We start from the raw sequence: 111414 nt of genomic DNA on the forward strand, positions 1-111414 counted from the left end.
CCTGGTGAGCCACGGCCTGGCTTGTTGCCAATCAGCAGATGATCATCTGCCCTTGTTCAGAGTGTGATGATTAAAATTAAAATGTTTGCTTATTAAAATAGTGTCTCTCTTTAAAAAAAAAAAGAAAGGAATGGGTCAAAGGAAGCCACAGCTTTCTGAGATTTACTCAGAACAAAGCTCTGACAAAATCCAGGACTTATGAACAAATGCTAAGTGAGTAAGTGCAATAAGAGACGTAGAGACATCATACCTAACAACAATTGCCAAGACCCTGGTAACTATTGCTGAGTAGTCGTATCCCCATTTTACAGCTTGGGCTGGCTGCTCGAAGGATAGGCCCTGTTGTTACTGGTTATTTCTGAATCTGTCCATCAGAATTTTAAGCAGCAAACCCTGTTTTTCCAGATCCAATCTCCATGGCTGGCTATTCACAGCCTATCCTCATGCTCTTGCATCTGTAGGCCATCCCGCCTCAGTCTCCCCTGTAGCCCACAAGTGAGTTCTTCTCACGCTTTCTTCCTCCACAGCTTGTCAACGGGCTCCAGTGCTGACCCCTCTTGTTCCGCTTCCACGGAGTACAATGGTGGAAGCACCGAGACGGAACTTCCCCGGTACAGGACTTTTCTGCATCTGTAGGAGGACAGCAGATGGCACAGAGGAAGAGAAATAGAGTGCAGCTGGAATGCACAGTGTTACCTTCTAGTCTATCATATCACAGCTCTGCAGCCACCACGTGCCCAGACATAAGACACAGAACTTCTGTGGTTCAGCTACCTTGAAGCACTCTTAACGCCTTTCTGCATGTGAATAGTCCCAGGACTGAGGCCTAATTCTCTTCTGTCTTATCTGGTTCACTGCACCACGCTAGCTCCCTCACAGTAAAAAATACACCTAATTCCTGTGACAAAGTCGGGCTGGGCAGCTGCAGGAGGGTCAGGAAAACAGGTGTGTTAGCCCTAGAATGCTCAAGGCCCTTTTTCCTACAAGCTGGGAAGGGGTTACTTCAGGTCAATTAGGGACACCTGAGTCCAGTTAAGGGCTGCCTGAAACCTGTTAAAACCTCTCTCCTGGTGGGGTGAGGGGGGGGGACAGACACAAACTGCTGCAAGGCTGGAGGCAGCTGGGAGATAGGCTTCTCCAGTGTGAGAGACTTGCACTCCTCCCCATAGGGGAGACACCCAAACCCAGCACCTGTTTAGGGGAAGGCCTGACACCCCAGGGCCAGCAACAGGACAACACCTGCCCTAGTGAGGGGCCAGGGAAAGGTATTCCCTTTTTTTGGTGTGTTATAGACTTTGTTTGGCAGAGGAGCACTCCTCAGGCCTGCCCCAAGGCCAACCGGGAAGGTTCTGAGAAACAAACCCCAAAGAGGGAAGACAGACATGCTCCAGAGTGAGGCTGATTTACCCCAGGCCTGGTCCCTGCCAGAGGAGGGAGCGCTAGGTCTAACAAGGCAGAAGGGGTGCCACGCCACATTCCCAATTCTAAATTTGCATATGCTCTTGTGATACTATAACCCCTAATGCCCAGAACATTTACCTCTTAAGAGGAAGGAATCAGAGAAGTCCAGGAAAGAAACTTTAAAAAAAAAAAAAAAAAAAAAGAGAAGAATTTGTTTCCGTATACTACAGGACTCTGAACAGAAAATTCCATTGTAAAGGCTAATCTCCTGCAAGTTCCCCTTTTTGGGTGGCAATAAAAAGAAGAGTCATTCAAGCTGCATTCAGTGACCTTGTCTAAGAGAGGCCAAGATGAAGAACCTGGCAGTAGTCCTGGCAATAGCCCTGATGGTAACTGACCTCCCTACACTGACTGGTGAGTAACTTTTCCCCTTAGAACTTCACTCTCTTGTATAATTTGCTTTTAAAAGGATGTAATGTTCACCATGAACCTGTCAATAAGCCCTATAAGCCATGACTCTCCTTTTGGCTTGGGTGCTATTCCTACCCCTCGATTAGTAAGACCCTGATTCAGAACGTTGAACTGTGTAGGCAGATTCTCATACCCATGCACGGATCCAGAGAGTTCCGCCTGTCACGCCACGGACAGCTCCATTTCAGTGTGTGGGGGTATGCAGGACTGGAGCCTATACTTGTATTCCTTTTTACATTACATTGTGTTATAGTGGAATATACAAACCAGTAAATAGAACTATCTACACACACACTATTTATAGTGCTTTATAGTCCAAACCCATGTACAGTACTCCCTGTTTTGCTTTTCTCCTTATAATATCCAAATCAAACATCTTTGAAAATATGAATGCAACACTGCAAATGAGACTGAGCATGCTGTATTTTTTAATTCACCAGTTTTAAATGTTAGTTATAATGAAACTATGTTAGATTATGATTTCTTTAAATGGCTGAGAAATTAAGGACAGGAATATTCATTCTATTCAGCACAGTTTAAGTGTCTTTTTGTAACTTAAGGTTTTGCCTAGAGGGATTCTCTATGTTTTGAATCTAATTACCCTGTAAGATATTTACCATCCTGATTTTACAGAGGTGATTCTTTTTTACTTTTTACTTCTATTAAAATCCTTCTTTTCAGAAACTGAATGCTTTTTCATTGTTCTTAAGATCCAAGGGTTTGGGTCTGTGGTCACCTATGCAAATTGGTGAGGATTTTTTTTACCAAACCTTCCCCAGGAAGTGGGGTGCAGGGGTTGGGAGGGTTTTGGGGGGAAAGACGTTTCCAAACAATGCTTTCCTAATAAATAAACCCAGATAAACGTTGGGTGGTGGCAGTGGAAGTCCAAGGGCAAAGGGTAAAATCGTTTGTACCTTGGGGAAGTTTTAACCTAAGCTGGTAAAAGTAAGCTTAGGAGGTTTTCATGCAGGTCCCCACATCTGTACCCGAGAGTTCAGAGCGGGGAAGGAACTTAACGCATCCAATGAAGTGAGCTGTAGCTCATGAAGGCTTATGCCCAAATAAATTGGTTAGTTTCTAAGGTGCCACAAGTACTCCTTTTCTTTTTGTGAATACAGACTAAGACGGCTGCTACTCTGAAAAATGAAACTATAGTTTGACGTAACTTGGCAAAAGGCTTGTGATTTCTCATATGGGGAGTAAATTAATATTTATCTCTCATGCCTCTTATAGTAATTCTTCCTCTCTACAACTCTAGGCAGGGAGAGATTATTGGTTCATTTTGGTTCACCAGTACTGCCACATGTTTTTTACCCTCTTGACTGGGTAAAATGAGATTAAGAAGGTTCCACCCAGCCCCTTTAAAATGACACAATTCTGTTTCTGATCAAATTTGTCTTAACCATTTTTTGCTAGTGACTTTGAATAAGAAACTTAATATGACCATTTATTAATTACATGCAGCAGTCTGCAAGTCAGCTGGCAACTCAAATCATTTTACTGGTGAAACAGATGTCAAAACATTCAGTTTTAATATCTACTGTGTAGCATCACCACAGAAACCGTGGCCCTTGATGTTTGGTTTTCTTACCTGGAACTGTAAAGTAAGAGTTGGGGGTTGATATCTGCTACTACTAAAGCCAATTGGAGTTTTGCCATTGAGTCCCATGTGAGCAGGATTGGACCTGTAATGATATTGGAAAAATTAACCTACTGCATGCTAAGCAGGGGTACCTAATTAGTCAAAGAAAATATCAAGGCATCAGTAAAATTGACCCTGATCCTGCAAAAACTTAAACACATGCCTATCTTTATGCACCGTGAGTCGTAGACTTCATTGAAGTCTATGGCACTGCTAACAGTATGTTAAGCATGTGCATATACCTTTGTGGGATTGGCACTGTTGACAATACTTTAAATCCCCAAACACTGACCTCTCCTTCCCCTCCTTTCTTGCAGTTGTCTTTTACACTCTGTCACTTCACTGCAATAACATTGCAAAAGGAATTATTACTATAACAATTATTCTTTTATTATACTTTTTACGGTACCAATCACTTATTTTGTACATAATGGTAGAACTAACGGACTGTGTAAAACATTGGGTAAATTTTCAAAAGTGCTCATATTCAAAAGTGACTTAAGTACTTGAGAGACTAATTCCCATTGAGTTTCATCTCCTAATTGCCTAATTCGTTAAAAATGTCCCTTAGCTTCTGAAATAAAAACCCTTACTACTGAAAATTAAAATGAACATTTAAAGTAATATTACATGAAAGGTTATTATGTCTTGGTTAAACTTAACAAAATTTAACTCAAACGTGGAAAAGTCTATTAGAACAAAACCAATGATTTTTTGGTTGAACCAAAAGGCAAACATTTTCATTATAAAAAGAATCCAACTCCCTAGAACAGAAGGAAAAAGTTAGAGCCTGTTTATTTTGGGGAGAGCAGGATAGTGGGTAAAATTTTCAAGAGTCCCTTTTTCAGAAGCAGCTTAAGAACTTAGAAGACTAATTTCCACTTAAATAGGTCTGGTCTATACTTAAAATTTAGATCAACCTAGCTACGAAAAACTCACACTCCTGAATGCCATAGTTATGGCAATCTAACCCCCAATGAGATGCGGCTAGGGCAATGGAAAAACGTTTCTGTTGACCTTTCTACTGCCGTTCACAGAGATGGATTACCTATGTTGACGGAAAACCCCGTCTGTCGACGTAGGAAGCATCGATGCGATGGCATGATACCAGCATAATTGCAGCACTGCAGCTGCAGGGTAGATGCCTTTAGGCTCCACATTTCAGCATCTATCTCCAATTTTAACGTTCTTCCAAACTAGTTACCTCCAAAGATATCTCACCTCTGTAAATACAGTACAGTGTAATAGACGGGCTTGAAGGAAACCTTCACTGCTTCTTCCACCTTTTAACGTCTTTGTCCCCAGTCCTGTAAGTTACTCCCTGCAGGCAGACTCCTGTACCCATGTGGAGTCACTCACAGGATCGGGGCATTTGTTAGTTTACATCTGAACTGAACAGGTCTGATCCTGAAACTGATTGCACGTGGGTCGGCTACTGGGCCTCTGTGAAACCCCGCTGATGTCCATGGAGCTCCATGAGCCCCAGCAGTCCTTCCACACAGCCCTGTAATGGGCATAGAATAAATGTATTATTCCATGGGCATAGAATAAATGTATTATTAATTACTTGTATTGTGGTAGAGTCTAGAAGTCAGGGCACCAATGTGCTAGGCACTGTATAAGCAAAGAGCTAGATTATGAACTTTTCAGGGCAGGGACTAAGTTTAAGACTGTAGACAACAGATAAATACAAACAAACCAACCTGCGGCATAAGGAAATGATGAAATGATATTAGTGAGCATGATAAATGGTGCTCATAGCATATGAGTTGCCTAACCATTGTAAAGTGTTCTGCAGGTATCACAAAAGAGAGAGAGTTTGAAGGAGGGCATCAACATACCCTCAATTCCCATTCCGCTTTCCCTCACACAGCTATGGCTCACAGTCAAAAAGACAGTGATGTAAATTCAACAGTTATTTTCATTAGTGTTTATTCGTTTTGAGGCTAGGTTATTTTTGATGTGCTCTCTGTAGTAGCTTAGAATGGGTTTGGGCCTTGGCAATTTTTGGCTAACAGAGACAAATAGATCGTTTTGTTCAACGCTTCCTGTTGCAGGTCTACCAATGGAAAGCCTTCTACTCAACCGGAGATGCAGATGCCGCAAGCAAACCTCAGAGGTTATCAGTGCTTGGAAGATTAGTTTTATTGAGGTGATTCCTCAGGGGATTCAGTGTAGAAGAAAGGAGATTATGTAAGTGGGAACTCCAATGACCCTCAATTTATGCAATTTCTTTTGTCATTCATTTACTGAGTAGTTTGCGTGATCAGTTCTCTATCCAGGGGTTGTTTATACATGTCCTGGCTCAGCTCTTGAGATCCTGCCAGACCTCTTGCAGATTAACTAACAGATTCCACTGAATCTGAGACCTCTATGCAAGAAGAGGCAAGAATTGCCCCTAGCAAGGATGTGAAATGCCTCTATTCACTTTAATGGGGTGTGACCTCTGAATCCTCACTGGCCTCGTCTAAACTAAGGAAAGGTGCATTTTAAAATGTGTTAGGTCTTGTTTCTGTGACATCTGCCATCTTGGCCAATGTACCAGATACTGAACTGGGGACCTCCAGAGGTAAACACATGAGTCTCTACAGCATGAGCTAAAATGCCAGATTTTGTAGCTAGGGGCCATAGTGAACTCGCACTGACCACTGGATTACCTCTACAGACACAAGTTGCACTGGTGTCACTAAAATAGTGTAAGCCTGATTTAGTTGAATCCAGTGCAAGTCTGTGTGTACTTTTACAAGACACACTTATAATCAATTTAAAACTGGTTATACCAGTATGACTTAGCTGTAAATGTACTGAGGTAAGTTAAACTGACGAGCCAAATTTATATCCAGTTATCCACAGAGCGGTTTGCACCAGTTTAAAATAACGCTATTTTAAACTTTTTTTATTTTATTTATTTTTTTATTTTGAAATGCAAAAAACCCAGCACCTATCCGCCCCCATAAGGCAAGCCTGCCACAACCACAAAGCAACTCCACAACCCACCCCCAACCTCTTCTCACCCTTGTGTGACTCTCGTTCTCTCTCACACACACATGCTGTGCACTCGCATGTTGGTGGGCAGACAGCTGTTGTAGTTCAATAGTTTTGATCTGTTATCTCAAAGTGCGGAAGTGGGAACGCTGCAGAATCTTTAGCTGGCCACAGAAACTCTTATCAATCGATATCCCAGTGCACTGTGGTGATAATGCAGATCTTTAGACTCATGGGAAAAAAACAAACAAACAAACCCGGGAGATGAATTTATTTTTCTGGCAACTGTCAAATCCATTTAAAAAACAGCCCCAATCCTGTGAGTTACTCCATGCGGGTACAGGAGTCAAATAACCAACCTCTGCCCTGTGTTCAGGGGACCTGGGGCCCAGCTCCGTAGCTCAGGGGGTGAGGTAACCCTAAATTGCATCTTTAGTTAAACTGGCACAGTGTGGGCCTGGTACACCCTCGAGAGTTATAACAGATACAGCTATTTCAGTTAAGGGGTGTGATTTTATATATTTTTTTAACTGAAATAGTTTTACCAGTACAAGCCCTCGTATGCGTCAGCCATAGCAGTATAAAGGTGCCTCAGACCAGTATGGGCTATTCCCCTTCCTTGTACAGGAATAGCTAGACCCGTATAAAGCACCTCTACACCAGTATAACCCACCTGGGTAGGCTGTACTTTACCTCTGACTATACAAGTAAAGTTGCACAACTTCATAGACAAGGCCTTGGTGTGTTAGGTCAGGCTTTAGCTACCAAGTTTTAATTAAGTGATCTTTCACATTTAGCAGTGAGAGCGGACAAGTTTTAACACCTTTAAAAAGAGAGGAGACCCCAGGGTTGAAGATGGCCAGCTCACTTCCCCCCTCCCTTTTTTTTTTTCTTAAGAGAACTTAATTAGAACAGGTTAGCTGCCACACAAGGAACCCACAGATGCTTTTTCCTAGTCTAGACAAAGTCGGTGTCTCAGGGCTTGCCTGCACAAGAAATGTTTCCAGTTATATCTGAGGAGTTAAACTTCTATAGCCATACTGGGATAACTCCCCGCACAGACACTTTTAATCCAGAATAAGAGTAGCTTTCTCCAGTTTAGTTTGAACTCCTTCCAAAAATTACATAAACTAAACCAGAAAAAGCCGCTCGTATTCCAATTAGTGTCCATGCAGGGAGTTATATCATTAAAACTTTTAATGTTTTAAATTCACATTTTAGCTTAATGGTATAAATTTCCTGCGTAGACAAGCCCTGGCGCAAACCCCTCGGTGGACACTATGTTAACTTGATGTAAACATGGCTCTTGTCAGTTTAATATAGGCCATATTTGCACTCAGGAGTAGCCCTGACTGAGCACGCAGGATACCTGCCCCTCTGCTCCCCCCTAAGTGTTTGTGGCCCCATTGGAACTCAACTTAATTAGTTGCCAGTTAATTCAAGTTAGCTAGCACCTTTGTAAATGCTAATTTAGACACTGCACAAATTTTTGTGGTTTACTGTAGGGCTCTGCCTGGGGTACATCACAGCTGTGTGTGTCCTGGAACAAACATTTGCAGAGAGTATCTAAACTGTCATTTACAGAGGAGTTGGCTAAAATGAGTTAATTGCCAATTGTTACTTGAGTTATAACACAGCCATAAACTCCTCTCCCTACATACCCTAAGTGTAAACAAAGATATTCAGAGATTTGCACCAATTTTGCTAGTCAGGATTTAACCTTGCTTAAAATAAGGTAAACCCTGCTTCGCTGAAAGCCCCTGGCACGTGTTTGTCAACACTTAGGCTATATCTTCACTGCGGAGTGAGCTGGGGTGAATAGCAACTGAGTCAGCCATGCGCAGGTGTAAACAGCCACACTGCGAAATCACACCAAAATCTACTACGTCCTCACTGGGCCTGTGCTCCCCAGTGTGTCGCACAGACCTCTGGGGGCATATCACGTGGTTCCTGTGCAGTAAGAACTGTGTTCTTTGAGCTGCTCTATGAATCTTTCCTAATGAATTGTGGGAGAACTTGTCTGTCCTTCTGGGCACCGAGAGCGAAATGTGAGAACTTTGAGCGAAATTAAGGACTATCCGTGCTTGAGTGGTTTAGCCTGCACCTTGGCTGCAATGTGGGTGTGTTACTGGCATGAGTGAAGGCAACACCTGAGATTTAACCCACACCCCCAGCCATGCCAGCTAGCCCAGGTTTAGAGCACCACCATCAAACCTGGGTCAGAGCTTTTTGTGTGGACAGCAGGAGGGTTGGGGCAGCAGGCATGTAAGAACCCAAGTTAACTCTGACATGCCCTGAGGGGTCAGCACCGGTGCACTGCACTGAATGCTGAAATTGCCAGTTCTACACACCCAAACCCAGCTCCCACTTCAACACTGCAGAATTACTCAACTGCAGTGGTGGATTAGCCACTGGCCAATGGGACCTGTGCCCGGGGGCCCCGGCCAATTGGGTGGTCCTGGAAAATTGCGTGTCCCCACACCCCGACCTGCTCCGCTGGCGCTCCTGTGCCGGGGAGCAGGGGAAGCCCCTGTGCCCCGATCGCGCTCCCCAGCAGCAGTGCCGGGTAGGCAGGACAAGTCCCCGTTCCCTGGCAGGAGTACCAGGTAGGGTGGGGGGTGGGAGGGATTGCAGGCTAAAGGGGTGGGGAGGGAGCCCCCACTTGCTTTGGCCCAGGGCCCCACAAAACTGTAATCTGCCTCGGCTCTTCTCGCTAGGTGACCGCCTGGAAGATGTCCCAAGGATTGATATTATGAGACGCTAAAATGACCCCATTATTTTTCAGACTTACCCTGAAGAATAAACAGAGAGCCTGCGTGTATCCCAATGCACCATGGATCCAGATATTGCTTCATAAGCTGATGCAGAGGTACTGTATATGCAGTAGCCAATCGCCACCTTCCAGTGGGCACCTTGAGAAAGAGGTGCAAGACTACACAGCAAAATAGTTTTGTTTCTCTGGCTCACCAGTTCATACTGAAAAACAGCCAGGGGTCTACAGGAGAGAGGGTGAGGAGTCTAATCATACGCAAGTTGCTTTTGCTGCCACTCGACATTCAGAAGAATCTAGCAATATATTATATTCTGCCACTTCAAATTCCCTTCCCCTGCAGAGACCAGCCCCTAGTGCTATTCTGCACCATTAACCCGCTGCTACGTTCTACACTTGGGGGAGCAGTATTTCGGGGGGGGAGTGCGGGGGGGCTTGGAAGAAAAAGAGCGTTATGCAAACGCTCGGCATCGCCCAAGAGATGATTCATTTCAGAGAAGCTTGGAAATGGGGGCGTAAGACGTTTCGTTCCCGAACGTCTAGGCATCAGAAACAGGTGCCTGGATAATTAACCCACATTCCCCCCCTATCACTACCGGCATTCAAACATCACAGGCCCCACAGTGGCAGGAACAGAGCGTGAACAGCCCCCCTGTTCAGAGACACTGTGAATTGCCATTTGCAATTTGCCGTAATTGACGCCTGGTTTGGATACTTTTAAGTAACTAAAAACAGTTGCTGCCTTCTTTTCAAAAAAACAAAAACAAAACCAACTTTTTTTTCTCCCCTCTCAAACCAGTAACAGCATCAGTGCAGTGCAAGTCCTGGACTGACTTTTCCCAGCAAAGGGAACCGAACAGAAGCCGGCTGACTGAGGGACTGAAATTCCTTTCCTGGAGGGCAACGGTTCACTGATTTCCCAACTACTATTACAACCTGCTATACTATTTTTTACTCTACTACGCATGTTTAAGGGCTGCAGTTTGAAACTCTATAGTTAGTTGTGATTGCCCTCGTCAACCTCAGGGGAAAGAGTGCAGATTTGCGCCGATTTTGATCGGAACAGTAAGCATGAACGCTGCCTTGTGAATGCTTAATGTTGCTATTGAGACACATACTGTGAAGAGCTTAGCTCCAAATATGTTGCGGGGAGGATTCGAGTGGACCCTCCCTATTCCTGCATAAGTTAACTATTGAATAATGAGTAAAGTGTACTACTGTACCCTACAGCATAGGGTAAAACTCCTCTTCTTCAGCTGTCAGTAAAAGCACATCGCTTCCCTCCTGCTAGCTCGCACGCTGCTACTTGGCACCTCCTTTCAAGCTCTATGTAACTCTGTCTCCTGACCACCTCTAATCATAGACCCTCAACTCCACCAGTGCTTCCACCCATTTGTCAACGTCTTGAACAACTGCCTCTGTGTCGTCTTCCACACGGCCCCCTAGGCATGGTATGACCTCTGAGTGTCCATCCGCCAGGCTGTAAGGACAAGGCCTGGGTCTGCAGCCATATTGCAAGGCCTTTGTCTGCAGCCATGTAAAAAGAGCAGCAGCCATTAGCTGAGAAGCAGGACGTCGCATCCTCACAGTCCATCTAAATTACATTAAAAAAAGGTAATATCAGGTTGTTAAGGAGTCCTAATGGCCCCCACTATCACCAGATAAAGAAACAGATCTTAAGGTGGTTAAAGAAAACTTAGTTTGATGGCCTTATCAATAGCGGTGGTGGTGAAATCCGCTTTCCTTTCTTGTTTTGTCATTATGGTCCTTACTTCCCTATTGTTTGTCTGTATGATCTCTGTCCCGTTCTTTAATTGTTTCTGTCTGTTACATCATTAATTTTGCTAGGTGTAAATTAATCAAGGTGGTGGGGTAGGATTGGTTAGAAAATTTTGTTGGGATTGTTGAGAAAAATTTTAGTTAAATAAGTGGTTAAGGTATAGCTAAGCAGGGCTCAAGTTTCACTGTGTAAACTGGGTCTAAAAGGAAGTTCTTTGGGAACAAACTCCAGGACACAGCCCCAAGAACAGAGCTGCCAGACCTCAACACTCTGCCAGTGACACCATGCAGAAACTGGAGTCCCCAGATGGACCTGATCCTGACCGGCCCTCAAGTTCATCTGCCTGGCTGGGAGTGGTGAGCACTGCATGTGTCGTGTGTGCATTCTGTTTTCGGTGCTTGCTCATAAATAGAGGATAAGGCTTTTTCACTGGTAAAAGGTCCTGCAAACCCACAGAAAATTACACCCTGAACCCTAGGAATTGGGTGAGGGTGGGTACTTCAATTGACAGGGTTACGCCCGAGCCCTAGGAACGGGGTAAGGGTGGGTGCCCTAGAGTGTGCGAGTAACAGAGAATTTTGTGCAGGTAACAGGCCCTAGCCTCTCTGCTTTTCAGTCCCTCTTAACTCACTTCTGCCATGCTGTCTATAGTGAATGTTGTAGATTTGTACAGAAACCCCCCCCCCATCCTCACCCCAAACCCTTCCCTAATCTCTGTCAACCTGCCTCTTCTTAGACTGCATCTCCTTAGGACAGGGGCTATACCTTCTTGTAGCTCTAGAAAGAGCCTAAGGTATTGAGGCTACTACTGCAAACAATGGAGTATTGAGAGTCTTATTCAAGCAGTCACCCTGACCCACTTGAGTGTTAGTAAAACTCAAGGTAGACTAGCATTTCCAGTACAGAACCCATTTTTCCAGATGACATGATTTGACTGTGTAAAACTTCTATGTGTAACAAACCCTGCTTCCACAGCCCTCATGTATGTTTCTGGTCTCTTCTGGCTCACACATAGATTAGTTACCTAAGTACAGGACGCAGCAGGGCCGAGGAGAGAAACCGAGGAGGCACCTCCTCTGATTGATCTTTGATCCTTGTCTGTGCTCCAGGAACTTTAGTTTCACCTGTGGGGTTAGTGGGGGAGGACTATTACCCTAGGCCAAGGGCCACCTTGTAAGAGAGACTTATGGACCAATGGCCCTTTCCCCCCACAAGTTGGTTCTGAGAACATCCTCTGGTGCCCAGCCAGGGAGGACTCCATGAATCACATCTGTGAGGCCCTGTTTTAAGGAGTAAGTATATGGTCAAGTGCTACTCCCTACCTTGCTCATACATGCCAGATGGTAGCAACAGGCTTTATTAAAAGGTAATACTCTTCATGAAGAAACTCTCTGCTTTCCCCCCTTGCAAGTTTGAGTTCTCATTATTAGATCTCTGATTTACAGCAGGTTCTAACCAAGATCCCCATTGTGCTAAGTGTGGTACAAAACACAGAGTAAGACACAGTCCCTGTGTGCCCCAAGCAGTTTACAAAACAGAGGCATGGAGAGGGGAAGTCACTGCTGGTCAGTGGCAGCATAGAAAACAGCACCAGGTGTCCTGACTCCCAGTCCCAGTGGCCTATCCATGTTCTCACTCCTGTGAATATTTGTGTTCCATTCATTACCATGCTATTTGAGCCACCTGTTTGGGTAAGCAGAAACATATGTAGGATGCTGATCTGGATCAGTGCATTTCACTTCACAAAAGTCATTAGTGGTGGTACAGACTGCTATGCGATTACAACTCTGCTGTTACCAGATACAAAACTAGACTGGCTTCTCTTTTCCTTGAGTTGCCATTTCTGTTCTGATTGTATGGCATAATGTACAGTACAATTAAAGTGCAATCATTTATGCACTTGGTGGTTTCAGATTTGGTTCCACTGGGATTTCAAATGAAAACTTTGAAGAAAAACAAACATGCAGGTGAAGTTTCTTTAGGTAAAATTGCCTAAGGCAGCCACCTCATTCCAATGCAATTATTACTCCATAAGATGTAGTTCTAAATAAAAGCTCCCTATTTTATGAAAACAGCTGGGTACATGATCCTGCAAAACACACATTCCTTCTTCCCTCCCATTCAGCGAGAGTTTGTATTAAATCCTTTATCCATTACCTTGCTCAGCTGTATGTAGTAGATAACCCTAGTCCTACAGTTTCCTGAGGTCTAATCTAATTAATTAAGTCCTCTTTTTAAATGTTTTTTCCATTCATAACTCAAAAGTGGCCGGCCACAAAAACTTCAATGTATATTTTAAACTCTCAGTCAACAACCATTAGGCTTCTCTGTGAATTATTTCTCTTTCTTCCCCTTAAAAAGAGGATCACACCACAGGTTATTCTGTGGTTTTAAAGGAAACCTTTAAAGGAAACCCAGAACTTGGCCAAGATTTAACAAAAAAATATTTTGGATACATAACCCGAGACACTTTAAAGGGGTCTGATTTTCAAGACGTGCTGCCCCCTGCGAAGAAAATCAGACCCTTTTAATGTGTCTCAAGTTGAGCACCTAAAATCACCCATCACTTTTGAAAACCTTGACCAAAAGTGGGACTGGCCGCTATCCTGAGCTTTTGGCTGTTCACTCTGTTGTTCCTTGTTGCTGGTATCTGACTTTCCCAGCCTTTGATTGAAGGTGGCAGGAACTGCCACAATCGTCACTTTCTTGTTACTCAGGACCGGCTCTGGGTACCAGCAAAGCAAGCATGGGCTCGGGGCAGCACAATTCCAGGGACAGCATTCCAGCCCCCCCTTTTTTCTTTTCTTTTTTTTTTTTTTTTTGCTTGGGCAGTTGTGCTCTCGGAGCTTGGGATGGCAAATTTTTTGCTTGGGGCAGCAAAAAACCTAGAGCCAGCCCTACAGTTACTCCCCGCTGATCCCTGCTTTTTACAAGAGATCACCCAGCAGCACTACCAAAAGGAAAGTATAATTAGGCAGGCCAAAAAAGAACTTGAAGAGCAACTAGCAAAAGACTCAAAAACCAACAGCCTAAAAAAAAAATTTAAGTTCATCAGAAGCAGGAAGTCTGCGAAACCATCAGTGGGATCCTGGACGATTGAGGTGCTAAAGGAGCACTCAAGGAAGACAAGGCTGTTGTGATTAATTCTTTGTATTGGTCTTCACTGCAGAAGATGTAAGGGACATTTCCATACCTGAGCCATTCTTTTTAGGTGACAAATCTACGGAACTGTCCTGGATTGCTGTGTCAGTAGAGGTGGTTTTGGAACAGATTGATAAAATAAACAGTAATAAGTCACCAGGAACAGATGGTATTCACCCAAGAGTTCTGAAGGAATTCAAATATAAAATTGCAGAACTAACAACTGTGGTATGTAACCTATCGCTTAAATCAGTTTCTCTATCAGATGACTGGAGGATAGCTAATGTGACTCCAGTTTTTAACAAATGCTCCAAAGGTGATCCTCGCAATTACAGGCTGGTAAGCCTTACTTCTGTACCAGGCAAATTGTTTGAAACTATAGTAAAGAACAGAATTATCAAACACATAGATGAACACAGTATGTTAGGGAAGAGTACACACAGCTTTTGTACAGGGAAATCATGCCTCATCAATGTATTAGAATTCTGAGGGGAGGTCAAAAAGCATTTGGAGAAGGGTGATCCAGGGGATCTAGTGTACTTAGACTTTCAGAAAGCCTTTGACAAGGGCCTTCACCAATGCTCTTAAGTAAACTAAGCAGTCATGGGATAAGAAGGAAGGTCCTCTCATAGATCAGTAACTGGTTAAATGACAGGAAACAAAAAGGTAGGACTAAATGGTCAGTTTTCAGAATGGAGACACAAACCACAGTGTCCCCAGGGATCTGCAGTGGGACCAGTCCTGTTCAATATATTCATAAATTATCTGGAAAAAGGGTTAAACAGTGAGGTAGCAAAGTTTGCAGATGAAACAAAATTACTCGAGATTGCAGGCAGTTTTGGACTTAACTAAGTTACAAGGTTCACTAAACTGGGTGACTGGGAAACAAAATTGCAGATGAAAATCAATGCTGATAAATGTGAAATGATGCATATTGGAAACCATAATCCCAACTACATATAGAAAATGATGGGGTCTAAATTAGCTGTTATCACCCAAACATCTTGGAGTCATCATGGATACTTCTCTGAAAATATCTGCTCAGTGTACTGTTATACCAATAAAATAAAAACCAGCAGGATCTTATTAAAGGGGAAAAGGCAAAATGCCACATTTATTGTGAATACAGAAAAAATCAAAGTAAGTAGTTAGTTATAGCTATAACATTCCATTCAATTTCATATTTATTCACACATTCATTCATACACACACACACACAGGTTCTGCAAGGTTATCATCATAGTTACCAGCCTTAGAGTTGCTCATGCCAAGCCACTGGCCAGGTGGCCTGGCCATGAGGAGGGAACAGGGCCTTGTCAGATGCTCATCTGATGCTCCTGGAAGTTGGTTTGCAGAATCAGACCCCAAAGTTCTCACTTTCTAGAGTCCATTTTTATAGGAATTTATTCCTATGCCAGTCTATGGGAATTGCTTCATCTTGCTGTTGCTGAATCAATCAGCAGATGGCACATTCCTGATGGCTCCGTGCTGCCAGATGTTATCTTGTTCTTTGGTTCTCCCATCCTTGAGGCTGTTGGGTGGATTTCAGTCTGCCCTCCGGGGGTCCTCTGGTTGTGTCCACTTGACGCATTCTTCAGCCACTGGACACTGGATTCTTAGGCTGGCACCTCCCTGATCATTCAGTTATTACCCACACCAAGCATCCATCCACATACAAGCTCTATCTCTATTTTAATCACAATTGTTAACAAAGCGAGATGAATACAACAGAAGGGCGGGGAGTCTCTGGGTGCTGTTTCTGTTATTACAGAGTATTGCTTTGAGTCTCTCTCTGTGTGAGTAGTTGTTGTTTCAAAGAATTGCTTTGAGAACAGACTCTGTCTTAGAATGTACTAACACAATTAGCAGATTGCAAGTTTCACACAGAGGGAGAGAAACAGTACCAAAAACCAAGAGACCTCTTAATTAGTAATACCCTGGAATTTAAACTATGGGGAATCAAACTCATTTGTGATTTTAATACAGAACTTCTTTAATATGATCCAACAGTACAGCAACAGTCAAAAACGCTAACAGAATGTTAGGAACCATTAGGAAAGGGACAAATAATAAGACAGTAAATATCATAATGGCACCATACAATAATCCATGGTACACCCACACCTTGAATACTGCATGTAGTTCTGGTCGCCCCATTTCATAAAAGATATATTAGAAATAGAAAGGGTACATGATAGAGATCTATAAAATCATGAATAATGTGGAGAAAGTGAATAAGTGTTATTTACCCTTTCACAGAACACAAGAACCAGGGATCACCCAATGAAAGTAGTAGGCAACAGTTTAAAAACAAACATAAGGAAGTACTTTATACAACACACAGTCAACCTGCGGAACTCATTGACATGGGATGTTGTGAAGGCCTGAAGTACAGCTGGGTTCAAAGTTCATGGCAGATGAACTGACCAAATACCACCATGCCTACATTCACTTAATATAAAGGCGATCTCTCCTAGGTGCCCCACTACCTCCTGAGTTCCTAAATCACTTAGGTTAAAATTTTCAGAAAAAAAGAGTCAGACCCATTTTTAGAAGTGATTTAGAAAGCTTTCACGTAAATCACGGATATATTTTCCTACACACAATTGACTCTTAATCCTAGAAATTTATCATGGTAAAGTTTTCCAAACATGACTTATTACCGTAAGTCTCACTGAAAGTTGTCTTCCTCCTCCTCCTTCTGACCCGGGTCGGAATCGGAGAGCTGACCCAGGTCAAAGAGGAGTGTTGGGATTTATGGTGCTGGTGGGAAACACTTGGTGCTTTGCACCTCTGAAGATGAAGGGAATCTGGGGGATCCCTGAGAGACGAGAAGGACAATTTAAAAAAAAACAAGCACTCGTCAAACAATTAATTACAGCATGACAGTGCAAAATTCATTGGTCCCAGTGAAGGAAAATCAGTGTATAAACAGGGTGCCTTGCCAAGCCTTCCCCGGAGCATCTTGTCGTGACCGACAGAACTTGGCTCCTACCGTGTGTGTGTGTGTGTGTGTGTGTATACATATGCTAATTGTTGTATTTCCAATACATGTGGCGTATTGCCTTTGCCCCTGAAAAAGATCCCGTGTGCTTCTTATAAGCATAACACAAGGTCTGATACCACCTGAGCCATAAAGCTGAGAAACAAATGCTTGATATCCCTGGAAAGTTGCGACTCTAATCCCAGCAGGTTGTGAGACATCAGACCTTAAGAAAAAAAAAGTCACCACCTAAAATTAAAAGTTACATTGACACTTTAAATAGTAAAGTTTGCTCTCCTCGTGCTCCTTAGTCACCACATTAATAGCTAATCTCTCAAACAGGCAGGATATCACAAGGTGACTACTGGGTCAAAAATGAAGCAGGAAAAGCCCGGCAGCAATCAAAATAATGCATTTATAAAAAGTCTGCTATCTAGTTACAGGCCAAGACCAGAAAGTTAAAGCACTGGACTGGGACTCCAAGCTCCCTGTGACATCTGGGAAAAGTCACTTATGCCCTGCGCCGCCATTCACCTAGTTGTTGAAATGGGGACCATACTGCCCTCCACAGCTTGCAGTCTAAGTAGAAGAAACACTCCATCTCCACGTGCATGCTCCCTCCCTCCCTCCATGTACCACTGACCTCAGTTCAGGCCTCAAGGATCTACTGTAATACAAATAGTCAAAATGCTTGTGCTGGTGGGTGCTATTGCTTCTAGACCCTGTAAACTTTCACAAGCACTGAACCTGCTCGCACAGTGGCATCACTGTTGAGGACGATAAGCCACCCTTCCCTTTAGCACTGAGCAGATGCTACAGAACAGTAACAAGAGATACTTCCGACTCCTAGCCTCTGATGTACACGTGCTGGACAGAAACAGTGTACTGAACTGGTACTCTTCACGGTGGAAAGGGGAGGGACACACTTCACCTTTTAGCACCAAGAAACAGGATTTCTTGACAGAAGGAAGATAAACTGAAGACTTGCACTTGGGAGTGAGCCGCTGTGGCCTGCCAAGCGTGGTAGCATGCTTTAAAAAAAAGGCACCTTTGCAGATCTACTGCACGTGTGCATCACAGTAGTATCTGCTTGTGTCACTTTGTAACACTCACATGTGCATTAGTTTAGTATTTTACCCTGTCAGCACCACACAGCCAAACCAGCTACAAAGGGACCGAGCCAGATGCTCATCCTTTATGTTGCCATAGAAATATCTAGTAAATCCCAATTCCAGGGCTAATCATTCACACTCACAGATACTCAACTTGCATCCATAAAGGTTAATCATTAAAGGTTCTGCAAGAACTGGATGTGGCTTTTGTATTAAAACCCAATTATGTGAATGTCTAGCATTTAATAATTACACCTCTTACCTTTCATTAAGCATATAACAGTCCTGATCCAAAACCCACTGAATTCAATGGAGAAACTCTCACGGACTACAACAGGTTTTGGATCAGACTCAGTTATCTGGGCAGTCTCTCCTACCCACCCACAGTGGGTAATTGTAAACACCAAGACGTACAATTTGATGCAGAGCAGAAAGTAGCATCAGTAAGGGCCATGTGCCAACATCCAGCTCTTCGCCTCCCAACTACTTTTGTGATATATACAACAATGCTCAAGAGTAGAAACAAAGACAGGACAGAAAATGCAGTTGCAAAATGGCCGTTTATTGCCTACATAGGGAAATAAAAGTACACAGGTGCAAAGAAATAAACAAGCAGATATTTAGCCCTATACACATCATATGTGATCAGTACCCAATCTGTGTAATGGGAAAAAACAAAGAATTTTGTCATTTGATCTGACAATAATAGTTCAAGGTTTTCAGCACCTCCCTTCTGAGCTGCCATAAGATTAAAAAGGCAAGACCGCTTAGTACTGTTACTATCTTCATTTTGTATTGTTCACATTTTTTTTTGGTAAAAGTAAAACCTCTATCTCTTGCATGTACATGTTGTACAGTATATATTGCGCAAAATACCTCAACTGAGCTGTGTAAGAGTTCCCACCTCATTGACTGGTAAACTAACAAACAAAACAAAGAGCTGGTGATTTCTGTCCGACAGTCTCACGATAAAAAGTAGAATTATGAATGACGTGGAATTCAATGGATTAGTTCAGTGAAGTCAGTTGAAGCTACAATTGCATGGCACTTTATTTCTTTTAAAGAAAAAATTTAAAATAAAAGATCATTTGCATTTTTAAAAATTACTTAAATTTGGAGAGAAAGAACGGATTGTTTTGGAGGAAGGCCAATAGTTTTGCAATTATTCTGTGGGAAAAGTTGAATAAGCTTTTTTGCTCAGGTCTAAAATCGACTGCTTTGCTTTTCAACCATTAGATGAAGATGTTTATACACCCTCATGGAGTTTCAGTGAGACACCTGAACTGTATATGAAACAAGGTTTTCAGAATTTAAAGGTTAGAGGAGAATATTTTTCTTATGAAAATGTAATTGGCAGGATTCACAGTAAAGCAAATCTCCCTACAGATTCCCTCAGTTGGCACTTATTTATGATTATATGGTTAAGCAGGTTATATTTGAGGCAAGAGGCCCATTTAACCTATGGCTCTGTGTATTACCAGAAAGGAGAAAAACCAGAATCCAGTGGTTCATTTTTTGAAAACTTTTCCAGAATCCAGGAATTTTGCTGCATTAGGACAACTGTACAGAATCTCAAAAGTGCACTCCTAGAAGCTGGTGTTTAAGAAATTTGCAGTTCAATGCAGACTGTGAGCCTGACCTGGTTCCCATTGCAGTCAAGGCGAAACTCAAATAAGACCTCAACAGGAGCAGGATTGGCACTTAATTAATTTTTCCTATGTGCAATAATGGAGCTGTTCAAATGCAGAGCTGAGTCAGGAATCGGGAAAAGTTTGCTTCGTTCGAATTTTCATAAAGTGGGAAAACTGTATTTTAACAGATTTATACAGAAAAATTATAGTGCAGTTTCTGATTACCCAGACACAGTTGATGTACCTAGGAGCATTATACTCCCATTGTCTAGTTCACAAAAAAAGAAAAAAAGGAAGAAGTAAAGCCTGGGCTCATATCACCACCGATCCAGTCAAACGTATGGGTTTAGTGAATTACAGGCAAAAAGTTTGATAACATGGTGCACACAACACTTTAATTGCTTGGAAAAACCATACTACACAATAATTAACAATGGAAAACAAAGCCAAAATAATATTAACAATGTCACTTGTAAAGAGAGCCACCATGATTCTTTGCTTTAAAACAAAAACAAATACAGAGACAAATAAGAACTTGGTAAATGTCTTACTCTTGGAAACAGTTTAACAAAGGGATGAGACCAAGTAATACCAGAATCACTCCACCTCTCACTACTAAAACAGTGAAGGACTTTGCAAGCTAAACACACTGTACTATGCTGAAAAGAGTCATATCACTTGGCATGTTTTGCCATCAAAATTGTTCAAATACATTATATTAAAATACAACTGTATTTCCCCAACTTCACTTATTTTAGAATCTACATCAAGAACAGGAGTCCCTGAAGTATTCTATCTTCCAGCCAAACAAATCCAGCCAAGTTTACTCTGTTTACCATGTTTTAAGATTAGCTAAGATGTTAGTCACTTTTCTAATCGCTTTCAAAGACAACCTCCTCAACTTTATCATTTTTTCTCCCGGTGATTTTAAAAGTAAATAAAGTCTGGTAAATATCAGTACAAAATGTCTTCACTACTACACAGGATAAAGATGCACCAGTTTAGAGTTCAGCATTTTAATCCCCCCCCCCCATCCGTTATAACGGTGCTTGTAAAACTCATTTTAAAGTATTTATATACTTATGAAAGTTATTTCTCTGCTGACACTTGGCATAAAGACTCAAGAAATGTTTTGGGTTTTTTAAAGCTGTTAATGTATAAAACTTTTTATTTATTTATTTATTTTTACAGTATTCTTGTAAAATATTTACAAATCTAACATGAAATGACTTTCACATTATGAATTTAGCAGGCCCAGACCTTAACAGTGCACTTTTCGCTGTTGCCAGCGTTCAGCTAACTTATTCAGCTATTTTTAATAATCTCTTTAATGTCCCCCGTCAGGTACTAGCAAATTGAGTCATCTGTACAAGTAGTGGTGATTAAAGCTTCCCTATGTTGCTCTGCCAAGACATCTCAATGCTGTTCTGGACAGACCACCTCTACAGGAAAGAGGAAGTTGCATGTGTTCAACCAATGATATTTCAGACTGTCAATCCAGATGTTAAATTTTTAGCAAGGATGGTGGTTTTATAACCTGGACAATTGCGGTAAAATCCTTCCCCTACTGAAGTCAGTATCAAAACTCCCATCGTCTTCAGTGGGGCCAGCACTTCTCCCTTGGTGTCACTTCTCCTAGCAGGCAACTCATTTGATGAATATTGTGTAAAAGCAATCACATCTGAAATGGTAATACAGGTAAACAGCTCGCTATCCCATTACCAATCTCTCAAACTATGCTGTCCGGCTCCATGTTTTTAAAAGGACTGATTTTAGCTTAATGGCTTCCTACTGCAGACTGATAAAACAGATCAAGTATTTGATGGACCATTCAGGTTCCTAAGTGTATATTTACACAATACTGTACACATATTGAGTCATTCACAAAATTCTAGGAGAGTTTTCGATTGTATTAAAACTTCAAAGGATCAAATCACAAAAAGAATACAGAGAGCACTGAAGCTCTTAAGAGTAAGGCAATTTAAACTTTAACACAAGCAGGACACGTCACTTTCCTTGCTTAGTCATGCTTAGACATCTCATAACAGTGAGACATGCTCCAAGTACGTATGTTTCAATCTGTCCTCTCCCAATACAGAAGATGAAGTGTCATTCCAGAAGGTAATTTTAAAGTGTAACATTTGCTTGTTTTTGTGAAGTTAGATCTTTGTAAATAAAGAAGAATATCTACATGGCAGTACAGAATAACTGATACTAGATTAACCATGTAAATATGTACAATACTCAAGCCATTAAAAAAACATTTCTTATTTGAAGATTAATGACTACTACAACTTCCTTTTTAAATGGATATGAATTTGAGGCTCTCTCAAACTAATCCTTTGTGATATTTAAATAGCAATCTAATCAATATTGTTTGATAATTAGTATTAAAAATCCTCTTCCACTCCTAAATCTTGTATGCCAAGTATCTTGCCAAACCAAGTTTTGATGCCGAAAGCCAAGAATTATAATAGAAATGTTGTCACTTCAGTTGCTGGGTTTAAATCTGATCTTTGATATTAACTGCCCACACTTTCAACTTCTCAGTTTAACAGATTATGGAAAGAGTATTACTAATGCACTAGTGATTTAGAAATCTTTGAACAGATGTAAATGCCCAAAGTTACCCACCATATTTTCCTCGTATATTTTGTGCTACCAAAACAGAGTAACCTTGAATTTAAACCAGCTTTTATAGCTGGTCTCCTCTCTATACTCCACACCTGCGATCCCCTCACCAAACTTAATCCCTGTGGAATCAAGTGATATGAGCCTTTAATATCTTTTAATTTACTCCCTTGTGATTTAGGTCAAAGTCTTCAGAAATAGGTGCTGAAAGTTAAGCTCCTAAAATCATGTTCAGACACCACAATGTAATGGGACTGGATTTTCAGAAATTGTGAAGTAAATGGGAACTACAGGTGCTCAGCACCTTGGAAAAACAGGCCACTGTAATTCAGGCATCTGGTCGTGACCCTGGAAGGAAGAGCCTAACTCAAAAGCACCCAGGATGGGAGATTTTTCAGACTCTCTCAGCACCGGCCTGACTCTGTCCCCATTGAAGTCAATGGTGAAACCCTGGGAACAGAGTTAGGCCAACCCTGGGGTAGGTACTTTTGAAGATTTTAAGGGACTGAAGATTTTGGCTACGGTTTATAAACATAGGATAACAAGGAGTAGTCGGAACCAACAAGAAAAACGGTTTTATATTTCTGCTGACTAGAAACAAGAGTGGCTTCAAACACATAGTAAGCTTACTGCTAAAATGAAGTATTTTCTTGATGAATGCTAGAAACAGAAAGAAAGAAAAAAAAAAAGCTTTGAACAAGGCAAATGGGAAGAAAAGCTGGTCTCAGAACCCATTGTGCCATACCTGACTTCAACGTGTGGTACACAAAATGTTCACACTCCTTACATCAAAATAATGAAACAAAAATATTCAGCTACATTGTACAAAAATTTTTTATATACACACAAAACCTCATATCTAACAGATTTACCATATCGAATTTTAAAAAGTTGCCTGTAGAATGGTGTTCGGTTTTTTTCTCTGCTTCCTTTAGGCAGTGCTGTTGCTTAAAAGTTGACACCAGGCACAATATATTTAAAACAAAACCAACTAAGCAAGGAGCAGTACATGAATTTGAACTTTTTTCCCCTGTGACCAGTCCTGAGGATGCTGCAGTGTTCCCAATGTTTAAAGCTATGAGACAAGCATCAATGATGGGGAGAGAGAATAATTGTGTGTATTTTGTTGTCCATTTATCTATAGTGAAATTAGTGATACCACTTTCCCAGATTCCTCTCCCCTGCCTGCTCCCCCTCCCAAGACAAATACACACATACACACCTTATAGGTACTGAGTTTTCAGTTTTCACAATCAGAAGAACCACAACTGCAGAAAATCTAGACTTTGTATGTGTAGGTTTTTGACTTAAAGCCATGAGTTTCCACCCATATGGTAATGTATGTCGACTTCTGGATAATGCGCACCCGTGTTTTTTTTTCTAAAGGTGGCATTAAACTTAAGTTTATCATTGACCGAGTTCCAGATTTTCTGTATTTTAAACAAAAACACTAAGGACAGCAGCATTTCTGATCACCTGAAATGGAAGCTCAATACAGATACTGCCCCTTCTGTTTAAAAAAAAAAAAGGGGGGGGGGGGAGGCAGTACAGCGAGGGGAGGGGAGGAGAGAACCACACACATGAAATTTGGGTAAACATGCTCAGGTGTGTGGGCCAACAAAAACAAACAATACCCATTTCAACATAAAAGCTTTTGTGCAACGTCAATTACTTTTTTAAAAAAATTACAGGATAACAGATATTTTGAAGAATGCATTTTGAAGCAGAGAAAACCCAATTAAACACCTTCCTGCAACAGAGTGCCTCAAATTAATTATGAATCAGAAGAAAATAAAACTTAAGCTGTTTCTGTTGCCCAATTTTTTTATTTTCCCCCAACACTACAAAAGATTGTGTTGCTTTTTTTAAATCGATTTATAAACAGGCTCCTCTGCAGTTCATATACAATCATAGGTGAACTTGAAATTCCATTTTATACAAACATCTCAAAAATATTGGGAGTGAAGTATGGTAGGAAATATTGCTCACATTGCTAGTTAACATGCGTGTATGAAAGGAGGAAAATGGTTTGTTAGTGCATATCTCCAGAGCAGAGAACCCATCCCTCCAAAAGAAAAACAAAAAAAGAATACAGTAGCTGATTACAAAAAGGTAATGTCCACAAAATTAAGTTTTTCATGCTATTCTACTTTCCAGTACTATACACTACTTACTTTTTCAATTTATATGCATGCCTAGGCCTTGAACACTTGAGGTATATAAAAAGAGATACCTGCACCTAGAGGGAAATCTTTAAAAGGGCTTTATTTATTTATTTATTTTTTTGATTGATTGTTTGGTTGGGTTTTCTTGTGCTGCACAAAATTTTTTATTTATATTAAATTTCACTCAACTACAATAACTTCCAATTTTATATTGGACGACGGGTGATGCCTCCATTTCAAGGCACTTTTTTGAAAGGGAGTTGTGGTTTCATTGAACCAACTGCTGCATCCCATCCCACCCCCGAACAAATACAGGGAACATTTTCTACTAGAGCCTAATTTTCTATGAATACAATAAAGAAGGAAATGTATAATTAAAGAATGGTGGAACAGGCTAAAGTATTAGTTTTGCAAGGCAGAAGATTGCTTCTTAGTATTTAAAACTAATTTAACAATTTAAATGTGACCGTTTTTAAATCTATGAATGAGACATAAATATAGGCTATTTATCTGTTTAAAAATTTCATTCACATACATGGAAAAATTCTTTTTTATTAAAAATATCACATTTTGAGACTAGAAACAGTAAAGTGCATGAAAAGTTTAAAATATAAATTCAAGAAAATCTTATAGCAGCAAAAAAGCAGAATAAAGAAAAACTTAAAAACACAGACACAACCTTTTCCTATTACGGTGCCATATATATATATTTTAAACATTAAGCAGCCAACCAATTTCTTTCAGAAAATTGCATTATGTTTACTGCCTCTTGAGGCACAACGTTTTGAACTGGTGCCCCCTAGCGTGCAAAAAGAAAGATTTCCAACACAGCTAAAGAGCGTTAACCGTTGGGAATGAACCAGCAGCTTTTTAATTCAACCTTGAAGGAAAACAGAAACAAAAGTATTAAAAGCATACGATGGCTATTTGGCAACTAGGGTCAGGAAAAATAATCCAAGGAATGATTATGGCTACCACTCTCTCCCCCACACAAAAAAGCACCTAGAGAGCTATCTAACCTTCACTTTGGAGATAGAAGTAAGATCATTTCCAGAGGGTTTTTTTTCCCTGTACCTTAGCTTAACCAGTACCTCCAATCCAAAGTTTATCATTTTTGCAATTTAACATTAGAAACAGAAAAGCTACAGATTGAGTTGGAACGTATTTGCTCTTCCAGAACTCACCAATAAGAAAACTTGCAGCTGAATTTTTAAGTGCAAGTTCTTAATTTTATGTTTCTAAATCTTGTTCCCATCACAGATTGTCAAAGTAGGAAGAGTTCTCTGTTAGACCTCTCAAAACAGGCCATCAGTTTAAATTCCTGAATTTCCTAACCAGAAAGAGCTCCAAGAACGTTACCACCATGTTGTCTGCCAACCAAGAGTTCTATGTGGCATTAAATGCTCAGGTCCAAATTCTCTGATGGCATAATTCCATTGTAGTCAATGGAGTTGCACCAGGAGATAATTTAGTCTTTCAATAAGTAAATGCAGCCCATTTTTGGTTTTCCAGTATCAGCTAGTGGGGACGGACGGACGACGGACTATACTGTTAATAATTTACAGTTAAATATTAAGTGCTTTGCTAACATGCAAAATTAATATTGGATGCAGAACCTAGATCTCCATTTTGAGTTCAGTAAAATAGTATTTCTAATTATTCTCCCTTACAACTGAAACAGATTGAAGTATTGTATTTATCAGTTCGTTTTTGTTTTTGTTTTTTTTTAAAAAGGAGGAGGATTTGTTGTGCTGTGATTTGGAGGAAAGCATTAATTTTAAATAGATTATGATGCAAGTTTTGAATCTGATTTGCCCATTTTATAAACACAGCTTTCTAATGAAACAGTAAGCTTACCAGTTTAAAAATTAAATTAAAATCCTGGAAAGGGAATAATACTTTGGTTCCAGCCCTAGTGCCAAATGATACCAACATGCACCAAAATGTGCAAAATCTCATATCAAAACACACAATGAAAGGAGCTTGAAGAAGCAGCTTAAGGTTGGCCATACTTCACTCCTACATACTTTGATTTACAACTGTACAGGTCCATAACAACAGGTCCCAGCCCTCAAAGGGGCAGGGCTCCACTACCTCCTGTTAGGTAAGTGTACACCGTTGACAAGAGGCAGGAGCGGAGGATGGAGTTCGAGCTGTGTTAACAGTGAGAAGTGGTCTGAAGGGATGTGAGGGTGTGGACACCCAGTGATGTTGTTCTCAACCAGCCACTGAGGATCTAAAGGCCCCAGGACACCAAGCACGTTCATATGAGTGTTGGAATAGAAAATGTAGTCAATCACACCCTAAAGGGAGAGAGAAACATTCTGTTAAAACGATGACAGGTCACAAGTGATAGTTTAACACTTTCCTAAGATGTATTTGACACAGTTGTACACACTTGCTAGCTCCCCCTCCTTGATATTAAGAGCATGTTTTTTCAATTCACAGGATGTGCAAGGTGGCCAAATTAGTGCTGTCTTTCTAAATATCTTTACTTTACTTTAACTGTGCATTACCAGTCAATGAACATATTTTACATTTAATTTACTTTAAAATATATTATCTGTGCATAATTTTAGTATTTAAATAGTTCCTCACAGACAAATTTCCCTTTTTGTGGCTGCTACTGTTCGGCTGGAGACAGTTTTCTGGCGGCTGCACACTTGGCTACATTTTCATGACTGTAACTTTGCAAAGTTATCGATAAGATGAAGTAACTCAATGTGAAGCTTTTTACATGTGTTTAGAATTTCCAGAATATCGCAGAATGGAGCAAACACTGACTAGACATCCTGTAGAACAGTTTTTCCTGTCCCTAATAAGGCAGATTTTGGGGGAAAGCGTTTGACATTCATTGTTCAGACATCGTCACACCACCAGCTAATATGACCACCTTAACTTCTGCAGCCATGAGGTTGGCTCTAGAGGAAGTATTCCATCTTCCTCATAACAAAAACATGGAGCATAAGTTATAGTCAAATTCTTAGATGCCAACTCTGCACGTTAAGAAGCAATTTTTTCAGTCCTCTAGAAACTTACACTCCATCTTCTTTGTACTGTTTCTTGGAGTACAAAGAGATACTGGAGATATCTCAACAGTTCACAAAAGAAGTCAATTTTCAAGTATTAAGAGCTGAGCCACCAAATAATAGTGACCACAATGTAATTAAATGCAACAATCTAAGCGGAAGGATGGTACCAAAAAGCCAACAAAACACAGTGACACTAAACTTTTGAGAAGAGAGAAGGCAATAAAATGAGGGGACTAGTCAAAAAAGCTGCAAAAATCAAAAGTAAAGAAAACAAAATCCTTAGATTTGTTCTGAATGTTACCTAAGGATAGAACAGTCTCAAAAGGCACACACAGTGCTGAACAAGAAGAGAAGCAGAAAGGTGAGCAGTAAGCCAGTATGGCTCGATAGCAAGGTCCAAGAGATTATTCAAGACAAGTAGATGTCCTTCAAAATTTGGAAACCTACACCTAGTAAAGGATTAAAAGAAGCATAACTACAGTAGGCAATAGGCAAGAAGGAAATTCAGAGGGATTAGATGGAATTCAAAGACAAATAGTTAAAAGGTATAACAAAAAATTCTGTAAAAATATCAGGAGCAGGAAGCCTGTGAAACAATCAATCAATCAAAGGTTGCTGGATCACCAGATTAGAGAGTGTAATTAAAGAAGATAAGGAAATCAATGAGAAGCTAAAATGATTTTTTTCATACAACAAGAACAAGCAAACTTTCAAGGAAATTAAAAAGTGGCAAATTCAAAGCCTTTAAAATAAAGTACTTTTTCACACAACATGTAATTATACTGTTAAACTAACTGCCCACAGAATGTCATTGAGGTCAGTAACTTGGCTTGATTCAGGAAGAGATTGGACATTTATATGGAGAAAAAGAACATCCAAAGTTATAATAGTTAATGCTAAAAAATAAATTCTGGAAGAGGTATTTAGACTCATGCTTCAGGGGTTAAGCCCACCTTTAAAATATTTTAGATTAGGATAACACCTAATGTTGGAGGGGCAGATTATCCTACATCTGCCTGCTACACGGTTCTTACAGCTTCCTCTGAAGCATCTAGTGCTGACCACTCTCAGACAGAACAGAGGACTAGATGGACCTTGAGTCTGATAGAGCATGGCAATTCCCACAGTAAGAGAAATTAAATTCAGTAGATCATCCCTTACTTTGAAATCAAAGGTGTAATTGGTGTAAGGCATCAAGTTGTTTTCATAGGCGCTCTTGAGCTGGAAGCCATGCGTGATTCTTCCTTCAGAAGCCCCATTTTTTCCACTGCCGCTGAAGTTCATGAGACATTCATTGTAACGCAGCTCTTTGAAGTCCTTATGGTTGTCAGCTACTATGCCATTGCTTAAGTACTCCACAACACCTGTTTGCAAAACAATGATGCAATTAGTTGTTTTAATTAATTATTGAAATACAACATGTATCATATTTAAATACCTTAGGTTAAGAACCATGTTGAAAGACCATGGTCTCCAAATAAGTGCATATATATCAGCCAGTTTTTTCTTTTTTAAGTCTCCTTTAGTGAGGTCTGACTTCCTGAGTGCATCTATATAATGAAAGGGTTCACCACCATCTTTGACAGCATAAGCATTTCAAAACCCTGAGCACAGTAAGAATACTAACCGTACTGTGGCAGCCAGCACTAAGAGGAAGTTTTCTTGTATATTTCTCATCGATTAGAGTTAAATATCAGAAGTACTACAGTATATCCATCTCAAGTTTCTGCCCTCATTTTATTTTGTCAGCTTTTCACCCAGAGTGCAATAAACCATGAACTCCAAATTCCTAAATATTACCACTCCTCAAGCTCTTAATCCAAAACAGGCATACCACACTTCTGATACATAATAATTGTTACTAATGTATCAAACTTGAGTTGAAATATATCAACCCTAGATCTTTTTATGCTTTTTAATTGTACTCAATATTTACCAAATCTTGCACATGACCAATACTTAAAGTGCTAACAACATACTGAAAGGTATTTGATATCTACTCAAATAGAGGAGTTATATTAACTGGTTTGGGAATTTTGAACCACAAATGGATTTTATTAAGAAAGCTTTCCACAATAATAATAATAATGGATATACTGGCATACCATGCAAATGTCGGCTGGAAAGTGGACTCAAATATTCTAATAAAAATCAAAAGTGAAAAAAGACAATAGTAAAAGTGATGAACCATTTCTAAATACCTGAATCGGGCAGTGAGTTAAGATCCGCACACAGCACCAGAGGGATAGAATTAGGATCTGCTGTTGGACTGCCAGGCCTTATGGAGGCTTTCTCAAGGACATTTTTCAGTTCTGAGACAAACATCATAGTCTGAATGAGTTTTACATCTGAGTATTCAGGGTCCCAATGCATGTGGGCATTTGCCACAATAAGCAACTGTTTGTCCACAGCATGAAGCGGCTTCATACCTGGATTAAAAGAAGTTTTTAATGAAAAGTCAGTTAGGTGAATGTATTAAATTCCACCTCGTTACAGATAATGCAAAATTACTGCCACTCCTGTATCAGCTAGAAATGTAGATAAATTGAAAAGAAATACTCCTACTTTCACAACTGGAAAAAAAGGTAAGTCTCACAACAAATTAAATAAAGCTCTAACCCACACTAACAATACATTTTGTTTCACATTAACTTTATTTGGTTACAAGTCTCATAATATGAACTTTTGAATATATGAGGCAAATGGTGACTGGAAAGACTATTAACTGTCTAATCTGAGAGAATTAGAACAACTCCTAAGTGTACTAAAGAAAGGATATTAAATTAAGTGTCAACTATAATTCATGCTATGTCTTCCAAACACTGGTACAATTATGTGAATTACTCACAGCACCAGATAAAAGCTCAAACAACAGCAGTGACAAAATTACTTACCCATTTAGCAGTGCAATAAGCACTGCTGTGTTGTATACCACCACTTCAGCGAGAGCACAGACCGTCTTTGGAATACACTGCTTGGAAATTCTGCACCCTTGGCAACTCACCCCATTGCTATCATCATAATTTGCAGCCTCCCCCTCAATGGGATAATTTTTCAGGGTAGCAGTAGGTCTGACAATTTATCAATCCTCAACTACTAGAGGGGAACCACCTGAATTTTGGGTTCTCTTAATAGAATAAAATTAAAGCAGAGAAAGCCACCTGAAATTCCTCACCATTCAGTGTTTTAATATAGGAACGCAGAAGTTTTTCAGACTGGTTCTTACCTATTGGTATAGCAATTTGTTCGCTAAACAAAAGGCCAAGCTCTTGGTTAGGGTCTACTGCTGAAACAGTACAGCTAGGGCTTTTACTTTCCTAAGAACTGAGAGACTGCAGACTAGATAGGAGATGAAGTTACAGAAAAAGACTCTTCCTGTATTGCAATTAGAGACTGCCTATTAATTTCAGGGCTATATAAAAAAGGCCACAAAATTGGAAGGTGACAAAAAAGAGTCATGTGATTCTTTGAATGACATTTGTGAGACATCACTAATTAATCATCCTTTATTAAAAAACTGTTTGATAGCCAGTTAGGAACATCGGCACTGCCACAGAGATGCCGTGAAGGATTAAATAAAGAGGAAAGAGACATCACTAACAGCTATTGGGAGAGAGAGAGGTCTGTACTCCTGTCTGGGAAAAAGTGAAGTAAAATCAACGTAGGAAAGACTGAGAGTCTTGAGTAGAATACTAAATGCCTGACGCTCCTCTTATAACTTCTTGATGTGAAACAGTGAAAATATATTTTTCAAAACAACCTGTGTCATACCTAATCTCAGAGTGACCAAGAAATTTCCCATTTTATAAGAGCTTTCATCAAAGTAGTCTACTGAACAGTGCTCCCTTGCAAATGTTTGGCCAAGGATCTTATATGCAGTAATATCTTACACAACTAGTCTACAGAGGAGCAATTCACTTAAAAAAAAAAATGTACATCTAAACAAATACTGCCCATTATCAATACATAGGATAGCAGTGGTGGTTATACTGACCTGCTCCAAATAATTCTTTGTGCACCTCTAACACCACAGCAACTCCAATGTTGTCCTTTGTCATCACTCTGTTTAACATAGCTTCTGAACCTTCAGAGTTCGCCATTGCCACCTGGTTAAACTCCACTGTGTGCTTCTGCACCAATGTAAATCTGAGTAAAGACAAAACACACAGCAACTCGTACAGCATTATCCATAACTAGGCAGTTGCATTAAAAACATTTTAAAGTTTACCATAAACATCCAATTTATTATTCTCTGTGTAGTTCCCAAAGCCGCCAAATGAGGGGCCTATTGTCACTCACTCTCAGACACTCTAAAAGGCTGTCCTGCCCCTAAACGCATACAACCTAAAAAAAGGCCAGGGAAAATGAAGGATGGATAAGGTAAAATATATGCAATCTATTTTCAGAGGTTTGGTTTGTTTTAGCTATACCAAGGAAAGTTGGCTACACGTAGGGTCAGATAGACAATTATATGATGTCTCGGATTTCTTTGGGTGTCATGGTAAAGATGAGTGTTGAGGTTTGTTCTTAGTGTCTCTGTGCGTCCATCTCTAACAGACAACCCTTATCCAAAACTACCTGAGCCATTCCAAACATGGAACATTTCAACCCAAAAAGGCAAACTTTTTTTTTAAAAAGGTATGAATTGTAGTTACAATGGAAGCATCACATAACCTTAAATTATGGCAGGTTATAGCCACCAACACACTATAAATCAGGGAGAATAAAGTCTCACTGATGCAAGATGTGCAAAATCTCATGAATCATTTGCCAAAGGAGGAAAAGGATTATGTGCAGCGCTGCTTTCCCCACCCGACCTACAGTTTCTGGTATTTACAGCACAAAACTATAGCTCTCTTCACAAAACAGAGATTACAAAAGAGTACCCACTTTATAGTCAGAATACAGACGTGGGCCTAGGCCTGCAACAAACCTCTAGATGTAAAACTATACAGGCAAAGACAGAGATTATGCAGATGTTAGAAATTTAGTATCAGTACAGTGAAGCTATTCCATTAATTCAGTTCATATCCCTTTCTTGGAGGGAAATATTTTACGTATAATCTGAAAGGTACCATTGTAAGTACACCACTAACAGAAGCAACAGTTCCGTAGTCTGACAATGAAAGAAATGTACTTCACATTAATTTCAATTTTTAGCTTTAAAGCATACTAATTTGGTTGCCACCCATTGTAGCAAACTGATAGTTTCATTAATTTTTTTTTCAGACCTAAGGAAAAATGTTTCCAGTAGCTGCAGTTTGATTCTTTACATTCATAAAAAAAGAAGGTCTCTGAAGCTGCCCCTTACTTTTCAGTTTTGAAGAATATTGCACAGCCGTCCACATGCTTTCTCTCCTGCTCAGACATGATTTTGGCACGTGACTTTGGAGAAAAAAATCCATCATACCCACGCTCTTTTAATGCTGGCAGAAAGAGGGTGAAGTATTGCTCTGTTTCCACTTCCTGGAATTGAATACAGTTAACATGACAAAGAAGAAGAAAATTAGTGACAGGTTAGTAAAATAAGTAAATGCTCCCACCACTCTATGTACACAACCAATACAAGCATATGTTGCTAAATAACTTATTGCCCAAACCATACATTTATGTTGCTTACACAGAACATTTTACACTAGTTCTCTGATGTATGATAAATAGATTGGGATTCCTGGACATCAAAATTAAAAGGAAGATTTAGAAGGAAAAGTGGCAGGTGTATTTTGAGAAGCTGTCCTGAACATCAACAGGAAACCACACCAGTTATTTTTGACAGCTAAAAAGTGAATTCTCTCCTAGGTTAAAAAGTCTTATTATGCAGAAGCCATTAGTGTTTGGCTTGGTGAGCTCTCTTACTGAAGGGTTCTCCCCATTCTAGAAAAATGTAATTTCTTGGAGACCAAACCCCACTACTACTCAGCTTGTGTCAGCTTTTTAATTCAAGCGGCTATTCTCTTCTTCCTGTGTGATGGTTTTTATTCTTATAATACACTGTATCTTGTTTAAAAACAAAAACCAGATAATCTTTAAAGCCAGCACCACTTAACTGTACTCAATGCTTAGGATAAACTCCTACCAACATGATAGCAACCCAATATGTCCCAATTCAGCAAATCACGGCTTAACTTTTAACTGTGTGTGTAGTCCTCTTTGATTTCAACTGGACTGCTCACATGCTTGAAGTTAAGCATATACACAAGTACTACGCTGGATAGGAGTCACAGCAGGGGATTGGAGGAAACAGCTTTTTGGTTAAAACACAATTTCTTCCTTTACTCAGTAAAGCCTGTTGATGTATAACAACCCAAGTAGTAAAATATTTAGGAGCCTTATAGATAATAAGTAGACATTCTAATGCAAGGTATGTATTAGTTCAGCTAGTTTTCTATCATTTTAAAATGACAACAAGGTAACTATGCACACATTCTGTAACGATCACTTTGAGGTTCACCATTAACAATTAGGATAAAAAGCTTTGAACAGAATATTGGCTCAAAAGGTATTCTTCTGTTTTCAGATAAAAGCCAAAAAAGTGTTGTTTTGTTACTGTTACCTGAAGACTAATGATATCTGCATCCCAGTTCACGATTTCTTCCATGATTCCCTTTTTTCTATACTCCCAATTTAATGCCCAGGACGGGCAGTAGCCATATAGCTGCCGGGTGGCATATTTATCACATAACACATTGTAACACATCACTGTGAATGAAGCTAGAAGGAAACATAAGGGGGATTACTTATGAATATAGATAAAACATAGTATCTTTTCTTAAGATACCTATTATTGTATGTTACATCCCCTATGTTGGGGAGTAAGTCAATATCTAAATAAGAGCACTGGGTTTTCCCCCTCTAAGAGTTTAATTAACTGGAGTCATAGAATCAACAACTGGCATACAAGGCTAAACTCTGGGGAAAAACCTCTCACTTGCATGTGCAAAATATGCATCTGTTTGTGCAAAAGGTAATTGTTCACAGAGTTCTTAGTTGCTTAGCCTACGTTTGCACTATTATCCATTTTGGGCATACTGAAGCCTGGAAACAACTATTGTTAAAATAAAGTACAGTGGTTGGTGCATACATGCATCTCCCACTGACATCAATGGGAGTTGCAAACGAAACAGATACGTCAATCAGGTCCCTATTTTAGGGTTTGTTTTGCACTTTTGTGACTCAGCACGAATCCGGAGGAGCCAATGGGTCTCTACAGGATTTTTGATTGGGAAAAGCAAGGAATATAGCAGAAATAATTGCTAACTGAGCCGAGAGCTAATATCTATTGCTTTAGCTACTTTAAGGAGGCAGGAGATTAATTTGAAAACAAACAAAAGGTTAAACAGCACAGGAAGTTGATGTATGCATGCCCAGCAGAAGGCTAAGTATAGCAGAAATGTCATGAATAACCTTTTTGGAGAAAACACTGACAATGTTCTATCCATATTATGGAGAGTTACAACTATAAACCTGTTAAAAAAAGAAACCTTAACAGAGTCACTGGCAGCCTTAATTATTCACTCCACTAAGGCACAGTTGCGATACTGTGCATCTGAAGCCCCCTCATTCTCTGGAGACCCTATCGTGTTATCACTAAAGTAATGCATTTCGGTTTGAACAGAAAGAAGTATTCGTGTTCTAAAACAAGCAATTTTATTAACAAGAAAAAAAGAAGGAGAGAGAGGAACTTGTACTGGGCCAAGGAAAGCCGTTCCATTTTAAAATTTTTTTTTTAAGTGGATGTTTGCAGTTCAGTACAAACAGCAGCAGAGGTCACCAAACTAACTTCAGTACCAGGCATTCCTGTGCTTCTCTTATTGCAGATGAAGAACCCAAGGGAGCAGAGAGAAGGAAAGGGAAAAAACACACACACACAGATCCAAGGGCTTCTGGAACTACATTTAGTTGCAGTCTAGAGGCATTGCCTGTGGTTATTTGTGTGCAGTTATTTTATGATTTTCACTATTTCTCTGAAATGGCCATTAAAGTTTCCTTGGTTTAAGTCAAACTGAGTTTGGTATCTGCCTTATCAGGGCAGTCACTGGCTGTACACCTAGGACACACTGAACTCTGACCTTGGGAAGGTAACTGCTTTTGCACCAAGTGAAAAGCACAGGCTAAGGCTGTGGTATTCTTCTCAAACGGTGTCACAAAACACCTAGAGGGGGCCATTGTGGGCACAGGGAAGAACCCAAGACAGCAATATATGTTCACGGCTATTTTTTTAAACTTAAATGCGCTGTATGATTTAGAGATTGCTGCAGTCAGTTAGCAATAATCTAACTAGATCTTGGCCATAGAATAAATTGTAGAAAGTTTAAAAATATATTGTTATTTTTAGACTGACCCATATTTTAAAAACAAGACTTATGCTTAATACTTTCAGTGAAGTACAAACATTTGAAGTGTTTTTCAAATGTCAGCAAAGCATTGACGGAAAAGGAGGGAGAAAGGCCACAAAATTACCTGAGGGCAGAATTTGGTCTCGTTCTTTTAAAGTAATCCACGGCCTTGAAGGCAGCTGCTCTGGATGAACTGAAATTACAAGAGTGATTAATTTAATTTAGGGTTTATAAATATCTATGGAAGACACTATCTTAACTTACAATCAAGCTGATGGCTCAGCAGCATTGCTCCATACTGTGCTAGACAAATCCAGGGAGGAGATATGCCCCAATCACATGAAATTCCAAAGGCTGTTTAGGCTCAAGGAAACAAAGAGGGGTATGAAAAGTCATACAAAGGCCTAAAAATTGTAAGCGCAATAAAATAGCAAATTCAGCAATCACATAGCTTCTCCATGGTTTCTCAGCACCTGAGAATCCTCCGTTGCTCTTAATATATCACAAGGCAGTCACTGAAACCCTTCTGCCCCACTGCGAAGTTGCCATTTGACCAAATTTTCTCATCTGGTATTGTTACTGAAATCCCTCTCCCCAGGGACCTTATTTACAACATAGTCAGTTTGCATGTACTGCATGGGTGGCAATAAAACTACAAAGGACTTTATCCAAGAAAAAATCCTTTTTTCAAAATGGTATTGAGGGAATTGTGTGTAACAATTTTACAACACATACCACTCAAGTCCAGGTGCGATAGATTGACTTTTCTTTACTCAATTTGCATATAAACTGCAGTTTCTAACAAACTGCACTAAAGAAAAGTTATGGAGTCATTAATGTTTAAAGAATGTCCTACCAAAAGTACCCCATAAATCTTACTAAGGTTTGTATTCAACCCTTCTTCAAAAAGACAAAGTCTTTTTGTAGACAGGACTACAAAGTAAATCTCTCAAATACACCAAACACTTTTAAAAAAAAACAAAACAACCTCTATTTCAGTTTATGTCCAAATATTTGGAGGAGGGAGAAGGGGGGAAACTGGACACAAGCTAAAATATTCAGCAGTGAATTAAGAGTGGCTAAGTTATAACCCCATAAGGACAGGATTTAAAACAAATGTGTGAGATTCTCACTCATAGTGGTATTTCTGGACTGAAGTTTATGAGCTCTTGAAATCATGCTGCTTGCCATCTGAATATAATAAGAGTGAAAAGTACCAAAATAGGAAACTGAAGCCCTCTGTTTACTAATAAGATCTAAAGCAGGGGTGGGCAAACTATGGTCCGCGAGCCACATTGGGTCCATCAGACCATTTAATCCGGCCCTCTGCTCCAGCTGGGGAAAAGGGTTGGGGGCTTGCCCTGCTCTGCGTGGCTCCCAGGAAGCAGCCAGTATGACTCCCCGTTCCAGTACCTATGTAGTACACAGAGGCATGGCCAGGCGGCTCTGCACGCTGCCCTGTCCGCAGGTGCCGACCCTGTAGCTCCCATTGGCTGCAGTTCCCGGCCAATGGGAGCTGCAGGGGTGGCGCCTGCAGATGGGGCAGCACGCAGAGCCGCCTGGCTGCACCTGGGAGCCAGAGGAAGCACATGCTTCTGGGAGCTGCTTGCAGTATGTTCCGCCTGGAGCCTCTGAGGCCCGCCTGTGGCCCAGCAGCCTGCCCCATCCCGGATCCTCATCCCGCCCTCCAAACCCCTCGGTCCCAGCCCTGAGCACCCTCCTGCATCCCAAACCCCTCGTCCCTGGCCCCACCCCAGAGCCTGCACACCCCAGCCAGAGCACTCACACCCCTTCCCCACCCCAATCCCCTGATCCCCCTCCCGCCCTACAAACCCCTCGGTCTCAGCCTAGAGCCCCGTCCTGCACCCCAAAACCCTCACACACACCCCACACCGCAATACAGAGTCCCCCCCGTCCCCCCCCACACACACTCTGAATGCATCATTTCTGGCCCCCCCAGAGCCCTAGCCCATCCTGCACCCCTACCGTCAATTTCGTGAGCATTCATGGCCCGCCATACAATTTCCATACCCCAATGTGGCTCTCAGGCCAAAAAGTTTGCCCACCCTGGTCTAAAACAAGGACAGTGACTGTGAAAGCCTTTCCCACGTCACTCAGCAAATGTACCTCAACCTCTCTGGATGAAAGGACAGTTTGGTTCCTTGTCAAATTAATCCTTGTCTCTACTGAGACTGCCAACAATTATGCCAGAGTTTATTGATTTAGGAGACACTGATGCTCACCAACTTCTTTTGGATGTGCAGATCCCTTCAGGAAGAGCTTTAGGAAAGCCAAAACCTTTTGTCATTACTGATCAGTTCTGGACTCACACCAGTGATCTAGAGATAAAGGGCACCATACTCCATATGCTAAACCCAAGCCATCCGGCTACCTAGGAAGGTAAATTTCTTCACGCTCTACTGCAGGTTATATCTGTTACAATATACTACATCCATTTTGTTATTTTAGTGGCGGGAGTCCCTGGACTCGATAGTAACATAAAAGCAGCTGGAAGTGATTCAGAAACTCAGACCCTCAATTTAATGCTATCAAATACAAGTGGAAGTGTTTGGCAGTTAGTTATGTATATCAAACTAAACTTTTGGCTGTGTTACCTGCTAGATTGTCAAGCATGTAGTTTAGTAGCTTTCGTGTTCCATCTGGGTCCTGGTACAGGCTGAGAATATCCTGTGATAAAGGATTGCCTGAAAGAGATTCAGAACAAAAATGGGATAATTAGCTACCCGAATCAAAACCTGCACTGCAACTGGACTTTCCTGAAAGGGAATAGCTCCCCCAGGAGGGGATGGACAAGATGATCCAGTAAGTCTTTTCCATTTCCAATTTCTATTATCATAATGATGGATGATAGAGAAATAGCTAGCAAAGATAATAGTATACTTTCCTTTCATTTCAACTCAGCAGTAACTTAAGTGGTTTAGTTTTTACTTCAAACTCGCTAAAAACATTCATTTTCAGATTCGGAAATTATGCACTAAAAAAAAAAGTTTTTATGAAATAATTAAGTAGTGAGGGAAGGACAAAATGGGCAGTTTGAGGACACAGATAAGCTTCTTGTAGCAAAATGTGCAGTGCCACTATGTCATGACATGTACACTCAAACCGCACCATTAAACACATGCACAAGTGGGTGGGCACTGCTCTAGGGCAAATGTTAAGTCTCGCTGAGGCAAATGCTTGATACCATTCTCAAGCTTTCCCAGGCTGCATGCATTTCATATTACAAAGCCCAAAAGCTTCAGAAATCTGAACTGAAGGTAAGAGCCAGCAATTATACTTTCCAACAATTTCTGGGTAAAATAGAGAGGCTTCAGGAGAAACAGCCTCACAATGCACTTCCTAACTGTGCATGCATGCAGAATGCATCTCTTCCCAAGAGCACCCAGACTGAAGGATTTTGAAACTTTGTATAGAGCATGCACAGGGCATAGTTTAACATTTATGCCAAACTGAAAGTCCGAACTGATTTTTCCTCAAACCCAGAGAATGCTCTTCTGCCCAGTGTGGAGTATTTTACTTGCAGAGTTTCAACTTTCAAAGTTCAATTTTTTACTACTGTCCTATAAGAGACTTCATTCATCCTTGTTTATCTCAGATATGGCTGAAAGCATTTTGTTTAATTTTCCAAATTAGCAAACTTTGGACACAGACCAAGTTTTAAACAAAAAGTTTAACAAAATAAAACACCAAAAAATAAATTTATGAATAGGGTTTCTAGAAACCTGCAGGACATTTTGCCAAATTCAGAAAGTTTTGGGAATTTTTTCCCTAAAAATGCACGTCCTCAAACTACAAACCCTAATGTAATGAATACTCTCTTTATCAGGGAAGTATATCTATTTTTACTTAATTAGTCAACCAGTTTTTGTGCATCTAAAACAACCTCCACTGCCCTGAAGTCTCATCTACTCTCCCCTTCCAAAAGCATTCATAATCCCTCTAGAAGTTTCTTTCTTGCCATCTCAGCCTCCCGTACGTTGAAGGCCAAATATATTGGTTTTTTGAAGAATGCAGAATTATTTTCATATGGAGAACCTGAAATATCCTTCCAGTGGAACATGTGCAGGAGAATATTTTTTTAAAGTAAAAATGTAAATCACATTATTGGACTAAGGCAGGGTGCTAGCAGAACACGATGCAATACTATTTTGCTAGAAAAGGGAAATTTCCACAACTTGGTTCTTGTCCAGATCTGTTCCCTGCAACGCCTGCTTTTTGTTCTATATATCCTCCCAAAAAGTTATACATCTTCTAAGGAAATATTGATTTTTATTAGACGACTAGAATTCAGACTAAATTGTTATTAACTTACAATCAGAACCTTCTTAATAACCCCTCTACATTGCTCACAGGTAGTCTGTCATACCTATTATTGTGAATTCCCCACTCTTGCTCAGTGCATAGGATGGGAACAAGAATATCCAGATTCATGAAGACTGATTTGGTAGCCTTTCTATAATTTAATTGTTCTGTTTCAAGTTAAGTGTTAAAATAATATTCCCTTCAAGAACAGAGTCATCTAAATAAAGCGGTTAGTAGATTTGATGTGGATAAGCATTTTTATTATAAAATAATGTTTCAATTTGATTTATACAGTTCTATTTATTAGGTATAATTTTGTTCGGGGGGGGGGGGGAGAAGGTCTCTGGAACAAATACAGCAGAAGCAGCCACGCATGCCACAAATTTAGATGATGACTTGCTTTGGAAGGGAGTTTTAAAATACCATGGAAAGCTACAGAACCCAAAAATATCAATCAGGAGAATTATTAGACGTGCACTTACCTTTCAAACCTAAGGTTTGTAGCTGGAAGAGCCGTCCAAGTTCATAAGGCAAAACCCGTAACAGATTGTTATTTAAAAGCAATTCCCTGCAATAGATGAAAAAGTAGTTTATTAGCATCATTTTAGGAGGATCATTCTCATGACATTATATGCTGTGATACTCTTGAGGGAAGGGTACTTTGGTTTTAAAATGGTTATACTTTCTATAAATAAGATTACAGTCTTTTACATCTCTAAGTTCAAAGATAAGGAACTAAATACCAAAATACATCAGAGAAAGGAGACAGCATACATGCACAAGGTCTCAAGTTTAGGAAGCATGAAACTACATTAATTTTTGTACTGACCTCTGAAGGTCATGTAAATGGGATAAGGAAAAAAAAATATTTTTTTTACACTGAGTAAGCATTTTACTTGGAAAGGAAGAAGTGCTACTTGTGGCTAGTTGAAAGGGTTTTTTTTATTGGCAAGCTGGCTAAAAGCCAGCATTGAACATTTGTAGCAATGGACCTTAGCTCAATGTAATTAGTGAATTATTCATGTAAAACATTAGCCAGTCATATGGGGAATACTTTAAAACAAAAGTAAAACATTCAGGGTTTTGGAGTTTAATGCTAAAGAGGATCCCTTAAAAATAAAAATAATTTGCCTTGCATGCCTATATTAAAGTAAGTCTTAAGAGTTTTTCAGAAAAATTTATTCAGCAAGTTCAAGGACAAAGTTCAGGTTCACTTGTTCAAAAATGCATCGTTGACAGACTCTTGGGGAAGTTAACCAGGGCGACGCTTCTCACCTGAGAGATACCATGTTTCCTAGTTCTGCTGGTAAACTTCTGAGTTTGTTGGATGATAGATCCAGGTAAACCAGATTATGGAGCTTGGCAATATCAGGTGGAATGCGAGCAAGATTATTGTCATTGAGGTGTAGAGCAGTCAAGTGAGTCAGTGACCAAAGTGACGTACTTAAGCACCGCACTCTACCTAAAAGAGAAAATGTAAAGAACTAGGTCTTCAAACAGCATTTTATTATGTCAAGACAATAGGCACAAGTCATTGGGGAATGGAGGGGTACTTTTAATGTGCTACATGGAACAATCAGATGTGAAAATCCCACGCCTGGTAATAGAATGGAATTTTGATTTCTTACTCTAAATACTGTATATACTCAACCATAAGCTGGTTAGTTTATAAGCCGACCCCCCAGATGGATAAGTAAAAATGGAAATTTTTTATGACCCATTCATAAACCGACCCTATAATTCAGGGGTCAGCAAACTTTGGCTCCTGGGCCATCAGGAAATGCCACTGGCAGGCAGAGACAGTTTGTTTACCTCGAGCAACTGCAGGCACAGAGGTAAACCTAAGTAAACAAACTGTCCCGACCCGCCAGCTGCTTACCCTGACGGGCCAGGACAGCAACTGGTGGGGACATTTTGGGGGGAGAAGCTGAGGGTCAGGGAGGTAACCCCACATGACCCTACCCCGGGACCCCCACAGACTCTCCCCACCCCATCTCTTCCCACCTTATCTGGGGAGGGCCAGGGGTGGAGGTGTCTGGCCTGACCGGAGCTGCTCCAGCAGGCGAATGGCGCGGCTGCAGCATGTTCTGATGGGCTGGGCAGCACAGCCACAGCGTGCTCCGGCGGCACGGCCACAGCCTGCTCTGGCGGCCGGGGCCGAGCGTGGCACAGCTGTAACCTGCCAGCCCCGGAGCTGCAGCTGCTTTGGAGGCTGGGGGGAGAGCAGCATGGCCAGAAGCGGAAAGACACTGGCCCTGCCGGCTCTCCTTGCCCTCTCTGTTGTGGGGAGGGGCTGTGTCCCACTTCTCCCGCTCTCTATACCTGTTCATAAGCCGACCCCCTTCTCTGATGCTTCCCTTTTTTACGAAAAAAATTCGGCGTATGAACGAGTATATACAGTAAGTGCTGAAATATACCCTAGGAGGAAGAACTGAACTCACTCATCAGAATTTATCTGTAACATTTCATCACTAACAGGTTTTAAATGACCATCCAACACTAATTTTGAGTAGGAAGGAGAAATGGAAAGAAAGAAAAAAAGCAGAAGCAAATCTGCTTTTTGCAAGTTAGTTTTTAACCAAATCTATTCACACTCAAAACTTGACAGTGTTTTGAGGCTAAACTGGAAATTCTCTTGAGTGATCCTAGAAGTCAGGTGTTTTTCTTTAATTATGTTCTCTCCCTTCTCCGAAACAGAGCACCTTAATAAGAGAAGAGTTCATATCAATATTACTATACATTAGAGCTATTCCTAATCAGCAATTTAGCCATGCCAAGATTTGAAAAAACTCACCCGAGATTTCTAATTCTGCCCATTGAGACTTCTTCCCATTGGCTACCTCCTCTGCTGACATGATGGTGTAAATTCTGCGAGGATCTGGAGGATCATATTTTTCCTTTGGCATCCCTGTTAGTCTGAAAGATTGCCATGACTATTACATTACATAGGTGAAACAACAGATTTTCATTTTAAAACCAAGCCATCTGACAGATTACACTTCATCAACTTACATCTGCAAAAATGTTTGTACTTCCATGGTACCTCTCACAGTGCATAAATAAAGTTAAGCATGCGCTCATGTCTTTGCAGAATCAGGGCCAAAGTTGGAAGGGGGAGTTTCTTCCATGGAAGTTTGGTTTCTAAAGTCAGAATAATTGCATTACCGTATACTGATCGACTAGCAGAATTTCAAGAGTATTCCAGAATATCTATCTCACTACCCCAGATCTACTAACCCATACCATTGCATTGCTATTGGACGCATCATCATGAAGTAGTTAAGACAACTACTCCTTCCTACAGGAAACAAGAATACAAACAAGGAAAAGTCTTCAGATTAGTGTATGTAATTCACAGCAATTTAATTTCCAGGTATACAAGTCCTTTTTTCAAGTTTCAGATTCAACATTCTTTGTAATTTGAATCTGTGTAGGTGCATTAAACATCATTTTTGCTTTCTATAAATCCTTAAGCTTTTCTTCTGCTTTGTGCCTGCCAATGTCTAAATCAAGAGTCTCTTACACTACCTAGGACTGGTGAAATTGAAAGGTTGAAAGTAAATTTCCATTAGCATTATTATTTAATTACAGGGTTAGAGTCAATCCAGCAATTAAATTTTCCGATTATCTCATATGCTTTATAGTCTTTTAAAACTGAGCTTGCGTTTACCTTGAATGGTGCCTTAGAATGTGCGCTAACTGCTTATGCTAAACTATCTGTTTAACCTTGTATTTAGCTGTGACAGTCTGAGTACATTTCCCAGACCTGAGAAAGAGCTCTATGCAGTTCAAAAGCTTGCTGCTTTCACCAACAGAAGTTGGTCCAATAAAAGATATTACCTCACCCACTTTGTCTCTCTAAGTTCAAATGATGTAAGTTTTCAGCAGAGTGGAGAGCTCTGAAATTCCATTCCAGTAAAAAAGATTAATATATTTTACGTATCACGTGGTGAGAAGTGGTTCTCTCGATACACTCTTTCAGACTGTGCTGAACAACAAAATAAAGGCTTTTGATTCATAATTATAATCTGTGGAATTGTTTTTACACACAACACATGTATACCTTGATTTCCTGGAATTTTGAGCAAAGTGGTATACAGAATGCATGTTTTCCTTAGTAATTATGCTTCTAGTATATTTGAAAATGTTAAAGTAATTGTAACTTCTTTGGTTTGCTGAAATGACAACTCAAAAAACCTATGAAGAATTTGAGGAAGCTAGTTCAAATTATTTCAGCCAGTCCAATCAATAAGTGTTGTCCATCTCCAATTCATCAGCTAATTGATCATTCACTATTGAGAAGCTATTCTTCCAAATTCAGGGCTTCCATCGGTAGAACAGACAAAACAGAACTTTAGAGCGATATGGTGGGTGAGGTATAAAGCTTGTCTCTCTCACCAGTAGAAGCTGGTCCAATAAAAGATATTACCTCACCCACCTTGTGTCTCTAATATCCTGGGACCGACACGGCTACAACAGTGCATACAAAACAGAACTCTGGCATTTTAAATGGAAAGGCCTGAGTTATCAAAGCTTCCCTTTGAGCAACCGTCTCAGTCATTAGACAGAAAACAAACCTTCTTATGATAAACTGACTGTAAAATTTCATTTAACAGGAATCTGAACAAAGGTTTCAAATATCTTCAAAGTACACAGCGGTATGCAAACCAAAGTGCTAATGACAGTGAACTTCCACTGACAGACGAAGTTGTATTGCAATAGAAGGGCTATGCTAAGAGGACTCTATACCCATGCTGCTCATGTGCAGCAATTTCATTCATCCATGAACTGAAGAGCCTAAGCAAGGACACAGCGTTGGTCATGAGTAAATCAGATCCTGGTTTCAGAGTCTGAATATTAGGATTTTGCTAATGACTGATTCCAGGTTACAGACTTCGCTGTTGTACTGCTAAGTCTCCAAAACCATTCACGTAATACAGCAGTGCACTGCCCCAGTTCCAGTAAAGAGATTCCTCCAGTCCCATCTGGGACTCCAAAATACTAGCACCACTCCAGCACACCAGAGAGATTCGACAAAGTAATGAGGCACTAGCAGCACCAGGGTCCAAGTCCTCTGTATGTGGCAGGCTCTCAGACTCACAGGCGTCGCCAGCCTTGGAGTGCAAGACCCAGATTCCAATCCCTGCTGGGAGGGGCACTGCAATACCACCAACCCCAATATGTAATAATTCAAGATCAGGGCCCGACTGCATTAGATGCTGTACAAACACACAGTAAGACAGTCCATGCCTTGAAGAGCTGTAGGTTAGTACTGTAGCGAGTAATGTTGTAATGTGTTACCATTATTTGAAGTTGATCCCTTAATAGGAAATGAAACTTTATAACCTAGAAATATTTTATTTGGACTTATGTACATTTCTGCAGGGGGACAACATAAGATCAGTTGGGATGCCAGTAAGTGATGAAGAATTTATGGTAGAGGGGCACTATTTGGATCCCTTAACTGTTCTTTTTCAGACATTTTAATGGGATTTTGTTAAGTACAGATTTTTAATAAAGAAAGTATTAATATTGGTTTTGAGTGTTTACTGAAAAATTTAATGTTTCTGTGGAGCCCAAAGACTTTAAACACAGTAAAGTCAATCCATTCTGGCTCCAAATGGACATGAAGTATTCCATGTCACTTCCTGTAAGAGGGGTGGTCCTGCTGTTTGCCAAAACTTCCCCATCTCTTTTAATGTGCAATTACTCTAGTTAGTTGGCTGCTACTCTTCCCTCCATAAGCCCTGTATTTTGCTGCTGCTGTATCAGGGTCCAGTGGTTCTTATATTTATTTAAAACTTAACATACCATGCTTAAAACTGAATATTCAGTGCATCATATTCATAATTTAAATCAGTGTAGCTGCAACCCTGGTTTTGAGACTAATGCTATATAGGAAACCAACCCATGTTCAACTTGGTTATGGCCTGCGCACCAGTTTGAGGACCACTAATGTACTCTAAGACACCTCTGCCTCAGGACCTTTATCCTATGTCTGTTAGGTTGGGGGAGCAAAGCTCCTACGATCTGGCTGTGTGGAAGCAGGTAGATGTACATTCTGGTCCTCAGCAAGAATTCTGAACAATTATAAAATGGTAACTACAGTAGCTGGAGCTGAATGCTCAGTGAGATGGACTATGTTCAAGAGGTCTTTTCCAGCTCTAATTTCTAGAACAGGGTAATGTTACAGAATTAGATTCACGCAGTTTAAGTTTATACTAAGTTTCTGTATATATAAAGACACACACGGTTAGGGGAAAAAGATTGGCAACACTTTCCTGTTGCTTCTCGAAACGTATTTTTCAATTAAAAGCAAACAAAAAAATCATATTTCAAAATTATTTAGGTTTGTGATTTTGTTGTTTCATCAGAAGTCAAGCTGTGAGCCATCTGTCAAGGAACGTTAAGCTCAAATGTCCATCTTTTTATTAAATGCATCTCAAATGGAAACTTTCATAGAAGCAAAAGTTACCATTTTATAATTGTTCAGAATTCTTGTTGAGAACCAGAATATACAATGTGCTTCCACCCAGCCAAACCCTAGAAACTTAAACATTGGATGCAGGTCCCCAGGCACAGGTGTCTCTTTTACTGTAACGTTCTCTTTAATCAGAGGCAAATTCCAAATAAAGAGTCTGGTCTTAGTTAAAATTTTAGTTAGAGGTCAAGGTGATTAAATAATCTTGGTCCCGTGCACCCATTTACACCTGCCTACATGGAAGGGCTGCATTGGCCACATGACACCAAGAACTACAAAGTTTCAGGTGACCTCTTCTGTTTAAATTGGCAGCTTTCTCTTTGGGGGGAAAAAACCAGGTGAGATTTGCTGAGGTATCATTCTGCATTGTGAAAGTTTCTCTGCCAGTAAGTGGAGGGCCTCAGCTGCTACAAAACACTTCAGTTAATTTCACTTCTTCTATTCAGTGAATCAGACCCTGAAATGCAAATTATAAGACTTGCTCACTTGCTACAAAGATCTTAAGCTATCATCCACAACACTACTCAAAAGAAGCATGAGAGAGTCAAACACCAGCATAACCCCTGAAATTATGAATACTTAAAATGAAACCTAAAATTAAACATATTATTTGATTTCTACATTATAGCAGCTTGTTATTCAAAACAGAGATTATATCAAATGACCATTTGCTATAGAGTGGCAAACCCACCTCCCAAAAGTTCAAAGTGGCCTTTAGGCAAGAACACTTAACTCGTGCCACTTTCCTACATGACTGTACTCGTTTGTTTTCACTGTCCATTTGTATGTAACCACAACAAAAATAACCCTTACAGTATACATGTCCAAGGTTACCCTGGGAAAGCTGCAAGTTACCAGAACAGTCACATTACAGTAAAAAGAGAACATAAAAAAAAACCTTCTGCTAACTGCATTCTCAAACAATATTTATGACCATATTCTATACATTGAAAACTCTATTTGTATTAAAGTACAGAAAATCCTCAAATGCACAGAAAGACTACTTAACCTCTGAAGATCTCTTTTGAACAAGAAACCTATCAGTCTATAGAACCAAAAATCTTTGCATGCACAGAAGTATAAGTCTATGCTTGCCAATTGCGAGAGGCACATACAAAGAATTCTAACAGTTCTTCAGGGTCACTTAAAGACAGATTGTTAGAAACATACTACAACTGAAATCAAGAAGATAGAGTAACCGCGCTCAGCTCAGGAGCCCCACACATAGTTGCAGTTATTCTCAAATAGCTCTTGCTCAGGTGTATACAAAGGTTAGCCCAGCAATACTCCTGTATTCCAATGTTGGAATTGGTGCAACCGGGAGCAGCCTTTCAGTACTCCCTCTTGACATGAAACTGCATCTGTTGGATTGGCTGTAAGATGAAGCTATCAACTAAAGCAAAAAGAAAGAGTCTGAAGATGCAACTTAAACTGAAGATGTGAAAAATGCAGCCTGTCAAACAAGGAAGCGTTGAGCCATTAGACCATACTGGTGGATTGTAAGTAGCCTTAGACACTCAGAAATACTGACTTTCAGAACGCCAACCAAAAAAGGGAATGATCTTCTGTTTTCCACTTACTTATCCTACATCTTTATAAGTGATGCTGGTATGGATAATAAGAGATCTTCAGGATAAATCTGGCAGCAGTACTATAAATTCACTGAAATTTTGCCAAGAGGAAATTAGAGGCAGTCATATAGATCATATCAGTGTATTCCATGAAAGTGATAAAATAGTCTGGTTTACCAATCACAGTCTACCTTCTTGAGAAAAATGTTTTCTATGTTTCTAAAAGAGGCCATGATTTTCTTCACACTGTTTTAAACAGAAATGCAACTGGTTATAATCACTCTGCATGGCAGCAGTGAGACCTCAGCTGGAGTGCTCTGTCCAATTCTGGGTGCCACACTTGAAGAAAGATGTGGACAAATTGGAGAGAACCCAGAAGAGAGCAACAAAACTGACCTAGGAGGTTAGAAAAACTGGACAAGTTTAGTCACGAGAAAAGAATACTGGGGGGCGAGGAGGGGGAAACCTGATAGCCCTTAACATATTTGAAGACTGTTGTTATAAAGAGGTTGGTGATCAACTGTACTCCATATCACTGAAGACAGGACAAGAAGTAATGGGCTTAAATCTGCAACAAGGATGATTTAGGTTAGATATTAGGACAAACTTTGTACCTCTAACGGTAGTTAAGCTCTGGAATAGACTTTCAGAGGAGACTGTGGAATCCCCATCACTGGAAGTTAAGAACCAGTTGGACAAACACTTGTCAGTGATGGTCTAGATTTACTTGGTCCTGCCTCAGTGCAGGGGGCTAGACTTGACCTCTCAAGGTCCCTTCCAGCCCTACATTTCTATGATAATTGTTTTAAGTTGCCGGTGCGGAGTAAACCCACAACCCCAAATTCTCCTGAGTCACTGTTTCAAATTTATTTATGATCATGCGACTAAAAGTTTATCTTAAACTATCAACATTTTTTAAAAAAAAGTTAGATGTCTTTCAGAAGAGCTTAGAAGGAAACCAGCAAAGCATCCCTCACCAACTAGGAAGAAGATAAATTTACTAATTTGTGTTTGGGGGAGGGGGAAGAGAGAAGAGTCAACTTGCTTCTGCCTAAAGTTATTATTTAATGTCTGCACTGCAGTAGCATCTAGAGACCAGCTATGCACTGTATAAACATAAGTGACAGTCCCTTCCCCCAAAATGCTTACGATCTAATAGAAATCCATCTTATTGAGTCATTATGGCATATATTGTTCAGTCTTAGTTCTTTCGTGCCTGAACAGAGGCTTGAACACACAAATGCATTTTCTCTTTTTTAATGAGGAAGGAAGCAGGAAGCTATGTAGGGCTGCAATGAGATGTAAAAGTTATTCATAAACATGTTGGCACAATTCAAAACCTCCTTCTAGGCCTAAAGCACATTGACATTTTCATGATCTTTCAAAGTCTTGGTAAAACTCCAAGCGCTTTTTGAACGTTCTCCAGCAAATAGCCTGAATAATTTCTCCCTCCCCTGTAAAGTAAAACAGTCTAATGCCCATCAACTTCATTTAATGCTCGCCGAATGGGATTAAAATGACACTTGCTTAAGAAGATAGGAGTGTTTATCATTACATTTGTTTTCACCTCTGGAGACCTGGATCACAAAATATGAAAAAGAGATCCATTAAAATATACTGTAAGCAAGAGTAAATAATTCCCAGAAGTACTAAAATTATTCTATTTAACACTTACTGCACTGACCTATGTCAGAGATGTCAGTGTTTCTTCGCGCTTTTGATTTTCCTTGAAGCGAAGGGAAGTTTTCCCCACCACCAAACACATCCAATTCCCAACATGAATGTAGAGAACGAAGTCAGAAGTAATAACTTCAGAAATACTTTGTAAGACAAAAATTCAAACAAAAGTGGGGTGTTACATTATTTTTCTTTTAAAAGCACCAAACAATATGTAAATTAAGATTAACAAATGTCTGAGGATGCTTAATTCTAATAGTAATACAATTATGTTAATATAAAGGTATGAAGTAGAACCATGCTCCTAACATGACGTAGGGAGTGATCAAGACAAAAATAAAAGTTTCTGAATTGATTATTAATTAGCTTTAGTTTAATCATTAAATACTAGCAAACAAGCATGCAGTCCTTCTCTCTGAAGCTGTGAGAAACTAAAAGAAAAAACCTGAGAGGAAGATTAGTTTGTCAAAATATATTTACTTGGATTTATACAATGAAAACAGTCACTTATCCAAGGCTTTTGGTGCCTCTTCCACAAGTTACAAATAGTTTACCCTTGACAGCCAGCAGAACTTAATCCCCAATAAAAAACACAAAATTGATTGTTCCATCTACTGTAGTACTCCTTATTACAACCAGAAATTTTCACAGGCAAAAACCTCATGTGACAGATATTGCAATCCCATGCAGTATCTTTGGGGATCATAATCTATTAAATTAATCATAGAATGAGAATAGCAGGGTTGGAAGGGACCTCAGGAGGTCATATAGTCCAACCCCCTGCTCAAAGCAGGGCCAATCCCCTACACAATCATCCCAGCCAGAGTTTTGTCAAGCCTGACCTTAAAAACCTCAAAGGAAGGAGATTCCACCACCTCTCTAGGTAACCCATTCCAGTGCCTCACCACCCTCTTAGTGAAAAAGTTTTTCCCCAATATCCAACCTAAACCACCCCCACTGCAATTTGAGACCATTACTCCTTGTTCTGTCATCTGCCATCACTGAGAACAATCTAGATCCATCCTCTTTGGAACCCCCTTTCAGGTAGTTGAAAGCAGCTATCAAATCCTCCCTCATTCTTCTCTTCTGCAGACTAAACAATCCCAGTTCCCTCAGCCTCTCCTCATAAATCATGTGTTCCAGTCCCCTAATCATTTTTGTTGCCCTCTGCTGAACGCTTTCCAATTTTTCCACATCCTTCCTGTAATGTGGGGCCCAAAACTGGACACAGCACTTCAGATGAGGCCTCACCAATGTTGAATAGAGGGGAACGATCACGTCCCTCCATCTCCTGGCAATGCCCCTACTTATACAGCCCAAAAGGCTGTTAGCTTTCTGAGCAACAAGAGCACACTTAACTCATATCCAGCTTCTCATCCACTGTAACCCCTAGGTTCTTTTCTGCAGAACTGCTGCCTAGCCATTCGGTCCCTAGTCTGTAGTGGTGCATGGGATTCTTCCGTCCTAAGTGCAGGACTCTGCACTTGTCCTTGTTAAACCTCATCAGATTTCTTTTGGTCCAATCCTCTAATTTGTCTAGATCCCTCTGTATCCTATCTCTACCCTCCAGCGTATCTACCACTCCTCCCAGTTTAGTGTCATCTGCAAACTAGCTGCAGTCCACGCCATCCTCCAGATTATTAATGAAGATATTGAACAAAACTGGCCCCAGGACCAACCCTTGGGGCACTCCGCTTGATACCGGCTGCCAACTAGACATGGAGCCATTGATCACTACCCGTTGAGCCCGACGATCTAGCCAACTTTCTATCCATCTTATAGTCCATTCATCCAGCCCATACTTCTTTAACTTGCTGGCAAGAATACTGTGGGACACTGTATCAAAAGCTTTGCTAAACTCAAGGAATAACATGTCCACTGCTTTCCCCTCATCCACAGAGCCAGTTATCTCATCATAGAAGGCAACTAGATTAGTCAGGCATGACTTGCCCTTGGTGAATCCATGCTGACTGTCTGTGATCACTTTCCTCTCCTCTAAGTGCTTCAGAATTGATTTTTCCAGGGATTGAGGTGAGGCCCATCTTTTTTAGGGATGGGCACTACATTAGCCTTTTTCCAGTCGTCCGGGACCTCCCCCGATCGCCATGAGTTTTCAAAGATAATGGCCGATGGCTCTGCAATCACATCTGCCAACTCCTTTAGCACTCTCGGATGCAGCGCATCCGGCCCCATGGACTTGTGCTCGTCCAGCTTTTCTAAATAGTCCCAAACCACTTCTTTCTCCACAGAGGGCTGGTCACCTCCTCCTCATGCTGTGCTGCCCAGTGCAGTAGTCTGGGAGCTGACCTGGTTTGTGAAGACAGAGGCAAAAAAAATATTGTGTACATTAGCTTTTTCCACATCCTCTGTCAGTACGTTGCCTCCCTCATTTAGTAAGGGTCCCACGCTTTCCTTGACTTTCTTCTTGTTGCTAACATACCTGAAGAAACCTCTCTTGTTACTCTTAACATCTCTTACTAGCTGCAACTCCGAGTGGGATTTGGCCTTCCTGATTTCACTCCTGCATGCCCAAGCAATAATTTTATACTCCTCCCTGGTCATTTGTCCAATCTTCCACTTCTTGTAAGCTTCTTTTTTGTGTTTAAGATCAGCAAGGATTTCACTGTTAAGACAAGCTAGTCGCCTGCCATATTTAATATTCTTTCTACACATCGGGATGGTTTGTTCCTGTAACCTCAATAAGGAGGTTTGGCCTTTAAAATACAGCCAGCTCTCCTGGACTCCTTTCTCCCTCATGTTATTCTCCCAGGGGATCCTGCCCATCAGTTCCCTGAGGGTGTCAAAGTCTGCTTTTCTGAAGTCCAGAGTCTGTATTCTGCTGCTCTCCTTTCTTCGTCTCAGGATCCTGAACTCGACCATCTCATGGTCACTGCCTCCCACATTCCCCTCACTTTTGCTTCTCCTTCTAATTTTTCCCGGTTTGTGAGCAGCAGGTCAAGAAGAGCTCTGCCCCTAGTTGGTTCCTCCAGCACTTGCACCAGGAAATTGCCCCCTACACTTTCCAAAAACTTCTTGGATTGTCTGTGCACCACTGTATTGCTCTCCCAGAAGATATCAGGGTGGTATGCATCACTGTGGGCCACAAACTGTGTGCAATTCCAGGGGGTAAGATTACTACAATTGCTCCAGGAACAAAATTGGTAGGGGCATGATTAAACTGAATCTTCTAGGTGGTAAACACCTCCAGAGAAGTACCACCTCCTGGGGAGGCTTGCATATACGGATTCAAACTGGGTTTTCTACAGACCAACAGACAAAGGATGGGCTTTTGGCACAAAAATGCTGCCTTTAAATTTACTCAGGGCCTTCTTTCTGATCCAGCAAATGGACAGGACCTTCTGTCTGAAGGGGACTCCCCCACCCCAGTATGCGGAAGGGTTGTGAAGTCTTTGGCCTAGTAGGGCCCCATAGGACTTATGGGTGACCTCTGGTGAGCTTTTAGCATGCATATAGGAATTTTTAATAATTTTTATAATGCTTTTGGCCCTAACAATAAAGATGCTTGCTTAGAAAGAGCTGTGTAGTAACTTGTAAGTGATGGTATACACTGTTCTTAGCCCTGGAGAGAAAGTAACACAGCCATGCTGGCCTTTAGACAGACTGGTTTGCTGGGGATATCACAGTGTAAGACAGGGAACTGTGCAGCCTTAAACCCATGGTCAGAAGGGAGTGGGACATGGGTTCCTGTCCAGAGACCGGGAACACCTAGAGTGGATCACAGAGGAGGGAATACACATGCAGTTACCTGGAAACTGACACTCACCACAATAAAGCTAATTAAATTTCATGTATTTGTACCAATCCCTCGGTATATTGGCTGTTTGCAATGACAAGAAGTTCTTGCTTGTTTGATTATGGATATGAGTAATGCTGTAATGTCTAGAGGCTCTGGAAGGCATACAATCTAAATATGCAGGATAGCCGCAGGGCGGAAGAAAAGAGGAACCGCCATCCTGCTTTTACATATAGGGAGTTGAGGCACAGGGACACTAAGTACCTTGCCCAGGCTCACAAAAACTGTGGCCAGAATCTGAACCCAATTCGCTCAAGTCCCAGGCCAGTGCAATAACCACAAGACCAACTTCCCTCTAACTGCAGCAACAACATTGCACGGAGACACACACCCCCACAACTAACTTGACCACTTAGTCTACCACCAAAAACATTCAATTAATATTGTAGCCCAATTCTATTTTTAATTATGGCTCATGGACCAGAGTATAATAAACACAGGACAACAAATTAACCTCAGTCCATCTCCACAACACATCTTCCATGGGCATAAATGGAAGCTGCATGCAAAGATCAAGGATAAGAGATTATTCTTATGAAGCTGCTAAACTTTTCATTTCTACTAATGTCTGCACTTAGTTTCACTCCTCCTTCTCTGAAGGCAGGAAAGTAGGAGAGTGAATTCCCAGTTCCAGGGTGTAGAGAGAGCCCCTCCTGCTGTGCTTCTTCTCCTAATGCTTTATTTCTTTATTCAGTGGTCTAAAAAAGGAAACGAGCGGCTCCACTGGACACTTTCCCCAGATTCCTATTGTCGCCTGGTCCATCACTGTGCTTGAGAGCAGGACCACCATACTAGTAGGAGACAGGATATACAACCAATCATCCCCAAAAGAGCTGACTATACGTGCTGTCAAATGCACAAACTGAAAAGGGAGGGTTTTTGCTAACTTTTCTGTTACAAGCAGCTCCTAAGATTACTGTAATAGTAGTAGGTATAAAAGTCGAGACAGATGTCAATTTTCAAATTCATTGTATCACTTTAAAACGGTCTGAGCTGAAATCCCTGAAGAGCGGCTTGACAATGCTTTTCTTTCCTTCAGTTACTGCACAACCGTGCATACATGACAGCATTTACACCTTAGCCCAGGAGATCTGTGATTGTCCAATGGCCAACACCAGAAACTGATCCTGGGACCTCCAGGGCTAAAACCATGAGTATCTAAAGCCTGAGCTAGAGAGCCAGGCTCTGAAGCAGAGAGCTTCCAGAGACCTGTATCTTACGTAGTTTGGGCACAGAAGAGCAAATATAATAGACAATAACCAGTACGTTACAACTGCATCCTGGTAGAACAATGGGGAAAATGAAGAATCAAAACAAAACAGTGAAACACTCCAGTATTTTAGGGGTGAATTTATTAATTTAAAAAGTATTCTAGAACATGTTTCCCCCCCCACAGCTGAACTTTTTCACTGCAGGCATTAGTAATTCGCTATATTTTTGGACACTTATTTTCACAGTATGACTTATATTTGTGCCATCTCATTAATTAGCCAAACATTTTAAGATTTGAGCATAAAACCTACCCCTGGTAAATGTAATTTTGCTTTTATTTATTATGGAGCAGCATAGTTTCCATTGAAAGCTACTAATTTTGGTCCTTTATCGAACGTCCATATCTGCTTCAAAGACTGGTAGGCATGCTCTAGTGAAAAGTCGGATTTTTCTTCTGAATGCAAGCTTAACATACTTATACTTTTAAATCTCTTTCTGCCCCCCCTTTTTTGGGGTGGGAGGGATGAGGGGGGAAGGATGCAACAACAGGAAAAAGTAAAAAAGAACCTCGTTGAATGGAGGCCCAAATTGGCTTGTTGGAGGCCAGATGAGCCCATATTACTAAAATGTTACTTTTTTGGCTAGCATTAGATCTTTCACTTTGTAACTAACCTTCTAAGCAGCTAATTCCTAACCTGTACCTGGTCCTCAATGCTGCACGTTATTACTATCACAGTATAAGGGAACAGGTTAACCCATCATGTTGGGCTAGCAAATTAAAATAACGGATTTGTAGGATATGCTTGTGGGAACTTGTAAATGAATTTCAACTACACAGAAAGAGCTAATAAAACAGGTAACTAGTTAAGTGGTTTAATTGTTCTTTCACATTTATTTGACAAACATTTTAAATTTACTAGAAAAAACAAAACAAACAAGTCTATTCAACAGGTTTCTCTCTTCATGGGGAAAACAGGATTAGCCGTTTAAGCAAAACAATACAAAACAAAACCTATTTCCAGCACCAAGGTAAATTATCAGTAGCAAGAGTAGAATGCCCACACTAAGGCTACACAGCTAGATGTTGATACAAACAAAAAACAGCAAATAAGCCAGGAAGAGGGCATGTGTCCCTTTAAATTTCAGTGTATTAAATGGCCAAAAAAACCCCACTTTAGTATGGAAAAATTAGGACAAAATTACATACTGAAAAAAGTCTTCCAATTATTTCTGAACATAAGTACAATAAAACAGAGCTTTAACAAGTTCAAATCACAAGGACAAGAGCCACAGATGCTGGCTATCTCTGAGTGCATGCTAGCTGCATTACTCGCAAGTAAGACAGACTAAGCCTTGCCCTTTTCTCTCCCCCCTACTGCTGAAATGAAAGGCAAAATATACACATTATTAGCAGCACTGACAGGAACAGGGAAAAGACTGTATACATTTAAAAAACTTGTAAATACATTCTCTCTGAAGCAACATCCGCTCAGGCTCAGGTACAGACAATCTTTATATATAGAAACAGGTGGGATATTTTTGGAGTAGCGTTTGCTGGCTCCAAGTGTGAATGCTTGTTTTTGTCAGGTCTTCATTTCTGCCAGAGCAAAACTGCCTACTAAATTAAGCAAGCATGCCAAACCACAGATAAATGAAGTCCCAGAATCTTCAAGTACCCCTGGATGCAGCTGACAAACCAAACAGAAGGGTGTAGTACTGCTAGCATATGGCTTGATATGAAATTCCTGTGTCCTGATCTTACTGGGATGCTTAGGCATTCTTCAGAGGTTCTACAGATATTAAAAATCCCTTTGTGAAAATCATTAGCGTGGATGCCAGAAATTCAAGGTTCGGAATTAGGGAGCCTCTTAAATGAGAGCTACGTCAGTCTCTCTCAACTTCTTCAGAAAGTTAGAATAAATATAATCCAGATAACCATTCTTGAACAAGTGAATTTTCTATGGATCTTATTAATAAAAAATGCAAATAGTACAGTTTACATTGGTGTTTCTCTGGTTTTCTTAAAATGGATGCTAGATACAGAACATGCAGGGACTTCTTTTGGCTCTACTGTACCCAAATCCTGTCATCGCCAGAATCTATTTGAGGATTTTTTCCTCTTCTATTCCTCCAAGAGTAACTTCAGCTATTCCCCTAGTTGATGTTCATATTGCAAAAAAAGTTAATAGGCACATTGTGGTTTTGTCAACAACAGAAGTGCTGAGTCCTTTCTGGCCTCATCTTCACTTGCTTTTGCATCCGATGAAGTGAGCTGTAGCTCATGAAAGCTTATGCTCAAATAAATTGGTTAGTCTCTAAGGTGCCACAAGTACTCCTTTTCTTTTTGCGAATACAGACTAACACGGCTGCTACTCTGAAACCTTTTTTAGTCTAGTAATTCTGCTGAAACTAGATTATTAATGAAGTAAATAAAGGAAACACCTATGTTTGCAGCTTTTGCTGAGAGCAGGGAATGCTTATTCTTTTGTGCAGCCACTGTTATTGCTATTATGAAATATTTAAAATGTAGATACCTCTTTAAGTTAAATCACAAGTACAAATACAAAAAAGACTGCTTATCACACCTTAACTCAAACAGATATTCACCAGCTAATAGAAGGCGAATAAAATAATAAACAGTATGCTTCAAATGATATTAGCAGAGATCAGTTCTACATGAATATTCACCTCCTAGGAACAAGTAAATTTGAACACTGAGTCTGATATCATGGATCTAGCCACAAATTTCAGAGTCAGTGGATACATCTATAACAAAGGATTACGTGAAGAAAGCCTGGTTAGTTTTTCTTTATACTATCCATCTATTGTCCCATTCTCTGAGAATGTTGCCAGAGATATTCTGACCCTGCGGCAATGTTTCTCCTAAGTGAGCAGAATGTGAGGGTTGGTCTAAATTACCTCACTATCTCCTTTTCTCTAGCAAGGAGAGACTATTAAATAGAGAGACTCAATCATAAGTTAAACAATAAAGAGAACTTCAGAAGTGTAGTACATTAAAGGTCACTTCCTTCTATCTCCTTTCAAGTCTGTTCAACCAGTACGTCACCTAAGCCCATACAGGAACCTGTTGGCAGACTCTATTCTTATTTTGCTCTTTTGAAGTGGTACTCAAGTTGTATAGAAGCACAGGGCCCAACAATGTAGAGCTGTAGCTATGCTTATGCTCAAATAAATGTGTTCGTCTCTAAGGTGCCACAAGTACTCCGCATTCTTTTTGCTGATACAGACCAACACCGCTACCACTCTGAAACCTGTAGCAATTGGAATGCATCCGATGAAGTGAGCTGTAGCTCACGAAAGCTCATGCTCAAATAAATTTGTTAGTCTCTAAGGTGCCACAAGTCCTCCTTTTCTTGTAGCTATACTGTATCATCTTGTAATACGCCTGTGACTTAAAGCAGAAGTTTATCTACCATTTTAGAAGCTTAATATACCTGAATATAGTCTGACTTAAGCAACAGCTAGAAATACTGTCAATATACATTCAATATTTAAAAGCTTCTTAGAAATGGACTGAATTTATCCACAGTGACAAGCTACCATCTATATTCTCCTAAAGAAATAGATGCCTTAATGATCATGACAGAGTTCAGAGACGCTCCACATTTTAGGGAAGTAGTCAGTTTGTGTGAAAATGGGTTGATATGTACATGTGAAGAGAACGGAGGTCGGGGGGAACAAAAACAAACAAACAAACAAAACCTTCCTGTAATGTTTATCCTGATGTACAATTAATTTATAGAATGTCTGGTGGTGAACAACTTAGTTAAGTTTCAGAGTAGCAGCCATGTTAGTCTGTATTCGCAAAAAGTTAAGGTTACAGTAAGGCAATTTAAAAAAAATTTTCAGAGTGAAATCAGTTCACCTACTTTCAAGTTACACAGGAGTGGAAAAAAAAAACAGACTTTATATCAGGGGTGGGCAAATGACGGCCCACGGGCCGCATCAGACCTTTTAATCTGGCCCTCGAGCTCTTGCTGGGGAGCGGGGTCGGAAGTTTGCCCCTCTCCGCGTGTGCAGTGCCTCTGCACAGCTCCCGGAAGCAGCAGCATGTCCCCCCTCCGACTCCTAAACGTAGGGGAAGCCACGGGGCTCTGCACGCTGCACCCACCCCAAGCGCTGGTTCTGCAGCTCCCATTGGCTGGGAGCCGTGGCCAATGGGAGCTGCAGGAGCAGCGCCTGCGGACTGGACAGTGCACAGAACCGCCTGGCTGGCATCATGCCTCCGCAGAGGAGCCAGAGAGGGGACATGCCGCTGCTTCTGGGAGCTGCTTGAGGTAAGTGCCACCCAGAGCCCGCACCCCTGACCTCCTCCTGCGCCCCAACCTCCTGCCCCAGCCCTGATTCCCCTCCCGCCCTCCAAACCCCTTGGTCCCAGCCCGGACTACCCTCCTGCACCCCAAACTCCTCATCCCCAGCCCAACCCCAGAGCCCATACCTCCAGCCAGAGCCCTCAACCCCTCCCACATCCCAACCCCCTGCCCAAGCCCGAAGCCCCCTCCCGCACCCTGAACTCCTCATTTCTGGCCCCACCCCAGAGCCTGCACCCCCAGCTGGAGCCATCAACCCCTCTCGCACCCCAACCCAATTTTGTGAGCATTCATGGCCCGGCATACAATTTCTATTCCCATATGCGGCCCTCAGGCCAAAAAGTTTGCACGCCCCTGCTTTATATAGTAAAAAAAAAATATTACAACACCTTTGTTCATGCATAACTCTAGTGCCCAAATTTCTAAACTTGAAACCTTCCAGGTATGATCCTCGGTTTTGAATACACCTAGCAGAAACGTTTGCTAACATTCCTCACTATGCCATTACCTGCATGACTAAAATAATACTGCAGCTAATAGCCATACGGAAAAGTCTTTCAACATAGAAACAGTTTAAGTACCTGAAAACTGTGTTCCAATGCTTCGGAACAGAGTTTAGGCAGGTTAAGCAGCTCTTGTAAGCTGTATGTATTACAAAGCCTACTCTTGCAGAAGTGGCACAATGACTGAAGTACAGTTTAAGACTTATAATAACGGGTTCCCCGTGCCGAGGGAGAGTGGAGGGATGCTCCACTACCCGCGACCTGTGGATGGGCCTGCTCACTCTCAGCAACCTAGGTAGAGGTCCCTAGCACTAATGTATTAACAGAACATTCAACCTGCAAGAAAGCGATGCGGAGGTGGGGGGACTGCACAACCCCTTTCATGGGGAAACCAAGCCCAGGAAACAAAGGTAATCTAGTCATAGGAGGAGAGATGCCTTTATCTTCCCTCTCTCCCCCTTTTAGAAATAGGTGCTCTGCCAGAGAATGATCTGCAAAACCTGTCTTGTAGCTGACAAGGCAGAACACAACCACTGAAGTCTCCAGGTTTGGCATCTCCTCCCCTGCTGGGTTTGGTTCTGCCTGATGAGCCATGAACAGGCTGAAGATCTTCCTGTAACTATCAGAGGACCTTCCTGAACAGAAGAATGTTAAAGTACCTATATTTTACACCCAAGACAGGAAGTTAGAGAGTTCAGTTCAGTTCCTCGTGGTAACCTTAAATAGCCATGCTGCACATATGTAGTAAATTTAATACATTTGTTATCCTTTCTAGCAGACCAATACCGAAAAGTCAGAAGCTTCTTTTACATGCATCTACAATTTAACTGAGATCTGCACAAACCTTCAGGTTGTTGACAGCACAATATGAACTGCACTACATGTTACTACAGAGCTATAAAAACACCACCTAGAAGTATGCCATGTGCTCTTAGAGGTATAGCATCCCTGTTTCTTTTTAAATATGTACCTTAGCATTTGTCCTTACATGTATGCAGCAAAATAGCACACACCCCATAACAGAGATCTTGACCTTTCCTCCAATTGCTAAGCATTTAACATAACCTTCGTTTCTCGGTCATTTTTTTCCTTTTTCTTTTGTGTGTATTTTTATATATACAAAGAAGTGATATCAGTCATTTAGTAACTTTTTGGCCACCACCTTCATCACAAAATGAAATGAGAACGTTAATCTCTCTTGTGGTTTTCTGTAATATCACATTCCCTTCAGCACAAGAACTCAAACAACTGTTTCCCCTATTTCAAGAAGCTCCTAAATATTTAAACAGTTTTACAGGCAGTGTAATATTTTCATAAACTGTATTCCCGATCAATGTCTCCCTTCCTTCCATGCCCATCTATAGCGTTTGTGATTTTACCAGACGCTCAGTAAGGAGATGACTAGACACACTAGCAATAGAAAAATATGAAAGGGTTTTCCTTGGAGGGGAAAGGAGGGAGATGGGGGAAGAAATCACCAACAACCATCTCCCCACTGCTCAGAAAGAGGAAGGGATTCTTACAAAGGTGCTGTCACAGTGCTTCCATGGTTTGCAACTGCCTCCAGTTCAGAGGGGTCTGATAAATTTGAATCCCAACCTGCAGTCCTTCTCCTCTTCTGACAGAAAGGAGACCCACCATTCTGTGTTCTCCTACTTCCACCTCAGAGCCTTCTGGCTGCTGTGAGAAAGAGGTCCCTGCCACTCTAACCTTCCCTCAGCCTCCATTTTTGGTTCCTCTCCAGTGAATAGTCCCAGGTCTTACTGCTCCATTTTCCAAAAGTAACAGCAGAGTGAAACTGACTCAATTCTCACCACCTCCACAGCGGCCCACTAGCCTCTGAATAACAGCAGTAAAAGCTGACCAGATGTGGTCAGTTTTCACTCTACTGCAACTTAAAGCTATAAGCAGTAGCAGAAAGACATTAGCACTAGCTGTCTGCATACATGGGAAGACAGTCCTCATCATATTAAGATCTGTTCCTATTTGGAAGATTTTGCACCTCCTACGAGGATGGTAGTTTTCCTGACTACAACCAGCTGTACAAGAGTCCATGCTAGTCCAAGACACATCTAGGCCAGAAATGCTACATCACTCCCCCAAAGAGAACAGGAGAGAATTTCCTATCAAAATCATCTTACTTGGACGAACATCAACTTCATGTAAGTTTAGATAAGATCCTCCCCCGGGAGGATTCTGGGATTTAGAATCTCCTAGATTTAGGAGGAAATTTAGTGTCACTATACTCTTCTCTGGGAAATGCTTCCAGATTACAATTTAGTGTCTTCAGAAGAAAAATTTCACTTTCTTCATACATATCCCCATGGAGAGCCAGCTGGGAAAACACTAAGATACTACACTCCACAACCCCAAGCTGCCACAAAATATCTATTCCTCTTTAACTCAAGTTTTGGCCTTTGCTTTCAGCAACTAGTAAACAGAACTGTGATAAAGTGAGGAATTTTGGTAATTTTGTTGATTCCTATGCATGTCACAGTTTCTCTCTGTGCTTTACATTGCATTGCTATGCACTGAGTGTAAAGGGAAAGAGACAGGTGGTGGCTGCGTCACATAACTCTCTGGGGTGATATGAATGGGTTGTTCAGCTGGCTAGAGCCAGTTCATATCAACTGACGATCCAGAAAGACAATAGGAACCCCATTGTTCAGGTCATTTACAAATAGCAACCAACAGCCAAGAAGAAGGAGACTTTCTCCGCTCCTCTGCAGAGAAGCAGAGCAAAGGCCCCAAGCTGGAGAACAGGGGAGAGGCGTCAGATGTCTGTGTTAGGACTTCCTGATGCGGTGTCCCACTTGACTAATAAATCCTTCTCTGTTTTGAAAAGACTACCTGGCGCCACTGCAAATACTTGCTAAGATCCACTGATCCCTGAAGAAGGCAAAAAGTCTCTGAATAGGAGGGCTCTACTGGAGCTCCCGTATGGTGTGCAACACGAGTGCTGGAGCCTGCAGGCTTAGTCCTGGAGGCACCGTGGCCCCATGGCCTACCCGTAAGGCAGAGTGGGGCTTCTTAGGGGCTATTTCAAAGCTGGGATATAGCAGCGAACCTGTAGATCGGTGACAAGAACTAGCATACCTCAGCCAGGATCTATATTGGCAAGGGAAAACCGAAGAGCAGGCTGCTGAGATGTGATTTGCCACCATGGAGGAAGGGAGAACATCAGCTACACAGGCTTGGCTGTCTCTCCCAGCTCCTTTGTCTGAACAGCACAGGCTCTTCTGCTCCTCCCACACATCTCAGCCACCAGAACTCTCTAGAGGGACTGGGGAGAGAGAAAGAAGGTAAGTTGTGTAAAGAGAAGGAAAATGGCACTTGAATTTAAGATGATGCTTGGTCCTCTCCATCTCCAGAGGAGGCGGTGTGCTGCCATGTACAAGGAAACTGCTGCATACCTCAGAAACTGGAGGTCACTGGGGAGAAGATCCACCTGCAGGACAGAAAGCCTGTGCCATCAGGTGCAGCTTTTCCACTGCCTAAAGTAAAGACAGGGACACCCAAAGACCAACAATGGACAAGCATATACAGGACTTGTGTCCTCAACACAGAGTTTTTTCCTGTCTCCATCTGCTGGAAGGGGGGTATAAACTCAAAGACTGGGCTATCTTAGGAAGGCCCGCATGGTCTTTCTCTCTCTTTCACGCACACACACCCTCCACCCATATTCAAAGCACTAAGACTGAATTTAAAACCTATCTGCCTTCATGTAATTTCCATTGATACTCTGCAATGCAGGCATTACTGCCGTTATTTCTATCATGGAGAAAATAAGACAACTCCAAGAGTCTTAAAAAAAATTCTTTCGGGCCAATATACAGTCACCATTACCATAACAGTAAACAAACAAAAGTAGACAAGAGAGAGTCACTTCTGCGTAGCTAAATCCAAAATTTTAGAGCGGGTTTGTGTTCACCTGCTCGAGGTGACTATCATGAACGTCTTTGGTCAGTGCTGATGTGGAAAGGGCAAGTTAGTTTTCAACATAAACAGCAATAAAATGCATATCCTTTTCATGTTTCCTTGCAGAGAGTGAACATGTAGGACACAGATGAACCTCTTCTCCCTAATCTAAATGAAAATTCTGTTTGTGTGTTAAAGTAACATGCTTCACATCCTGCCAAACTCTGTGGAGCTGTTCATTAGAAATGTGCAATATCATCTTAGTTTCCTATCTGGTAAAGTGAATAGTTAGGAACCTAACAGCAAGACTGCTTTAAAATGACACAGTTAGCTTCCTTTCTAATAACAAGCTGAACAGATCTAGTAGTCTAGGTTTATAATGCTGCCTCTGTTTGGTGTGGAGACGAGAGCATATTTCAAACCTCTATAATGTAAAAAGAAGCAAAACGTACAGCTAGGTGCAACAATGTTCAGCAACCACATCCTCTGGGGCCCCCCAACCCTCCTCCCCCTTACTTTAGGGGTGTTTTTCTTGACATATGGTGCAAACCTAAGTGTAGTGAAATTCTATCACCAGGAAATCATGAAACATCAGGGTTTCTGGGAATCTGCAGCTGACAGTAACTTTCATGGTGGTGGAATTCCAAAGGACTTCATGTTATCACTCCAACGAAGCTCACAAAAAGTACACTACAGAAACCAATCCTGAAGAAAAGTTGCAAAAACCCAAAGGGATCTATTCTCTTAGCTTTTGGGCCAACCTGCAATTACAGTTAATGGAAATGCATAATTCTTCCACTGTACCACACCATGTTTTTTTCCCTGCCTTTAAATGAATAGCAATAACGATCAATTCTTTTGTAAACCATCCCTGGTACTACAGTAAAGCCAGCTTGCTTTTTATTTCTCCCCCTCCCATTTTTTGTTTCCTCCATCACTTCTTCCAATCAGCTTTTTTACAAGAAATATTAAAATATTTACGGCATGGAAATACCAGATACCATTTGAAATACTTACATTTTTTCAGTTTTTATACTTAGTTTTACTAAGTCCTTACATGCAGATTTTTATTTTTATTTGTATAGTAAGTAAAGCAGAAGTGAGTTTCTGCCATTATCCTGACAGTCTACATGATCTGTCTTAAATGAGAGATATAAGAGCTTGTCGTGTTTATTCTCTTCCACTGGGACAATAACTACAACAATGAAGAATGTAGTACATGCAAGTTTTTTTTCTTAATTGAAAATTAGTAAGTAAGTTCCTAGAATATTATAAATGTAGAGAGAGGTAGAAGTCTTGTCAAATGCAAAATTCTAGTTTCATCATCTAAATGCTTAGGAGCCTGAATGTATGTGACTTTTTGAGCAAGAAGAAATGGTGTTCCACCAATCAGACTGTAAATTAACAAACCCCACGAGGAAGAGCCAGTGTAAATAAGACTCCTGTTTACATAAGGATTCAAAAGTATCCTGGATTGTCCAATGAAACAGCTAGTTTGGAGACCCCACCCTTCCCAAGAAGTGGGCATTACTAGTGGCCTTATATTAGATATAACAAGGACATCAGAGTGGCCTAAAAGAGTTAGGCCTGCAGTCATGAAGCACTTAGAGAAAGAAGTCAGGAGCAACTGAGGGGCAGCTAGAGTACTCCTGTGACTAACGGCAACGACCACCAGGAACAAATTTTCTCTTGGGCCATGGGGGTGGAGTAAGAGTGACAGTCCATAGTCCTAATGTAAGACAGCACGTTTGTGGTTCCCAATTGACAATGGTAGTACCCGAATAGAAAGCTTTTCTCTTTGGGAAGATCCGGAGTGAAGAAAGAAGCCCTGTTTCCAAGTAAATTGCAGGCCTGCAGTAGAGGGAAGGTTTTTACTGACAGACCTGCCACTATATCAGAGTTCAGTAGGTACAGTATTCTAAACCTAAAAAGAGAGAGCCACTGATCAAGTTGTCTTGAGTGATGGCCTTGGTGTACCTGACGAGGCCAGTAACAGGCTGAGTCCCCAGGGGTTGAAATAGAAATCCATATTCTGTGAGCAAATTTTTCAGAATAATTCACACACACCCTGATAGCAATTCTAAAAAAAAAAAAAAAAAAAAAAAAAAGTTCTATACCTTACAGAAAGAAAAATATTTAAAGTCCATCTAATGATCAAGTCAAATAATCAGTGACACTTCATCCCCCAAAGAATATTTGCGCTTGCGGGAAAGAGGAGAAAGGAGATTATTCCCCAGGCTGTACAGCTGTCTTTACTCTTGATGCTGTACAGTGCCAAGACTAATAAAACAAGTGAAGCCCAGCAGCACTACAGCTCACACTCATCCTACCACAGAAAGAGAATGGCCAGCTTCCCCTCTCTCTCCATCAGTTCTTTGCAGCAATGATTAACTACGTGGAATGAAGCCACCCAAAAAACAAAAACAAAACTAAAACCAAAACAAACAAAAAAAAAACAACCTTATTTCACACAGCTTAAAAGTTCCAATGCTTTCCCAAAAAGATCCAGCTGTCGGTAAATAAAGTTAGATTAGTCAAAGCTTGATACTAAAATGAATCGTGTTTTCCAATTATTGGCACAATAGCCAGTCTTTTTTAGGTTTCAGAGTAACAGCCGTGTTAGTCTGTATTCGCAAAAAGAAAAGGAGTATTTGTGGCACCTTAGAGACTACCCAATTTATCTGAGCATAAGCTTTCGTGAGCTACAGCTCACTTCATCGGATGTCTTTTTTAGTTAGACAAAGTGACATTACAGAACAGTCATAACAGGTCACACTACTCCACAGCAATGTTTAAACCACCCAGAACTTGGGGTGTTTGCAGGGAGAAGACGAGCAGAAAGGGGAGGTAGAAGACGAGAAACAGAAAGAACAGTGTTACAAGTGACAAATCCCTCCCAGAGGATATATTTAAAAGGAGGAAATCTTTGCTATTTTATCAGGAAAGTCAACAATGGTCACCGGGTCTAGCTTGAAATCTTACTTTTTATATCCAGAAAGTTAGATACACGCAACTCAGCCTCTCTCACGTATTCATCGCCCTGCACATCTGTATTAATGCAAGGCTATAACTCTATAGAACACCAGGTTTCCATACCTATTTAATTGTCTTTTCACAAAACTGATTTGACAGCTATCAGGCATGCATTCTTATAGTCCTAACTAACCTGCAATATGACACTGAGAAAACTGAAATACTTTAACTGCCTTGAGTATAATGTAACAATCTTTGCCATAAGTGGGAACCATGGGAATATGCAAAAGAGCTCTTTTTAAAATCTCATTTACAACATTATCATAAGCACCCAGAGTACACAACAGTGGTGATCCAGTAAATACAACATCAGAAAGCTACTATGTAATTATAACAAGTATTCTAGTCTCCAAATCAAATGAAATTCAGTACCAGGCTAATACTAGTAACACTACTCTTAGCCTAACGGAACAGAGTAGATCAACAAACATGAGTAAGCCTTAAACTATACAGCAGCTGGAGAGAAGCATAAGCAGAAACCTATTTCTATATTTTTTGTCAAACTAAGTTTGGTTTAATAGACTGCCTCCTCTAATTGTCATTTGGAGGACTTGGTTATTAAAAAATATGTTTAATTTGCTAGTCAGAAGACACATTTAGCTTGTTATTCCTTTAACAGGTCAGTTTTTTTAAATGATTATTTTATGTTGTGATGCACTGGATGTTAGTTAAATAGTTTACTTCCTGACTTCATTTTGAAAAGCTTCATTGTACATTTTTTGTATGTTCAGCATGGGCCACTGTTATTTGCTGTTGAGTTACATCAACCACCAACCACTGAGAGCGGTGGCACTGACTCAAAGTTATTTCTATTGTGGTAGCACTCCAAGAATGCAAGCAGTTCCCCACTGCACTAGATGCTGTATAAACACATAACAAGCATGTGTCCCAAAGAATTTGTAATCCAAGGCCCCAGTCTTGCAATGCAACACAAACATGTGGGCACGCACAGATACCGGGATCGAAGCACTGCATGATCAGAGCCTAAAATAGCAAACACAACACAAAGGGTGAAGGAGTGGGAGAAAAGTCAATGTACACTTTTGGTTGTTTTGGGGTTTTGTTTTTAAACACACCTAGTTTTGTTTTCTAGCTAGATAAATAAATGCTAGCGAACTATTCCCAGTTACCCCTCAGCCTATCCATAATTAGTTGGCTTATAACTTGTACGTGTCATGGAAAAAGTACATCTCTGTTTGGGAAGAGAGCAGTTCCATTTTTATAATTACAAAAGAACTAAACTTGACAGCGACTATGAATTACTTCCCTGACTATCCCAAGCTGAGAAACTTTGTACACTGACTTATTCACTGCACAATGCTCAAAATAGAGTCAGCGGCTCTTAATCCAAAACACATCTATGGAACAATATGGATTCCTTTGGTGGCCACAATACCCGCTCTAAGTTCTTACATACAGCTATAAAGGCTGCGTAGCCTAGAAGATAAATGCTTTGGTATATGAAGCCTTCTCTTAGGCCTGGGCTACACTGGGGGTGGGGTGGAGGAGCTGCAGTTGAAGTATCTTAGTTCGACTTACCTGGCCGTCCTCACGGCGGCGAGTCAACCGCGGCAGCTACCCCGTCGACTCTGCTTACTCCTCCTGCCAAGGTGGAGTACAGGCGTCGATTCGGGGATCGATTTATCGCATCTAGACGAGACGTGATAAATCGATCCCCAATAGATCGATCATTACCCGCCGATCCGGCAGGTAGTGAGGACGTACCCTTAGTCCAAGGCATTTCAGGGAGGTCTTTGTGCTAAAGTTCCCTTCTCTAGCAACAGCCATTAAATACTCAAAGCTATCCTGAAGAAGTGCACTTATCTCCCCAACTGAATGTTGATAATTTTATCTGACAATCCTAGCTTCTTCTGACTCTTCCACTCAAGAGCAGGGCAAACACAATGAGTAGGAAGAGGGTCAAAGTACAGGCACGTAACTTTGTCCAGACACATAGTGAATCTTAACGGCAGGGCCCGGACACTTTGGAGAAAATATACAGGCCAAGGGCTAGAGCCACAGATGCCGAAAGTCCAGCACGACCCCATTGATGTCAGCTGACCACTGAACCCAGATCTTCCTGGCACTTCTGACTATATTCCAGTACTTGAGAAGTTGTCTTGCCCCGTTTTCCCTTCCTTAAAGCTTTCCAAAACAAAAAGGGATTACAGGAAAGGCGTTCACAACTGGAAATTTCTACTGGGAGGAGAATTCAATCTGTGCTAGCTCTCCTATTTCCAGGGCAGATTACAAAAATCTTACATTAGGACAAATACAAATGAAAACAAACATTTATGGATATGAAATAACTAGAAAACAATTATTCCACAATCTCCTTTAACTGCCACACGTCCAGGTGGATTCTCCCACCCACCCACCTTGCCAGGTTCAATTACGCCAGAATGTGATGAGCTGTGATTTGGGAGGAGCAGGGGAGGGGAGTGTTTTTGACAATCTGAAAAGAATAGTTTATCAGAGGAGGACTTTGTTTTTCCTGGCTCTTGCCAGTTAACAGATCACAGTTGTCACTTGCACATTTACTGTCTGTTCTCAGAACGATGGAGTTTTGATAAGCCTCTTTTCACTTGTGTAAGAAGAGCCTGCGTTCAGTGCACACGGAGAAGGGGTCAACTAGAGAACAAGCCTTTCTCCAAGACTCCAGGAACAGCTGGACTCTCAGACTAGCCACAGTTGCTATCTTCAGTTCTCCTGAATAACTCCCCAGCGAAGACTGGGGAGGACAACTTCACATTCTCATATGAAGGTTTCAGTTCCACTCCAACTCAGAGACACATTGAAGTGTCTGGGGCAAAGGATCTTCCCCAAGCTTGGAATCCCCTACCACAGAAGGAGAATTTAAAAGGCTAGATGAATAATTTGCTGAGACCGCCTGAGATAAACCACTTATTAATTTTAGCTGCATTTGGTTATCTAACAAGCTAAATAGACTGGTGAGACACAGAAGCCCCTTGGCAAAGGGTCCCCTATTCTTTGCAAACAACTCTCATCTCAGACCTGACAAACTCACTACACCAGACACATGTCTTGCACAGTATTTATCCATAAAGAGTAACAGATAAGGTATCCGCAGAAAGCTCACAATTATCAAGACTCAATCACTGTGAGATGTCTGTCCAGGTAATATTTAAGAAATAATGTTGCTATGTTGAAAATATGCTTTATGGATTTGGAGTAAAAGTTAGTCACCAAGGGAGAATATATCTTGGTGATGGCCTGTTCAAGTAAGAGGGAGTTGTCATTCTTCCTGGTTAGCCAGTGAGCTAACGCAAGGCTCAATTGTCTAGCCTTGCTCCACCCCAAGACTATCAATGGAAAACCACGAGACACAACGGCAAACAATCAAAACCACTTGGAGAAAACATCTTGTGGAGCGGGGGTGTTTTCATGCAAGTTTGGATCCTGATTCCGGGCAAGCCAGCCAGCTCTGCAGCAGACTGAACTTTGGGGAGAAACCTAGTTTATTAGATAGGAAAAGTAACTCTCTGTAATTGTAGACTCTAGTTCACGTTTTATGATTTTGTTTTGTATGTAATCATAGACTCTCAGACTTTAAGGTCCGAAGGGACCATTATGATCATCTACACAGGCCACAGAATGTCACCCACCCACTCCTATAACAAACCCCTGACCTATGTCTGAGCTACTGAAGTCCTCAAATTGTGGTTTAAAGACTTCAAGGTGCAGACAATCCTCCAGCAAGTGACCCATGCCCCACGCTGCAGAGGAAGGTGAAAAAACCCCAAGGCCTCTGTCAATCTGCCCTGGAGGAAAATTCCTTCCCAACCCCAAATATGGCGATCAGCTAAACCCTGAGAATGTGGGCAAGGCTCACCAGCCAGACACCCATGAAAGAATTCTCTGTAGTAACACAGATCCCACTGTGACGGGTTGGATCACAGAAACCCCCTTGGGGCTGCCAACTGATGTGCCAAGACTACTTCTGCCCCTGCTTTCCCTGCCAGCTTGGGACTCCAGCACCGTCTTGTTGAGCCAGACACACCAGTCTGCTCCAACACAGACCCAGAATCTGAACCACGTGCCCCAAAGCTGCAGACTTAACTGAAAGCAAGTGCTCCTGTCTTTAAGACTCAGATGCCTAACTCCCAGTGGGGTCCAAACCCCAAATAAACCCATTTTACCTTGTATAAAGCTTATACAGGGTAAACTGATAAATTGTTCGCCCTCTATAACACTGATAGAGAGATATGCACAGCTGTTTGCCCCTCCCCGCCCCAAGTATTAAAACATACTCTGGGTTAATTAATAAGTAAAAAGTGATTTTATTAAATACAGACAGTAGGATTTAAGTGGTTCCAAGTAGTAACAGACGGAACAAAGTGAATTACCAAGAAAAATAAAATAAAACACGCAAGTCTAAGTCTAGTACAGTAATAAAACTGAATACAGACAAAATCTCACCCTCAGAGATTTCAGTAAGTTTCAATAAGTCTCTTTCACAGACTGGATGCCTTCCTAGTCTGGGCACAATCCTTTCCCCTGGTACAGCCTTTGTTCCAGCTCCGGTGGTAGCTAGGGGATTTCTCATGATGGCCGCCCCCTTTGTTTTGTTCCACCACTTATATATCTTTTGCATAAGGCGGGAATTCTTTGTCCCTCTGGGTTCCCACCCCTCCTTCTCAATGGAAAAGCACCAGGTTATAGATGGATTCCAGTTCAGGTGACATGATCACATGTCACCGTAAGACTTCCTGTATACCTGTGGGCTGGCAAGTGGGTAATGAAGACTTACAAGTAAAACAGAAAAGGAGTACTTGTGGCACATTAGAGACTAACCAATTTATCTGAGCATAAGCTTTTGTGAGCTACAGCTCACTTCACTGGATGAATAAAGCTTATGCTCAAATAAATTGGTTAGTCTCTAAGGTACCACAAGTACTTCTTTTGTTTTTGAGGATACAGACTAACACGGCTGCTACTCTGAAACCTGTCATTATGCAAGGCAAGTAAAACAAAGCCATCTACAGGTAATTGTCCTGGTTAATGGGAGCCATTAAGATTCCAAACCACCATTAATGGCCCACACTTTGCATAACTATAATAGGACCTCTGAGTTATATTTCATATTTCTAGTTTCAGATACAAGAGTGATACATTTATACAAATAGGATGACCACACTCAGTGGATTAGAAGCTTTGTAATGATACCTTACAAGAGACCTTTTGCATGAAGCATAGTCCAGTTACATTATATGACTTTATAAAAATATGCTAATGAGTATGAATATAGAGTGCAACGTCACACCCACCCTATCTAGCATCCCATCACAGGCCATTGGGCATATTTACTGCTAATAGTCAAAGATCAATTAATTGCCAAAATTAGACTATCCCATCATACCATTCCCTCCATAAACTTATCAAGCTTAGTCATGAAACCAGATATGTCTTTAGCCTTCTAAGGGGAGCAGTGGAGGCAATTTCAGAACTTCACTCCTCTGATGGTTAGAAACCTTAGTCTAATTTCAAGTCTAAACTTCCCGATGGCCAGTTTATATCCATTTGTTCTCGTGTTCTTGAAGCTGGAATAGAGTTGTAACCAACCGAAATGAAAACTGGAGAAGTTGAAGGTTTTCTCAACCTAGCTGTATAAAGAACAAAAGATCCCACTACCAAGGCATATGAAGTGCTTCCAAATTAGAAGATTTTCTTCCCCTTCAGCCTAGTAGATTATTTCACCTACAATATGAAAAAGCAAGCAATAAGAACAAAAGCTTCCCAAGAAAGATTAAGTCCCCAAAATATCGTTTTCACACAGAGATTTTTGTTGGACTTCACAGAGGCAGAAAGTGAAATTAGCCTGTGATAAGAAAAGCAGTTACACTGATTAAAAGGCACAGAAATGCTTTGCTTCTGTTGGTTACCATCTTCCTGATACATAAAAGGGGTAACACCACTTTGGTCGGTCTGAAGCCACATCACAAAGAGAGCTCCGCTTAAATGGTCATGTTTAGGGCCCTACCAAAGTCCCAGCCATGAAAAACGTGTTATGAACTGTGAAATCTGATCTCCCCTGTGAAATCTGGCATGCAGCCAGAGGTTACTACCTTGCGCAGGGGCTCCAGCTGCTGGGATGGGGATGGAGGAGACTTCCTCTTCCCCTGCAGGCGCTGCTCCCTGAGCTGGTCAGACCCACCTCCAGGATCTCCCCCGGCGGCAGGAAGCTTAGTGGCTCCAGTTGTCAGCCCCCCACTCAGGTGGGAGACTACCAGGAAAACTGGACATATGGTAACCCAACCCCCCCCATACCCTGCGACCCTCATTTCTATGCTGTTGCTGGCAGTGGAGCTGGCTTTAGAGCTGGGCACCTGGCCAGCAGCCTTCCCCTCTGGCCAGCAGCCTTCCCGCTGGGCACCTGGCAGCACCCTTGCCATCGGAGGGCAGAAGAAAGGGTGGCAATCGCATGAACCCCCCCACACCCTTACTGCCTTTTGGATTGGGACCCCCACAGTTCCAACACCATGAAATTTCAGATGTAAACATCTGAAAACAACTTTTAAAACCTCTGGCCACGAAATGGACTGTGAATTTGGTAGGGCCCTCATCAAGTTTAACAAGAGAAAGCTTAGTTTGTCTGGCCTTCCCACACATTCCCAAATTCAGAGTGTGTGCACACAGTTTACAAACCTTTGAAGGAGAAAAGTGAAACAAGATACAATCAGGACATGTACATACACTGTAATTTTTACATTAAGATATCTTTACTTAGAATCTTTTAGTAACTGGCTTTTTTACTTGTGAAATTCACTAGACTAAACCAAATACATTAGCCAGACCTTGAAACTGAAAATTCCACTTTACACTCCTCCCATGTTCCCTAGCTCACTCTACACTCCTCCCATGTTCCCTAGCTCCCTGCCCTCCTGATAAAAATGGTCTCTTTTTAAAAAATAAAAATAGCAGCAGCAGAGCTAAGACTAAAGCAGCAGTAGGCAGGAGTGGCACAGAGAAGAACAGGAAAAAGGCTGAGCATTTCTGGTTTCGTATCTGCCCAAACATCCATTCTTATCCTCATCAACAGGGTAGCAAAACAAAACGTAATTGTTTTCTTAAAGTGTTTTTTTTTTATTTTAGTCAATTTTAAAAAGATTCTAGTTGACAGCATCCATTTAAGTACCGAGAAAACTCCCACTCCACCACTACAGTACTCTGACTTTATATTGCTTATTTCTAAGGGTACAACACAGCAGACTTAATTTTCAGGCCTTCATTATTGCTACAATAGCAAATAAAAGGCTCAAATGCATTTTCCTCCTTTGACAGGTCTCTTTAAAAAGTGATGCCCACCCCGCCTGCCAGCAACACAAATTTTGCAAAATCACCACACCATTCTCCAATCTACATTGTTTAGTTAACTCAACCAATGAAACTTGCTCCCTCTGAAGATCATTTAAAAATACTGTGCCTTAATTTTCTTTCTGAAAAGTAAGAACTATCCAGTCCCTTTCACGTACCGCCAATAGTATTTGTGAAAGGATTAATGGTCTTGTGGTTAGTGCAAAAGACTAGGAGTAAGGAAGTGAGTTTTTTCATTCATCTCTGCCACAGGTTTCCTGTGTGACCCTGAATATTAGAAAGTCAAGGTGGGTGAGGTAGTATCTTTTATTGGTTCAATAAAACCAATAAAAGATATTATCTCACCCACCATGTCTCTCTAATATCCTGGGACCAACACGGCTACAACACCACTGCATGTGACCTCAAATACGTCACTTATGGCCAGACTGTGGCAAAGAATGTGTTGTGAAGACTCCCTCTGCAGGGGGAAGTATGCTGCTGTATAGTTCTCAACTCTTTTGTAGACTGCAGTGTCCCTGTACTCCCTGATTGTAAAGACTCCCATTATTCACAACCCACCTACAGATGTCATAGAATTGTAGGGTCAGAAGGGACCTCAGGAGGTCATCTAGTCCAACCCCCTGCTCAAAGCAAGACCAAGCCCCAATTTTTGCCCCAATCCCTAAATGGCCCCCTCAAGGATTGAACTCACAACCCTGGGTTTAGCAGGCCAATGCTCAAACCACTGAGCTATGAGGAACGGGGCATGGTATGTTTCTCCTTTGTGTGTTCATACAAGGCAGTGAACAATATTATTTGCTTCGGTTTCCCTATCTGTAAAATGGTGATAATCACAGGGGTAGGCATGAAGGATTAATTCATAATCTACTTTGGAGATTCTCACATGGAAGATGACCAAACTGTTGCTCCTGTATACAAACCAGAAACTATTTTAAGGGTGAACACCTTAGGGGTCCAGAAGGAACATTCTCCTACTTAAAACACTACTCAAGCACCACATACACCATTATTCCCACATCACCACCCCATACTTTCCATTGGAGAGACTTGCACTGGCCATTGTAGGCAGGATAGCAAACAAGATGGGACTGACAGTGTAATATAGCCGTTCCATGACCCTACTTAAAGTGAAACCAGATATGGAATTTCTATAGAAGCATTGTTCTCAATTTAGTTAAAATTGGCAGAGTCAGAAATAGCTATCGGGTCATAAACATGCCCGATCTTGCTTTAGACTGTGCCAGCATTCAAGGCACTATACAACACTCTACTCTTCTCTCTCTACAGACATTGCTACACCAATTTTCTCAGAGGGGGAGGAATCAGTATTTTCCCTATTTTGATTTTGGGGGGGCGGGGGAGAGAAGAGATTAAGAAATGAAATATACAGTTCCTGGGTTTTCCCCTTCCCTCTTCCCTCCTGATTTTCTGTGTCCTCATTAATCCATTGACATGACACTGCACGATGTACCAATGTTATAAATTGGTACCACTTGTGCATATAATACACTAAAAAAAAACCCCACAGACCAAATACACATATAGTTGGTTTGAGCCTAGTTTAAGCACTTGCACCATACCTCCTTTCTTAATTCCCTTAGGGATCCAAAGACTAAGTCCCATAGAGTTTTATAGCCATGTTCTGCAGATTCCTCAGTATGGAGGAAAAAATATAATTAGGAAACTTCTTAGACAAGAAAACAGTGAAATATCCAGCAGTAAACCATTTAGCCAAACAGTAAATTTATACTTAACTGCCACATTAAATGAAAAAAAAGTTTAAAATTCAAAATGACCTGGACAAATTGGAAGAGTTGGGGGGAGCCCACCATTTAGCCAGCAAGTCAGTCCCATGAGTGGCTGTAGCAGAGTCTGCACTCAGTTTCAAAGGGATGCTGAAAGTCTCTATTATACCCTCTTTGGCTTGAACAGTCTTAGAATTCCAGTCCTTGCGAATGTTTAAAGCAGAGCAATTGCCATTTTCTTTGGTGCTTTTTCTCCTCACTGGGTGACTACTCTAGGAAGGATGATGATCCTGTGGCTTTCTAAAGGCAACCCAGTGCCAACATGAGACTTTCCCTTGGTTGTAAAAGCAGCAAAAACCGCTTTCAATGGAATTTGGCAGAGCAGAGGAACAGGACAGGCATTTCTCACCCCTGGTCTTTTTACTGAGGGATCCACCATTTCTGAGTCTGCCTGCCCCCTAAGGAAAGCTGCAGCAGCACCTCAGTGAAAAAAACAACTACCCCACAATCAGAATTTGGAGCCAAATTAATCAGACACTGCTCAAAATTGGGCTGTAGGCAAAGAGAAGAAATTTTGAAGGGAGGAGGCAAGATTTCCCTGTGCTAAGGGAAGGTCTGCTACCTCCTTTGCTAGTCTGGAGGGAGAGAGAACCATCTGGCTTTTCACTGGAAGGAAATCAGCCTTTTCCTAGCGTTAACGTGTCTCCTCCTGCAAAGCTGCCGGAGTGACTGAAGGCCTACTGTTAGAATCTGTGGGACTACATCATAAAAATATTTAAGACAACAAACCAAAACGCTCAGGACAAATTCATGGAAGAGCATTGTACAGCTGGTCCATAACTTAACAATAAGTGAAGTCAACAACTCAGATTGCATCATGCTCTATTAACTAAACACTTCCTTAAGCTCAACTCTAAACAAGTCTACTACTTTGCTACTCATTACAAAAATTCTAATTGACTGCAGTAGTACTGGGGCAGGGTTAAGTTTGTGATTATGGTTGCACCACAAATGGTTTGCTTGGGAGTGCAATCTTAACATTATATTTTTTATTTTAAAAAACACTACCGTATAAAGTTAGCTAATAGCACAGATTTACTTGCAACCTAGATTTCATTAAGGTAAAGTTTTATACAAGGCCTAGAGCGAGAAGTAAACATCTACATGTTTCAACAACAAGCACCTTCAGTAACTTCCTTAGGATAGAGAGAAGGAAAATAATGAAAGGGCCAGGACTACGATTTACGGGAGAGTTAGACAACACCTGTGGAAGACACCAGCAACTGGCGTTCTTCAAAACCCTGAATAAAAAGACGACCCTTGCTTTACTGCTCCAGGGACAAACTCCAATTATATGCTGCTTTTTGTGACTGTTGCAATTTGGTGTGTAGGATGACAAACTTGGATGAATGAGCAGTTCTTGGATTTGCCTTCAGTTTACACAGAATTCTTTGGAATAAAGGAAGTCCTGAAAACCAAATGAGTTGTCATGAAGTAAAATAAATGGATGTTAGGCCAGCTGCATCTCAATCTGGCAGACTGGCTGGTCTAGTCTAAGTAACAGATAGATGAGTGAGACTCCACAGTACGTATCGGATCCACAGAAACAGAAATTTAAATATACATCTTTATGGCTATCGCAAAGATAGCAGGAGTTTTCTGTTAAACTGAAAAGCAGGTTACAAGAGCACTTGAAGTATTGTCATATGCAATTATTGTATCTAAAGAGTCACAGAATTTTAAGAGGGAAGAAAAGCATATGAGTAAGAATTCATGCTTCCATAGGAGTAAAATCCACTAGCAAACCTGGACTAGAGCCAACAGGCCTGCACATATATACAGGTTTAAACTTATTTTACAATGTTTTCTACAGCACCTTCCTTTCCCTCACCCCCAAACTGCTCAACTTCATTGATATGATTGCCTCTCCAGTGTTTTGCTAAACAGACTACATGCAATACACCCCACAAGCCTTTTTTGTTTTTAAAAGCCTATTCAAACAAACTTACAAAAGCCACTGATACACAATCGAAGAATCCTGCATTTTAAAAAAATGTAATTAAAATAAAAAGTCATGGCCAACAAACTCAAGTCATCAAAGTAGTATAGTTTTCTGCCCAAACAAATCTGAGTTTATGGTGGTATAATTTAAAGTTTGACTACAAGTTTTCCGTCATGAAGTAGTACTGCAATAATTTAAATTGCTCTGTATTTTCTATGTAATAAAAGCAGATAAAAATATATCCTTGGAGGTCAAATAAGCACTTCCATTGTCAAACCACCTCTTTCAGTGAGTGAAAGGGCCTAGCCAAGCACACTTGGGCATGATATAAAAATCCAGGAGCATCATCCATAAAATGGTTCCTCCCACACGAAAAATTAGCAAACACAAATCTGACACAGAAAGATTTCAGACATATGGAGAACAATGCACGTTAGAAATGGTCAGTTTTTTGTTCAGGTTTTAAAAATGAGTATTTCGCTTGATCTCTAGGGTACAGTTAGAATCCAATATTTTTAGTAACACATGAGATTGCTTTTGCTGAACTGCAGATACACAATTAGAAAAATAAATCTTGCTAGATAGTTATCTTCATAAGAGCTCTGACAGTTCAAACAAATTCCATCCACAGTTGGGATGTCAAGGTGCCTACATTCTAAGAGAAATAAACAAAACAAAAAAGTAGTGAAGTTTAAGGTTGCAAAGTCAAGCTCTCAAGTTAGGAAATGCCAGAAGTAAGGTTGCCCATGCAATCTTAATTCTGTCCCCTTGTGCATATGCATGATGACAGCCCAGTTACATGCACACACAGTACTCCTCCCAAACTTGTCAGACCCCTGCCTCATCTTAGTGCTTGTCAAGGATGCCAGACTGACAACTCTGAATAAAGTAGTTCTGTGGGTAAGCAGACAAGTTCTGTCTAAACAAGCTTCCCCACGCTTACGTGTCAGTGCACCTCAATCCTTATGGGGAGGGGTGACCTGCTCTGTCAGTAAAAGGGTAGTTCAGTGTCCTTGTCATTTCCATCTTTAATACTGCAATCTGCTTTTATTTTCTTTAGTAACTATCTCTGACCTTTTGTGCCTACCACTTATAATCACTTAAAATCTATCTTTCTGTAATTAATAAATCTGTTTTACATTTTACCTAAAACAGTGTGTTCTGGTTGAAATGCTTGGGAAATTTCAGTTCAGTTTACAAAGTGTCTCTCCACTCCACACTGAGGAAGGGGAGGACTGAGTAATGAACTTATACTGATCAGGCTTCTGACCAGGGTAAGACGATATATTCTGGGGGTGCAAAGGTAGGGACTTGGAAGATTTGCTGGTGCCTTTTTCTGTGTGATTCGTGAGCAGCTCAGGGAGCATTCACGCAATGTATATAGGTGTGGGGCTCCACGTGCTATTGTGCTAAGTGATAACGGCACCTGGAGGTGTTTGCTGCTTGTCACTAGGTAAAGCACTGAAAGAGACAGACCACGCTGGAGAGTTAAGGGGGCACAGTGGTACCCCAGTTTCAGGTTGTACCCCAGGGAGCCCGTTGCAGTCTGTTTTGGAGTAAAACAAATTACTAATGCCAGAGTGCAAATGAAATATGTTCTCCAATGTTTCTCCTTCAGTTTAACAGAAGACTCCATCTCCAGCTTGGTTTTAGGATTAAAATTCAAAATGATCTGGACAAACTGAAGAAATGGTCTGAAGTAAAAAGGATGAAATTTAATAAGGACAAACGTAAAGTACTCCACTTAGGAAGGAACAATCAGTTACACACATACAAAATGGGAAATGACTGCCTAGGAAGGAGTACTGCAGAAAGGGATCTGGGGGTCATAGTGTAACACAAGCTAAATACGAGACAACAGTGTAACACTGGTGCAAAAAAAGCAAACATCATTCTGGGATGTATTAGCAGGAGTATTATAAGCAAGAAACATTAAGTAATTCTTCCACTCTACTCTGTGCTGATTAGGCCTCAACTGGAGTATTGTGTCCAGTTCTGGGTGCCACATTTCAGGAAAGATGTAGACAAATTGGAGAAAGTCCAGAGAAGAGCAACAAAAATGATTAAAGGTCTAGAAAATATGACCTATGAAGGAAGATCGAAAAAATTGGGTTTGTTTAGTCTGGCGAAGAGATGACGGAGAGGGGACATGATAACAGTTTCCAAGTACATAAAAGGTTGTTACAAGGAGGAGGGAGAAGAATTGTTGTTCTTAACCTCTGAGGATAGGACAAGCAGCAGTGGGCTTAAATTGCAGCAAGGGCGGTTTATGGTGGACATAAGGGAAAACTTCCTGTCAGAGTGGTTAAGCACTGGAATAAATTGCCTAGGGAGGTTGTGGAATCTCCATCATTGGGAATTTTTAAGAGCAAGTTGGACAAACACCAGTCAGGGATGGTCTAGATAATACTTAGTCCTGCCTTGAGTGCAGGTGACTGGACTAGATGACCTCTCAAGGTCCCTTCCAGTTCTGTGATTCTAGTTCCTGTTACTACTCAGAGAAAACTCCGCTTTATTTTTTAAAAAGAGGTGTGAATTTAATGTTAATGTTGAAGTTACTACAGTGCTGGGCTAGGCAAACTTAAGCAAATTCATTGTCTTTAACTATTAATTTTTCTATCATAATCTTTATGATGAAAAACCAGGGTGGATAAAAATCAAAGATTTTTTTTTAAAAAAAATTAAAAGTCAGATTTTTTTTATTTAAATGGGATTTTTTTGATCAAATGCTTTTTGAGGAGAAAACCTATCTAACGATCGTTTTAATTAAGACACATTACAGCTCAAAGATATCTCATCATGGAATAGGGATTATAAATTCTAATTCTATAGTATGAGACAATATATTCATGTAAGGTTTACGAAAAGTTTTCTAAATGAGTTCCAATAGTTCATGGATTAGGGACCCAATCTTATGGGGTTCCACAGGCTTCTGTAGAGATTATTTAGGTTAATCTTTCTATGTACCCAATGGGACTCAGTGCTCAGTCTAGAAGACACCATCAGAAATGCTTAGTTTTGCAGTTCTCAAACTGTGGATTTGTGTCTCCAGAAGTAACATCCTTGTTAACAGCAAAAATGTTTTTACATAAATAAATAATATACAGAGGTGAGAAATAACAGACCTCAACTCTATTGTATTGTCCCTCTGCAAATTTGTATACACAGAGTCAATCCCTTACCTCTTTCTAAAAGTGCAAAGTTTCAAAAAGTTCAATTAATAGAAAATTGTTGGGGATGGAATATATCTGGACAAGGAAAAGAAGTCTGGAGATAAATGTGAGACGCGAGAGACATATGCTTGTTTTGTTAAAATATTAAGTTTGCTGTTAAAGAAAAAAATCCAGAATACTTAACATTGTTGTTTTAGTTAAATAAAACAATTTAAATGTCTGTCTGGTGATGTTCTCCTCCTAATACAGCAAGAAAATAATGGCAAGAAAATCCTCCAAATATTAATGATTAACCTGTTGTACTGGAGATATTTATGAAGTCATTGGGAGGTGAACTATCTGCTTCAATTACCTTTGGTAAATGAAATAACCAAACAACCGTTCATTTTCTGATACAGCTGTAAAACTAATTTGAAAAGTTTTCAAACTAAATCACTGTTTAAAAATGTACAGTGTGTACCTTCTAAAAATGAAACCTACATCTATCGCTGAGTTGTAAAAAGTATATATTAAGGTTATAACAACCAACAAGAATGCACTTTTATATAGAAAACCCTGATTATGTAGAAAACCAGGAGTCTTCCTGACCAGTGATTTAAATCATGATTTAAATCAATTTGATTTAAATCAAATCCACCCTGGGAAAAATTATATGACACAAAGGAAATAAAATCACTGTCAACACCCAAAATAAGCAGAAGTTTTATAATATCTCCCACTTCAGCTATTAGCACCCAACAAAATTCTGCAAGCCTAAAATTAACAAGTTTCCATTTACAGTGGAAGGGGTTGAGGATCCAAACGACAAACTAACCTATCACTTCCTTCAAGTAAATAAAGTAAAATTTTAGTCTACATTAAAACTTGAGGTTTCAACCAGAAGCTGTAAAGCTTCACACTCTCACAACAACAGAAAAGCTATGCCATCACCAAACGTGCCTCACATCTAACAACTAGATGACGAATATTTACACTCATATCTTACCATGGTAGAGCCTTAGTACTCAAGGACAGAGGCAGGGTAAACATAGTTGAAGATTCTCAAGATACCTATTATCTATTCACATTGTCCTTCAGAGTTTCAGATTAAATTCTGCAAAACTAAAATAAAAGGAAACATTCCTGACAGACGAAAAACAAAAAGAAAACTGAAGAAATGGACGGGTTTCAGAGTAACAGCCGTGTTAGTCTGTATTCGCAAAGAGAAAAGGAATACTTGTGGCACCTTAGAGACTAACCAATATCCGATGAAGTGAGCTGTAGCTCACGAAAGCTCATGCTCAAATAAACTGGTTAGTCTCTAAGGTGCCACAAGTCCTCCTTTTCTCTTTGAAGAAATGGAGATGCAACTATATTGGGGCTCCCCAAGTAAAGAGGACCATTACAATCCAGTTGTGAAGAGGACAAAATGATCTCTGTGTAAACGAATTACAAACCCCAGTACACCCTCGCTAGAATGCCCTTCATAATAATGAACCTTCTGCTATAATGAACCCCATCCCCGGATCCCACCTTGAGCCCCGCAGTTGAGACTGGAGGAGTTGTCAGCGACCCCCACACCGGCGGGGCTCTTTCACTATACCAAACCCTGGATATAATGAAGAAATGGATTGGATCCCGACACGGTTGTTATAGAAAGGGTGTACAGTACACTAGGTAGGCATTGGTCAATACAGCTTTGCAAAACTGCCTTGAACACCCAAACAAAATGTCATTACTTTATTCTTGTCTTCAATCATCTTGAAAGATAATGGGCACATAGATCTTATGCCTGAGCTGAGTTTTGTTAGGATGAATCAGACTCAACATGAAAGTCCAGGTCATGCATATGGTGGAGTCATCTCTATGAAAGCAGTGAAGGGCAGTAAGTCACAGAAGTATCCATTTTGATCTATTCTGGATCAATACCACCAAAACCACAGAAGTAAATAAATTTCTGCTCCACTCAACAGAGAAGATTTAAGGGTGACCATTCACAATACCAGGGTTCTTAATGAGTTGGTTTCACTGAATAATTATTGAATCAAATGTATGAAGTGTAATATACCATGCAAGTGGGAAATGCTAAGAACAGGAAATCAGATCAGGTTGCTGTACATGTTTTCATCACAAAGTAGGCCATAAATATAAGTGAAACCTCGTGTTTCAGCGTTTAAATTACCTTTTGTAAAGTACTGCTGTCATAATAATTTTTCACGGTAAAAATAATTAAACCAAGACAAACACTTGTTGAATTTTATCAGATTCACATTTTACTGTGAACTTAAGAATTTCACTATAAATGCATATTTTTAAGGAACAGAATGGAAAAGTGAAACCCACTGTCATAGTAGTATCTGTGTGTGGCCACATTTCATGCTTACTGAGACAGTGTCCATTTCCGGACCCTCCAAATTAGAAACTAACTTAAACACCAAAAAAAAAACAAAAACCTCTCTGTCACTAGTAGCAACTTCATTATTAAAAACAGTAAAAAACAGCTTTACTTTTTGCCATTTATGCCATGCAGGCATAATCCCCCTGCGTGGACACACTTGTTCTGGTAAAAGAGTAGTTTTTTTCAATTTAGCTTTATGAGGCTTGGGAATAAATTTAAGATCAACCAAAAATGTAATACTATACAGAAATAAGAGTGTCTGTACAGGGCAGGGTTAAACCAAAAATGTTTTTGCATGTAGACAAGGCTTTTGTCAATTTAACATTCAAGCTCTCATGCACAAGAACACTGTTTGGAACCATAGTACCCTGCAGCAAACGCTTAGACAGTCAACTCAAATTTTTAAAAACTTTGTGATAGTAAATAAAATATTCTCAGGCAAATAACATTTAAGATAACTGTAACTAAAAGCTTAGATTAAAATTGGCTCATTTTATTTTCTTTATGTTTTACATCGTTATTGTCTTCCTGTTCATGTGGGCCTTACAACCAACCATGTGGAAGATGTGGTTATAAAGCACAAAAACTGTCAGAGGAACTCAGAAGCAGTATAGTACCTAAGCTATGCTTAACTTTAAAAAAAAACAAACAAACAAAAAAAACACCTGAAGTTATATCTCTTTACATAGAAGAGTCTTCACTGAATTAAAAATGTGAAAATATTTCTATTCATATAAGGTTTTGCAACATTTTATTTACAAAATCTAAGTTTTGAGCCTGAAGTCTAGGTCAGTGGTTTTTCATTCGCAGACCCTTAAAAGAATTTAACTGGAGGTGCAGACCCCTTTGGAAATCTACTGTCTGTATATATAGCTGAATTCCGTTCAGTTTAAGCCTTTCGTGGACCCCTTCAACATAGTCCACAGACCCCCAAAGGTCCATGGACCACAGGTTGAGAAAACACTGGTCTAGTTGATGGTGTTCCTCTAGTCATTTAAAGGTGATGCTAATTCCTTCTACTGGGCTGCTCTGGAGAATTGGATAAATGAGAGAATCCACCTCTGTAATATGAAAGATGTCTGGGATATGTAAAGCCAGCCATACATGTTAACTAGCAAAGGCCCCTATCCTGCTAATATTTATTCACATGATTAACTTCATGCAGACTTCAATGAGTCTCACACATGCTTAAGCATTTGCAAGATCAGGACTTAAGTATGTATGCCATTATGTTACAGAAAAACTTTCTTCAACACAGCTATATGTATTTGCTCTCTTCTGACTGCTGAAATAATACGTCTTATCTAGGCCCTCTATATCACAACTTCATACTCCAGTCTCTTCTTCTGTAGCCTCTATGCTACTGCAACTTTGCCATCCTCAAGTCAATTAAAATGCTGCTGCCAAAGTCTTCACACTTCATCACTTCACTCATATCATACACCCATTTGTCGGTCCACTAGATTCCTCCCTCCCTATAGCATCAAATATGTGCTCATTATCCTGACCTTAAGGGCCATTCATAGTTGACCCCAGCCGTACTTACCAGAGCCACTATCTTACCTCACCACCTCTGCCAGTCTTTATTAACTATGGACTTCCAAGACATTCCCACGCCTGGCACAAATTCCCGCTACAAATTTGAAGAGTGGCTAATTTAGCCTCCACCAAATCTCTCCTTAAGACTCAATTTTAACCATGATGTCTGCAGAACAGTGCCTACAAAAACACGACAAGCTGATGACAGGTAGGCAAGTGGCAAGCTAATCTAAGGCCATGTCTATACATACAGCACCGCAGCTGTACCAAAACAGCCGCGCCACTGCAGTGTGTCTGGTGAAAACATTCTATGCCGACACATCGGCATAATAAAGTCATCTCCGCCAGCAGCAGAAGCTATGTCAGTGGGAGATGTTCTCCCACCAACATAGCCCTGTACGCACAAGTGCTTATGTCACTGTAACTTATGTCACTCAGGGAGGTGGTTTTTTCACACACCTGAGAGACATAAGTTATGCCAACATAGGCTTTGTCTACACTCCAACCTAAGAGAAAACGTACTTCCATTGCCACCTTGTCCTCACACCTGTTTGTCTCATCTGCTATATTGAGTTGTCATTACCTCAATGGTAAGCTCTATAGGGCACGACCTGTGTTTTTACCACATATTTCTACAGTGCCTAACCTCTAGCTCAGGGGTCCCCAACAGGGTGCCTGTGGGTGCAATGGCGCCCACCAGGGCAGTTGCGTGCGCCCGCAGGACACCGAGCTGCCGAAATGCCGCAGCCAAGGGCGGCCACTGGAGAACTGCCTGCCAAACTGCCAAGAAGCATTGCTGTTTCTCAGCAGCATTTCGGCGGCAAAGCTTCTTGCCGCTGCTGCTTCTCGGCAGCATTTCAGTGGTGGGGTGTCTGGCGCCCTCCACAGTCTTCTGGGAACAGGAATATGCTATTCCCACAGAAAGGCTGGGGACCACTGCTCTAGCTGCTATTGTAACATAAGAACAGCCATATTGGGTCAAACTAAAGGTCCATCTAGCCCAGTATCCTGTCTTCCAACAGCAGCCATCATGTGCCCAGAGGGAATGAAGAGAACAGGTAATCATCAAGGGATCCATTCCTTGTTGCCCATTCCCAGCTTCTGGCAAAACAGAGGCTAGGGACACCATTCCTGCCCATCCTGGCTAATAGCCATTGATGGACCTATCCTACATGAATTTATCTAGTTCTTTTTTGAACCCTGGTATACTCTTACCCTTCACAACATCCTCTGGCAAGGAGTTCCAGAGGTTGACTGTATATTGTGTGAAAAAAATACATCCTTTTGTTTGTTTTAAACCTACTGCCTATTAATTTCATTTGGTGACCTCTAGTTCTTGTGTTATGAGAAGGAGTAAGTAACACTTCCTTATTTACTTTCTCCACACCAGTCATGATTTTATAGATCTCTATCATATCCCCCCCTTAGTCGTCTCGCTTCCAACCTGAAAAGTCCCAATCTTATTAATCTCTCCTCATATGGCAGCCATTCCATACCCCAATAATTTTTGTTGCCCTTTTCTGAACCTTCTCCAATTCTAATATACCTTTTTTGAGATGGGGTGATCACATCTGCACTCAGTATTCAAGATGTGGGTGTACCATGGATTTAAATAGAAGTAATATGATATTTTTGGTCTTATTATCTATCCCTTTCTTTAATGATGCCCAACATGCCCCTGCACATTGAGTAGATGTTTTCAGAGAACTATCCACAATGACTCCAAGATCTCTTTCTTGAGTGGTAACAGCTACTTTAGACCCCCATCATTTTATAGGTATACTTGGGATTATGTTTTCCAAGATGCATTACCTTGCATTTATCAACACAAATACACCATTTAAAAATGAGATTTTAAAAACTTTCTACACTAAGGAACCAAGAAAACCCGTATTACCGGTTACGATGAAGACCTCTATAAGGTTTAGTGTCACAAAACAAGCCTGAAGATTAAATAAGTGTCAGAAGTCTCACTGGAAACAGTTGTAGGGATAACAACTGACCGTGTGTCAGCTACTGGAAAGTTACATTTCCGAGTGGATGGAGGCGCGGGACGAAGAGCCTCCAGCTAAACTAACCCTGGGTCTTTCGACCGAAAGCTTGCAAATGACCACCTTTACAGCCCTGGGGCTTGATCCCAAAAGCTCCTGAGCCCCTGACACTCCCCCCCCCCCCAGGGGAGGGCTCTCAGCAGCTTTCAGGACCAAGCCGTGGATGGGGCAGTGCGGGGAAAGCCAACCTTTCTCCTCCCTCTTCTCCCCCCCCCCCGAGAAACAACAGGCCCCCACGCAGGAGCGAGCGCTGACGACTCCCCAAGTCTCCCCCCACCCCCAGGCGCGTTGGCGGGAACCCCACAACACCCGGGGCCGAGCGTTGGGCTCGGGCCACGTGTTACCCAACAGGCGCAGCGCCGTGGGGGCAGCCGCGGGCGGGAGGGGGGGGCCGGGATGGCCGCGCGGTGCCGAGGCCCTGGCACCCGGCTCGCGGGCCGCGCGCGCGCACACACACACACACGCGCGCGCGCGCGCCAATGGCCGCGCTGCCCCGCCCCCCGGGAGACCCTTCATGAGCGCGGGACGGCGGGCGGGCAGCCTCCCCCTCCCGTGCAGGCCCGGCTCCGCGCGGCCCCCCGGCGCCTCCGCGCGCGCGCGCCCCCCCCCCCGGGGCGCCGGGCCGGTTAGGCCGCGCTGCCCCGCACTCCCGCAGGCCCCCGGCCCAGCTCACCTGCATCCGGCGCGCCGGGCTGGCGAGGGCGGCGGGGCTGGGCGGCGGCGCGGAGGGCAGCAAATACATGCAGGCAGCGGCCCGCCGGGGCGGGGCAGGGCGGGGGCCCGGGCGCGGGGGATCAGCCGGCGGGCGGGGGGCCGCAGGCGGCTGCTGCCGGATAAATATTGGGATTATTCCGGGGGGGGAGGCGGGCGGGCGCGACGGGGCGGGGCTCGGGGCCCTGTCTCCGCCTCCTCCCGGGCGGGCCGGCCCGGCCCGCCTTCCCGCGCCGCGGCTCCCGGGAGCCCGCGCCGCGCCCCGCGCAGGTTGGGCCTCTGTGCGTGTGTGTGTGTGTGTGTGCGCGCGCGCTGGGGGGAGGGGATACCACACCGTGTGTGTGTGCGCGCGCTGGGGGGAGGGGATACCACACCGTGTGTGTGTGTGTGTGTGCTGGGGGGAGGGGATACCACACCGTGTGTGTGTGTGTGTGCTGGGGGAGGGGATACCACACCGTGTGTGTGTGTGTGTGCTGGGGGGAGGGGATACCACACCGTGTGTGTGTGTGTGTGCTGGGGGGAGGGGATACCACACCGTGTGTGTGTGTGTGTGCTGGGGGAGGGGATACCACACCGTGTGTGTGTGCTGGGGGAGGGGATACCACACCGTGTGTGTGTGTGTGTGCTGGGGGGAGGGGATACCACACCGTGTGTGTGTGTGTGTGTGCTGGGGGGAGGGGATACCACACCGTGTATGTGTGTGTGTGCTGGGGGAGGGGATACCACACCGTGTGTGTGTGTGTGTGCTGGGGGCGGGGATACCACACCGTGTGTGTGTGTGTGTGTGTGCTGGGGGGAGGGGATACCACACCGTGTGTGTGTGTGTGTGCTGGGGGGAGGGGATACCACACCGTGTGTGTGTGTGTGTGCTGGGGGAGGGGATACCACACCGTGTGTGTGTGTGTGTGTGCTGGGGGAGGGGATACCACACCGTGTGTGTGTGTGTGTGTGCGCTGGGGGGAGGGGATACCACACCGTGCATGTGTGTGATTGTGCGTGTTGGGGGGAGGGGATACCACACCGTGTGTGTGTGTGATTGTGCGTGTTGGGGGGAGGGGATACCACACCGTGTGTGTGCGTGCGTGTGTGTGCTGGGGGGAGGGGATACCACACTGTGTGTGTGTGTGTGATTGCGCGTGTTGGGGGGAGGGGATACCACACCGTGTGTGTGTGTGCGCGCGCTGGGGGGAGGGGATACCACACCGTGTGTGTGTGTGTGTGTGTGTGTGCGCTGGGGGGAGGGGATACCACACTGTGTGTGCTGGGGGAGGGGATACCACACCGTGCATGTGTGTGATTGTGCGTGTTGGGGGGAGGGGATACCACACCGTGTGTGCGCGTGCGTGTGTGTGCTGGGGGGAGGGGATACCACACTGTGTGTGTGTGTGTGATTGCGCGTGTTGGGGGGAGGGGATACCACACCGTGTGTGTGTGCTGGGGGAAGAGGATACCACACCGTGTGTGTGTGTGATTGTGCGTGTTGGGGGGAGGGGATACCACACCGTGTGTGTGTGTGATTGTGCGTGTTGGGGGGAGGGGATACCACACCGTGCATGTGTGTGATTGGGCGTGTTGTGGGGAGGGGATACCACACCGTGTGTGTGCGTGCGTGTGTGTGCTGGGGGAAGAGGATACCACACCGTGTGTGTGTGTGTGTGTGTGTGATTGCGCATGTTGGGGGAAGAGGATACCACACCGTGTGTGTGTGTGTGTGTGTGCTGGGGGAAGAGGATACCACACCGTGCGTGTGTGTGTGCTGGGGGGAGGGGATACCACACCGTGCATGTGTGTGTGCGCTGGGGGAGGGGATACCACACCGTGTGTGTGTGTGCGCATGCGCTGGGGGGAGGGGATACCTTGCTCTTTCAGTTAGTGTGGTCAGTTACCTCTGTGCAAAGCCCTTATGGGAAAATACAAAACACACTGCAAATCAGCATGGCAATATTTTATACTTGGCTTACACCAGTGACAATGGCAACACACAGCTCATAGCCATGGCAATCAGGTCTTCTGTGACAGCAATCTTAAGTAAGTCACTTACTGTTCTGGGCCTCCATTTTTCCATCTGTAAAATGGGGATAATGAGCGACAATGTGGACTTGAAATTTAGTCAATTACATATATATTTTATAAAATGTCAGAATCTGCCCCCTGCCCTGAAGTTGCAAGGTCAGTTGTGGACTTTACAATAGTATTTTCCTTTTTTCTGAAGTGCTTTTTTTCTCCCCTGGCTTTTTTTCTCCCCTATCTGAAAGGCCTGCACAAACAACTGTGGTAGTACAGGCCAAAGCATGAAACAGAGGGAAGTATTGTCCAAATGTACAAACTCAACAGAAATAGAGGGGAAATTGCTATCCTTTATAATGATCTTAGATGTTTTTTGTAACTATAGCAGGTCAAAATTTTCAGACAGAAGTGCGATATTTAAACTGCCTTTTTAATACTGTAAAGCACTTTGAATAATTACAGCCTCTAAAAGTAGAACTATTGTTATTAAGATTTAAGGCGAGTTATTGATGGTGAGGAGAGTGTTTTCCCCCCAGTTGTGGTATATACAGTGCATTGTTATCATGGGACCAAGAGGAGACCAAATAATTGTTATAAAAACACAAGTTTGATGTTCTCCAACCCCCCACTCCCTTGTTAGGACAGACCACAAGTCTGTTGACCTTCAAAGCACATCTGTTTTTCCAGGCTTTTGACCTAGGGGATGGCAAAAAGCATCTGGGCCTGGGTGTAAAGAGACACCTATTTAATCGTGCTCTTTAGAAATCTACACACACAAGGCCAGTTTGTTTAGTTGGAACATGGCCAACCTGTTTTTCATGTGCTGACAGTTTCCCAAGTTTCCAAAAACTGGTGAGGTATAGACAGCAGCACAGGGAAGGCAGGAGAAAGTCTGTTGCAGAAGGGTGATTGGGGATTGGAGGTGATTGAGGGAGATTTTAAAAGTGTCAAGGAAGGGAGGGAGGGTGTTGAAAAACAATGAGGGGGCAGAAGTGTGGGCAGAGAGCTCTGGTATACGGAATTGTTACTCATCAACATCCACTGAGATTATTTAGATTTACTGGACTGAATGAATAGAATCAAGTAGCAGATGGGTACTTTTGAGGGGGAATGGAAGGAGACAAACCACCTTATTTAAGGAGAATACTAACTAGAATGTATTTTTTTACATGCTGGATAACACCCTTTTCTCCCCCACTACACATCTTCAAATGCTGGTGAAATCCCATCTACATTTTTACTTGCTAGCTTCATTGGCAGGGATTCATTTAATAAGCACAGTTGTTGTTTTTCTCTATTTAAAAAAAGTCCAAAAATTCTATTAAGTATAGTGTACTCAGCTCTACAGACCCAAGTATTCGTGTGCTAATTTGGGGATTTAGAAGTGTGAATATGCTAAGAAAATAAAGACTGCAAAAATCATGAGATCACATCAGAATTTTAAAAGTACTACATTTTATTAACTAGTATGTGAAAACTACAAATCCTAAGATTATGAAGTATTCTGAAAAGTGTGTTCTACTGACCTACATTAAACATTTTCAAGCAAATTGCTTATTCAAAGCAATTTTGGGGGTAATCATTAGAGTATGTCAAAATAAGGTTCGCTATGGAGCTCTCAGTGCATACTTAACTATGTAGTCACTAGCATGGTTTTGCTATTACAGGCAGGATGCAAAAGAATATTATAAGTTAATGTTGCCCAACACTGTCTATTACAAGCAGCTGAAAATGGGTTATAGCTATGGCAAACTAACTGTTCCAGCTGAAATTTTCCATGCTTGATCTCTTCCTCAAGTTAATTTAAAAAAACAAAATCTGAGCCAAAACAGTTCAGCCTCTTCTCAGATTGAGGTTAGTGAAAAATACATAGTTTTGACAATATTAAAATTGTTTCCAGCCATTTGTTTTTGAACTCTAGCCCATCATGGATTTGGAGCAGGGGGATAGTCTTGGGGCAAGATAGGTGTCATTTGCTGTCTCCATGAACAGCTATGCAGATTTGGCAGTGTTAATGTCCTTTAAAAAATCGCCATTTGCATACAATTCAATAGAACTTTTTTTACCACTGTTCTTCAACTGTCTGGATGTTCCATCTGCACTGAGCGTGCTCCTAAATCCTACTGAGCTTCCTCATCAAAGTACCCTTTAGCCTAAGGGAAGTGTGCTAAACTGGAAGCCAGGAGACCATGTGCGGTAATCTCTTTTCTTCCACTGGCTTGTGTTCAGGGCTTAAATTCTTATAGAGTATTTCCTGGAACCCTGTTTGCCTCTGTCCCCAACATGCTATAAAAACTCCATAGGGGTTGAAAATATTTACTGAACCTCTGCTCCGGACAGCTCTGACAGCTCTTAAAGCTCATTTAAGCCTTGCTTGTGTTAATAATTCTCTACATTTCTCAGGCCTTATTACAGACCACGGCCTCATGACTACCTCATAAGGTAGAAGGAAGTGATAATTAACACACTTCTTAAAGAAAAGGTAAATGAGAATCAGAGTTCAGAGCAGTTACACAAAATCACTTCTGGCAGAGCTGTCTCCAAGAGATCCCAAGTCTTTTTTTTTATTTGACAGTTTATTTGCTCAGCCACACTGCCTCGTAGAATAGAATCATCATAGAATCATAGAATATCAGGGTTGGAAGGGACCTCAGGAGGTCATATAGTCCAACCCCCTGCTCAAAGCAGGACCAATCCCCAATTAAATCATCCCAGCCAAGGATGTTTGTCAAGCCTGACCTTAAAAACTTCTAAGGAAGGAGATTCTACCACCTCCCTAGGTAACGCATTCCAGTGTTTCACCACCCTCCTAGTGAAAAAGTTTTTCCTAATATCCAACCTAAACCTCCCCCACTGCAACTTGAGACCATTACTCCTTGTCCTGTCCTCATCTACCACTGAGAATAGTCTAGAACCATTCTCTCTGGAACCACCTCTCAGGTAGTTGAAAGCAGCTATCAAATCCCCCCTCATTCTTCGCTTCTGCAGACTAAACAATCCCAGTTCCCTCAGCCTCTCCTCATAAGTCATGTGTTCCAGACCCCTAATCATTTTTGTTGCCCTTCGCTGGACTCTCTCCAGTTTATCCACATCCTTCTTGTAGTATGGGGCCCAAAACTGGACACAGTACTCCAGATGAGGCCTCACCAATGTCGAATAGAGGGGGACGATCACGTCCCTCGATCTGCTCGTTATGCCCCTACTTATACATCCCAAAATGCCATTGGCCTTCTTGGCAACAAGGGCACACTGCTGACTCATATCCAGCTTCTCGTCCACTGTCACCCCTAGGTCCTTTTCCGCAGAACTGCTGCCTAGCCATTCGGTCCCTAGTCTGTAGCTGTGCATTGGGTTCTTCCGTCCTAAGTGCAGGACCCTGCACTTATCCTTATTGAACCTCATCAGATTTCTTTTGGCCCAATCCTCCAATTTGTCTAGATCCCTCTGTATCCTATCCCTGCCCTCCAGCGTATCTACCACTCCTCCCAGTTTAGTATCATCCGCAAATTTGCTGAGAGTGCAATCCACACCGTCCTCCAGATCATTTATGAAGATATTGAACCAAACCGGCCCCATGACCGACCCCTGGGGCACTCCACTTGACACCGGCTGCCAACTAGACATGGAGCCATTGAGCCCGACAATCTAGCCAACTTTCTACCCACCTTATAGTGCATTCATCCAGCCCATACTTCTTTAACTTGCTGACAAGAATACTGTGGGAGACCGTGTCAAAAGCTTTGCTAAAGTCAAGAAACAATACATCCACTGCTTTCCCTTCATCCACAGAACCAGTAATATCATCATAGAAGGCGATTAGATTAGTCAGGCATGACCTTCCCTTGGTGAATCCATGCTGACTGTTCCTGATCACTTTCCTCTCATATAAGTGCTTCAGGATTGATTCTTTGAGGACCTGCTCCATGATTTTTCCGGGGACTGAAGTGAGGCTGACTGGCCTGTAGTTCCCAGGATCCTCCTTCTTCCCTTTTTTAAAGATTGGCACTACATTAGCCTTTTTCCAGTCATCTGGGACTTCCCCCGTTCGCCACGAGTTTTCAAAGATAATGGCCAATGGCTCTGCAATCACAGCCGCCAATTCCTTTAGGACTCTCGGATGCAACTCGTCCGGCCCCATGGACTTGTGCACGTGCAGCTTTTCTAAATAGTCCCTAACCACCTCTTTCTCCACAGAGGGCTGGCCATCTATTCCCCATGTTATGATGCCCAGCGCAGCAGTCTGGGAGCTGACCTTGTTAGTGAAGACAGAGGCAAAAAAAGCATTGAGTACATTAGCTTTTTCCACATCCTCTGTCACTAGGTTGCCTCCCTCATTCATTAAGGGGCTCACACTTTCCTTGGCTTTCTTCTTGTTGCCAACATACCTGAAGAAACCCTTCTTGTTACTCTTGACATCTCTCGCTAGCTGCAGCTCCAGGTGCGATTTGGCCCTCCTGATTTCATTCCTACATGCCCGAGCAATATTTTTATACTCTTCCCTGGTCATATGTCCAACCTTCCACTTCTTGTAAGCTTCTTTTTTATGTTTAAGATCCGCTAGGATTTCACCGTTAAGCCTAGCTGGTCGCCTGCCATATTTACTATTCTTTCGACACATCGGGATGCTTTGTCCCTGTAACCTCAACAGGGATTTCTTGAAATACAGCCAGCTCTCCTGGACTCCTTTCCCCTTCATGTTAGTCCCCCAGGGGATCCTACCCATCCGTTCCCTGAGGGAGTCGAAGTCTGCTTTCCTGAAGTCCAGGGTCCGTATCCTGCTGCTTACCTTTCTTCCCTATGTCAGGATCCTGAACTCGACCAACTCATGGTCACTGCCTCCCAGATTCCCATCCACTTTTGCTTCCCCTACTAATTCTTCCTGGTTTGTGAGCAGCAGGTCAAGAAAAGCTCCCCCCCCAGTTGGCTCCTCTAGCACTTGCGCCAGGAAATTGTCCCCTACGCTTTCCAAAAACTTCCTGGATTGTCTATGCACCGCTGTATTGCTCTCCCAGCAGATATCAGGAAAATTAAAGTCACCCATGAGAACCAGGGCGTGCGATCTAGTAGCTTCTGCGAGCTGCCGGAAGAAAGCCTCATCCACCTCACCCCCCTGGTCCGGTGGTCTATAGCAGACTCCCACCGCTACATCACTCTTGTTGCTCACACTTCTAAACTTAATCCAGAGACACTCAGGTTTTTCTGCAGTTTCGTACCGGAGCTCTGAGCAGTCATACTGCTCCCTTACTTACAGTGCTACTCCCCCACCTTTTCTGCCCTGCCTGTCCTTCCTGAACAGTTTATAACCATCCATGACAGTACTCCAGTCATGTGAGTTATCCCATCAAGTCTCTGTTATTCCAATCACGTCATAATTCCTTGACATCACCCGGACCTCCAGTTCTCCCTGCTTGTTTCCAAGAATAGAGGTGGCAAATCTATTTTCTTGGCTATTCTGTGTACAAGAAGAGGTTACTCCTGCCTATCCACCTTCAAAAAGCTGTTTCACATACAGATGAATGAGCATGTAAATTGGCAAATGAGCCCTGAGAAAATACTCCATTTCCAGAGCCAGGAATAGAATCCAGGACTCCTGATTGCCAGCATTTCACTGTGGTCTGGAAAATAGTCATGTAGGCACAGATCCAAAGGTATTTAGGCTCCCTTACTTCCATTGAAATCAGTGGAAGTTAAGATCCTAAATACTTTTGAGGATCTGGATTGTAACCCACTTACACAGTGTGGGTCATGTTCCCTTCTAGTGACTGGTCCACAGAGGTTAACAGACTACTACTGTTATTACCAGTTACTTCTTTAGCTCAAATAGTGGAGTTCTGTACTACAGATATGAAAATTTCAGGGTCAAACTCAGTTGACACCCCATGCAAGGAGGACATTGCAGTTGCATGTGCTGGAATTTTTTTTTTTCAGTTCTCTTTTTAAAATGTTGCCACCCCCATACTGGAAATTCTATTTTAAAAAGCTATTAAAATAATTAAGATTGCAAAGTTTAGTACTAAAAAGGCAAAAAATTCCAGCATTAAAGTTACCATTGCAATCTAAATTGGATATGTCTTACAGTACAGTCTTTCATTACATAAGCAGATATTTGTAATTTAAATTAAAATAGGTTTTTTATACCTAAAAAATTCATACTTTTAAGGTCCAGTAGTATCTCAGGACTAGAAACAGATTGCTGTATGCTGGCTGAAAACAGGGATTCTCACCCTTTTCAGTGATAAAAGTTTCTGTTTCTAGCCCAGTCAAGATGCATGTTATTACACCATGCGCCAATCACTGGTCCAGGACTGAATGTTACCTATCACTGGTCCAGGACTGAATGTTGCCAGGCCTGGGCCTCAGACCAGCGTAATTCTTGGGGGAGGAAAGGGTTTGTTTGTGGCTTCTTTTTTAAGGCGTTGTTTGAGGCTGCTTTTAGATTTGGAAGGTTAGTAGTAGTTCCAGGGGAGATGGCTTAATGGGCACAGAGGGCAGGTCAAAATTTTATCACTTGGTTCTGCAGTTTATCACACAGTCTCTCACCACCACCTACTGTGATGTGTGTGACTGGAGTAGACACTCGTCTTTAAAAAAAAATCACATGCTTTGCAGCAGTATTTTACATCTGTGAATTTTTTTCTTGTCATCAATTCCTGTGTTTTCTTCACGAGCAAGCTATTATTTTCCCACACATCTTAATCCTTGTTTAGGATAAGGAACAAATGATTGGATTGGATGGATACAATTTTCTTACTGCCTCTTTACATACATGAATCAGTGTGTTAAATTAGCCTCATTTAAGATGAAGTTCAGTTCCAGTTCAGAGGTTTGTTATTATAGCTCCTCTTCTTTAATTCCAAAGTACAGCAGCAAGCAATAGACAAGAAAATAAACAAACCTTTGGGACAAACAAGCTCCACCACCTATCATATGTACTTTCAGAGGTCACACAGTTCCTGTAATGGCAGGATTCCAGCTTACCCTTTGGCTCTTGCATCAGATCACTACAAAAGTTTTTTTCTCCTGCTGATAATAGCTCATCTTAATTAATTAGCCTCTTACAGTTGGTATGGCTACTTCCACCCTTTCATGTTCTCTGTATGTATATATATATATATATCTTCTTAGTATATGTTCCATTCTATGCATCCGATGAAGTGGGCTGAAGCCCACGAAAGCTCATGCTCAAATAAATTGGTTAGTCTCTAAGGTGCCACAAGTACTCCTTTTCTTTTTGTGGATACAGACTAACACGGCTGCTACTCTGAAACAGAACGTAGATGGCATTCATCAGGATTTAAAATGTTTTGGTCTCTGCTGGAGGTCATCAAATGCAAAGCAACTGAAGAAACAAAGGGATTGCTGGCCCTGTTAGACCAGGCAGCATAAAGTGTTGTGGGGGAAAAAATTAAAATTGGTGACAATATCAGTCAGCAAGAGATGCGGACGCCACCATTAATTTTCCTTCATAGTCTTGCTGCTCACGTGAAAACCTGTGAGATCTTACTTACTCTAATCCTGCAATTTATAGCAAATGCATGGACTGCTGCACTGGCATGGAGCCCTTGTCCTCAACAGAAAACTATTCAGGTGCAGAAGCCCGCCTGTACTCAATCAGTTGCAGGGTTCAATTCCTAAAATGAGGAACTCAGTGGTAAACACACCGAGCACCACTTGAAATAAATCTGGCTGCAGCTGCCACAGGATTCTTCCACCCAACGCCTAAGGAGTGCAAAGCTAGGGTTAGTAACTTGCTCCTGTAAGCAGGGAGGACCAATAAAACCAATAAATAATGAAGGGCCAGAACCATTGGAAGGATACCTGTAATAGATGTAAGCTCTTTGTGGGAGGGACTGTCATGATGTTCTGTGTTTGTACAGTGCCTAGCACAATGGGGTCCTGGTCCATGACTGGGGCTCCTAGGCACTATGGTAACACAAATAATAAATAATATCACACTAATAGAAAGCCCCCCACATATATTTGTATTTGTGACAAGAACATGGCAAGGGCAAGTATCCAAGAAGAACAAAGACATTTCAAAAGACTTTTCTTCAGTGTCAACTAGAGCCACTAAGAAGTGTTTAAAAAATAATTTGAAAAATCCTTTGCTGTTGAGAAATATTATTTTCCTGCCACTCTATGCAGAAGTGGGGTGGGAAATCAGAGTGTTTTAATAGAAGGCTATGGAGAGCTGATAGACTGGGTAACCCTCCACCTCAGAAAGAGAAAGGACCCAGAGTCTCCAATAGAATATTCTCAATCCAGAGAATATTCCGCACCCCTCTCTATCAGAATGAACCCTCAAACGATAGCAATAACATCCTCCAGACAAAAGCAGATGAGGGTGGATGTTCATGGCACATCCTATCAACAATAGTGGATTTATCAATAGACTCCTGAAGGCTTACTCAAGAGGACAGTCAGGGACTTCAATTAAATGATAGAGTGGGTCCTTAAATCCTGCAATGATTCATTTCTAGACACCACTGACCCTCTATCAAATATGTTTGAAATGGAATGCGACTCACTTGAACCAGGAGACACCAAACTTCTGTAGCTCCAGAAATGGGTTGAAAGGATTATTTGGTTGCTTAAATTGGTTAAACCAATAAGGTCTTGGTTTTAAAGAGAAAAAAATAGCATTAACAAAAACTTAAAATTGGATATATTGGTTGTAATAGATCATACAACGAAGTACTGAGAGCTTCTAAATGAAGACACCAAGGGCCAGAGGTTGTTGATGTAACAACAGATGGAACTTTTGTCATCTTTTAGGATTAGGTTCTAGGAGTCTGACTAGGTGAAAGATACCGTCTTGAGGTAATCAAGTTCCAGACTCATCGGCTGAGGGAGTTTGAATATAAATGCAGCTGAAGTATGAAGCAGCTAGATTGTATTTGATGCTTGCTGCTTTGAGTTAATGAAACATAAGGATGGTCATACTGGGTCAGACCAATGGTCCATTTAGCCCAGAATCCTGTCTTCTGACAAGAGCCAATGCCAGATATTCCAGAAGGAATTAATAGAACAGGTAATAATCGAGTGATCCATCCCCTGTAGCCCATTCCCAGCTTTTGGCAATCAGAGCCAGGGATGCCCAGAGCAGGGGGTTGCCTCCCTGACCAGCTTGGCTCATACCCACTGAATGGACCTATTGTCCATGAACTTACCTAGTTCTTTTTTGAACCCAGCTATACTTTTGGCTTTCACACAACATCCATTGGCAATGAGTTCCACAGGTTGACTGTGCATTATGTGAAGAAGTACTTCCTTATGTTCATTTTGAACCTGCTGCTTATTAATTGGGTGACCCCGGGTTCTTTCGTTATGTAACGGGGTAAATAACACATCTCTGTTCATTTTCTCTACAGCGTTCATGATTTTATAGATCTCTAGCCTATCCCTCCATCGTCATTTCCTTTCTAAGATGAACAGTCCCAGTCTTTTTACTCTCTCTTCAGGGGAAGTTGTTCCAGGCCCCTGATCATTTTTGTTGCCCTTCTCCACGTGGTTCCCAATTCTAGCACATCTCTTTTGAGATGGGGCTACTAGAACTACATTAAATGAAGCGTTCACAGAGTCAGACCCATGGACATTAGAGATTGAAGTGTTAGTTACCTAAGGGAGTTACAATTATGGGAGAGCTGACAAGTGGTAGGACCTCTACTCCCCCTATTCTAAATTTCTGGTCGGGGAAAAACACATCCCCACTCTTTTTATTGCCAAGATAGCCTTTCAAATGTAAAAATATCACCATGCTGGAGTTTTTCCTTTAAAATAAAAACACCACAAGCTATAAATGATTGTTTTGAGGGGGCAAGGAGAAGGAGCCAGTGCCTTCACACTGTGGCTCTTATCACCACCATCATAGTTGCTAGACACTAAGAATTACACTGAGTTCTTCGTAGTCAAGAGCCAGCTTCAACAGCAGCTCAACTGGGGGATGGCTAGGGAACAGAAAAATCTTGATTCCATTCGCATCATTTTGCTGGGCTCTCTCCTTAAGCAGTTTTCACAGTAGTACCACATAGAGAAATTGACAGTAGCTCTTAGCCCTGGTCTACACTAGGACTTTAGGTCGAATTTAGCAGCGTTAAATCAATGTAAACCTGCACCCGTCCACACGATGAAGCCCTTTATTTCAACTTAAAGGGCTCTTAAAATCGATTTCCTTACTCCACCCCTGACAAGTGGATTAGCGCTTAAATCGGCCTTGCCGGGTCGAATTTGGGGTACTGTGGACACAATTCGACGGTATTGGCCTCCGGGAGCTATCCCAGAGTGCTCCATTGTGACTGCTCTGGACAGCACTCTCAACTCAGATGCACTGGCCAGGTAGACAGGAAAAGAACTGTGAACTTTTGAATCTCATTTCCTGTTTGGGCAGCGTGGCAAGCTTCAGGTGACCCTGCAGAGCTCATCAGCAGAGTTGACCATGATGGAGTCCCAGAATCGCAAAAAAGTTCCAGCATGGACTGAACGGGAGGTACGGGATCTGATCACTGTATGGGGAGAGGAATCCGTGCTATCAGAACTCTGTTCCAGTTTTCGAAATGCCAAAACCTTTGTCAAAATCTCCCAGGGCATGAAGGACAGAGGCCATAACAGGGATCCGAAGCAGTGCCGCGTGAAACTTAAGAAGCTGAGGCAAGCCTACCAGAAAACCAGAGAGGTGAACGGCCACTCCGGGTCAGACCCCCAAACTTGCCGCTTCTATGATGAGCTGCATGCCATTTTAGGGGGTTCAAACACCACTACCCCAGCTGTGTTGTTTGACTCCTTCAATGGAGATGGAGGCAACACGGAAGCAGGTTTTGGGGACGAAGAAGAAGATGATGATGAGGTTGTAGATAGCTCACAGCAAGCAAGTGGAGAAACCAGTTTTCCCGACAGCCAGGAACTGTTTCTCACCCTGGACTTGGAGCCAGTACCCCCCGAACCCACCCTCCTGGACCCAGCAGGCGGAGAAGGGACCTCCAGTGAGTGTACCTTTTAAAATACTATACATGGTTTAAAAGCAAGCATGTGAAAGGATTAATTTGCCCTGGCATTCGCGGCTCTCCTGGATGTACTCCCAAAGCCTTTGCAAAAGGTTTCTGGGGAGGGCAGCCTTATTGCGTCCTCCATGGTAGGACACTTTACCACTCCAGGCCAGTAACACATACTCAAGAATCATTGTATAACAAAGCATTGCAGTGTATGTTTGCTGGCGTTCAAACAACATCCGTTCTTTATCTCTCTGTGTTATCCTCAGGAGAGTGAGATATCATTCATGGTCACCTGGTTGAAATAGGGTGCTTTTCTTCAGGGGACACTCACAGGTGCCCGTTCCTGCTGGGCTGTTTGCCTGTGGCTGAACAGAAATGTTCCCCGCTGTTAGCTACGGGGAGGGGGGAGAGTTGAGGGGGTAGCCACGCGGTGGGGGGAGGCAAAATGCGACCTTGTAACGAAAGCACATGTGCTATGTATGTAATGTTAACAGCAAGGTTTACCCTGAAAGAGTGTAGCTGCTGTTTTATAAAATATGTCTTTTTAAATACCGCTGTCCCTTTTTTTTTCTCCACCAGCTGCATGTGTTTCAATGATCACAGGATCTTCTCCTTCCCAGAGGCTAGTGAAGATTAGAAAGAAAAAAAAATGCACTTGTGATTAAATGTTCTCTGAGCTCATGCTGTCCTCCCACACTGACAGAGCACAGACGAATGCGTGGAAGCAAATAATGTCAGAGTGCAGGAAAGCACAAAATGACCGGGAGGAGAGGTGGCGGGCTGAAGAGAGTAAGTGGCGGACTGAAGAGAGTAAGTGGCAGGCTGAAGACAGGGCTGAAGCTCAAATGTGGCGGCAGCGTGATGAGAGGAGGCAGGATTCAATGCTGAAGCTACTGGAGGATCAAACCAGTATGCTCCAGTGTATGGTTGAGCTGCAGCAAAGGCAGCTGGAGCACAGACTGCCACTACAACCCCTGTGTAACCAACCACCCTCCTCCCCAAGTTCCATAGCCTCCACACCCAGACGCCCAAGAACTTGGTGGGGGGACCTTCGGCCAACCAGCCACTCCACCACAGAGGATTGCCCAAAAAACAGAAGGCTGGCATTCAATAAATTTTAAAGTTGTAAACTTTTAAAGTGCTGTGTAGCATTTTCCTTCCCTCCTCCAGCACCCCTCCTGGGCTACCTTGGTAGTCATCCCCCTATTTGTGTGATGAATGAATAAAGAATGCATGAGTGTGAAGCAACAATGACTTTATTGCCTCTGCGAGTGGTGATCGAAGGGAGGAGGGGAGGGTGGTTAGCTTACAGGGAAGTAGAGTGAACCAAGGGGCAGGGGGTTTCATCAAGGAGAAACAAACAGAACTTTCACACCATAGCCTGGTCAGTCATAAAACTGGTTTTCAAAGCTTCTCTGATGTGTACCGCACCCTCCAGTGCTCTTCTAACCGCCCTGGTGTCTGGCTGCGCGTAACCAGCAGCCAGGTGATTTGCCTCAACCTCTCACCCCGCCATAAACGTCTCCCCCTTACTCTCAGAGATATTGTGGAGCGCACAGCAAGCAGTAATAACAGTGGGAATATTGGTTTCGCTGAGGTCTAAGCGAGTCAGTAAACTGCGCCAGCGCGCCTTTAAACGTCCAAATGCACATTCTACCACCATTCTGCACTTGCTCAGCCTGTAGTTGAACAGCTCCTGACTACTGTCCAGGCTGCCTGTGTACGGCTTCATGAGCCATGGCATTAAGGAGTAGGCTGGGTCCCCAAGGATAACTATAGTCATTTCAACATCCCCAACAGTTATTTTCTGGTCTGGGAATAAAGTCCCTTCCTGCAGCTTTTGAAACAGACCAGAGTTCCTGAAGATGCGAGCGTCATGTACCTTTCCCGACCATCCCATGTTGATGTTGGTGAAACGTCCCTTGTGATCCACCAGAGCTTGCAGCACTATTGAAAAGTACCCCTTGCGGTTTATGTACTCGCCGGCTTGGTGCTCCGGTGCCATGATAGGGATATGGGTTCCGTCTATGGCCCCACCACAGTTAGGGAATCCCATTGCAGCAAAGCCATCCACTACGACCTGCACATTTCCCAGTGTCACTACCCTTGATATCAGCAGATCTTTGATTGTGTGGGCTACTTGCATCACAGCAGCCCCCACAGTAGATTTGCCCACTCCAAATTGATTCCCAACTGACCGGTAGCTGTGTGGCGTTGCAAGCTTCCACAGGGCTATCGCCACTCGCGTCTCAACTGTGAGGGCTGCTCTCATCTTGGTATTCATGCGCTTCAGGGCAGGGGAAAGCAAGTCACAAAGTTCCATAAAAGTGCCCTTATGCATGCGAAAGTTTCGCAGCCACTGGGAATCGTCCCAGACCTGCAACACTATGCGGTCCCATCAGTCTGTGCTTTTTTCCCAAGCCCAGAATCGGTGTTTCACAGCATGAACCTGCCCCATTAGCACCATGATGCATGCATTGGCAGGGCCCATGCTTTCAGAGAAATCTGTGTCCATATCCTGATCACTCACGTGACTGCGCTGATGTTGCCTCCTCGCCCGGTATCGCTCTGCCAGGTTCTGGTGCTGCATATACTGCTGGATAATGCGTGTGGTGTTTAATGTGCTCCTAATTGCCAAAGTGAGCTGAGCGGCCTCCATGCTTGCCTTGGTATGGCGCACAGAAAAAAGGCGCGGAACGATTGTCTGCCGTTGCTCTGACGGAGGGAGGGACGACTGACGACATGGCTTACAGGGTTGGCTTACAGGAAATTAAAGTCAACAAAGGGGGTGGCTTTACATCAATGAGTATTTCAGGCAGGACTTCACGGAGGGTTTCAAAAAGAAATGGTGCACCTAAGTAATTGTTCTTTTGGAACAAGCAGGTTGGTCTGGCCTCTGATTGATACATGGCTAGATTTACCTCGCTGCACCTTCTCTGTGAATGACTGCAGTGTGACCTAGAGGAATGAGTCCCCTAGACGGGGGAGGGGGAGAAGCAAATGAGTACAAAACAAATCTGGTCTATTTCTTGTTTTGATCCACTCCATCTATCTTTTACATCTTTGGCTGGCAGCAGACAGTGCAGAAGGACTGCAAGCCATCCACATCTCATGGCTGCTCGGCAGAAGACGGTGCAGTAGGACTGCTAGCCATCCTCATCTCTTGGCTGCCTGGCAGAAGATGGTACAGTAGGACTGCTAGCAATCCGTATCGCCTGCCTGCTCACCATAAGATGGTTCAATAGGACTGACTGCAGGACTAAAGATAATGACCTGGTCAAGTCACTCCAAATTTAGTCCCTGCGCCCATGTCTGCCCAGGCGCTTCTGGCCGATGTGGCCAGGAGCACCTCAGACATGACGATGATGGCTACCAGTCGTACCGTACCGTCTGCTGCCACAAGCCAATGGGTTGATGCTGCTGTGTAGCAATGCAGTACCACGTCTGCCAGCACCCAGGAGACATAGGGTGACGGTTACCTGAGCGGGCTCCATGCTTTCCGTGGTATGGCGTCTGCACAGGTAACTCAGGAAAAAAGGCGCGAAACGATTGTCTGCCCTTGCTTTCACAGAGGGAGGGAGGGAACGGGGGCCTGACGATACGTACCCAGAACCACCCGCGACAATGTTTTAGCCCCATCAGGCATTGGGATCTCAACCCAGAATTCCAATGGGCAGCGGAGACTGCGGGAACTGTGGGATAGCTACCCACAGTGCAACACTCCGGAAGTCGACTCTAGCCTCGGTACTGTGGAAGCACTCCGCCGAGTTAATGCACTTAATGCACTTAGAGCATTTTCTGTGGGGACACACACACTCGAATATATAAAATCGATTTCTAAAAAACCGACTTCTATAAATTCGACCTAATTTTGTAGTGTAGACATACCCTTAGTCTACTAGTAGCACTGTTATTTCTCTCTATTGCTTCATGAGAGGATGAAATCCCTTTGTGTTTGAGGGATTAGGGAAAGGGAGAATTACTTCAGTAAACGCCCCTGGGTGTTGAGTGATCCATGGAAACATACTCCCTTTGTGTAACTAGGAGTATACGGATGGGAAGCCCCAAACTATGAACAACTGAAATCAAAGGCAAATGTGGCTGCACAGATGTAACTAAAGGTATAATTTGGCCTGGAGATCTTTAATTACTGGTGCTGCTGCACGAGAAGGAAAGAACCTATTTTAGCTTTCAGAGGGTAGGTAGTCTACAGAGATCACAGTGACTTACCTTTTTATTTATAAACTGAGCAAATTTGCTATGGGAATTAGTGAGACATGATAAATGTAAAACCTCACAATACCATTTTTACCGAGTCATTTCTCAGAGCAGAGTTACTTTTTAAAGTTGCTGGACAATATGAAAAGGAATGTTACAAACTGTTCGCTGTGATCTGGGCCAATCCTTGTCGGGGAAGGCTGATTAAAGTTTCCGGGCCACGTTAAATGAAAGGAGAATAGAGAGAGAATACTTGCCTGGTTAGTTTATTTCAATAGCAACATGTGGAGAAATTCTGTGATCATTGTTTGGCTAGATGCCAATACTGTAAAGAGTATTTAGGTATTTAGATTCCTAACTTTCATGGAAGCCTTCCTCTTCTTAATCCCATTTCTCGCCTATTCTCTTCCTATTTCCTTCCTCTTTATAACTTTTATTATTTGTTCTGGGTTTTCAAGTGGATCCTGCCTTAATCTTAACTTTTGCATGATGCTTTGTTTGCACAGCATTAATTTGAGTTTGGGGCCTCAGCTCCATTCCCAAAATGTTCTGTAGAAGTGAGATTCCTTTTGTGGCAAACAACTTCTGGAATGCAGCTATCAGCATTTTTAAAAGTGCCAACTATACCATACTGTTTTATACCTATCCCATTTTAAGCTCAGAGAGCAGATGGTTTGCAGAGGCTAAGACTGCTGAAATTAAAGCTTTAGTTAATATACTGCATGTGAAAATTCTCCTATTCCACAGCCATTGTATAGTTTGAGGTGCAATTATCCATAGTTCCTTAATTTTCACATGCTTTATTATTCATTGTGGCATAACATCATCACAAAATACTTCTTTGTGTTAGTTGTGTTTGCTCCCTGGGTTTCCTTTTGGTTGCAATGAAAACTAGATTACTTCTGTAATTATAAAATCTCTTATGCTATTAAAAAATTACCTAAAATGTCAACTATATCTTTTTATCAATTCTTGCAATGGTTTATGGAGTTTAATCCTCAGTAGGAGGTTTCTGGGGGGAAGTAGGGAGAGGTTGCATTCTAAACAGAATTTGATTTGTGAGGAACATTGCTTATTAAGCCCCTGGTTCCACATGTGCTTAACTTTACTACTGTAATACCATTGAAATCAGTGGGACTACTCGTGCTAGTAAAGCTAAGCATGTAAACGTCTGTCGTATCCGGGCCTAGGTCTAGTGGTTAAAACATAGGACTGTGATTCACGTAATCTGGTTTCCGTACCGAGCTCTGCCACAGACTGAGGGGCCTTGGGCAAGTCGCATGCAGCCAACTGTCTATGATGTTCCCTAATTGTGTACCCCTCAGTTTCTGGGTGCCCAATTGGAGACACTTAGGGCCTAACTTTTAGAAGTGCAGTGCATTCATAACTCCAGCTGACATCGGTGGTATCCTTGACACCTCTGAAAAGTCAGGCAACAAGATATCTCAAGTTGGTTACCCCAAAACTGAAGAACACACAATTCGTGAACACATCCTGAAATTTTTAGCCTTGACTGTTCTCCCCCTCAGTGTCCTTATATGAAAATGTGGCTAATTGTACATCCTTTTGTCCCAGGGGACTTGTGAGGCTTAATTAAAGTTTGTAATGTTCTTTGAGTCCTTGGATAGGATATTTTTCAAGCTGTGAGCATCCCAATATGACATACAATGTGTGTGGCAAATATTCAAATTGAGGGACAAACGAAAGTTATTAGTGCTGGAAAGTTAAAATTACCTCCTGTCGTGTAGATAACCTTTTCTGTAACCTCAGTTTCATGATTCTTTATTTTCAACAATTCAAGTTAGTGGATGCCATATTGGTGTTGAACTTGTATGTCTCTCAAAATGAGATACAGTTGAGAGTTATGGCAAGAAGATACTATATAAGTGCAAAGACTTGTTGCTATTTTTGAAATGTTTTAAATAGTGAATGTAGTCCTTCTCAACAACTGACATGACACAAAGAAATGAAGAAAGTATGTTTCAAAACAGGTTACACATTATATGGAAAAATAGTTAACATATTTTGTAAGACTCAAAATATTCTTACAAAATGTTCTTCATGGAATGTATCAACCTTAACAGTAAAAAATTAAAGCAAACATCATTTTTTTTCAAAATATTTTTGTCAGGTTTACACAATGTATAACCCCCCCCCATAAATATTTAACTCATTTTAAAAAACAAGGATGGATGTTCCTCCCAGCTTTTTATTATTATTATTATTATTATTTATTAAAAAGAGCTATATACAACCATAATATAACTGTCTTAAAACATCCATATATTTACTTGTTGATATGCAACTAAATTCTACATAAACCCAAATAAACACAAAGAATGGATATCAAAAAATATAACCATTTCTTCTTCATTTTCTGATCTTTTTTCTATCCAAGGGGTAGGCAACCTATGGCACGCGTGCCAAAGGTGGCACAGGAGCTGATTTTCAGTGGCACTCACACTGCCCTGGTGCTGGCCACCGGTCCGGGGGGCTCTGCATTTTAATTTAATTTTAAATGAAGCTTCTTAAACATTTTAAAACCCTTATTTACTTTACATACAACAATAGTTTAGTTATATATTATAGACTTATAGAAAGAGACCTTCTAAAAACGTTTCAGTGTATTACTGGCACGCGAAACCTTAAATTTGAGTGAATAAATGAAGACTCGACCACCACTTCTGAAAGGTTGCCGACCCCTGTTCTATCCCATAGGGCAGCTAACATTACTGTACTTAAATGAGGAACTAACTGTGTTCCTGTGAATGATGGACTACTAATCTCTACCTCAATACTGGGGAAATAACGAGGGAAATCATTAGAGACAGAAGTTTTACATGCTGAGATGAGTAAAGCATAAGAGGAACCATCCAGAAAAGTGCTTATAAGAGTAAATCACACAGCTAACTTTTTAGAATTCTTTGGAAGTACTGGTTTCAGAGTGGCAGCCGTGTTAGTCTGTATCCGCAAAAAGAAAAGGAGGACTTGTGGCACCTTAGAGACTAACCAATTTATTTGAGCATAAGCTTTCGTGAGCTACAGCTCACTTCATCGGATGCATGCAGTGGAAAATACAGTAGGGAGATTTATATACACAGAGAACACGAAACAATGGGTGTATGGTAACACCCATTGTTTCATGTGTATGGTAACACCCATTGTTTCATGTTCTCTGTGTATATAAATCTCCCCACTGTATTTTCCACTGCATGCATCCGATGAAGTGAGCTGTAGCTCACGAAAGCTTATGCTCAAATAAATTTGATAGTCTCTAAGGTGCCACAAGTACTCCTTTTTTGGAAGTACCATGATTTATACAAACAATTTTTTTAAGCTTTCAAAAATCTTTTGTTGCAGAAGCTACTCCGGAACATTGATAACCACAGCATGAGTGTAAGAACTGTCATGGAGTACGAACTATAGTCAATCAAAGAATTGGAAGAAACGTTATAGAAATAGCATCTTTCTATTTTTTGTCAAAATTTTGAAAAATTTCAACCAGCTCTAATAATACCTGATGACTTGAGAGGAATGGGGTAAGCGTTGCAGCGGCTCTGGTCAGCACTGCTGACCGGGACGTTAAAAGTCCCGTCGGTGATGCTGCCCGGCTAAGGCAGGCTAGTCTCTACCTGTTCTCACACCGTGGTGTGCCCCAGAAGCAGACAGGAGCAGGTCTGGCTCCTAGGCGGGGGGGGGCTATGGGCCTCCATGTGTTGCCTCTGCCTCTGTTCCCGGCCAATGGGAATTGTGGGAGGTGGTGTCTGGGGGCAAGAGCCGCACAGAACCACTTGCGTGGCTCCACCTAGGAGCTGGACCTGCTGCTGGCAGCTTCCGGGGCACAATGTGGTCCGAGGTGCCAGGATAGGCAGGAAGCCTGCCTTAGCACCCCCACTGTCTTGCTGACCAGGAGTTGCTCGAAGTAACCCCACACTCCAATTCCTTGCCCCAGCCCTGAGCCCCCCCACAAACCCAGAGCCCCTTCCTGCACCCCAAACCCCTCGTCCCTGGCCCCACCCCAGCACCTGCATCCCCAGCACAGAGCCTTGACCCCCTCCTGCACCCCAACCCTCTGCCCCAGCCCTGAGCCCCCCCAAATCTAGAGCCCCCTCCTGCACCCCAAACCCCTCATCCCTGCTCCCACCCCGCAGCCCTCACCCCTGCACTGCAACCCTCTGCCTCAGCCCTGAGCCCCTCCCACACCGAGGTGAGGGGATGGGGAGCAGAGTGTGGGCAGAAGGCCGGGAGCAGGGCATAGGCACAGGAAGCACCCCCAGGTTTTATGCTCGGAGCCAGTGGCCCCACATAAAACCTGGGGGTGCTGCAGCACCCCCCACATCTTTACTTCCTGCACTTACAACCTGGGCTCCAAATGTCAGGCTGGGTTCTTTACTTTGCAAGCATTATCATTTGTAATAAAAGTTTTGCAGGCCAAAATATGCCATTAGTGACATCTGTTCAGTCCCACTTGCTTTCCTGATTGGAACCCAGTAAAAAGTTCTATTGATGATGCACAAGAAAAAACAGAAATCATCTCATTCTCTTTTAGCTGAGTTGGCTCTACAGGGCTAAGGAGCAAAAGGTAATAACCGCTGAGGCCCTGTTTCTGCAAATGTGTCAGAACCTGAGTAACTTTACATAGAGCAGCAGTCTTTGCAGGATCATTATCACTATTTTTATCACTAAAGTCAGCAGATGTGACTGAATGCACACAAGGAATAGATCACTGAGTAAGAGGAAGCCACTTTTGCTAGTTATTTTTCAAGGAAGACCTGTACTTTAAGATGCGAAATTGTTGACAGTTTAAAAGACAGCAAGTTATCTCAATATAATGAAAATATCCCCACTTAAAAGTAAATAGAAATGAGCCCAGCTCCATTTGAAGCATCCTCATCTAATTTTGGCATATCCCTCATTTTGCATTCAGTTGTTTATTTGTGATCTAACTGGTAAGGAGGCACATGAAGGGTTCATAGTTGAAGACCAAGGTAAAGAGCATGCCATCATAATATATTTAAAGAATAATGAAAATCACAGCAAAAATAAGGATGGATAAAAACATATTCCAAAGGAATTTATTGAATGTTTAAGGCCAGTGACTCTGCTTCACATACTGTAAATTGCACAATATAAATACAAATATCACTGGAAAGTCTGAGTGGTACTCTTATGTTATGTGTGACTAATGATATTTACGCATGAGTTTCCATTAGTATAAAATAAATCATTTAAAAAATTCAAACTGAGACTCTAACTGTGAGCTCCACGCACATAGAGCTAATTGAAGGATTGGGGCCTGGTATGGTCATCATTTGTGTAACTTTCATTTTAAAATCAAACTACTACTATTAGCCAGAGCAGGGGACAAGGGATTCTACTCTACTATGAAGAATTAGGCTGTATCTGTAATACAAAATAGTCCACTAGGAAAGCAATTTTAAATATAACCTTTAAAATGGTTTCAGCCAACACAGCTGTACCCAGAGGGTGCATAGAATATAATTGCCCCATTTGTGTTATATCTTTTATCGTGTTTAAGCAGCAAGGTATAGCTCAGGACCAGAGCACATCTCCTTAATGTAGTTATTATTTATATTAAAATAGTACCTAGATGTCCCAAGCAGGGACATCGCATGATTCTGTTCTTACAAGCAAGAACACTGTCAGATCAGCTATGATGAAAAAGTGTGAAGCCTGAGATTGTCCTCGGGGTTGACTCATCCCCTCTGCTCATGGCTGGGTTTCTCTATCTAGATAATTACCTGATCCTATGGGCACGGTAGCTGAGCAGTACACAAACATCCATGAACTTGTCCTCATGCCAGCCCTGTGAGCCCAGGAAGCATTAGCTCCAGTTTACAGCTGGGAAACCAAGGCACAGAGAGATTAAATAACTGGTGCAAGGTCTTGTCCACAGCCTTGATTTCCTAAGCCTTGATTTCCAGGGTCCCAATCCAGTGCTGTAATCACAGGACCAGCCTTACTCTCCAAAGCAGACACTTGTGCAATCCCAATGCTTTTATCAATCAGGCAAACAACACAATCCTGGTGTTAAGCCAGGCTCCGGGGGCCCAGGCTACTACTCTCTCCATGACCCTGCTGTGCCAGGGCAGGTCATCTCTCTGGCCCTGTTCTGGAGCTGGCAGACCTGGCACCCACAGCTGCATGCCCGCCCGGGCCCTTTCACAAGCAGGAGCAAGAGACTGGGGGGGCGGGAGGCACATGGGGCACCGGGGATTACAGGGGGGCTGGAACAATGTGTACAGTGGGGGTGCTGAGAGCCACTGAACCAAATTGTAAAGGCTGTGTGTAATGGAAACCA

At 42.0% G+C, this 111414-nt stretch overlaps 3 protein-coding genes across 6 annotated transcripts; 2 read left to right on the forward strand and 1 right to left on the reverse strand.

Moving 5' to 3' along the window:
* Window positions 1–1751: 1751 nt before the first annotated feature.
* LOC311519204 (C-X-C motif chemokine 13-like) lies at window positions 1752–10102 on the forward strand (the record flags this gene model as incomplete). Its single annotated transcript, XM_084625482.1, has 4 exons — window positions 1752–1815; window positions 5572–5707; window positions 9285–9368; window positions 10069–10102. The coding sequence occupies 4 exons, from the start codon at window positions 1752–1754 to the stop codon at window positions 10100–10102; spliced, it is 318 nt and encodes a 105-aa protein (XP_084481608.1).
* A 15248-nt stretch (window positions 10103–25350) lies between these two features.
* CNOT6L (CCR4-NOT transcription complex subunit 6 like) lies at window positions 25351–87918 on the reverse strand. 3 transcript variants are annotated; one of them, XM_084626347.1, is made up of 13 exons: window positions 87842–87877; window positions 50140–50275; window positions 43198–43319; window positions 41679–41865; window positions 40886–40971; window positions 38696–38785; window positions 36205–36273; window positions 34298–34455; window positions 33056–33210; window positions 31739–31890; window positions 29946–30173; window positions 28906–29108; window positions 25351–27015 (listed from the first exon to the last, which is right to left on the reverse strand). In XM_084626347.1, the coding sequence occupies exons 3-13, from the start codon at window positions 43307–43309 to the stop codon at window positions 26803–26805; spliced, it is 1653 nt and encodes a 550-aa protein (XP_084482473.1). In that variant the 5' UTR covers window positions 43310–43319; window positions 50140–50275; window positions 87842–87877; the 3' UTR covers window positions 25351–26802. The 3 variants fall into 3 exon arrangements, with proteins under 3 accessions (XP_084482473.1, XP_084482474.1, XP_084482472.1); XM_084626348.1 differs by having other exon boundaries at window positions 50131–50275; XM_084626346.1 differs by lacking the exon at window positions 50140–50275 and having other exon boundaries at window positions 87842–87918.
* Window positions 87919–88087: 169 nt separating this feature from the next.
* LOC311519976 (myb/SANT-like DNA-binding domain-containing protein 7) lies at window positions 88088–102012 on the forward strand. 2 transcript variants are annotated; one of them, XR_014711435.1, is made up of 2 exons: window positions 88088–88149; window positions 101454–102012. XR_014711435.1 is itself a non-coding variant. In XM_084627126.1 (2 exons), exons 1-2 carry the CDS (start codon window positions 100322–100324, stop codon window positions 101537–101539), a joined length of 630 nt encoding a protein of 209 aa, XP_084483252.1. In that variant the 5' UTR covers window positions 100032–100321; the 3' UTR covers window positions 101540–102012. The 2 variants fall into 2 exon arrangements, 1 of the variants encoding a protein (XP_084483252.1); XM_084627126.1 differs by lacking the exon at window positions 88088–88149 and adding an exon at window positions 100032–100865.
* The last annotated feature ends 9402 nt before the right edge of the window (window positions 102013–111414 follow it).

Source organism: Lepidochelys olivacea, assembly GCF_965140295.1.
Source record: "Lepidochelys olivacea isolate rLepOli2 genome assembly, chromosome: 4".
NCBI lineage: Eukaryota > Metazoa > Chordata > Testudines > Cheloniidae > Lepidochelys > Lepidochelys olivacea.

What these genes read in the sequence shown, in the direction of transcription:
- CNOT6L (XM_084626346.1), bottom strand. Translation starts at nt 43,309, where the DNA reads ATGCCAAAGGAAAAATATGATCCTCCAGATCCTCGCAGAATTTACACC. An exon ending in ATATTCTTCAAAACTGAAAA is followed by an intron (nt 31,891 to 33,055) that starts GTAAGGGGCAGC and finishes GTCTTTACTCAG; the next exon opens with ATTTACATTGGTGCAGAAGC. An exon ending in ATTACACCTTTGATTTCAAA is followed by an intron (nt 27,016 to 28,905) that starts GTAAGGGATGAT and finishes CTCTCCCTTTAG; the next exon opens with GGTGTGATTGACTACATTTT.
- LOC311519976 (XM_084627126.1), top strand. Translation starts at nt 100,322, where the DNA reads ATGATGGAGTCCCAGAATCGCAAAAAAGTTCCAGCATGGACTGAACGG. An exon ending in AGGCGGAGAAGGGACCTCCA is followed by an intron (nt 100,866 to 101,453) that starts GTGAGTGTACCT and finishes TTTCTCCACCAG; the next exon opens with CTGCATGTGTTTCAATGATC.